Below are 127,211 nucleotides of genomic sequence, written 5' to 3' on the forward strand. Positions count from 1 at the left end.
AATATGTATATTCCTGTTATCATTTTCTTAATTGTTTTGGGTTTGTTATTGTAGGTCTTTTCCTTCTCTTGTGTTTCCTGCCTAGAGAAGTTCCTTTAGCATTTGTTGTAAAGCTGGTTTGGTGGTGATGAATTCTCTTAGCTTTTGCTTGTCTGTAAAGGTTTTAATTTCTCTGTCGAACCTGAATGACATCCTTGCTGGGTAGAGTAATCTTGGTTGTAGGTTTTTCCCTTTCATCACTTTAAATATGTCCTACCACTCCCTTCTGGCTTGCAGAGTTTCTGCTGAAAGATCAGCTGTTAACCTTATGGGGATTCCCTTGTTATTGTTTTTCTTACCTTGTATGTTATTTGTTGCTTTTCCCTTGCTGCTTTTAATATTTTTTCTTTATATTTAATTTTTGATTGTTTGAGTAATATGTTTTGGTGTGTTTCTCCTTGGATTTATCCTGTATGGGACTCTCTGAGCTTCCTGGACTTGATTGACTATTTCCTTTCCCATATTAGGGAAGTTTTCAACTATAATCTCTTCAAATATTTTCTCAGTCCCTTCTTTTTTTTTTTTTCTCTTCTTCTTCTAGGATCCCTATCATTTGAATGTTGTTGTGCTTAGTGTTGTCCCAGAGGTCTCTGAGACTGTCCTCAATTATTTTCATTCTTTTCTCTTTACTCTGCTCTGCAGTAGTTATTTCCACTATTTTATCTTCCAGGTCACTTATCCGTTCTTCTGCCTCAGTTATTCTACTATTGATTCTGTCTAGAGAATTTTAAATTTCATTTACTGTGCTGTTCATCATTGTTTGTTTGCTCTTTAGTTCTTCGAGGTCCTTGTTAAACGTTTCGTGTATTTTTTCCATTCTATTTCCAAGATTTTGGAGCATCTTTACTATCATTACTCTGAATTTTTTTTCAGGTAGACTGCCTGTTTCCTCTTCATTTGTTTGGTCTGGTGGGTTTTTACCTTGCTCCTTCATCTGCTGCATATTTCTCTGTCTTCTCATTTTGCTTAACTTATTGTGTTTGGGGTCTCCTTTTCACAGGTTGCAGGTTCATAGTTCCCGTTGTTTTTGGTGTCTGTCCCCAGTGGGTAAGGTTGGTTCAGTGGGTCGTGTAGGCTTACTGGTGGAGGGGACTGGTGCCTGTGTTCTGGTGGATGAAGCTGGATCTTGTCTTTCTGGTGGGCAGGACTGTGTCCAGTGGTGTATTTTGGGATGTCTGAGAACTTATTATGATTTTAGGCAGCCTCTCTGCTAACGGGTGGGGTTGTGTTCCTGTCTTGCTAGTTGTTTGGCATGGGGTGTCCAGCACTGGAGCTTGCTGGTCATTGAGTGCAGCTGGGTCTTAGCGTTGAGACAGAGATCTGTGGCAGAGCTCTCACCGATTGACATTACGCTGGGTCAGGAGGTCTCTGGTGGTCCAATGTCCTGAACTCAGCTCTCCCACCTCAGAGGCTCAGGCCTGACACCTGGCCGGAGCACCAAGACCATGTCAGCCACACAGCCAGGTACGTGGGGAGTTTCTTGCCTATTGGGAAGTCTGAGGTCTTCTGCCAATGTTCAGTAGGTGTTCTGTAGGAGCTGTTCCACATGTAGATGTATTTTTGATGTATTTGTGGGGAGGAAGGTTATCTCCACATCTTACTCCTCTGCCATCTTTTTTTTTTTTTTTAACATCTTTATTGGAGTATAATTGCTTTACAATGGTATGTTAGTTTCAGCTTCACAACAAAATGAATCAGTTATATATATATATATATTCCCATATCTCTTCCCGCTTGCATCTCCCTCCCTCCCACCCTCCCTATCCCACCCCTCCAGGCGGTCACAAAGCACCGAGCTGATCTCCCTGTGCTATGCGGCTGCTTCCCACTAGCTATCTACCTTACGTTTGGTAGTGTATATATGTCCATGCCTCTTTATCGCTTTGTCACCGTTTACACTTTCCCCTCCCCATAGCCTCAAGTCCATTCTCTAGTAAGTCTGTGTCTTTATTCCTGTTTCACCCCTAGGTTTTTCATGACATTTTTTTTTTTTAAATTCCATATATATGTGTTAGCATACGGTATTTGTCTCTCTCTTTCTGACTTACTTCACTCTGTATGACAGACTCTAGGTCTATCCACCTCATTACAAATAGCTCAATTTCGTCTCTTTTTATGGCTGAGTAATATTCCATTGTATATATGTGCCACATCTTCTTTATCCATTCATCCGATGATGGACACTTAGGTGTTTCCATCTCTGGGCTATTGTAAATAGAGCTGCAATGAACATTTTGGTACATGACTCTTTTTGAATTATGGTTTTCTCAGGGTATATGCCCAGTAGTGGGATTGCTGGGTCATATGGTAGTTCTATTTTTAGCTTTTTAAGGAACCTCCATACTGTTCTCCACAGTGGCTGTATCAATTTACATTCCCACCAACAGTGCAAGAGGGTTCCCTTTTCTCCACACCCTCTCCAGCATTTATTGTTTCTAGATTTTTTGATGATAGCCATTCTGACTGGTGTGAGATGATATCTCATTGTAGTTTTGATTTGCATTTCTCTCATGATTAGTGATGTTGAGCATCCTTTCATGTGGTGGTGGCAATCTGTATATCTTCTTTGGAGAAATGTCTATTTAGGTCTTCTGCCCATTTTTGGATTGGGTTGTTTGTTTTTTTGTTATTAAGCTGCATGAGCTGCTTATAAATTTTGGAGATCAATCCTTTGTCAGTTGCTTCATTTGCAAATATTTTCTCCCATTCTGAGGGTTGTCTTTTGGTCTTCTTTATGGTTTCCTTTGCTGCGCAAAAGCTTTTAAGTTTCATTAGGTCCCATTTGTTTACTCTTGTTTTTATTTCCATTACTCTAGGAGGTGGGTCAGAAAGAATCTTGCTGTGATTTATGTCATAGAGTGTTCTGCCTATGTTTTCCTCTAAGAGTTTGATAGTTTCTGGCCTTACATTTAGGTCTTTAATCCATTTTGAGCTTATTTTTGTGTATGGTGTTAGGGAGTGATCTAACTTCATACTTTTACATGTAGCTGTCCAGTTTTCCCAGCACCACTTATTGAATAGGCTGTCCTTTCTCCACGGTACATTTCTGCCTCCTTTGTCAAAGATAAGGTGACCATATGTGCGTGGGTTTATCTCTGGGCTTTCTATCCTGTTCCATTGATCTATCTTTCTGTGTTTGTGCCAGTACCATACCGTTTTGATAACTGTAGCTTTGTAGTATAGTCTGAAGTCTGGGAGCCTGATTCCTCCAGTTCCTTCTTTCGTTCTCAAGATTGCTTTGGCTATTCGGGGTCTTTTGTGTTTCCATACAAATTGCAAAATTTTTTGTTCTAGTTCTGTGAAAAATGCCAGTGGTAGTTTGATAGGGATCCTCTGCCATCTTGAATGTCCTCTTCCTCCTTCCTTTTTAAGGTTGAATAATATGCCATTATATGTATATACCATATTTTGTTTATCCATGGACACTTGGGTAGTTTCTACCTTTTGACCATTGTGAATAATGCTGCTATGAACACGGGTGAACAACTATCATTTCGAATCCTTGCGTTTGGATATACACCCAGAAGTGGAATTGCTAGTTCATACAGTAATTCCATTTTTTATTTTTTGAGGAGCTGCCATACTGCATTTCCACAGCAACGCACCATTTTACATTCCCACCACAAGAGTTCTAATTTCTCCACATCCTCACCAACACTTATTATCAGTTTTCTTTTTTTTATAATAGCCATTCTAATGGGTGTGAAGTGGTATCTCATTGTAGTATTTATTTATTTACTTACTTACTTAGTTATTTATTTAGCTGCACTGGGTCTTAGTTGCAGCACACAGGGTCTTCATTGTGGCATGTAGGCTCTTTAGTTGCAGCATGCGGGCTCTTAGTTGTGGCACGCGGGATCTAGTTTCCTGACCAGGGATTGAAGCCGGGGCCCCTGCATTGGGAGCACAGAGTCTTAACCACTGGACCACCAGAGAAGTCCCCTCATTGTGGTTTTGATTTGCATTTTCCTACTGGTCAGTGATGTTGAACATCTTTTCAGGTGCTTCTTGGCTATTTGCATACCTTCCTTGGAGAAATGTGTATCTAAGTCATCTTTGAATTTGAGCTGTTTGTGTTGTTGTTGAGTACAGCAAGGTGTTTTACACGAGTTTAGTCCTTTCTTCCCACAATGCTCCCAGAGCCTCCTCTTTATTTATTTATTTATTTATTTATTTATGGCTGTGTTGCGTCTTCGTTTCTGTGCGAGGGCTTTCTGTAGTTGTGGCAAGCGGGGGTCACTCTTCATCGCGGTGTGCGGGCCTCTCACTACCGCGGCCTCTCTTGTTGCGGTGCACAGGCTCCAGACGCGCAGGCTCAGTAATTGTGGCTCACAGGCCCAGTTGCTCTGTGGCATGTGGGATCTTCCCAGACCAGGGCTCGAACCCGTGTCCCCTGCATTGGCAGGCAGATTCTCAACCACTGCACCACCAGGAAAGCCCCAGAGCCTCCTCTTAATGCCCCCGCCAGGCACAGACTCAGGCCCCGCCTCCTCTGCTGGCCTACCAAGGCACCTCAGCCTGATAAATGAAACCTGCAACAGCAGCTAGACAAGAAATAACCAAATGCAGAAAGGAGGGAGGGGAAGACCAACTAAGAGGATAAACAAATAGCCTCCAATTCTCTCAATCCGGTCCTTACTAAATTGGGCACAAAATACCAGTGCCTCAGATCCAAATGTGAAGTGAGTCATATGAATTTCACCTTTGAACTTCACAAAGGGAATGTGTCTTTGCACATTCTAGGAGCATCCTCCCTGCATCCCCTCACAATGGAGCGGCAGCAGCAAGGAGCAGAAGACATAAGAAAAAGAGGGGCCTGGAAGGATGGTAGGTCCTGTGCAAGCAGCCTTTGGGGAGCAGAAACGTGTCTGGGGGAAGAAGCAGCAAGAGTGATTGCTCCCCCAGCACATTCTCCAGAGGTGGAATTTTAGAACAATAGTGTAATAAATAAGTTGATGTTAAAAAGGCAGTTGCAGCCATGATGAAAAGTTGTGTAGGGAAGACATGTGAGAGCAAAATCAGGAGACCTCCTAAAATGGCAGCCATCCATGAGCCACTTTTTAAGCATACTTGCTCCTCTGACAGTGACCCCAGCCCCATCCCAGGTTCCTTCCCCTAGACATTAGAATAAGACTATAGCTCTTCACCAGGAAACACTACATGCAGGTTCCCAGGCGCCATCTCTGGAGATGTGTCCTCAGTGGGTCTGGGGCAGGCCCTGGGAACCTGAATTTTGGCCCCGCTGCCCACGATGATGGCAATACTAATGGCTAGAGCCCATACCTCGAACCCCGCTGGCTACTCTCAGTGGCAGAGACTCCCCTGGGCTGTCCCCAGTCTGTGAGACAGCCACCATAGTCTCTATTCCCCCTTTCCCTTCCCCAGTACTGGGAATGATTCCTGAGATGATAAACAGAAAAATTAGGGGTCAATGACTTATTACCCCAAGACAACAGGATTCTTCCCTCCCCAAAAGAATTTGCTAAGGGATGCTTTCACTTTTCAGGTGCTTGCTCTTAGGTGTTTGTTTGCCAGATTAAGAGTGTGAGAAGTTTGGCAGATGGCATTCAGGGGAGAGGTGGAGAGCATTTAAGATCCATGGCAAACTGAACATCACTGAGCAATGAAGATAAAATGAGAATCACAAGCTAAAGTTACAGAGAGATAGGATTTGGTTTTTATACTTGTCAAGAACACACCCATTTGTAACCATAATAATAATGGCTCATGAGCTAGGCCCTGTGCCAAATGTTTTATTCATTAATTCATTTAAAAATATATTTACATAAGTAAACGTGTACAAAAATATAAAGAGGCTGTATTTACAGATGGTTGCAAGTCAGTCAAGCGGTATAGCCTTCTGTTTTAGCACTTGAGTTCTAGACAGCCTCAGGTTCCAGTCCTGGCTCTGACCTTCATTAACTGTGTGACCTTAGCAAGAAGGATATCCAGACCTCAGTGTGCTCATCTGAGAAATAAGGCAGCACGTACCTCACAGGACTGTTCATCTGATTAAAGGAGATGATACATGCAAAGCTCTTAGCACAGTCCCCGGCATGTGGTAGAACAGCTTATGAGTGTTTCTAATGGTTGTTATTATCATTGTTGCTGCCAGAGTAGAGTTAGAGTCCCCCATCCTAAAGCAGGGCAAGAGTTGGGTCTAAAGCCACTTCTGACTTCACACACTCCCACCAAGATACAGAGGAAATCCAGGGGATGCTTTCAGGCTAGTGCAGTTGCCGAGGTGGTACCAGAGCCAGAAACAACCTGCCACCAGCATTCATGCTGGATAACTCCTCCTGCACACACAGTATGTCCTAGAAACTGCAGAGATCTGTAAGATAGATGGGAGGCCACTCTAAGAATTAAATGAGGTAGTAGAGAGCCTAGCGCACAGCAGATATTCCATCATTATTAGGCATTGTTATTATCTATCATTTTGTAAGGTATCTGCTAGAGTGTCTCTAAAAACATGACTTCATTAATAATAATTCACATTAATTGAGTATTACTCCAAGAGCCATCTCTTGGGTCTGCATGCTCAATGCCTTCACCTTTTCCTGATGACAGCATCTCATTTACCTCTGGGGACCTTCCTCCCTCCATCACAGTCCTCTGTTCCTGACAGTCAGTAATAAATCGTTCCAGCCTAACCAGCCAGAGGTGACCAAGGACAAGCCTGTGGTCTGCTGGAATCAGATTTCTTGGCTCCAAGCAGTGAGGTGGGGCACTCCAGAGGACCCACAGAAGGATGGCAGCTCTTTTGTAAGTTTTGGGTTCCAGCTCAAGGATTCCAAGGAGGGTCAAAGGGAAGTGGGAATCAGTTCTGGACTGGTTGCTGTTTTGGACTCAGGATTGAGAAAAGCAGAGATTAACTAGGGATGGAGTGCTGTCATGAGGTGAGGCCACAGAGCAGTTGGTTATCTGCAGTAAGAGATGAGAATAGCAAACCAGGCTTTTGCTTTTGTCTTCTGTCAAAAGTCAGAAAGCAGCAGTCACCCAAAGAGAGGTCCCTGTGGCATTTCACAGCTGCTGCCTGACTGTGGGAGAAACACAAAGCTGTGGCTTTGCAGCTGGCTTTATCTCCTCTGTCCTCCCAGCCGGCTTTTTTTCTTTTTCAGTCCAAGCTGATTTTCAGCGCCAACTGTGACTTTGTACAAAGACACCCTTCCTCAAGACACTTGACTGTCATTTGCTAGAAAATTGTCCTAATGAGAATTCAATCCTCTGACGACTGTGACATGAAGGAACCCCCTGGAGTGTGCAAAGCCCAAACTGCAGTGATAGGCAGAACCCTGCCACACCAGCAGAGGTTGGAGCTGGGTCATCCAAGACAGAGCCCCAGGGGAGGCCGAGCTACAAGCCTCTGGTGCTGAGATGCCCATCACTTCCTGGCCTCTTTCCAGCCTCCCAGAGGACTGATTGTTTAGCTATTCTTTCCATTCTGGGAGCTATCCCAATCTTTATCCAGTAATCCTTGTTAAACCAAGCCACTGAGTTTCTATTGCTTGCCACTCCAGAATCCTAAATGACCTATCTCTGTAAGCCCTGTGTTGGCTGCTGGGGATAGAGGAATAAGATGCAGGCCCACCTGGATGTGCTCACTGACTACTTGTGGCTAAAGGGAGCGATTATTCTCATGACAAAAAGATTCTTCCTTTTGTAAAATAATTCACTCCTGGGTCCTCCCTTCCTCCTCCCACCCCTCATTTTGTAAACTTCACGATGGCTTACTCTATCCCCAGTGCCAGACCTGCAACAAGCCCTCAGCTGATTCATTGAATGAATGAATGAATGGATGCTGTGATCATCTCCATTTCTGCTGATAACTTATTAGCAGATGCTTTCAATAAGTGGTAGAGCAGAGATTCAAAACCAGGTCAGCTTGTGTCTTCCCTGCACTACACCACACTGTGTTTCTCTTATTCACCTGAAAAATGAGTTCTCCTTTTCTTGGATAGGAGAAAGCCAAGGTACCAAGGAGAGATTCTAATATCAAAACATCACATTCTGATTTGGCAGATCCTCTAAAAGTTAAACAGAATTCCCACATGACCCAGCAATCCATTCCTAGGTATACACCCAAAACACTGAAAACAGGTACTCAAACAAGCACACACACACAAATGTTCACAGCTGCACTACAGCCACAAGGTGGAAACAGCCCCAAAGCCCATCAATGAATGGATGGATAAACAAATTGCGGCAGATGCACACAATGGAATGTTATTCAGCCATAACAAGAAACGAAGCACTGATGCATGTTATAATGTAGAAAAACCTCAAACACACATGCTATGGGAAAGAAGCCACACACAAAAGGTCACATATAGTATGATTCGATTTATATGAAATATCCAGAATACATAAATCCACAGAGACAGAACACATATTTGGTGGTTATCAGAGGTTGGAGGGAGGGGGAAATGGAGAGAAACTGCTTAACGGATAGAGGGTTTCCTTTTGGGGTGATGAAAATGTTTTGGAACTAAATAGAGGTGATGATTATAAAACACTGTGAGTGCACTAAATGCCACTGAATTGTTCACTTTAACATGGTTAATTTTATGTTAGGTGAATTTCACCTCAAATTTTTTTTTTATTATTTTTTTTTTTGCTGCACCATACGGTATGCGGGATCTCAGTTCCCCGACCAGGGATTGAACCCATGCCCCCTACAGTGGAAGCGCGGAGTCTTAACCACTGGACGGCCAGGGAAGTCCCTCACCTCAATTTTTAAAAAACTACATTCCAGGAGCTGTGCTGGCACTCAGGAACACCAAATGTTTCCCATGGCACCTATGCTTAATGCTGTTAATTGGTTTTTAGGTTGTGCCAGAGAAGCCCTCTTTTGGAGGCAGTATGGTCAAATGGCTGGAGTACAGACAGCCTTGGTTCAAACCCCAGATCAACTACATATGTGCCCTTGGGTGAATTTCTAAACCTCTGGTTACCAGTTTTCTCATCAGTGAAACTGGAATAAGGGTATCTACCTCATAGGGTTGTTTTAAGGACTAAGTGAGAGTATAATGCATGCAAAGCACTTGGAACAGTCCCTAGGACACGATAAATGCTCATTTAATATTAGCTGCTATAATTATGATGATGATCCCCTATAGTGGGTTCACTGTTTCCAACTCCTCCATTTTCAAAAGTTTTTGTCATACTCTCTCTTTTATACATTTTATGCTGCAGAGATCTGTTTCTGCCAGGAAAGGAGCTGTTCTCCTCAAAGCAGACTGACTCCCCAGTGAGGAGACCTCCAGCGATGAAATTCCAAGGATGTTCGGAGGGACCCTTCCTGCTTTTTATCTCCATCAGCAGTGGAGAGCTCCCAGGAAGTGAACTCGACACAGGATCATTACAGCGATCCCTGTTCCCTTTGGCTGCCTGTGCAATTTAGTGCACTTATTGTGAGCTCTGTTTCTTGGTCATTTGCTACGTGGGATGGCATTGTTCCCCTCCCAGCCCCAGGCTAGTTCCTGTGCTCTGTGGTGTGGAGACTTGGAGATGTGGGAAACATCCCACACACCTGGTTAGCCAGCCTCAGAGGTCCACCCTTGTGCAGACGGGTCACTAGGCTCAAAAAACATCCTGTCCACACCCTTAGCCTATCAAACCTGTGCCTCTCACCCATGCCCAGGTCACACATTCGATTTTTTAAAAATCATTGTTTTAAAAATAATTAAAAGTGTTCCATTTGCAAAAGGATATGCCCTGAAAAGGAAGCCTCTTCTGCTCCCTGCCCTTCAGCCTCCCAGCCTTTCAGTTCCCCTTCCCCAAGATCATCATGACTGTTTCTTGAATATCCTTCCACAGACAGTCGACACATATAGGAACATATATTTATTCCTCTCTCCATGACCCCCACACATATTCTAGCACAAATGATACCATACAGGGAATTTGCATCTTGTTTTTTTTTAAATTAACTATCTATCATGGTAGTATTCATATTAGTTCACAGAACTCCATCTCATTTTTAATGGATGCACTGTATTCCATTTTACAGGTACCCAAAGCTTTATCCAACCAGTTCCCAACTGACGGACATTTAGGTTGTTTCCAGTATTTGCCTTTAACAAGCAGGCTGCAATGAATGCCCTTCTAGAAGGAAATGAGAATTCAATTTCCTTCTGTTGAGGTGAGGCTTCCTTCTCTTCCCTTAGCACTTTGCTCATAGAGTTGCCTGTACATACAGGACATGTCCTATATTTTGTCCTGCGTCCTGTATTGACTGTCAGGACACCATGAATGTCTTGCATTCAGCTTTTTTCAATAAATTACTAAAATGCGTCAGAGCTATTTTTCCTCCACAGTAACTGGTGCTTAAATCACTTAAATGGCAACACCAGCTGAAAAGCGTATCTCCACAAATAAAAATTCAACCTCTTATGATCTCCTGCAGGTTTAGCTGAGGGAAATAAAAGGGGAGACTGAGAATCAAAGGTACTTATTTTCATATTCAGGAAAGGAGAACACTGTTCTTTGGTCAAAGTCCCAAGCTGTGACCAGTAACTGCGATGATGAGAAATCACTTACGATTTTTGTTCTGAAAATCAGCCAATCAGCGATACTCTCACTTCAGTAACTATGCTTCTGGATGTGAACAAATCCACCACCAAGCCTCTGAAAGCCAGCAAGTCAGTGACAGTCCCCACGCTCCTAGACGACAGCCAATCAGCAAGCGTCTCACTCCCAGGACCGTGCTCGAAAGCCAGCCAGTCAAAGACAACCTTGCTCCAGGGAGCAGCTGAAAGTCCTTACATCCTTAAAGCCTTTCTCTTCTGAAAGTCCACCAGCCCCTGCGCCCAGGCTTCCCAAAACCTTCCATAAAATCAGCTCTGGCTTTGCTGGGGAGACTTTGCCTTAAAAGTGCAGTCTCACTTTCAGGCAAACAGGAAGTTCACCTTTTTTTTTTTTTAATCAGATGTTAAACTCAATTTATGTTAGCTTGCAGTTGTGCAGCCCTTTCAAACTGGGTCAAGTTGGACCCAGTTTATAGTAAGTCAAGAGTTTGAACCTGTAAATGACAAATGCACTCTCACAGCTGTGAGATTATCAAATTCAATCTCTTTGATTCTTGAAGTGGTTTCTATTACTTTTTTTTAAACCTTCCTGCAATTTTTTTTATTGAGGTGTAACAGACACAACACTGTATTAGTTTCAGGTGAACAAAATATTTGATATTTGTAAATATTGCAAAATGATCACCACAATAAGCCTAGTTAACATGTCACCATACAGTTACAAAAATATTTTTTTGTGATGAGGACTTTTCAGATCTACTCCCTTAGCAGCTTTAAAATCTGCAGTAAAGTTGAACTGCAGTCACCATTACATTATCTGCAGTAAAGTTGAACTGTAGTCACCATTACATTATACCATTACATTACAGTCACATTACATCCCCATGATTTATTTACTTTATTGCTGGAAGCTTGTACCTTTTGGTCCTTTTCACCAATTTCTCCCACTCCTTACCCCCTCACCTGTGGCAACCACCAGTCTGTTCTCTGTATCTGTGAGCTTGGTTTTTTGATGTTGTTTTAAATTTCACATATAAGTGTAATCATAGGCTATTCTGTCTTTGTCTTATTTTGCTTAGCATAATGCCCTCGAGGCCCATCCATTTTGTTGCCAATGGCAAGATTTCATTCTTTTTGATGGCTGAATAGTATTCCATTGTGTAATATATACTGCATCTTCTTTTTAAAAAAATATTTATTTATTTTCTTACTTGGCTGCACCTCATCTTAGTTGTGGTAGGCGGACTCCTTAGTTGTGGCATGCAAACTCTTAGTTGTGGCATGCATGTGGGATCTAGTTCCCTGATCAGGGATCAAACTGGGGCCCCCTGCATTGGGAACATGGGGTCCTATCCACTGTGCCACCAGGGAAGTCCCTATACTGCATCTTCTTTATCTATTCATCCATTGATGGACAGACACATGGGTTGTTTCCATATCTTGGCTGTTGTAAGTAATGCTGCAGTGAACACAGCGTTGCATATATCTTTTTTAAAAAAATTGCTTTATTTGGCTGCTCCAGGTCTTAGTTGCTGCACGTGGGATCTTTGTTGTGGCATGTGGGAATCTTTTAGTTGCAGCATGTGAACTCTTAGTTGCAGCATGCATGTGGGATCTAGTTCCCTGACCAGGGATCGAACCCGGAGCCCCTGCTTTGGGAGCTCAGAGTCTTAGCCACTGGACCACCAGGGAAGTCCTAACATATATCTTTACGAATTAGTGTTTTCATTTTCTTCAGATAAATACCTAGGAGTGGAACTGCTGGATCGTATGGTAGTTCTGTTTTTAATTTTTTAGGAACTTCCATACAGTTTTCCATAGTGGCTGCACCAATTTACATTCCCACCAACAGTGCACGAGGGTTCCCTTTTCTCCACATTCTCGCCCACACTTGTCATTTGTTGTCTTTTTGGTAATAGCCATCCTGACAAGTATGAGATGATACCTCATTGTGGTTTTGATTTGCATTTCCTCATGATTAGTGATGTCGAGTATCTTTTCATGTACCTATTGGCCATCTGTATATCTTCCTTGGAAAATGTCTATTCAGATCCTCTACCTATTTTTAATTGGGATTGTTTGTTTGTTTGTTGCTATTCAGTTGTATGAGTTCCTTATATATTTTGGATATTAACACTTTATCAGAAATCTATTTTTCTGTATATATGAACCCCCAAATATAAAAGAGCAAGCATAACTTGTGCTGAACTTTCTGAGCAGTGAACATTTATTAAACAAGACAGAAATCCCTTTTGAAAGTTTCTGCAGTATGCAGTTGTTCATTTAATAAAAGATGAAAATCAGACATAAGCCAGCATATATTAACAACTAACCATAAGAGATGTATGATTTCCTTAACTAACACTAAGGAAAGTGATAAACAATTTTTTTTTAGGAAAAATTCAGATTAAGCAGATAATACAATCACAGCAGAAATGTAATGGACTTCCACACCTGTATATCATCATCAGTCTTTCAGCTCAAGTAAGTGTTTGGATGGACTACCACCAGAAGTGTTTTCAGGTTCCAAAATTGCAAACGAATTTTCAAATGCTAGGATGAAATCTGCTGCCATAATAATATAATAGTTCCATTTATCACTACAGAGATTATCAAAGATCTAAATGTCTCACTCTTTTATGGCATTGCCAAAATGCAAATAATCACAGTGCAGAAACAAATTTTCCTTTGTGCAGTATTTTTCTTGTGAAAAAGGCTTGCATATAAGGCTATTGCAAGTAGAATACCTTTCAGATGAGACTTCAGAAACAGTAAAAATTTTTGCAGACAGTCTCTTATTGAGTTAAGAGTTAATCACACACACACACACACACACACACACACACACACACACACACACGAAAACCAAAAACAAAGGGACACGGGAAACTTTTGGTGATGGATAAATCTATCACCTTGATTATGGTGATTGTTCCCCAGGGAATGCATATGCCCATACTCATCAAATTATACACATTAAATATATGTAGTATTTTGTATATATTTTAAAAAGTTAGTAGTGCAAATCAAAACCACAATGAGGGACTTCCCTGGTGGTCCAGTGGTTAAGAATCCACCTTCCAATGCAGGGGACACAGGTTCAATCCCTGATCAGGGAACTAAGATCCCACAAGCCATGGGGCAACTAAGCCCGCGCGCCACAACTACTGAGCCCGCACACTCTGGTGCCTGCGCTGCAACTGGAGAGAAGACCACGCGCCACAACAAAGAGCCCGAGTGCCGCTACGAAAGATTCCGTGTGCCGCAACTAAGACCCAACACAGCCAAATAAATAAATTAATTAAACCCCCCCCACCACAATGAGATATCACTTCACACCTGTCAGAATGGCTATTACCAAAAAGACAACAAATAACAAGTGTTGGTGAGAATGTGGAGAAAAGGGAACCCTTGTGCACTGTTGGTGGGAATGTAAATTGGTGCGGCCACTATGGAAAATAGTGGCTCAAAAAATTAAAAACAGAACTACCATATGATCCAGCAATTCCACTCCTAGGTAGTTATCTGAAGAAAAGAAAAATACTAATTCAAAAAGATGTACCCCGGGCTTCCCTGGTGGTGCAGTGGTTAAGAATCCACCTGCCAATGCAGGGGACACAGGTTCGAGGCCTGGTCCGGGAAGATCCCACATACCGCGGAGCGGCCGGGCCCGTGAGCCATGGCCGCTGAGCCTGCGTGTCTGGAGCCTGTGCTCCGCAACGGGAGAGGCCACAACAGAGAGAGGCCCGCATACTGCAAAAAAAAAAAAAAAATTAAATTAAAAAAAAATTTTTAAAATACAAAATATCTTCCCTCCTAAAAATAAAAAAAAGAAATTACATGTGCATCACAACCAATTCTAAGGTCATTGCTAATATCCTAATATGGTAAAAACATTTTTATCATGAAGCTGTGATTCACCAAAATATATATTTGTATTGAGACCACAGAAACAATTTTATCTTGAATGCTGGATATTTTAACTAAATTTATAATTGTGTTTACATTAATTTTGGATGTTTTACCTTTGGCAGAATGAACTTCTTAAAGCTTTATTTTGATTCCATGAATTGGCTGAATAAAAATCAAATCCCCATTGGAGTTAACTGATATACTTAAAACACTGGATGACATTGATATCAAACTGGCATTATTTAGCTGTTTGTAAGGTTGTTCTTTTGCCCATGGAGCCCACACATTAACAGTTATCACTTCTCTTTGGATATGTACAAGGAAACTTGGAATAAAAAATGAACAAGATTAAAACAAACTCACAGAAAAAGAGATGAGATTTGCAGTTACCAGAGGCAGGGGGTGGAGGGAGGGGGAGTTGGCTGAAGGTGGTCAAGAGGTACAAACTTCCTTTTAAAAGATAAATAAGTACTAGGGATGTAGTGTACAACATGATTAATATAATTAACACTGCTGTACGTTATGAATGAAAGATGTTGAGTAAATCCTAAGAGTGCTTATCATAGGTAAAAACATTTTTTTCTTTTATTTTGTATCTATGAGATGAAGGATGTTCACTAAACTCATTGTGGTAATCATTTCATGATGAATGTAAGTCAGATCATTATGCTGTACACCTTAAACTTATACAGTGCTGTATGCCAATTATATCTTAATCAAACTGGAAGGAAAAATCTTTCCCAAATAAGTGCACCAAATACACATTTTGGCTGAATAACAATGTTTATATCAGTATTTGACCAAAGTCGAGGTCAAAATGCAATACTACAATCACAGAATGAACTTCTTGGATATCAGAATAAAGTCGAAATTTTATTTTAAAAATAAAGAGTTAATGAGAAATTTTTACTATTTTTGTTGGAGATAATACAAATATAACTTTTGGTGGATGTTTCCATAAAGGTACAAACGACGTTTATTCAAAGTTGAAGCAAAGCATGAATAATTCTATGGAAGGCGTTGGTGGTCCTGCCTGTGCTCTGCATAATGTGCTCAAGAGTACCTGATGTTGGGACTTCCCTGGTGGGCCAGTGGTTAAGACTCTGAGCTCCTAATGCAGGGAGCCTGGGTTTGATCCCTGGTCAGGGAACTAGATCCCGCATGCCGCAACAAAGATCCTGCAGTCCGTAACGAAGATCCCGCGTGCTGCAAATAAGACCCGGTGCAGTCAAATAAATAAATAAATAATTTATTTATTTATTAAAAAAAAAAAAAGAGTACCTGATGTCTTTTCTTTTGAGATTGAAGTAACTGTCATGCAATGTTCTCCTACTTCAGCATTTACACTATTCTAACTAAGCGATTTAAAGCTTTTTGTGATTTTTTTTTGGCATTCAGTATTCTTTACTTCTCCACATTCAAAAACCACTGGCTCTCTAACAACTGCAGTTGAGAGAATCCTCCATTTATTTGAAGCACGGACATTATGCTTCAATTCTGAAGAAAAGGACCCCAAAATTCTTGTTGGCTTTTTAAATAATGCACTGAATGAAGTTTGTTCCTAGTTTTCAGTATCAATTTAGCGATAGGATTATGCAAACAGAAAGAAGAACCAACAGTGTTGCTGCAGTACTCCATTGCTTAAAGGAACTTGTTGAATGTGTTAAAGAAGAATTGATGGAAAATGTATCCCTTTTATTACCAAAGCTGTTTTTAAAAGGGACAACATTATGTAAGCAGGGAAATAAATTTCAGCCCAAAGTGGATAATTATTGCAGCACTTGTTATGATTATCTTTTGAAATGGATTTCATCCATTGACAAATTCAATTCTTTTACGTGGATGTTACTAAATATGCTTTTAGTGTGGAAACAGGTGGAATCATCAGGTGCAGTGTTGAAGAAAAAGAGAATAAACACTGATGACAATGCTCCTTTTTGTTTGTGCACATTTTAAAAAGTTATTGATCAAAAGGTACAATGTAATCCTGAAGAGTGGAAAAGCAAGTTATGCTGTGAAAGACTTTATTATGGACTTCAACCAATGAAATTTGAAGAGTAATTCTCAGAGTTGTTAACTTTATGACAAGTTGTTAACTTTATGACCAGCCAGTTCTATATACTGGCTCATAATGCTAACGCTGAGCACGATTTCTCATTAGTGAATGTTCAACGGCCAAGAACACAATAAGTTAGACGTGACCCCTAAAGAAATCGTATCAAAATGTAAATAAAACACAGACTGTAACTTTGAGGAATTTTATAAGCAAATCCTGCAAAACAAAGATTAAGAGCTTCAGTAGTTGTGGCACGCAGGCTCTTTAGTGGCTTGCGGGCTCTAGGGCACAGGCTCAGTAGTTGTGGTGCATGGGCTTAGTTGCTCTGCGGCATGTGGGATCTTCTTGGACCAGGGATCGAATCCATGTCCCCTACACTGGCAGGCAGATTCTTAACCACTGCGCCACCAGGTAATTCCCCAAAATTTGCTTTTAGAATAAGTATGTCATGCGATATTTTTCTTTTATCTCAAAGTACATATGCACAGGCAAGTAGCCATAATTCAAATTTAACTGGATATCCTGTGTTTTTGTTTCTTAACTCTGGAAACAGTACTCACCCAGCCTCAGTCCATTCCTGCCTCTGATCATCCCTGTCTGTAATGCCACCCTCCTCCTCTTCAGCAACCAAACCCTGATTCTCTTTCAAGGACCATCTCAAAACCCTAGTAATAATAATGATCCCTTAGTGACAGCTAACTCAGTGCCAGGCACCGTTCTCAGTGCCTTACATGTATTAAATCATTTATTCCTCCCCTGAGGTAACTACTCTTGGCAATAATAGTCCATACAATAAGGTAGGTGTTATTTTTCCTATTTCATGGACGAAGCAATTAGTCAGAGAGAAATTGACTTCCCAGAAGTTAACCAATCGGTAAGTGGTAGAGCTGGAATTCAAAGCCAGTGTGGCTCTGGCATCCATTCCTGGATATGCCACCCAAGTCTGCCCGGCTCTGACCGATGTGGCTCTCTTGGGGCCGTGACCTGCTTCCCCATTTAACATTTGAACAACACAATCATGCAGTTTATTACATTGTCTTCCCCTTGTGAAGGAGCCTGAAATTACTAAATTTGTTCATATTTCCCCATTTAAAAGGAATTCTGCAATAGCCAAGAGGTAGAAGCAACCTTAGTATCCATGGACAGATGAATGGATAAAATAATATAGTATGTACGTATGTATGTGTGTGTATGTATCTATGTATGTATGTGAGAACACTGTGCTAACTGAAGTAAGTCAGTTGCAAAAGTCAAATACCACATGATTCCACATATATGAGGGAACTAGAGTAATCGAATTCATAGAGACAGAAAGTAGAACGGTGGCTGCAGGGACTCGGGGCAGGAGGAAATGGGGAAGTTGTTGTCTAATGGTTTAGAGTTTCAGTTTGCCAAGAGGAAAGAGTCGTGGAGATTGGTTGTACAACATGACTGTACTTAACACTATTGAGCTGGATGCTTAAAAATGGTTAAGATGGTAAACTTTGTATGTTTTTACCATAATTAAAATTTTTTTAAAAGAAAGAAGGAATTTCACCTTTGCCTTCTCAGCCTCTCCCCTCTCTTCTGCTCTCTAGGAAGCCAGTTTTGGGCAGTATCATGTCTAGGTTTTTGCAATGAGAGAGAGGAAAAGAGAGACACCTGGGAAGCCAAACCCAGGTGTCTGCATCAAAAAAGAGACATTTACTGTGAGGAAAAGAATGGAGGTAAGTTGAAGGACGGGCAAGGTAGTCACCTACTTTGGCTGGTTATGTGGGATGGGGTGTTGGGGCAGAGATTTTTTTAGTTAGGAGTTTAGAATGAGCAGTGGAAAAGGTTTCCTGGTAACAGTAAAAAGAATGAGGCAAGGAGAATTTTAAGAGGTGCTCTGGGTTCTGATCTGGATTGTCTTTAACATTCTTCTAGAGACATTACCAACAATTGTAAGTGTTCTGGGTTGCCGGACTGTTTCTTTGAATATAACTCTGGTGAAAGGATAGAAATAATAATATGAGATTAAACTATGTGAAATTGCCAATATTTAGTTTTTTGACCCAGAAAAATGACAATTTTTGTATGATTCAATCTAATAAGTGATATTTATGGAGCAGCTACCACGTGTCAGGCATAGTTTCAAATGCTTTCCACGTGACAAGGTATTTTAATGCTCAAAACAACCCTATGAAGTAGCTACCATTACTCTCCCTATTTTACAGTTGAGGAAACTGGGGCACAGAGATTAAGAAAGTACCCCAGCTAATAAGTGGTTGATCTAGCATCTGAACCCAATGGGCTCCAGAGCCAATGCTCTGAAACATGTGGGGTTTTGGCTTTTACGTGCAAGGTAGTGAGCTAGGTGGTATGGGAAATGCAAAGATCAGTGAGAAACAGCTACAGGGAATGAAGGTAAGACATGGCCTCAGATAATTAGAAAACAGCAAGTAACAGGAAGACAGGCTCAGCAGAAGCCTTGGCAGGGGATTCCACAAACATGGCAGAGGGCAGCACAACGTGGGAATGTGTGGTCTGAGGAATGGAGTCTCTGGTGGGTCAGATGACACACCTCCATGCACAGGGGAGAGAAACAGGGGTTGAATCCCCTGCTTAACACCTACCCCACCTATGGAATTTTCCTGAGTGTGTTATCTATTGCAGCATAACAAATGACTTTATAATTTAGCAGCTTAAAACAACAAATGTTTATTATCTCACAGCTTCTGTGGGTCAGGAATTCAGGACTGACTTAGCTGAGTGATTCTGGGTCTGGGTCTCTCATGAGATTTCACTCAATATACTGATCAGAGTGGCACACTTGTTGCAAGTGACAAACCTATACATTATAATCACCCAAAGTCCATAGTTTACATCAGAGTTCACTCTTGTACATTCCAGGGTTCAGACAAAAGTATAACCACGTGTATCCACCATTACAGTGTCATACAGGATAGTTTCACTACCCTATAACCTCTGTGCTCTACCTATTCATCCCACCCTCCCTGCTAACTCCTGGCAACCATCTTTTTATTGTCTCCATAGTTTTGCCTTTTCCAGAATGTCATAGGGTTGGAATATTACAATATGTAGCCTTTTCAGTAACACACATTTATGTTTCCTCCAGGTCTTTTCATGGCTTGACAGCGCATTTCTTTTTAGCCCTTATTGTAATTATTGCTTTCAGCCATTAAGTTTTGGGGTAATCTGTTATGCAGCAATAGATAACTCAATATTCTCCCAGAGTTTCCCCTAACTAGCCTCAGGGAAGAAAAGATATTATTTTTATACTCCCTCATTCATTCACCCAACTTAAACCCAACAGAGTATATTTGGCTTTGGACATGGCTAGATCTAGGCAGCTCAAATGATGTCACAGGGCTTTGTATCTCTTTTCTATTGTTTCTACTTTCCTCACTGGCAGCTCTAAGCTTTCCTGGATTTCACAGCTCAAAATTCCTGTAGAAGAAAGGTATCTCCCCACAATACCAGCATAAACCCCAAGGAAGACCTGAGTCATCTGCTGTAACAGTGAGTCATGTTTTTAATCTCAAGACACAGAAAACTCTACCAGCAGTGGCTTAAATAAATACCACACGGATATTTGTTATTTCCTTAGAGGAAGTCCAGAAGTAGAGGTCTAGCACTTGTCAAACATCAAGGACTTAAGTTCCTTCTATCCTCCACTCTACCTTCATGCTTATTGCCTCATAGTTATAATATGGCTTCCCCAGCTCCAGGCATCACATCTGCCTTCACCACAGGAAGGAAGGAAAAGGAACAGAGACTGCATAGATGAACTCACAAGCAAAAAACCTGGGGTGGGGAGGGACTCACAGTTCTTTTAGTTAGCCAACTTTAGTTCCAAAACAAGAGGATGGAAGGATGGGTATGGGTAACAGTTTAAACAGAGGCATGGAGTGGGAGGAGCCTGAGGAGGGCAGAAGGTTAGGGTAGAGAGTATCTCAGGGTTAGAGAGAGAGAGCTGTAAGGAGGGTAGGAGGAAATAAGGGGTATTGGTAACATGGCTAGCCATGCTATGATATGCTAACACAGTCAGCCATCAGTTTCCCCAGGAAATTGGTTCCAGGACCCCCACAAATACCAAAATCCATGCATGCTCAAATCTTACATAAAATGACACAGTATTTGCATATAATCTACATACATCTTCCCATATACTTTAAATCACCTCTAGACTACTTATAACACCTAATACAACGTAAATGCTATGTAAACAGTTGCCAGGCACAGAGCAAATTCAAGTTTTGCTTTTTGAGAACTTTCAGGAATTATTTTTTGAATATTTTCCATCTGAGGTTGGTTGAATCTGTGCATTTGGAACCACAGATATGGAGGGCCCACTGGTTTTCATTTAATGCTTACAACAGCTACATGAGGTCACTATTACGTAATTTCCACTCAATTCCCAAGTTCCAGATAAGAAAATGAAGAGCTGGAGAAGCTGAGTCATTGGCTTGAGTCACTCACTCAAGAAATGGATATTGGCAAGACCAGAATTTAAACCCAGGCCTTCCTGATTAGTCCGCATGCAAAATCAAGAGCCTCCAGGCTTAACAGACACCTGCATTGGTTCCCTACAGAAAGGGTAACTGTGGGGAAACAGACCCAATTAGGTCCCATGAAGTCACTTCCTGTACCATCTGAGGGCAAGTGCTGCAGACCTGGAGGTATCATCTGAAGTGTTTGGAGATTGGGATGGGAACCTCACTGTGAAACATCTGCAATCCTCAGGCTAAGATGAGATTTCTAACTGAATTTTAAAAAACAAAAGACACCTACACCAACACTGAGGCCAAAGAACAAGTCCCTCTAACTGTATTAGCTCCACCGCCCGGGCTCATCAGGGCCTCACCATTAGAAGCCCACTCTCTCAAGCTGCTCCGGAGTCGCAGCGAGGCCCAAGGAAGAGGCGAACCAAGTCACGGGAACCGCAGGATGTGGTCGCCCAGCTGACTGTGGACCACACGTGTGGTGTGTTCTCATTTCTGTAAAATACAATGTAAGGATATTCACGAAAAATCACTGAGGATGTAGTCTAACCTGTTAGCAATGATTACCTTAGGGTGGGAAGTAGAGGAGACCAGGGACCTACATTTTTCTCTAGTTCATACTGCTGCAAAGATGGATTTTTTTTTAAGGTAGAAAAAATCCAATTATATTTAAAACAAAAAAGCAGCGATAACTAGGTAAATAAATGATATCTAAAAAAATAAACTGAAGGCAGAGCCAAGCCCAGCCCTAGAGGAAGCGAGTCTGCTCTTCCTCCCGCGCCCCACCCCCAGCACTGAAAACCCTGCCCCAGCCCCCGGCCTTGGGGACTGCATCCCTGGGAGCGACCTGGGACCCCCCCCCCCCAAGTCTCCCTCCTCCACCAAACCAGTCTCCAAGCCCCGCCCCCCACGGCTTTTCCGGGGCCTACGCAGCCCCTGTGCTAAGAAAATGGGAGCCCCTGGCCCGCCGGGCAGAGCCCTCCCTGGAGCCGCAGCCCCTAGAAGTCAGCCCCGCGGGCAGAGCGCGGCACCGCGTGACCTGCAGCCACATGACCCACGCGGGGCGGGGCCGCCAGCGCAGTCGCTGCATCAGCCGCGGGAAGCGTCCGCGTAAGTGGGGAGCGGGGTCCGCGGGGACCCTCCTCGCGGGCGGGGGTCCGGGCGCTGCCCAGCCTCCGGCAACCTGGGGCCGGGACCCCCAGCGATCCGTTCGGGTCCCTCCCCGGGAGGGGCGATGGGATCGCCATTGGGGTGGGGGAAAAACTCCTGTACCCCACGGACCGCGGATCCGGCCACCTCAGCCTTGGCCTTCCCACTCTGATTTGACCGCAGTGCGGCGGGGAGGACTAAACGCCCTCCTTCCAGAGCGATTACCTTTGCCGCGTGTTCTTTGGGGGAAACAGGATCTGCAAAGCAAGGCAGGCCGCTGGGAGCGCCCCTCTCTGGTACTGAAAGAACACACCTCTCCAGGCCTCCACCTGCTCTAGTGAGCCAAGATGATCCCATGACCTCTCTATTTATTGAGGAAGAGTTCAACAGTAGAGTATCTAGCCAGGTGGGGGTTGTCGAGGGGTGGGGAAGGGGGGCCTGGGTCGAGCTGCAAGAGGATAGCCAACATGTTATATTGAATACTATGTGGTTTACATGCATCTTCTCATTTCACATTCACCATCATGAAATTTGTCAGGTAGGTGCTGTTGTCCCCATTTTCCCGTAAGAGAAAACAAGCTCAAAGAACTTGGGTCCTTAACCAAGGTCCTGCAGTTGATCAATGGAGGAACCGAGATTGGAACCCAGGTCTGTCCCACAGCAGCGCCTCCCGGTGGGTAGTGGAGGCACTTGGCCCAGCCTGTCAATGCTCTGTGAACTTCCCCTTCTGGGCTCAGACAGCATGGAGAGAAGGGCTTCTCCCCTCCACCCCTTTCTCCTTACACCTTACCACTGATTCCTTTTGTCACCTACCCCTGCAGGACAAGATGAAGCTCATCATCCTGGACCACTATTCTCAGGCCAGTGAGTGGGCAGCCAAATACATCAGGAACCGCATCATCCAGTTTAACCCAGGGCCAGACAAGTACTTCACCCTGGGGCTCCCTACTGGTGCGTTGTGGGATGGGGAGGGTGGGCGAGGGCATTATGGGCTTATAAGGGGCCAGGTAGGTAGGCCCATTCAGCCAAGGGACTGCAAGGAGGGCTCTGAGGTACTGGCCCTATGAGTGAACGACTCCCCTGCCCCCGGACATACGAAAGAGGGGACCCAGCTTCCTCTGGGCTGGTTTGTTGCTGCCTGCTCCTGAAGAGTCCTGGAGTAGCAGGGATCTTGGTTAGGCAGGAAAAACTTTGATTTTTAGGCTATATCCTAAGCCAGCCCTGTCAGTCAAGTCTCCTTAACAGAATTAAGTCCTAATACCTTAAGGCATACGTTTTATGTAATGAATTAATTTCAGAAATGAGCATGGATGTCCGCCGGCACTGACATTTGAGTTTATATAATTTTCATATATCATAATATTCTTTTGGTTTTTAAAAAGTTTTAAAGTGTAAAAACTATTCTTAATTTATGAGCTCTACAAAAACAGGCAGCAGGCCAGATCTGGCCTGTGGGCTGAAGTTTTCCGACCTCTGCTCTAGCGGTTTGTGGGAACAGTATATTCAGGTAGGTATCTGGTGAAACCACCAGCGTCTCAGACTGTGTCGGGGCTGTGCTAACATCCTGTTTTCTAACTGTGGAGCCACCCTGGGTCAGAGTCTGGGCTTCTGCTGAAACCCCTCCCCATTTCCCCATCGTCTGCAAAATTAGATCCAAGCCCCTCAGAGTGGTGTTCAGGGTCCTCCAAGACCTGGCCCCTTCCTGACTATCACACTTGAACCAGCACAGCATTTCCATATGGGTTCCTTGGAACATTCCTACTGTTAGTTGAAGCACCCTCAGGGCTCTGGGTGGAAGCCACAGAAGCCGACTCTGGCTAACTTAAGCAGAAAAGGAATTTATTGGCTAGATAGTGGAAGCTCACAGAATTGATGGGAAGGCTACAAGTTTGGAAAATGGACATGATGAAGCTCAGGGGGAGGACAGGGAAGCTGTGTGGCTCAGCCATGGCTAAGACCATGTCACAGGGATAGGCTGATTATTTTGTGTGGATGGGGCTGCCACTGTCATTCATTCAGCAGGTACTTATTGAATACCTGCTGTATGCCAAGCTGTTCTAGGTGCCAGGGATACAGCAGTGAATAAAAAGAACACAAATTCCTGCCTTCCTAAAGCTTGAATTATGGTGGGAGAGACAGATAATAAACAAGTGAATTAGCAAAATATAGAGTATGTTAGATGGTGATAAGAGGGAAGGAGAAAAATGAAGCAGGGAAAGGGGCTAGAGAGTGTTTAGGCAGAGGTGGGAGTTACAGTGTTGGATATGGGGGCAGGGAAGGTCTCTCTGAGAAAGTGACATTTGAGTAAAGGCCTAAAGAGGTGAGTTAGCTATGCAGATACCTGAAGGAGAGCGTTGCAACAAACACCATGTGCAAAGGCCCTGAGGTAGAATTGCTTGAAGCAGGATTCCTAGCTGGGGAGAGAGTTAGCCAGGGGCCAGGTTATATAGAGCCTTTGTTAGGACTGATTATAACTCAGAGTGAAATGAAAAGCCATTAGTGGGTTATGAAAACAATGATCTGATTTGGGTGGGGCTTTTTTCTTTCCATCTTTTCATTTTTAAAAGTTTCATGCATTCAGAAAAGCTGAAAGAATAGTACAGTACCATCTACCTAGATTCACCAATTGTTAACCTTTTGCCACATTTGCTTTCATCTCTTGTGTCTCATGTTCTGTCTGTACACACACACATACACGCACACATTTCTTATAAGCCACTGGAAAGCAAGGTCCAGAGATCCTGACACTTTACCTCTAAATCCTTTAGTACATATCTCCTCAGAATAAGGACATTCTCTTATATAACCACAATACTATTATAATACCTACGAAAATTAAAAATCATTTCATAATATCATCTAATATATAGACTATATTAAATTTTTTCCCCGAATTGTCCACATTTTTTTAGAGTTTTTAAAAAAAAATTAATCCCAGTGTCCAGTCAGGCTTCATGCATATTTAGTTTCTTAATCGACAGCAGTCCTCTTGCCTTTTTACGGGTTTTATGACTGACTTTTTAATGACACTCAGCTCGGGTTTGCTGCTCCGAGGGGAAGTCTTCCCCAAACCCACAGGCTAGCCTGTACCACAGCCGACATTACTGCTTCGTGTCCCCACTCCTAAACAGTGAGCTCTTCCAGGGTGGCTGCTGTGTCTCTCACTTCTCTGCATCCCCATCACGTACCTCTCATGTACTGGTTGCTCAGGGAATGTCATGTCAGTAATTAAGTCTGACATTCACTGAGGTGCTAATCACAGTCATTTCAATCATCAGTGTGCTGAATGCTAGGGATTCAGCCATGAACAAGACAAGACACAGCCCTTTCCCTCCTGGAGCTTACAGTCTAGGGGGGAAATAGGCATTAAACCAGCACTTAACGGATGGCAGTTGGGATTGAGCATTGGGCAGGACTTCAGATCTGATTTGTTTCTGTCAGGTCTGACAGGTTCTCCTGGTGGAGCATCCCTGATTCATTCCCGGGCGCCCTCTGGGCTTCCAGGAGCTGGGGGCTGAAGGGGGTTCATGGCTGTGGCCTCTCTTGCAGGGAGCACCCCACTTGGCTGCTACAAGAAGCTGATTGAATACTACAAGAATGGAGACCTGTCCTTCAAATATGTGAAGACTTTCAACATGGACGAGTATGTGGGTGAGTCTTGGGAGAATCGTACTCCTCCCCTCACAGGATCGGCCCAGGAGAGGACGGGGGAGGTCTCAGGGAACCAGTGGCATTTGGGAGTAGGCTCAATTGGTGGTACTGTATCTTCCAGGCCTTGGTTCACTCAGCTATGACATGAGGCTAATAAAGCTGACCTCATGGGCTGAAAGCATTAAGTGATATAACAGGTGTGGAAGCTTCTTGATCAGAGCAAGCACTTAATGAATTCCAGCATATCTCCTCCCCTGCCTCGTCCCCAACTCCATGCCATTTCTTTCCGGAACAAATGGCTGCAAAGGGGATCTGGGGTCCCATGGCTGGGGTGTGTGCTCCCCCTCACACCAGTGTCTGTGTCTGGACTTTCTCTCTACTGTTCATCTTCCAGTCCCCTTCCTGCCAAGTATACTGGGAAGGGAGCTGAGACTGGTGTCCTTTCCACTGATGAAAAGTGGCACCTTGGGCTTCTGTCACCCTCTCCACCTCCACCATCATTTTGTAATGGTTTTAATTGTGGTAAACTACACGTAACATAGAATTTACCATTTTAACCATTTTTATGTGTACAGTTCAGTGTTAAGTAGATTCACACTGTTGTGCAACCAATCTCCAGAACTCTTTTCATCTTGCAAAACTGAAACTATCCATTAAAAATCAACTGCCCATTTCCCCGCTCCTCAGGCCCCTGAAACATGCACTTTAAACACTGTTTTTCTTCTTAACTGAAAAAAATCTTTTTTTGGAAGCTCTGAGATAATTCTCTCCAACCACTTGGTGTTCCACTTGGGGTTCAGGCTGAGCAGGGTGTAATGGGGGGGTGAATGGTGAGGTGGGAGGCACAGGGTAAGGGGTGTTCTTGCTTCCTTTCCTGATGGGCCCAGCCCTCCCCCGCAGAGGCTAGCCCACCTCCAGAGGTCCAGACTGATCCTGGCCTCCAGCCATTCTCTTGTGAAAAGGAGATCAGAATGAGGGCCCAGGCCCATGGTCATGGGCACAAGGACACCAGCTCAGCTTACTCCGAGTGGCTGGGGGTGAGAGGGCTACTGCCCAAGGCTCCCCGATGGGCTCTTCCCTGAAAGTGTCTCTGGGGTCTGGGAGTATCCTGCCATCCTTGGGAGGGTGCCCTTGCTCAGCCTGGCATGACTGAGTGCAGCCATGGCCCCACAGGCCTTCGTCGAGACCACCCGGAGAGCTACCACTCCTTCATGTGGAACAACTTCTTCAAGCACATTGACATCCACCCAGAAAACACCCACATTCTGGATGGGAATGCAGCTGACCTTCAGGCTGAGTGTGATGCCTTTGAGGAGAAGATCAAGGCTGCGGGTGGGATTGAGCTGTTTGTCGGAGGTGAGCTCGACACCGCAGCAGATGTCCAGGGCAAACCCAGGGTGGCTGGAACATAGGAGAAGGGGACAAGACCCATGCCTGTCTGCAAACAGCTCCCTCTCTCTGCACCAGTGACAGTGGGGTCACTCATTAGCCTGAGGCAGCAGGGAAGGCACAGAGTGGGAGCCCTGGTGCCCTGCCCTGCCTCTGCCGCTCAGAAACTTTGTGATCTGGGGCATCTCCTCTTTCTGCAATTTGATGCCTTGTCTGTAAATCGATGGATTTGGATTTGGACTCCAAGATTCTCTCTATTCCTCAGACAAGGTTTTATGGATCAGTCATGGGACTTAGTTAAACATAATCACAGACTCATGTAGTTCCAGAAGATTCCACCATCAGCCCCTGCATGCTAAAAATAGCAATTGAACCCCAGAGAAGTTTTGTGACTTGCCCAGGGTCAGCCAGCCAGAGCAGTGGAGAGAGGGTGGGGACCTAGGGTATCACGCTCTCAGGTTTATGCCTGTCCCTGCCCTGAGTTGCCCTCTTACACTTCCATCTGTCAAGGCCTCTGGAGTCCCCCATGGGGGGTGGGGGTGGGAGGCTGAAGTCGAACAGTCTTTGACTGCTCCAGATTTAACCCTTCTTTACTTCCAGGTGGGGAGGAAATGGCTAGGAGTGCTCATGTTCTGAGATCTTATAAACTTGGCAGCCCCTTTCCAGGCCCTGTGTATGTTTTCTTCGGTGTGACTCCATCCCAGCAGGGATAGAGAAGTGGCAGGAGAGAGAGAAGTTACACTTGGATGATCTGGGGGGCAGAAGCTTTTGGGATTGCTCCGTACTTAGCTTTCTGAGGGTGGCAGCAAGTTAACAATGTCTGTGTGTGCCTCAGCTAGAAATGAGAGGGGAAGATCATATGCTTGGTTTTCAAGGATTTTTTTCAGACCCCAGGTGGGGAAGGAGAGATTGTCCGTTCTTGAAATCTTGGATCCCTGGGACTGACAGGGCTGCCCTGTCTCTTCTGGGCAGGCATTGGCCCTGACGGACACATCGCCTTCAACGAGCCGGGATCCAGTCTGGTGTCCAGGACCCGTGTGAAGACGCTGGCCATGGACACCATCCTGGCCAATGCTAGGTTCTTTGATGGAGATCTCGCCAAGGTGCCCACCATGGCCCTGACGGTGGGTGTGGGCACTGTCATGGATGCTAGAGAGGTAAGGGCACAAGGGGGGCTGGACTTGGCTTTTTGCTGTTAATTTCAACTATACAGGTACCACCTGAATCCATTTTATTAAAAATGAAGACATTGTAAATAAGGCTAAAATCCCAACTGACCCTATCACTGCCGTCCTTCCTCTCTGGAAGTAACCATTCTTCCCAGTGTGAGGTGAAACCTTTTCAGCACTGACTGCCCAGGAGGCCACAGGCTCCTGGTCTCTGCCTACCCAGCACCACTAATATCAGAATATGAATTTGTACCTGTCCAGGTACTGAGAGGGGCCCTCTGGTTCCCTGCAGTTGGTGGAGGCCACTGCTTGAAGGGAGCTCCCCCTGCAACCGCAGGATGCTTGTGGTTATAGCCCTGTGCTCAGGGAGTCATAAATGTGGAGAAGTGTGATTGAAATAGTGTCTTGAACTGAATTGAGTCTTTCTATAGAAATTTGGGTATCATTTGAATTTTTTGTAGTTCCAATTTCCTTACTTTCATTAGAAGCATTTTCTCTTCCTTTCTGATATATTCAGTGGGAAGCAGCTACAGACATTTTAGCTTTAGGTTTCTTTGCCCAAGTCTGTAAACAAACATGTAAATCATTGAAAAAGTTTCCCTGTCTAAAGTGATTTTTTGTGAAATAAGCAATGGCAGCAATTTCTGTTGGGTAACCTTGAATCAGTACCTAGGGAGGTCATTCTGCTGTTTTTGGCCTTGCATCTTATAAACACTACAGTTTGAGGGCTCTTCCTGTGGTGTGCAGAAAGGACCTGGGGATGGAAATCTGGAAATTCTTTTTTTTAAAACGAGCTCTGGGGTCCTGAACAAAGAGTCACATTCTTTCTATGCCTCTGTTTTCTCATTTCAAGAAAGGAACAGTAAATCCTGCTCACAACTCCATGGCAGAAGTGAATTACAATGAAAGGATATCTGGAATGCTGAGTTCTTTATAATCACTTTCTGGCACTTAACATTCTTTTTTTTTTTTAATTAAAAAAATTATTTATTTTATTTATTTATTTTTGGCTGTGCCTCACGGCTTGCAGGATCTTAGTACCCTGACCAGGGATTGAACCCAGGCCCTCGGCAGTGAAAGCAAGGAGTCCTAACCACTAGACTGCCAGGGAATTCCCACACTTAACATTCTTGATATTTTAAGTGTTGAGGGGAGTCTGTGCCTGTTTTACTTAAACAAGAAGCATTACTCCAAGTCACATGAGCAGGTCTAATACTCTGAACTGAAAGTGACCAGATTAAGGGGCAGCTTTATTGGCATTCAACCTTAGCAGCCACACAGATAACTCTCACCATTGCTTCCAAGGCCTCCCTGGAGGCGCAAATCAGGACCCGTCTTTTTCCAGTTTGCCACTGTGGAAACTCACCCAACCTAGCGGCCCCGGGACCCAGTGTCAGAACCGTTGGGATAAGGTGTGGGCCTCTGTTTGTACGGCACATCTGCTCCCAGGGCACTTTCACGGTCATCATCAAAGGTGCCAGGAGGCACTATCATGTGGTGGTCAAGAGCATGGACTCTGGGTTAGAAATGACCTGGGGCAAGTTACTGAAACCCCCATCACAGAGTCCACTCCCTTATCCTAGAATGTGGGGATAACAGTGCTCCCCATCTCAGGCTACTTGTGTGACAGAGCACACACAGCATGGAGCAGCGTGCCACGTGCTAACGACTTACAATGACACATAACAACAACAGTCCTTACGATTGTCCTGGGTGGCCACCAGGATTCAGGTGTCTAGACTCCCCGTTCCGCTGCTCCTTCTCCTCCATCACAGGCTTGTTTTCTGATCCCCAGGTGATGATCCTCATCACGGGTGCTCACAAGGCGTTTGCTCTATACAAGGCCATCGAGGAGGGAGTGAACCACATGTGGACCGTGTCTGCCTTCCAGCAGCATCCCCGCACGGTGTTTGTGTGCGACGAGGATGCCACCCTGGAGTTGAAAGTGAAGACCGTCAAGTATTTCAAAGGTGAGGGTGGGGTGGGTCAGGGAGTAGGTTGCCAAGTTCAGGTGTGCCAGGAGAGAGGAGTGGATCTAGCTTGCATGCTCTGGCCACTTTGACAACTATGATTTTAATAAAATCAAACCCTCCTCTCAGAATACAGTTTTCTCTTCCATCCATGACTATTTAAGGGTCCATTTCTAGAGACCTGTTTGCTCTGAGGAGGAGGAAAGAGAATGAAATGAAAGTGGTAGTTCAAGGGCAGTTTGGTAATCTCCTTGCAGCGATACTGAGCCTCAGGTTTTTTATCTTTCCAGATCTTGTACAGGCCTTTTCCTTGTAGTCAAGGCACTGAACTGTCATGCACATCTTTTTTTCTTCTACTTAAAGCGGACACTCACTGCTTTAAATAAACTTATGGGAAAATCCTCATTTACTGAGCAGGCAAATTAGGAATTTGTTCTTTGATGAAAAGATTTTTTTTTTTTTTTTTTTTTTGCGGTACGCGGGCCTCTCACTGTTGTGGCCTCTCCCATTGCAGAGCACAGGCTCCGGACGCGCAGGCTCAGCGGCCATGGCTCACGGGCCTAGCCGCTCCGCGGCATGTGGGATCCTCCCGGACCGGGGCACGAACCCGTGTCCCCTGCATTGGCAAGCGGACTCTCAACCACTGCGCCACCAGGGAAGCCCAAGATTAACCTTATAATGGCCAACTCTCCTAGAGACGAATTTATAACAGTCCCATGGATTCTAGCATTCATTACGAATAACAAATTCTTTTCCTATTCTTAGGGTGTTTATCGTTTGGGCCCACAGACTAAAGATGATGAGTATCAGTTCTAGGACAAAATTTGAGAGCTCCTGGATGTTACTGTTGATAATCATGGAACTCTGCCTCTACCTGCATTAATGACTTTTGTTTTTAATTTTTTGTAGGTTTAATGCTTGTTCATAACAAGTTGGTGGATCCCTTGTACAGTATCAAAGAGAAAGAAACAGAGAAAAGCCAGTCTTCTAAGAAACCATACAGTGATTAGCCTGTGCTAATCCTAGTGCCAAGTACCTCATTGGGACAGGCAGGTCTTTCTGGAAATTGTCTTTAGGAGGACAGAATTGTATTTCTTTAATCTAGTACGGTTACCCCAGATAAGTGGGTGAACTTATTATTCTTGGCTATGCAGCGTGGAGTCCAGTCATGGAGTTTAGCTACTTGGTTGTAACTTACTGTTAATCAGAAGAAAAAAAAAAAAATCACTCCATAATTTTGATGTTGGCCCGACTAGGGGTTTTTAACTTTTTGCTCTGTCTCTGACACTGTTCACGTGTACAATACACTCCTGCTAGTAAGTTCTATCATTATGTGCACTGATTCTCAATTGGGAGGGAGTTAGGGGCTTATGTATATGGGACAAAACCTCTTTGGAGAGTCCTGAGAGCCCCTCTTGAGCAGGCCTGCCCCTTATTTGGGAATCACTGTTTTAGATTAAGGAACAAACACTCTTAATGTCTAGAACCAGTATAAGGAAGCGGTCCCTCTGGTCAGTAACAAGTGCCATGGGAAGGAAACTATCCCTTACTTTCTTTCCCCAGTTTTTACTGCTCTTTCAGTTGGCCTTTCTGTGAACTCAGAGGACTCCTTGAGGGAGGATTTGGGTGGGTAGGACTAAGAAGAAGGCTTTTGCTGATAAACTCAGAGCCTCAAGGGGCCCAGCCACGTCAAACTCCCCTCCATCAGGGACCTTCCAGCACCAGGAGGAAGGCGGAAACGCTTTTCCCACCAGAGCCCTGTGTTTTGTTCCAAGGTCTCACTGTGGCACCTCTCATACGTGCTCTTTCATAAGTCCACAGGGCCAGCAGATACTGTCAAGTTCAGCGTTGTGTTCAGTCAAGGTGATGGAGCCAGGGCAAGCAGCTTAGTTGAGTTAGAAACAACACACGAGTGACATGTTCTACATCCCTAAGAGCTGAGTGCCAAGAAACATACCAACTGTTTCTAAAGTTGCCTAATGTCCTTTCCCCACTGAAAATACCCTGCCCTTCTAACCCTCCCAGGTTCGTGTGGCATGGTCTGATGTTCCCAGAACATCAGGAAATACAGTGCTTTTGCTCCTTTATCCTTCACCCCTTGTTCACAAGCTGTCCACTGCTCTGCCTTCTTTTACTCCTCTGCCTTGATGGTTTGGATGCTGCCTCCTCCTCCCTATCTCTGTGCCCATTTGAAGCTGCTGCTGCCTCTATTTCTGGGAAAGACCTTTCGGAGCCTGGCTCAGGCCTCTCTTTAAGTGCTGTGTTTGGTACCAGCATTTCACCTTTAGCTTTTATATGTGATTGTGCTGTCATTCTGTCTTAAGCTAATGGATCAATGGACTTGTTTACAATATTTTCTATTAAATCCAGTATTTTCAAGTAAGATGTGTTGTTTGTGGACTTCCACCCCCAAAGGTCAGAAGCTGGTTTGGGTTGATATTTATGTATTTTGAGAATAGCCAGCGAGCAAAGCTTCATACTCACTCCTCACAGCAGCTCGGCAGGAAGTCACAATCATAGCAACTGTTGATCTTCTTCAATCACCCGAGGGGAAAATAATCAAAATATTTCATAAAAATGAAGTGCCTGTGTGAAAAAATGGTAGGAATGAACAGATGAGCAATAAAGTATCCGATTCTGGCTCTACTTGGCGTCCAAATGAAGATATGACTGTTAACTAGAATAAGGCAGATTTGTCACCAGGAGGGATGTATCAACTGCAAGGTATGGAAGACAGGTTTATGGTTTTTTTTTTAGTTAAAAAAGTCAATATAATGGAACATCTTGGGTCAACGTAACCAACTGAGGTATAAGTAGAAGTTGAAAGAAGGGTTTACTTTTTTAAGAACTGTATTAAGATAACTTACATTCCCATAGAATTCACCTGTTTTAAATATACATTCAATGATTTTTATTAAGTTTATGGAGTTGTACAATTCCTCACCACAGTCCCTCTCTATCATCCCCAAAGCTCCCTACTCCTACCCCAGCCCAGGTGACCACTCATCTACTTTGTCCCTATAGATTGACCTTTGCTGGACATTTCATATATAAATGGAATCATACAGCAGACATCTTTTGGATCTTCTTTGGCTTCTTTCACTAAGCATAATGTTTTTGAGGCTTACCCATATGACATGTAGCAAGCATCCATTCCTTCTTATTGCTGAAGAATATTCCATTGTATGGATATACCACATTTTGTTTATCTGGTAAAGAAGGGATTACATTTTAAGTACATATGTTAATAGGAAAAAAATCATATTAGAACGAAATGAGAAAGGATTTAGTGATGACAGCTAAGCTGGAGATGTCTGTATGAACTCAGGACCTTAAAAAGATCTGTCATGGGAAAAGAATCTTAAAAAGAGTGGATATATGTATATAACTGATTCACTTCACTGTACAGCAGAAAGTAACAACATTAAATCACCTATACGCCAATAAAAATTAAAATAATAATAATAATTAAAAAAAAAAAGATCTGTTTTTCCCAGGCCAGTTTCCCTGGTGGCCCAACAGCCATGTCGTCCTGCTACAACCAGCTCTTATGCAGATCAAGTGGGATGTATACTCCTGGGCCAGACTGGGCCTCTGATACCACTCAGGGCTTCTTGGAGAGGAGAAATTATATGTTTTGGGGGCAGGGATCACAGTGGGCCTGGAATATCTTGTTCCCAGAAAACAAGGATGCTTTCAAAAATGTCCGAGGCAGTACTGAGAGGACAAAGCAGCCTGTTTAATGAGACTCCTATTGGCCAGGTTGTGACAGTTTGATCAATAAAGAAATATTAAATACAGCTAAATGAAAGAAGACATACAGATGGCCAAAAAGCACATGTAAAGATGCTCACCACCACTAATTATCAGAGAAATGCAAATCAAAACTACAATATCACCTCACACCATTCAGAATGGTCATCATCAAAAAGTCTACAAACAGGACTTCCCTGGTGGCACAGTGGTTAAGAATCTGCCTGCCAATGCAGGGGTCACGGGTTCGAGCTCTGGTCTGGGAAGATCCCACATGCCGTGGAGCAACTAAGCCCATGCACCACAACTACTGAGCCTGAGCTCTAGAGCCTGTGAGCCACAACTACTGAGCCCACAAGCCACAACTACTGAAGCCCGCGACCCTAGAGCCCGTGCTCCGCAACAAGAGAAGCCACCGCAATGAGAAACCCGCACACCACACGAAGAGTAGCCCCTGCTCACTGCAACTAGAGAAAGCCCACGCACAGCAACAAAGACCCAACGCAGCCAAAAATAAATAAAACTAATTTTTAAAAAAAAGTACAAACAGTAAATGCTGGAGATGGTGTGGAGAAAAGAGAACCCTCCTACACTGTTGGTGGGAATGTCAATTGGTACAACCACTATAAAGAACAGTATGGAGGTTCCTTAAACTAAAAATAGAACTACCATATGATCCAGCAGTCCCACTCCTGGGCATAATATCTGGAGAAAACCATAATTCGAAAAGATACATGCTCCCCAGTGTTCATTGCAGCACTATTTACAATGGCCAAGACATGGAAGCAACCTAAATGTCCATCGACAGGAATATTACTCAGCCATAAAAGAAGAACAAGATAATGCCATTTTGCAGCAACATGGATGGACCTAGAGATTATCATACCAAGTGAAGTAAGTCAGACAGAGAAAGACAAATATCAAGATATCACTCATATGTGGAATCTAATTTTTAAAAATGATATAAATGAACTTATTTGCAAAACAGAAACAGACTCACAGATTTCAAAACCAAACATTATTATCAAAGGAGAAATGTTGGGGGGAGGGATAAATTAGGAGCTTGGGATTAACATACACACAGTACTATATATAAAATAGATAACTAACAAGGACCTACTACATAGCACAGGGAACTCTACTCAATATTCTATAATAACCTATATGGGAAAAGCATCTGAAGAAGAATGAATATATGTATCTGTATTGATAAAACTGAATCACTTCGCTACACACCTGAAACTAACACAACATTGTAAATAAATCAACTATACTCCAACAAAATTAAAAAAAAATAAATAAATACAGCTAAGTGGAACAAATTGAATCTATCTGTAAAACCCCAAGTGTGACACTCAAAAAGGAAATGGTAACATTAAGTATACATGGAGTTGTATAGGAAGTTGTTCAGGAAGGGTGGATGGAATGTGCTTAAATTTTCATTACATTTAATAAAAACAAGCAGCATGTTGACATAAATGGGTGTCACCTCTCCTATTAAATACGTCTGTTTATAAAGAACAGATGGATACAAGAGTCTAGCCCACTATCTACCCGCCCCTATCTATGGCTTACTCCCTTACTTCCTCAGGTCTTTGCTCAAATGTCATTTATCAGAGAGATCTTCCCTGACCCTCCAATATAAAGTAGCAATGCTGATTCTCCATCCCTCTCTGGGATAGTTTGTGATGCCTCCTTCCTGGGAACTAAAATCCCTACTGTGCTGAGATGCTAGTGAAGCATACATAAGTTTCCAGTAAGACATATTGTGATAGAATCCTGGGTTATGAAATAATGGGTAAATAAAACAACATAGTAATTTGGATCTCAAGGGTGCCCTTAACACCAACTATTTTCCCCTAGTCCATTCGGTCTACTTAGAGAGACCTAATTCATAATGTCTCAAGACTCTAATCCCTTTTCCTCCAGTTCTTCTCTGAGCTGATGACCTTGAAAATAGAAGCAATCGGAAAGAATTTCCACAAGTTCCCACCATCACATACACCCGCCTGCCAGCCCTGCCCTCATTGTTTGCCCTTTTCTTGTCACCCTCTGTGCACTAGATCCCATCTTCTCTTGCCTCCTTGAGGGCATTGCTCCAGCAAGACTCTCCTCTCGCACCTACAGCATCAAACTCCTTCTTTCCTGGATCACCCCTACCAGAATACAAAGCAAGCTTTAAAAACAAATCTCTTTACCCTGTTTGTCCCCTCCTGTAATAGCTTCATTCTCTGATACCCTTTTCAATAAGCAAAATTTCTGGAATTACCTATACTCCGGCTCCAATCTCTCTCCCCTAGTTCTCTCTTTATTCTGGTATTCCCATTATGCACGTTACACACCTTTTGCAATTCTCACAGTTCTTAGATATTCTGTACCTATTTTTCTTTCATTCCTTTTTCTCTTTAAATTTCAGTTTGGGACATTTCAAGATATTGACATATCTTCAAGTGCAAGATTCTTTTCTCAGCTGTGTTCAGTCTACTGATGAGCTCATCAAAAGCATTCATTTCTGTTACAATGTTTTTATTTCTAGCATTTCTTTCAATTCTTAGAGTTTCTTTTGCTTACTCATCTGTTCTTGCATGTTGTCCACTTTTTCTGAGACCTTATCATATTAATCTGGGTTATTTTAAATTCCCATTATGATAACTCGAAAATCTCTGCCACGTCTGAGTTTGGTTCTGATGCTTGCTTTATCTCCTCAGATTATTTTTTTCCGCCTCTTAGCATCCTTGTAATTTTTTATTGAAAGTTGGACACGAGGTACTGGGTAATAGAAACTGAGATAAATGGGCCATTAATGTGAGGTTTTATGTTTATCTGGCTAGCAGCTAGGCTGTGTTTTAATGTCTCCTGTAGGTGTCAGATGCTTCAATTTTCTTCAGTGTCTTTTGTTTTTGTCTCCCCTGTTGTCTTTGGGTTTCCCTAGAAACTCCTTAAAATAGAGGCTGTGTCTTGCAACTCTTTCAAGAGCTGTAATCCACTGTTATAACACTGGAGCCCTATAGATGATATAGTATTAGGGAGAAGCATTCTATAATCTTATGGTTAAATCTGCTTTATTTTACTGGGCTAGAATCTCTGGGCTGAGACCTACAGAAGTTCCTTAGCCTTTTTTTCCTCCCCACTTACGTGAGCAAGGAAGGCTAGAGAGGGCTCACACCATCCAAATGCCCTTCCCCTAGATCACAGAAGACTCCAGCAAAGTAATTTTCCTTGAGGGCAGGCTTCTGCCTGGAAGCAAAGCTCTGGGTGTATTTCCAAATGGTTACTCCTCCCACCCCACCCCCACCTCCTGGGGCCACCCGTTCCCCCAACAAGAGGGGATTCCTCTGCCATCTTCACAGTGGGAACATGATCCAGCTCCTGGAGGTAAAACCCACAGAAGCCTGGGGGCCCCCTAAGGAAAACTCCCAGGAGTTTTCTTGTTCCTGTTTTAAGTTGTAATAATTTGATACTTGTTACAAATTGCTCCCTAGAGTTTTAAACTCTCAAATGAATCCACACTCAGCGCCCTAGCAATTCATTTAAATCCTAATTATTGCCTCAAGCAACTTCGACTTTGGGTGAGCTGATCTGTGTTTTCTGCATTTTCCTGTCTAGTTTTTGTGGAAGTTTGCCCTGTGACCTCAGTTCTCTGATGGATCGAAGAAAAGCTGATTTTCAGTTTGTTCAGCTTTTTTTATTGTGAAGATACCCCATTCTTTCTCAAACACACTCCAGATTTTCACCTCCCCTCCAGTGAAACAGCACTCGTCAAGGCCACCAATGACCTCTACACTGATTGCCAAGTCAGTGCTCAGAGCTCATATTATTTGATCCATTTGCAGTACCTGACAAAGCCGACCCCTCCTTCCTTCAAATTTGACATGGCTTCCAGGACATCACACTGTGCTGGTTTTCTTACCTTATGGCCACTCTCAGTCTCCTTTGCTGGTTCCTCCTCATCACCCTGAATTCTTAGCATTTGCAGTGTCCCAGGGCTCAGTCTTTGGACCTCTTCTCTCTTAAAACTCACTCTCTTGGTACTTTCATCCAGTCTCATGGCTTTAAATACAATCTATACATTGACTCCCATATTTATATCTCCAGCCCGAATCTCTCCCTTGAACCCTGGACTAGAATATCCAACTGCCTACCGAACATCTCCACTGAAATAACTATCAGACATCTCAAACTCATCTGTCCACGACTCAACTCCTGATCTTCACCGGCAAACCTCTGCTACCTATAGGTTTCTCCATCTCAACTATTCAAAAAGACCTAGAAATCGACTGTGATGCCTCACCTTCTCACATTGTATATCCAATCTATCAGCAAATCCTATTAGTTTTACCTTCAAGGAAGTACAGAATCTGAACATTTGTCAAGACTCCAAGTGCTGGTACACTTGTCCAAGCCATCTGTACTTTTCACCTGAGTCACTGCAGTAGTCTCCTAATTGGTCTGTTTCTGTCCCTGCTCACCCTGCTCCCCTGAAACGTTAAGTCAGACCCTATCACACTTTGCTCAAAGTTCTCCAAAGGCTCCCATCGCAGAGTAGAAGCCAAAGTTCACCCAAGGCCCTATGCAGTATGTAGCACCACCCACTCCCATCCCACCTCTTAAAATTCTCCCTTCCTCAGCCTGCTTAAGTCCTTACTGGCTACCACACGGTGCCTGGAGCCCTCTAACATGCTCCTATCCCAAGGGCCTTTGCCCCTGCTGTTCCCTCTGCCTCGACTCTCTTCTCACAGGTGTCCACAAGGTTCACTCCCACACTGCCAAGCCTTTGTTCAAGTGCTATGTTGATGAACTCCTCTCCACTCTTTAAGATTCCAACATCACTCTGCTTCCCCTAACACCTTATTCCTTCTCCCAGCTTCTCTCTGTGGTGCTTATTTTCTGATAAACCATATGATTTGCTTAGCGTCTGTCTCCTTCCACCAGAATTTAAGTTCTACAAGGGCAGGGAGATTTATACCTGCTTTAATCACTGTTACATTCTCAGCACCTAGAAAAATAGTAAGGCCCATTGTGAGGTGTTCAATAAATATTCGTTAAATGAGTAAATGAATACTAGGAAACACAGTAGGTTACAAGAAGTGGAACAGGATCGAAAATAAGATACACACCTTTTAAGTTTATATGCATTTAGGTTATATTAATATTAGTTTAGTTTGTTGATTCAATGAAAAAAATTAAAAAGAGCCAAGGAAAAGCAATAACTGTGCTGACTTTATACTTACCAACTGTGGCATCAGAATCTCACTAAATTTTCAATGTGCACAATATCCTCCAAAGCAACCCCTGGCTCTGAGAAATATGGGACTACTTGGAGTGGTAAACCTTTGGGCTGCCTGAATAATTGTGCAAAGAACAGACTATGGGTGCTGAAAGTTGATAGTACCATAAACAGCTTTCTGACCACAAACTCTCAACCTGGCCTGCAGGCCGATGTTTTTTTTAATGAGCCAAAGTTCAGGGAACAGACTATTTGGCTACTCTTACCAGTATGAGAGGGCACCACAGTGTTACAATTCCTTGTCTTACTTAGCAGCTTCAGCTATAACTTAATTTCTTTACTTCAGTGGTTGCAGGCAAGTGCTACTATCAGGAGTGACACTTTAATGTCACATCACAATTGGATGCCAACTATGGTTCAAATAGTTTTAAGTGGCCTTACAGTTTTTGGTAATACTGCTATTCCTGCCTTGCTTGTCTCATTTGATGCTATTCCACCTACCAAGGTGTGTAACAGACTATAATGACACACAATGAGGAAAATTAAAATCCCAGAAATAAACCTGCTTCTGTAACAAAGTACACTCCTGTCATAACCAGTTATTGCATTTATAACATGGGAACTGTTGCCACCTGCTGGTGGTGCTTATGATAAAATTAATACTTGGTGGGCTCTCCAAAATTCCAGTCAAAATTTTAAAATTCCCTTCTAAAGCAGGCAACCACATGAATGGCTTTATGATTATCATATTTGATTAACTCCAATTTTTTTCTCTGAACAAAAAAGCAGTAAGTATATTAATGAAATTCTAATGTAAACAAGAACCCTCTACTACTAAAAAATGACTTTGCTGACAATGCTATAGGTCTGGGAGTACGGCTGCCAAGTGTTTTCTCCCTTACCCATCTCCTCAACAGGAAGGGATGTAGCCACTAGATGCTCACTCGTTGGATTCAGTATTTAGCTGAGGTGGCAGGCTAATCCTCTCACACTAGTGCAGAGCCTCCGAGAGTTCAGATGACCCACAAGTCTGATCAACTTGTCCAGTGTTTAATGATTTCCTCATGAAGCTGAGCAGGAAAATGACCATAACAGGCACACAGCCTAAAACTCCAGAGACAGCCAGTGTTCTCAAAAACACCTGATTCAAAGCTACAAAAAGACCTCAATCAAAAAAGAATTTCAGGGACTTCCCTGGTGGCACAGTGGTTAAGAATCCAACTGCCAATGCAGGGGACACGGGTTTGAGCCCTGGTGCAGGAAGACCTCACATGCCACATAACAGCTAAGCCCGTGCGCCACAACTACTAAGCCTGCACTCTAGAGCCCGCAAGTCACAACTACTGAGCCTACGTGCCACAACTACCGAAGCCCGCGCGCCTAGAGCCTGTGCTCTGCAACAAGAGAAGTCACTGCAATGAGAAGCCCACACACCGCAACGAAGAGTAGCCCCCGCTCGCCACAACTAGAGAAAGCCCACGCGCAGCAACGAAGACCCAACGCAGCCAAAAATAAATAAATAAATAACTTAAAAAAAATTCAAAAGAAATTAACAGCAATTCATAGAATGAAATTTCAAATTTCCAAAAATTATACTCATTAGTAATTAATGTGTGCAAAAAATTTAATTGTGTGCCATTTTGCCCTATCAGATTGGCAAAAATAAGTTAATTTTAAAATAAAACAATAATTTTAAATGCTGGGGGGGAAAAGGCCTTCATGAAATGAAGCTAGATACACAAAACTCTTCGTTCTCTCATATACTTTCTTGATAATACCAACATTCCACAAACCTATTTATTTCACAGGTCATATAAGGGGTTACCTCAATCTTCCATTTTACTCAGAGACAGAAGTACTCTACCCAAAACTATACCATCTTAAAATTAGCTCATAACTCATGCCTCAAAAATAAGCCCTATTGTCTTTGTGAAAATTAAGGGGTGAAGATTTTGTACCTAAGGAAGAAACACTCAGTTGAACAAACAAATCTTTAAGACTAACGACCTGTTGTGTTATTTATTTATTTATTTTATTTATTTATTTTTGGCTGCGTTGGGTCTTCGTTGCTGCGCGCAATCTTTCTCTAGTTGCGGCGAGCGGGGGCTACTCTTCGTTGCGGTGCGCGGGCTTCCCATTGCGGTGGCTTCTCTTGTTGCAGAGCATGGGCTCTAGGTGCACGGGCTTCAGTAGTTGTGGTGAGTGGGCTCAGTAGTTGTGGCTCACGGGCTCTAGGCTGCAGGCTAAGTAGTTGTGGCTCATGGGCTTAGTTGCTCCGTGGCATGTGGGATCTTCCCGGACCAAGGCTCAAACCCATGTCCCCTGCATTGGCAGGCAGATTCTTAACCACTGTGCCACCAGCGAAGCCCACGTGTTTTTTAAAATCATGGAGAAAAACCACGCCATTTGTTTCACGAAACTAAGGCTTCTTTCCTACTTCCAATACCTCATCAACATAATGTACAACAGCCTAAAATAAAATAATCTCTAGCAACGTCAACTAGCCCATGAACTAATAAAGAGCTTCTGAGTGGCTAGTAGTGAAAGATGAATTGAACTCCTATCCAGTCACTGAGAAGAAGCACTCTTCTCAAGTATGTACTGTATAATTAGTTGTTTTAATTTCCATTTCTTATCTTCAACTTATTCTTTAAGTTAACTTTCGTTCTTATATTAAATGTGCTGAATCGAAGTCCATGTAGTTCAAACAAAATATGGGTTCTAAAATCTAAGTTCAGTCACAAGCGGAGGCGCTGTACTATGACTTTCTTCTGCTCATTTTAAGAATATGTGTTATATACCATATAGTTTTTAAATGTGACCAGTTGCCTTGGTGACAGAACACAGAGCAGCAACTCTGCTTTAATTATAAGACAATTTTTAAATAATTTTTATTTTTAAGATTAAGCATCCTCATTGACAATCCAGAAACAGTCCGTGCTCTTTGGATACACACACTTAAAATGGTTAAAAGTGATTCACCAATTTTCAATGACAAGGTATGAAAAAAGAACATGTTCACAGCTGCAGAAGAATTCCTCTGTCCTTTTTTTCCAAAAATCTTATTTTGCTACCAAGCCACTCACCAAACCACAAGGAAAGACAATTTTTCAAAAAGCCAGCAAAACCCAGAAACAAGGATCTAGGTATCAAGCCAAAATTATCCCCTGAAACAGCGCTGTTGCCAAAAAAAAAAAAAAAAAAAGGATAGGAAGACAAATTTCCATAGCTCATTAGAGAAGCCCTTTAAAAAGAATTCAGAAAGTTAGGACTGGAACTATGGTGGTACAGTGTTCAAAACGCAGATAATTAAAGTTCAGCTTGCGGGCTTCCCTGGTGGCGCAGTGGTTGAGAGTCCGCCTGTCGATGCAGGGGACACGGGTTTGCGCCCCGGTCTGGGAAGATCCCACATGCCGCAGAGCGGCTGGGCCCGTGAGCCATGGCTCCTGAGCCTGCGCTTCCGGAGCCTGTGCTCCGCAACGGGAGAGGCCACAACAGTGAGAGGACCGTGTATCGCAAAAAAAAAAAAAAAAAAAGTTCAGCTTGTTCGTCTTGGGAACGTATTAGGCTTTCTCCTATCCCAGCAGAGGAAACAGAAATATGAGCTGCTGGAGCTAATATTAAAATTGTCCTTACCAATGAAAAGCAGGGCAAGAGTCAACAGAAAGAATGCTGAACAGAAGACAAGTTATTCTGAATCTAGGCTCTACTGCCTAGAAGAAACTGGAAAGTTGAATAGGGCTGAAATTCTTCTGAGCCAGTATCAATAAATTCTAGACTTGGCTCAAAACCAGTGGACTATAGACCACTAATAAATATATCAGGTGACCCACAGTGTTTGTGGTATCAAAAAATATTTTTAAAATTATCTATAAATTTCTATTCTGAAAATCAGATCAAAATGACACTGGGCCAGCCAATCAGTTATAAAGTAAAGGGTTTCCTCCAAAGAAAATTTAGCAGTAATTCAGGTTGGAAAGAATGTAACATGAAGTGAATAACATCAGGCTCTCGGTACAATTTTAATAAGGCTTCTACCCACCCCAGTTGTAAGCAGTACTACTGAGGGAGCTCCCACAGAATGTCTTAGAGGGATGTTTCTCAGAGATAAAAAGGACTATAAGCTTAACTCTTGACCCCTCTCTCCTTACCTAAAGCTTGGAGAAGAAAATAAATATTTAATTTTTAACTACTCAAAGCTTTGGGCACATTGTAATACTAGTATTTTCTAGTTTTCATTTTCGGAACCTTTGGCTTAATATTTCCTCAATCATGTTGCAATGAAAAATGTCTGAATGTGCCTTAATCAGTAGTACCACATGAAAATATCAAACTTGTTCTTCCATATCTTCTACACAGGAAGAGGGAATCAATGGTACCCTAAATATCCTGCGAAGTTACTCTGTATACTTGACAAAGATTAGGGCAAACCATTCCACTTCCATATCTTGAGCAGCAGAAGTTAACTAGTCTTCAAACTCATCTTCCCAAATAACTCCATTAACATCCACAGCATGGAACAACCTGGAAGCATAAAATAAGGTACATTTTAATACACCTGATAGAAACTGAATATAATTTCTTTCCTTTTCTCAAATATACTTTCTGTACTCTTCTGATAACATCTTTGTATATCTTTTCCTCTCCTTTAATCATTCCACTGGTGAGGGCTGAAATATGGGTCCCTTAAAGTTTATAGGAACAGGCCTTTTAAGGATCCAGACAACTCTCTAGGACCAAGCATAAACAATAATGGGAGATGGGTATCACAAAACTGATACTAAATGTGTACAATATGTGGAATAAGCCAAGACTGGAAAATTCAGGTAGTCTAGAAGCTGAACTCATTCAAAACACTATAACTTTATTACACGCTAATCACTCCATCCTCTCCATCTTCACTGTCCTTGCACTCTCCATCTATAGAATATTTTTCAGTTTCCAATTTCTTTTCCTCCCCTTATGTTACTTAAAATTTATGCAATTTTCAACACTATATTTCCAATGGTTCATGGGAAGAGCCTGTTTCTTCAACTTATCTTATAGTTTCATAACACCAATGATTGATTGTAGGTATTCCACAAATGTCTATTAACAAAGATTATCAGCTGATGCTGAAATTGGAGCTGGTGGAGAACAAGATATTCACATTGTGCCAAGGAATCACCCCACAGATCACTTACTAATAACAAAAAGAGAAACCTTACCTTTACAGTGGAACAAATGATAGAACTGAGCTTCATACTAACAGTGAGACAGCCTGACTTTATGGATCTGATGTGGTACAACATGAAGTACATCACCCCTTATTAAGTATTCTTGTCAAAAATGTTACTCTAAATCTAGTCAAACAGTCTAGAGCTAACTTCCACTTTACAGGAAATAGAGAGGATAGAGAAACAAACTCAAAGGTACCATGGAGAAACAAAACTCCAGAAGGTAAGAAGTTATACAGGACAACAGCCTGGACTCCTCAAAAAGTCAATGCTCCCCTCAACACAAACAAACAAACAAAAAGAAGGTGGGCAAAACTTTTCTCCATAAAGAAACTAAAGAGACAGAACCAAATAAAGTGACTGAACTTGATTAGATCCTGGTATAATAAAACAGCTTCAAGAGATATTTTTAGGGATAGTTGATAAGTCTTAAATATTTTATTATATGATAGTATGCCATTGTTGTTAAATTTTTTGCAGTACTGTCGTTATATAGAAGACTTTTCTTATCTTAGGAAAGACATGTGAAAGCATGTAGAGGGACTTCCCTGGTGGCACAGTGGTTAAGAATCCACCTGCCGATGCAGGGGACACGGGTTTGAGCCTTGGTCCAGGAAGATCCCACATGCCGCGGAGCAACTAAGTCTGTGTGCCACATCTACTGGGCCTGAGCTCTAGAGTCCGTGAGCCACAACTACTGAGCCCACGTGCCACAACTACTGAAGCATATGTGCCTAGAGCCTGTACTCCGCAACAACAGAAGCCACCGCAATGAGAAGCCCGCGCACCGCAACCAAGAGTAGACCCCGCTCACTGCAACTACAGAAAGCCTGCGCGCAGAAATGAAGACCCAACGCAGCCAAAGATAAATAAATTAATTAATTAAAGAAAAAAAGCATATAGACATGAAGCATCATATTTCCAACTTAGGGTCAAGTAGTTCAGCAATAAATTTAGAAAACAAATATGGCAAAATATTACCAATTGTTCATTTTGGTGGAAGGTATCCTATTAATCATAGTCCTATCTTTTCTGTATGTTTGAAAATTTTCACTAAAAAAGTTGAGGAGGATAATAAATAAAAGAAAATCCCCAGATAGTATATTTTCATCATAAAACTCATTTTTAAGAAAATTCATACATGGGGGAAAATATATGAGAATTCTCTAAATAAGCAAAGTACTGAAGTAAAACTTTCTGGGCTTATGGTCCGCAAACCAAGTACCCAAAACTGCTGAGACTAGGAGTCTGTGTGTACGTACCGGTTAAAACATGGGGAAACAGGATCAGTGAAATGTTTATAAGGGTTTGCTCTGGAGAGAGAACCCATGCAAATCCAGCAGAAATACTGCATACAGCCGGTACATGTCATCTTGTTACATCCATCTAATTTCTGGTGGGAAAGACAGAGAAAAATATCAAGGCTACAAAAGCAAAAGAGAAATGCACATGACAAAATGATTTGGTACAACATTCTCCTTGTCTTCTCCCTTTTCTAATGCAGGGTGGAGATATACAGGTAACACACAGTGATAACTATGAATGCCTAACTCGTTTGCATTACAAGTAAAATACAGAAAACACTTAGCAGGTGTTCCTACAATTAGATACTTAGCAAAACCTGTTCTGATAAACAGTAAATACAAACCAAACATGTATAAGTGAAACACATAGTTAGATTAATATTAAAATGTTTGGATTTAATATGTGGGATTTAAACTTTTTACGTAAATCTAAGTAAACATTTGGTACCAAGTCCCCCATTCTGTAAGAGCTGAGGCATGTCAGAAGTGGTTAAATAGAAGGCCAGTTTCCTTAATGGAGTAACTGGGGCATCACCACAAGGGTCAGCTCAGATATGATGGACTGGAACAACAGAATCAAATGCAAAGACATATTTCAATTTTGAAACATACTAAGATTTTGTCAAGAAGCAGTAGATGTATCTATCTATCTTGACTCAGATGTCTCCATTTCATAAGCAGGCACTTGTAAAACAGCTATTAAATTCCAGGGTATATAGTTCGGAGGAGAAGTCAGGCTTGATTCTTTTTTAGTCAGGCAGGTGAGTTAAGAGTTGACTGGAGCTCGAGTATGGCCTCTTTATAACCCACTCAATTTTGAGGTGGATATAATGTGAGAACAACTGTCACCGTATGAAAGCACTTTGAAATGGGAAGCCTACATACATTTTAGGTCAATAACAATATTTAGTAGTAAATTTACATCGTCCAAGTTAAGAAAGTTTAATAAATACCAAAATGTGTTTTCTTAATTAGGCACAAAATTAAAAGGCTTCTTGAGGAAATCGTAACATGCTTGCAATTAGGTTTGCCTCCATGTCTGTCCCCAAACCTTTACCTCAATGGGAGTCCCACAACATGGGCAGCTCTTTGAGTTCTTTTCTAGCCACTCCTTACTTTCCATCTCTTCCAGTGCCTTCTGAATCACCCTCTTACCATACCTCTGTTCCAAAAACCTTTTATTGGCCTCATCTGCTTGCAGGTACTCATTTCGTAAGTCCATTAATTTCTCTAGAAAGTGAAATGGAAAATTAACTTTTATACAACTTGTAATGCTGACTAAAAACCATTAAAATTGGCCATAACGTTTGACTACTCAATAATGCTATTCCTGGGATTTCATCATAAGGAATTAATCCAAAGTAAAGTTACATATAAAAATGGCAAACGAATTAAATGTCCAAGGGAATAATTATGTGTGGAGCCACTTAAGATATAATATTTAGTTATTAAAACTTATAATTAGGATGGCTACAACTCAGTTAAAATACTCATTATGGAATTCAGAAAAAAGCGTATTTAGGTTGTAACTAGGTAAAAATTACACATGCATGAAAGACAAAGAACAGACAGGAATCCTCCAAGTAGAAAAGCTGGACTTGTTAAAGGTGGCAGAATAACAGCTTACCTTTTTCCTTTGCTTTTAACTTATTAATGTTGATATTTTTGTGCAACTAGTACAACTAGTAGTACAGTTTAAGACTGACTTATCTAAATGACACAAAGGTTGAAACAGATGCTGATTTTCTACTAAATCAGCATCATTCACCATTTGATAACAACAGGCCTACCAAATTAAACAAGAGCACCAGGGCAAAGACCAGCTATTCAATTCTGTATATAAAAAGAAGCCAGTGAATAAAGTTTACCACCCACAGGAAACGAAAAGTCCCTCCTGTCAACTTCTCCCCTTAATACTCTTCAGTCTGGTTTCTACTGCTTTATCACTTAACTCAAATGGAATGGGCAGCCATTCCCAAAGGCTTTAGTTGTAGACTTTTGTAGGCTTTTGCTCACAATTCTATTACCTTAATTTTTCAACACAATTAATTAAAGACCTCTCTCAACAATGTTCTAGCTATGTTATTAATTTACTTTCCTCACATTATTTAGAGGTGGACATCTTCCCTCTAAATGCAGTAGACATCTTCAGGGGCAGAATTCTATCTGCACTTTTGCTTCACTTGTGAATCCCTTCTCTGTGCTGTTCATTCCCATGACTCCATCACTTCTACTTAGATGTAGCAGACATGTATTTTTTTATCCTGTCACTTTTATCTCCTCTACTAATTCAAAACGTTTTTGTGTTCCTAGACATCTTAAGGACAAAGGTTACTGCTCTAATGTTCTCAAAATAATAAAATGATTAGTATATCATATATTTTGTATGGTAATATCAAATATATAGATATAGAGACTGAGAAAGAGGTTCCTAATTTTGCTGAAGCCCCCAAGTCTATCTTTGATTTCTTCCCCAAACACTGTGAAACACCCGAAATGTACTTCAGCCTCTCAATGATAAGGATACAGAAGTCTAAAGTAAAGGCTAACATTATATTCTGGTGAGTTCTCCATCCCATCTGCCTATAACCACTACAAAACTCTGCAACAGGCAACTGGAAGTACTGTATTTACTCATTCTCCGCTCAGAGTCCCTTCTTAGAGATAATGACACTGCTAACAATTAATAACTATAGTAATACTGGCATTACTAGTTACCATTTTGTGGTTTAAGACTTAAATATAAGACATAACACCATAAAACCTCTAGAAGAGAACACAGGCAAAACATTTCCTGACCAAGGCAATAGAAATAAAAGCAAAAATAAACAAATGTGACCTAATCTAACTTACAAGCTTCTGTACAGCAAAGGAAACCGTAAACAAAATGAAAAGACAACCTATAGGCTGGGAGAAAACATTTGCAAATGATGTAACCGACAAGGTCTAAATTTCCAAAATATACAAACAGCTCATACAACTCAACAAAAAACTAACAAACAACTCAATGGAAAACTGGGCAAAACAACTAAATAGACATTTCTTCAAAGAAGACATCCAGATAACCGAAAGACATATAAAAAGAGGCTCATCACTGCTAACTATTAGAGAAATGCAAATCAAAACTACGATGAGGTACCACCTCACACCAGTCAGAATGGCCATCCCTAAAAAGTCTACAGGGGAGGACTTCCCTGGTGGCACAGTGGTTAAGAATCCACCTGCCAATGCAGGGGACACGGGTTCAAGCCCTGGTCTGGGAAGATTCCACATGACGCAGAGCAACTAAGCCCCCGTGCCACAACTACTGAGCCTTCGCTCTAGAGCCTGCAAGCCACAACTACTGAAGCCCGCGCACCCTAGAGCCCGTGCTCTGCAGCAAGAGAAGCCACTGCAATGAGAAGCCCGTGTACTGCGACAAAGAGTAGCCCCCGCTCGCCACAACTAGAGAAAGTCCGCGTGCAGCAACGAAGACCCAACACAGCCAAAAATAAATAATAAATAAATAAATTTATAAAAATAAATAAATAAATAAAAATAAAAACTAAAATTTAAAAGAAAAAAAGAGTCTACAGGGGAGTTCCCTGGCAGTCCAGTGGTTAAGGTTCCATGCTCCCAATGCAGGGGGCACGGGATCAATCCCTGGCCAGGGAACCAAGATCCCACATGCCACACATCAAGGCCAAAAAACCCCCAACAAAATAACAAACAAGTCTACAAATAACAAATGCTGGAGGGGGTGTGGAGAAAAGGGAACCTTCCTACATTGTTGGTGGGAATGTAAATTGGTGTAGCCACTATGGAAAACTGTATGGAGGTTCCTCAAAAAACTAAAAATAAGAGTTGCCATATGATCTAGCAATCCCACTCCTGGGCATGTATCCAGACAAAACTCTAATTCAAAAAGATACCTATGTTCACAGCAGCACTATTTACAACAGCCAAGACATGGAAACAACCTAAATGCCCATCGCCAGAGGAATGGATAAAGAAGATGTGGTATGTATATAGATACAACAGAATATTACTCAGCCATAAAAAAGAATGAAATAAGGCCATTTGCAGCAACATGGATGGACTTAGAGATTATCATACTAAGTGAACTAAGTCATAAAGACAAATACCATATAATATCACTTACATGTGGAATCTAAAATATGACACAAATGAACCTATCTACAGAACAAAAACAGACTCACAGACATACAAAACAGACTTGTGGTTGCCGAAGGGGAGGGGGCCTTGGGGAGAGATGGATTGGGAGATTGGGGTTACCAGATGCAAACTATTATATTTATATAGAATGGATAAACGACAAGGTCCTACTGTATAGCACAGGGAACTATATTCAATATCCTGTGATAAACCATAATGGAAAAGAATATAAAAAAGAATGTATACATATGTATAACTTAATCACTTTGCTGTGCAGCAGAAATTAACACATTTTAAATCAACTATATTTCAATAATTTAAATAAATACACAAACTAAACAAAAAATAGTTACTATTTTGCATTTTCCATACATTAGCCCATTCTCAAACTATGGTTAAGTACCAGTTTTTTTCCCTCACTCTGTCAAGGACCAGTACTTTTGCAAAATATAATCAAATGAATTTTTAGAAAAATGAGGGTAAAAAGACAAAAAATATAAGCCTAAATTTTTATTAGATTTGACTGCCATAAAATTTAGTCAGTGAATAGCGATAGCAAAATCATTATTAAAGTTTCAAACACTGACTCTCAATTTCTGTATTTACCTTGTCACAGACCAGTATAACAACTATAACAACTTTAAGTAGCACTACAATAGGTCATTTCAAACTTACAATAACCTTATGAAGTAGCTATTATCATCAGCCCTTTTAGTTTGAGAAAGACTAAGTCACCAAAGTCTAGTCAAATTGATGTCCAGGGCCCGATTCCTCAAACCTCAATCTAGATCAGAAATGGCTAACAGGTTTTACCTCCTGTGACTACCTCAATAGAGGGTGGCCTTCTGAAGCACTGTGTTGAGGAAGATTCTGAGGCCTCCCTGGGCTCACTGAGAAAGCACTTGATGACTGATCAAACATGTGTACAGTGGAAACAAGAGTGATGGCTTAGATGCTCTGCATCTGCCGACCAGGATCTACATTATTCCATATTCATAGAGAGAAATTACCCTGTCATTCCTTCCCTGGAATGCTCCCCCTGATATCTGCGTGGCTTGTTTCCTTACTTCCTTCAGGTCTTTACTCAAACCACTTTGCCAGCAAGGCCTCCCCTGGTTTTTCTAAATAAAATCCAAAGCCCCTTCCCCTTCAAAACACTTCATAGCCTGTCCCTGCTTTATTTTTTTTTCCCTCTTCAGCATTTACCACCATCGAATATTCTTATTTATTTTGTTTGCCTATCTCCCCCATTAGAATGTAAGTTCCATGAGGGCATTTGGTCACTGCTGTATCCCCAGAACCTAGGACAGTAACTGACTCAAAAGTATGTGTTGAACAAACACAGAAGAACACAATTCTTCCAAACTGAAGAATTGAAGTGATGTCTCTTTTTATTTCCGGTGAGTGGGGGGAGGCGGGGGGAGCGCTGGGAGACTGAGTTCACACAGTTACAACCTACCTGCAGTCACCTTACATGGAGAAACCCCATGGTAGGTCAATCTGCATAAAGTACAGAAGGCAAAATTGCAGCTGGAACAGATGCCCATTGTGCAGCCAGGCTCCTGCATCACAGGCAGCTGGCAGGATGGGCGGGGGCAGTACACCACATCTGCCATCAGGTCCAAGGTAGACTGGAGGAGAAGGCGGTCATAACGGGCAAATAACTCTGCTTCCACTAGCTCTTTGACCTGGAGGGAAATATAAAACATCACAGGTTTGATGATTTCCCAACCAGTTCTGATCCTGAGGAGATCCTTAGGAAGCTAGTGTAAACCAGAGGCACATAAACTAAAACTCTACCTTCAAAATCAAACCAAGTTATGGGAGGTCTACATCTTGACTGAGATGGTGGTTACATGGGTCTACACATGTGTAAAAACTAAGCAGACAGGGGGAAGGATGAGCTGTGACAGGGCGAGAGAGAGTCATGGACATATACACACTAACAAACGTTAAGGTAGATAGCTAGTGGGAAGCAGCCACATGGCACAGGGATATCAGCTCGGTGCTTTGTGACCGCCTGGAGGGGTGGGATAGGGAGGGTGGGAGGGAGGGAGACGCAAGAGGGAAGAGATATGGGAACATATGTATATGTATAACTGATTCACTTTGTTATAAAGTAGAAACTAACGCACCATTGTAAAGCAATTATACCCCAATAAAGATGTTAAAAAAAAAAACAAAACTAAGCAGACAGTACACTTTAAATGAGTACATTTATGCCTTAATGGAGTTGACTGGAAAAAAAAGGAAACCAAGCAGGCTGTCTTTAAAAGTCTGTAAAACATTTGGTTAACTATTCTAAGAGATAACCCCTCCAGATCCCAACGTCACATAAAGACAGGGTCGTACTTCCCCCACCTAGCAGATATACAGAGTAAATCACCAGAATTACTTTACTTTTTTAACTGCTCATCCCTGCGGAGGACCACACATTCCAAAGCCAGCAAAGGAAGCATTTACATTTGCTTAAACTAAGATCATGGCATTCTTGATGGATACAATGGAACGACTTGTGGGCTGGCTCCCAGGCCTCAGACCGCCCTGAGGAGCCCTGTCAAGAAGCTCCTGAGGAAATGTCTCCCTTTGTGAGAGAGAATTAGGGGGCGGCTGTCAGCAGAGTAAAAGAGTTACCTGACCAGGCGTAGCCACTGAAGGGCACTTGGGTTCTGGGCAGTTGAGGCACTGAACTTGGCCATCTCTGATCTGGATTTCAAAGTAGTCCTTGAGACAGGCTTTGCAGTACACATGCCTGCACTCCAAGAAGTACATGCACTCACTACCCAGCTTCTCACAGAAGCAGATATTGCACAGGAACAATTTACTATTAAAGCATTTTATCTGTTGAGCCTGATCGAAGTCCAAGATTTCCTGGATCAGACTGGACAACGATTCCACATCCTGCACGGCTCTCTCGTCCACAACTTCCGCTTGGTCTACATCAGATCCAGCAGCTCCTCCAAAATCTAGCTCTGTGTTGGAAGAAGCTTGAGCCATCCTCCTCTGAACTTTTTTCTGAGAACCCATCTTGAGTTCAAAAGGAGAGACAATATTCAGATACGCTAAGGTCTCTTCTTTAAGAAACTGCATCCAGGCAAACAGGACCACGCTGCCGCGGTGTTCTTCCCACAGGTTGTCTAAGTGCTTGCAGAGAGCAGACAGCTAGGGGAAAACACATGAGGATGCTGGTAAGTTTGGAAAGATGACGATGCTGTCAACTCCTGATTTCCCTTGAAATCTTTTTAGGTCAGGGTTTTCTACCTCCTAACATGATTTTTCACTTCTGTGATAAACTGCTGCACAACAGCATCGGTGTTCTTATCGAAGCACTTCTTAAACTATTCAGCAACACGAGCCACAGTAGAACACAAGGTCAGAAGCTAAAAGAAGTATCATTAAAACAAGAGAAACAGCAAGACTCTACCAAATGCAGAATTAGGTTTACATAGGAGCCACTGCAATGGGGGACTTTTTCTGTTCTTTATTTTTCTTCATGTTAGTATTGCTACCTCGTGTAGGAGAAGAGATCTAGTTCTAAAATGAACTATTTCTATTCCTTGGAGTCCTAGCCCTGTAGGTACCCTACAATAATGATTAGGAAAAGAACAGTTTAAAAATACCATCCAAACCTTAAAATTAATTCTTTCAGTCGTATCAAGAAGCCACCTCGTGCGAAAGAATCACTAACAGAATCTAACCTCAGAGTCCTTGGTATTCAGATTTACAAGCTGATTTTAACTAAGCAATCTGGGCTTACACCAGATCCTGGCTAATAGAGGGAGGCAGGTTGATATTGAATCCAGACATGATTATAAGCCCTTAACATGGTTTGGCTGCCACAGGCAAAGCTCACATTTCCTAACCTAAGCAACCAAAGTTTAAACTATTTTGACTTTTCCTCCTTAAAATTGGTCTGTTCATGGGCTTCCCTGGTGGCGCAGTGGTTGAGAGTCCGCCTGCCGATGCAGGGGACACAGGTTCGTGCCCCGGTCCGGGAAGATCCCACATGCCGCGGAGCGGCTGGGCCCGTGAGCCATGGCCACTGAGCCTGTGCGTCCGGAGCCTGTGCTCTGCAACGGGAGAGGCCGCAACAGTGAGAGGCCCACGTACCGCAAAACAAAAAAAAACCCAAAAAGCTGGTCTGTTCAATTTGAAAGGCAAATATAATTAGATTTTCCATTAGAAATGTAAAATATTTTAAAGTAGAGCTCAGGAATCATAAGCAGCTTTTCTTTTTAAGGTACACATCAAAAAATAAGCCTTCCAGATGTAAATAAATTTTGTAAATTTGAATACCAAGTGAAAAAGGACCACATTCTCTCTTCCTTACGCTGCGTAGTGCTATTCACTAAACCCTATACAGGCACAAAATTAAACACATACTACTTCAAGATTGGACAACTAATGCTTTTATACATTTGCATGAATATGCTTATATGATCAACCAGAAACCTGATGAAATCTTTAAAATGTAATAAATACTAAAAGGGAAGCCTTGTTCGTGAGTATTGCTTGAGCTACCAAGTCCAGTGGAGAAGCCATTCTCCTCCATCCTCTTTTCTTCTCTAGTCCCTTCTCAAAAGAGGCATCTGGGATGTACATAAATGTGAGGAATAAGGGAGGAAGAAAGAGAAGAGCATGAGAGAGACTGTGTATATATACTGGAAGAGGAATAATGGAAAATACTAGAAAACTAAACCCACTTCTATCTACCAACCAAATTCAGTGAGGGACAGGGCCATGAATCAACTTCACTATCAACAGGTGAAATTCATGATGCCAAGGGATCAGGGCCCAGTAACAAACAAGAATTGAAGGAAGGACAAAAATTTGATAGAGAACCCTACTGTAATTTTAGCTGTGTAACATAAAATAATGAATAACCCTCTTCTCCCCACACCCTAAAAGCCAGCATTAAGTAGATGCTATTTGGCTGGAATCTGAAACTGTATATGTGCAAACATGCATGGACATAAAGTATCAAGAGCTCTCTAGAGAAATGGGACTATAAATATCTAGATAATTCAGTCAACTCTCAGTGATCTAAATGTCAAACATCTTTGATATTCTTGGGCAAATCATCCACTGTCTTGCATGTGTTGCCTCTGAGACAGATATTAAAATGTAAGGTAAAATTCCTTTTTATTCTACATGTATTATTCTTTCTTAAAGTTTAATTTTGTTTTTAAACTGTAAGTTCAATTTTACAAAAGCACTCTCATCTAAAGATTAGACTGGTGATGAGCAGGGGTGGGAATGAAAATTACATGATCAAAAAGGAAAAACTGACAGCTGTTGCTTGAGGTCAAGTAACTCTGACAGCTTTTGTCTTAATACATCAGCCTATCAATCTTCATCATGACTTCTAGAAGAATAACTGCTACTGATCCATTATCTACCCCAGAATACATTATATTAGCTTCAAGCCATATTTATGTCTCAATCAAGAGTTGAGGTTGTTACTAGAAAAAGATATACAACCCAGAGGAAATGAAGATCATAATATAAGATCTCAAGCCTTAATGAGATATCTACAGGAATCATACACATTTCTATTTGTGTGCATTCACACCTATGTGAGAGTAGTCAACAACTCTGTTATTAATATACAGACTTTTAAAAATAAAAGCACTCTTACGTTTTCTTAGGAAATATTTATTATAACTACATTAGCTCAATTTTAGTCCTCCTAACTACAATTAAATCTTTCATTTAAGGAATGGATAAGAAACTAAAAAAAAATAAAAAGCAATACCAGGGCTTCCCTGGTGGCGCAGTGGTTGAGAGTCTGCCTGCCGATGCAGGGGACACGGGTTCGTGCCCCGGTCCGGGAGGATCCCACATGCCGCGGAGCGGCTGGGCCCATGAGCCATGGCCGCTGAGCCTGCGCGTCCGGAGCCTGTGCTCCACAACGGGAGAGGCCACAACAGTGAGAGGCCCGCGTACATCAAAAAAAACACCAAAAAACAAAAAAAAGCAATACCAACATCTAACGAAAATGAGGAGGACCTTATGGTATCCATTACAATACAGATTAAATAGGAAAATAACAAGACAAAGAGAGAAACAATTTACTCGATTAAAAATTACTCCTACTGCAATTCAAAATGATTAATCGTTCTAATTACGCCATTCTTTTCTAAAACACCAAACATTTTCAATTTATTAACATTACAATTCATGAAGGCAAGGGAAAAAAAAATGACAAAATCAAACCCATTTGTTCTTCATGCACTGAATTCAAGATCATCAAGGTAGTGTTCAATTAAAGATGATTTTTAAGTTTCTAAAGATGGATAGGAGAAATTAAGTTTCGGGTCTAACCTGAGTTGGTGACAGCCATTTGCCACTAAGTGTGAATGAAGGTGGGGCGGAGGATGGATAATCTGGTGGCAGTTCAAAGTTCAGCACAAGTGGAGGCAGAAAGCAAATGGTGTATTCAAAGCCACTATTCTGGAGACACTCATTTGAATTGCCTGAACCAAAAACAAAGATTAGAAAGGATCAGTTGGTCAACACTTGAGTGTCCGTTACTGCTGAGCAGTGCTCAAGAAAAACGTAATGCTTTGGTTGAGGGGATAAAAACCCTCCCCCAAAGCACCTTCTATTCCCTAATGTTACTTCGTAGCCGCCACCTTAAAAAAAAAATCTTGTAAGCCCTTAAAAAAATCTACTAAGCATCATGAAATTTAAAATGAAGATACACAACTTATTCTTGTATACACTTTTGAGTATAATTCCTAACACTAATGACAAGTAATAACACAATGTTTTCTTTTGTTGTTGTTTTACAGTAGATGATTAAAGACACAATCTAGAGAAAAGGACGTTTATTTCTATCAAAGAGCCATGACCTACTTAGACCAGCATGTGCCAACTACCCATGAATCATAGTTGGGAGAATTTGTGCCAGTACAAGGATCTCTTGAGGGCAAGACACAACACACAACACTCTCACAATCAAAGTTTCATTTTCAGTTATCACACTTAATTTGTTTACTCAAAGCCTTTATAGTAGAAACATTTTAAGAAAGTGTTCACAGATGACATCTGGTACATTGGTATCAAAAGTACCAGTTTTCAACTTTTTTCTGAAGCAGAAGGTCACAGAGTAGCAGCAAGTGTCATGTGTTTATGGTGGTTGAAAAGATTCTGGAAACCAAATAGTATTAACAACCGCCATGGTACTTTAAGTCTTTCCAAGTGTTTTCACATATATTATTTCATTTTCTCTTTTATTATCCCTATTTAACAGCCAATGACTCATGGCTAATGAACTGCTAGTTAAGACGATTAGGATGCATGAAATATGCAGGATAATATCTGAATTCAGTGATCAAAAAGGCAGAATCAAATTGAAAATTGTTCACCCCCAGCTCAATTTTCAATTAAAAGAGAAACAGGCATTAAATCTGTAATACTACCATATATCACTAATGCCTATAAATACAAGATGATAAATAATTTAGGGTACACTAAGAAACTGAGAATAACCTTTATTTAGAAAAATCTGTTTAAGAGAATATTAACTAACCGCTCACAAATATCTTGAAATTTTGTGGTAAGTCCAAATAGATCCTGGTTTCTCCACCTTGGACAGACTCTGCTTTTCTAAATTCATCTCCATCATAAATACTCGCCAGGGCCAGCAATTCATCCTCCTGAGCTTCTCGGTCTTCTGACGACATTTAATTTTCTGAGGAGCTGAAGACAATCATTCAAGTCAGTTAAGAACAGAAAAGGCACAGAGTTTGGAAAAGTCTAGCGGCACTGTCCACGGCCCCCCCGCACACCCCCCAAAAAGAAAGTTCCTCAAAAACAACTGCAAAGAATTAATCAATATTCTCACTTTTCTGTCAAACTAAAAATGACAGGCATATCTAATATTCCAGTAGCTCTGCAACAGTAACAGCCTTTTCCAAAAAGGAGAGTTGTGTTTCTTTTAATTGCTGACTTTATCAGTTAGGTATGATTTAAGAAAAAAAGCACAATCAAAGAAATCACAAATTAGTTTGACTTGCCCACTGAACTTCGGAAAATGCCTTGCTCATAAAAGTAGTCAAAGTATACTTGATATGCTTAAAAATAAATGAATTTTTTAAATCCACAGCAATCTCTAGGACAGGTTTTCTCAATCTCTGCGCTACTGACATTTTGGAACAAACAATTGTTGTGGGAGGTTATCCTGTGCATTAGAGGATGTATATCAGCATCCCTGGCTTCAACCTACTAGATACCAATAGCATCCCTTTCCCTCAAGAGTTGTGACAGTCACAAATATCGCCAGACACAGCCAAATATCCCCCCCTTGCACAGGGAAGGCAGAAGAAAATTGCTCCCAGTTGAGACCACCCTACTCTAGAGAATGTTACAGGGACAGATACTATGTAAGACAGATAACTGAGGAAGTAGCAAAATAACATTAAATTTTTGAAACAATAATGAATTTTGTCAAATCAATTGTAACATTTATCATTTTTTAAGGTAACACCAACCGTGAAAATATGCTACAATTAAATTGTACAATGCTTTTTAATCACAGCAACTGAAAGATGCGCCACACTATCAGATAATTTAAATGTGCAAAAAATATGTAGTGAGAATCTACGAAAATTACTTTAATAAAACCACCACCAAAATTACCATTCTATCAATTAAAATACTGGACTATAACTGCATTTGCAAATATGCTCCCTCTTGGCTGAAATATTTTTCTAAACTGAAATGCACAGAATTGAAAAGTTAGGACATGGTTTTTCACATTATAAAATACTACAAAACTTAGACAAATTCATTTAAAATAATTCCATTTTCAAAAAGTATGTTTTTCCAGCAGATGATAACAGTTCTGCTTGAGCTGTGTCCCTAAGACACAGTGACATATTCTATTCGAGGTCAGTTAGTACCTGTTAATAACAACCAGAAGAAAAGGATATTAGCATTGCAGTCCGTATTTCAGCTCAGTTTGGAACTCACGCAAATCTCATTTATTCTCCAGATGATGGAGATGAGACTGCTGAAGCTGGATAAGAGGCCAAGATGTGGAACTCATACTAGGTATACTACAGAAATCCTGCCAATTGCAGAAAAAAAAATACAAAAGATGGTGTTAGGACCCTCTCCAAATTTAAATTCTGAATTTCCGTTACCATCACTTAAATCAAACACATCCTAACACACAGTCAATCCTAATCTACAGCTGCATATTACTCTCCTAGGTCAGCCTAACTGAGGGACGTGGTTGAACGGACATGTGCATGTCCCCAGTAATAAGAGCGCCCTTCTTATCTGACTGCCTTCAGCCCCAGGAGGAGCTGAGGAGAAACACTGAGGTCCTATGAGAGGACAGTACAGCATGCTCCCATAGCAAACGACTTCCTGCGGTTTTCTTGATTTTGTTTTTCCTTTCCTCTTCTGCTTCCTCTATTCTTTCACTTCCTATCCCCCTCCAGTTTGTCCTCTTGCCTGCTAATGAATTAATCCTGCCAGGGACACTCAACATTAGGTTAATTTAAGCAAGACAGCAGGATATTTGAAAACAAAACAATAAAAGCGCGCACGCACGCACGCACGCACACACACTTTTAAGTCCTATTCTAAATGCTTTACCAGGCTTCTTAACTGGGAATGAAGGAGAAGGGGAGAGTGGTCCATAGATGGGTTTTAGAGAATCCTATGAACATCCTAGTATTATATGCAAAAAATATGATATAAAACCATAATTTTAAAACCAAATTCTCAGATGTGTGACTCCCAAATAAGCTAAGAATGAAATTCAGGATTAATTTACATTTACTGAGTAGTATTACTATGTACTATACCGTCTTTTCACATTACTTAATTGTAAACAATTTTACCAGGTGTAGTACATGGTGATAATGTAATTAAGCTTTTTGTTTCTTCCTGTTCAAACATTATAAATGGGGTGAGATGAATTTATAGTTTCTGGTTTTAGATTAGTGTTCTCTACCTTGTCTGCATGGTAGAATCACCTGAGAAGCTACTTTTAAAATCCCAATACCCAGGCGATACCCCAGAGCAATTCAATCAGGCATCAGTAGCTATCCAAGCTCTCCACGTGATTCTAATGAGCAGCCAGGCTTAAGCTCTACTCCAAGCTGTTTGAAATCGGCAGCTCCTCATGACCTACCCCACCAGACCCCAGCTTCTGAAGCTGCCACTGGGTCCCAGTCCCTTAATTCAGATCGCTGACCTAGATTTCCTTCTGATTCTATCCATTCAGCTTTCAAGACCCATATCCAAAGCCCCTATTCCACGTAAAAATTTCCAATTAGATATCATATGTCTTTCTTTAAAAATCCAGCAAACTTTTCTACTGTAACTTTCCTATGATATTGTCACAACCCACCTTGCATTACAGTTCTTCCTCTGAACTTGCACTTCCTCTCCTACCAGACCGCATTAGCTCCTTAAGGGTGAGGATCAAGTCTTTTGCATCTGCGTATATTGTTCTCAGCATCTAGCAGTGCCTTACATTAGACACTGGAAAAAGTGAGAACTGAATTGGGGTGAGATGCAGTGTGCTCTTATGGGGGACTAGAATCAAGGTTCAGTGACAGCGTTGCCACATCCCACTAGGAGCAGGTTGGGTCGGTCGTCACAATAACCGTAAGAACAGTCACTTAGGGAGCTCTTGCCGTGTGTCAGCCATTGTGCTAAGCCCTTTAAATGCATTAGCTCGTTACATTCCCACAGCCCCAGGGAGCAAGTCCTGGCCCTACTTCCATTATACAGAGAAAAATGACATTTTAAGTCCTTGCTGGCCCAAAATCACACATCTAATACATAACTAAACCTGGATTCGGACCACCCTGTTTCCCCAGCCGTAACACGGGAACGAGAATAAACCCCGGTGCCACGACACAAGAGAGAATTCAAGTTTAATATTACTTTTGGCAAACCGGAAACCGCTACATCAGTGAGGGAAGGCCCCTCCTCCTCCGGGTTTCCCTTGGGCCTGGGAAAATCCTACTCATACTCCCAGGCCACACCGTGCGGGCTCCAGCGCTGGGGTCTGCCCTGGCTCCGGGCTCAGCACGCCGCTGCCGGTGTCTCCACCGCTCACCGCGGGGTGTGGAGTCCTTGTTTGTGAGACTCACCTACAACTTGGGGGCAGGCCCGAGCCCTGCTACCTGCCCCGGCGCTTGGATACGGAGGGCGCTGCACGGGTGTGGGCCGGCCCGGGGCGTCCCAAAGGAGCAGGGCCTGGTCCTTCCCCTTCCTCCTCTAAGCGCCCCGTGGGTCTTAGCCGGGCCGGGCTGTGGGCGCCCAGTCCCGGGTCTGGGGAGCTGAAGCCCGCTGAGCAGTCCCGGCCCGGCCGCCCTTCTCTGCCTCGCGCGCCCGGAGCGCAGTCCCCACCGTACCTTCCGGCTGCCCCGCCGTGCCGGGCCCGACAGTTCCGCCCTCCACCCTAGCTTCGGATCCCCTCACCTCCACTCGCCGGCTCCGCCTGGAGACGCCCGGCTCAACCAGCGTACCGCCTCTTCAGTCTTCGGAGCTGTCAGCTGAGCGGCGCGGACCTGGCTGAGAGTCCCCCGCGTGAGAAGGGCTCGGGCCTGCCCCCAAGGCGGCTCTGCGCAGCCGCCTTGACCGCCCCGGCCCCTCGGCCGCCCCCCGCAGGTCAAAGGCGGCGCTGCAGGAGCGACCATCGTCACCCGTACCGCAGCCCTGCACACTTAATAAGTATGCCTCTGGAGAAGTTGACACAAATGCAGATTCTGGGGCCCCCTACCCAGGGGGGTCCTTTCAGTACTTCTGTGACAGTGTCCGGAAATTAGAATTTTTACCAGTCCCTACAGATGATCATGAGGCAGCGATCTACCGGGGGGCAGACGTTCCTATAACAATCCCAGACCTGCTCCCCCAGATAGACTACGCAAGCCTCTTCTCCCTCCTCGGATCCCGGCCTCAGAAATGCTGCCCATCTTTCTGGCACCTCCACTATGAAGGCATTCACTTATTGTTCATAACAGTAATAACTACCATGTTTACTAAGCATAGGATGCTTCAGGCCCTGTGCTACGTGCTTTATGTAAATTTTCTCTTTATCTTCACTATAACCTTATGATTTCGGTACCATCTGTTATTCCCACTTTACGAGTGAGAAAACTGAAACTTAGAGAGGTTCAAGAATTTACCAAAGGGTACACAATTATTAACAGGCTGAGTGGGAGTTAAAATTACATGTCCCCTACCTCATGCCATATGCAAAAATTAACTCAAAATGGATCAAAGACCTAAATGTAAAAGGTAAAACTAAAAAACTCTTAAAAGGAAACGGAATAAATCACGAACTTGGATTATGCAGTAGGTTCTTAGATATGAAAAAAAGCACAAGAAACGAAAGAAAAAGTAGATAAATTGGGTTCATTAAAATTAAAAACTTTTTTGGCTTCCCTGGTGGCGCAGTGGTTGACAATCTGCCTGCCAATGCAGGGGACGAGGGTTCGAGCCCTGGACTGGGAAGATCCCACATGCCACGGGGCAACTGGGCCCGTGAGCCACAACTACTGAGCCTGCGTGTCTGGAGCCTGTGCTCCGCAACAAGAGAGGCCACGACAGTGAGAGGCCCGCACACCGCAATGAAGGGTGGCCCCCGCTTGCCGCAACTAGAGAAAGCCCTCGCACAGAAACGAAGACCCAACACAGCCAAAAATATTAATTAATTAATTATTTATTTTTTAAAAAGAACAGTTTAAAAAGAAATTAAAAACTTTTGTGCTTCAAAGGACATTATCAAGAAAGTGAAAAGACAACCCACAGAATAGGAGAACATATCTGAAAATCATATATCTGATAAAGGTTTAATAACCAGAACATATAAAGAACTCCTACAACTTGACAATAGAAAGACCAGTAACCCAATTTAAAAATGGGCAAAGGATCTGAATAGACATTTCTCGAAAGAAGATATACAAGTGGTCAGCAAGCATGTGAAAAATACTCAACATCATTAGTCACCAGGGAAATCAAAACCCTAATGAGAAGCTACTTCATACTCACTAGGACTGCTATAATTAAAAGAAAAAAAACAAAAAAAACAAGCCCATAGATACAGAGAACCATTTGGTGGTTGCCAGAGGTAGGGGGTGGGCAAATTGCGTGAAGATACAGCTTCCAATTATAAAATAAATAGGTCATTGGGATGTTATGTGCACCGTGGTGACTATAGTACATAATACTGTATCGTACACGGTATTTGAAAGCTGCGAAGAGAATAAATCTTAAAAGTTTTCCTCACAAGAAAAAAATCTGTATGTATGGTGACGGATGTTAACTAGACTGATTGTGGAAATCATTTCTCAATACATACACATATTGAATCACTGTGATATACCTGAAACTAACATAACGTTTTATGTAAATTACACCTCAATAACAATTTTTAAAAAGAAGACAGATAATAACAAGTGTTGGTGGGAATGTGGAGAAATTGGAACCCTCATATGTTGCTTTTGGGAATGTAAAATGGTGTAGCCACTCTGGAAAACAGAGGGTCTGCATTTTCATTTTGTGCTGGGCTTCACAAATTACGATGCTGGTCCTGCACCCAGGAGAAAGGAAAAGCCAAGTGGGAAAAAAAATCGGGCACTGGAAGGGCTTACCTGACTGCCACAGAAGGGAAATTTTTGAAATGCAAATAATCAGCCCTAATTTTCTGTACTGTAAATCTTGACCATTACAGAACAGAAAACTAACTACCCCTGTAATGGACACCAGAACCAGAAATATACTCCTTAAAAACGTAAAGGAAGGAAGAAGACTCTCTGAAGCCATTCACTAATATCACTGTTCATGTTTAGCCAAAGGAAATAAAATCAAGAGAGAAATGCATGGCAACCGTACCGCAGAGTGCTTGGAGGTGAGACCACAAACACAGAAAGAGACCTCCCAGATGCAAAAAGTGAGGGAGCCGAAGAACCAGGTCGGGAAATTCTCACAAAGTCGGAGTAGGAGGTGAATTGTGACATCACATCATGACTTCATGTCAGAGGTCACAGGATGGAGGGAATAGAAGGGAGGATTTCAAAGCAGTGTTAATAATTTGGATGAATGTTTAAAGTGGACTAAGCATTCAGAGTCCAGTTTGGAGGTCAGGATTGGATAAAGAGAGTTTTCTACTTAATTTTCTTTTTAGACTCCATAAAAATAACATTTTTGTATCTTTGGTTTTATGTGACTGGCGTTATGTCGTTTGGTTTTAAATTGAGCTATCCCCACGTGCCCAGCCCTTCACTGTGCTAAGCATTTTACACGCATTGTCCCATTTAAACACCCAGGACCCCATGACCAAGGTAATTTTATCTCCCCATTTCACAAATCAGGAACTTGAGGCACTAAGGGGTGAAATGATTTTACCGGTGTCATTCAGTGGTGACATATAGTATCAGGACCAATTCTGCATCAGTCTGACCCTCTCTTAGAGCCTGTGAAAGAACTAGGGTTTGTTGAAACAGAAATACAGAATAAAATCATTCTGGCTTCAAGAATTAAAAGGGGAGGCCCTAGGAAAGTCAGGATTACAGTTTATGACATCATGATAGGTGAGAATGAAGATACAAAGAGAGAGAGAAAGAGACCCAACGCCATACCCCGTCCCCAGGGACACTAGATGATGATGGAGTCTAGGGCTAGGAGAGGATGGGGTGTGTGACCTAGGCCAGAGGTCAAGACCCAGGCCATTGGGTAGAGATGCAGGAGTAAGTCACAAAATATGTCTGGTCTTGTAGGGACCAGCAGGCTTCCATCAGGAACTGCACTGCTTCCCGTCCATCACTGGCATCCAAATGGTGTCCAGAGACTTTGCTGAGCTCATCCCACCTGCCCAGAGGGGACAGCCTCCTTTTCAATGGCCACCACTCACAAGCACCCCTGAAACAAGCCTTGACGTAGAGAGGGGCAGCAGTGTGGAAGGGAAAGCCCTGCCCCAACTCTGGGACAGGACTGGACAGTGGTGAGCCCCACCTCATTACAGAAGTATCACTGCTGGTCTCCTGTCGTTATGTATTTGTTCACTCTGTAGATCTCAAAAAATTTACCATTATCACCTGGGAATCTGAAAAATTGGTGTTTCTTTAAAACGGGGGCTTCATCCTCAAAAAAAAATTGAGAGCTACTACACTAAAAGCAATTATAAATAATTAACAACTAGAGCGCTACTCATGTCCCATGCCCCACTCTAAATGTTCTGTATTGACTAACCTAAACCTGACAGTAACCCTGTAACATATTACCATCATCGTCATCCCTATTTTAAGGCTAAAGAGACTGATCACAGAGAAGTTAAGTGGCTTGCCACTGTCACACAGATAGGAAATTACAAAGCCAGGCTTTGAGCCCAGGCAATTGGAGTCCTGAGCCCACATTACTAACCCTAATGCTATGCTTAGATCAAGTTTACACTTTGCTCATGCAAAGTGCTCAGGTCTGTAAGGAGAAATAGCCAGACTACCTGTGTGGCCAGCTTCCCTGGTCAGCGTAGCTCAAACAATACCTCAGGTCATCCCAGGGTTATATAAAAACAGACTCGTAGAGAGGCTTGCGGTGGCTAACAGTATAAAAATGTTTTCTGTGCTTCTGATGCAAAAGGTAAAATTTGATTTACAATAATAGGCAAAGAATGATCATGTTTATACTTGCAAACTGGGACTTTATTATTATTCCCCTGAATAACAGTGAAAAGAGTTTTGTAACCCCAAGGTAACATGGCGCTGTAAGAAAGAAAGAGGGGTGAGATTTAGCAGCGGCGGCCATCATAAATCAGTGTATGGCTGTTTCTCTCGGAGCTCCAGGCTCAACTCCTGGCTGTCATAAACTTATAAAGGGGAGCCCCATGAGAATTTGTGTAACGATGGCAGGACTCATTTTCCTTCCTGCAAGAATCTTTCTGAAGCAAGGTGAGAATTAGGCTGATTAGATTTTATGTGAAGAAAGAAAACCAAAGCAATGGAAAGGGGAAAGTGTGGGTCAGCTTTAGCTATTTACCACCTCCCTTCCCAAAAAAACCCTGACCTTGTAAATGGAGAAGAACATGCTGAATTCCACCAAATCAATGAGTGGCTGGGGGCTTCCCTGGTGGCGCAGTGGTTGAGAGTCCGCCTGCCGACGCAGGGGACACGGGTTCGTGCCCCGGTCCGGGAAGATCCCACATGCCGCGGAGCGGCTGGGCCCGTGAGCCATGGCTGCTGAGCCTGCGCGTCCGGAGCCTGTGCTCCGCAACGGGAGAGGCCACAACAGTGAGAAGCCCGCGTACTGCAAAAAAAAAAAAAATGAGTGGCTGGATGACCGAATAAATTAATGAATGAGTGTGATCCAGGCTTTCTCTGGGGTGGTTCTTCCAGTGTGAGAACAGTTCCATCCTAGAGTCACCGAGAAATGCTGAATACATAACAAGGCCAATCAACAGAGTCAGCCTCTGAATATTCATGCACAGATGATGCTCCCAGTCAATATGTTTGATTTTTGTGTTTACTGATAGATTTTCAAATTCACTGTGTAAACCGAAGTTCTAAAAATAAAAAGAAGAAGAGGAAAAATGAAAACAGAAAAGAACTTGTGGTAAGATCATACATTACTTCTGGATAGGATTGCCAGATAAAAATACTTATACTAAAAATTTTTCATTGTTTATCTGAAATTCAAATTTAACAGGGCACAGTATATTTTTATTTGTTAAATCTGGCAAACTATTTCTGGGCTAATAACCCTATGTAGAAGAGAGGGCTGAAGAGAGTTATCTGGTGGACATGCCCACACCTGGGAGTCAGAAGGAAGGCAAACCAAAGGAGGATTCAGAGAAGCAGATAGAAGAGCCTGCAGAAATACGGAAGAAGAACCAGCTGTGCGCAGAGCATTGACACAAGCACGGGGGGAGGTGGGGACCAGGAGGATGCTCAGTGAGAAAGGCCTGATGGCTGTAGAGTTTGGCCCTTGCAAGGTTGTTGTTGGTGCTTCTAAGAAGTTCTGTGTCAGTGGTTCTCAGTGAGGGTGGGGTGGAGAAGGGGTGCGTGGCAGAATGACCTGCAGTATATCAGAACCGAAATCTACATGCTGGAAGTAGCCCTCTCCCCCTCTGAGGATTGGGGAGAGAGACATAAGTGTTACCCTTATCAACTCAGAATTTATGTGGTCTGTTTGCGGGGGCCATGTTGTGGTTACTAAAGCACAAAATAAATTATAAATCTTTTCTTGCATTTATCTTGAAAACCACGAAGGTGATCCACAGTTTACAACTATCTGTTGGAAAGTCCTTATCTTCAATCTACTTCCTTCACAGCCTCTGCCCGTTCTGTAGGGTACCTCCCTCCACAATATCCTCAAGCTTCAGCAATCCCGCACCCCCTCATCTATTTTTCCTTTTATTATGTAGATCAATTAGGCCTCTCTTGCCAGCAAAGAAGTCCAATCAACTTTCTCAATCCGGTCCCAAATGATCTGAAAGATGAAGCATTTTCAGAGAGGGGGTAATAGAGCTGGCAATTATAAAATTCTCTTTGGCAGGCTGCGAAAGAGAAAAGTATGAATTTTCTTGCCCTGTTCCTGGTATTTTGAAAAGCTTTTCAAGTGATCGTGATACGTGGACGCTTCTGAGAGATACCACTCTTAATCAAGACACAAAGCCTTTTCATTTCTTGAAAAGTCTTATTTCTTGGCAAATTTCTCCCTGCAAAGTGCATTCTTCTCTCTGCTCTTTGCCCAGAAAGAGGTGCCCTTGTGTGGGAATGGACATCTGTGGTCTGTCCCAACAGAGATCACAGAGTGTGGGCCAGGACCAGGTGACCCAGAACAGCCACTTGAGTCTCCCAGTCAATGGCCCTGGCTACACTGCCTCCAATTTCAACAAGGTCTTGCTGAAAAAAAGAGGCAGACCTTAGGTGGTCCAGTCACCTCCCCAACCAGAATGATCCTGAGGATGAAGCTTCCCAGTTTCATCAACACTACCTTGGTGGGTGGTGATGACTATGGCCAGCGACCGGGCAGATTCACAGGGGGCCCTGGGGGTGAGCAGCCAACCCCGCAGGACATTCATAGGTGGGGCATGATCTTAGCCTTCCTCCAGCTGGTCTTCAAGTCCCCCAAGGGTCAGAGTCCCACCCTGCTGGTCTGACCCCTCAAGGTTCCTCAGGACACCAGGGATCCTCTGACCCCCCCACCCTTCTCACTTCACTCCCCGACCCCTCCCAAACAACGGACCCAAGTGTGAACAACCCCAAGGCTGGTGGTGAACAAGGCTTCACGCACCAAGCCCAAGCCTGCCCTCTTTTCAAAAAGAGGGAGGCTGTCCTCAGCTATTTCGGACCTATTTCAGAGGACTTCTGCTCCTTCAAACCTATTTTCAAAACTCAGGATGATGAAGGCTCTCCAGATAAACTCCAGTTTCACCCCCTGATGTGTGGCGGCTAAAGATCAACTGACCCTGTAGCCAAAAAGGAGAAGGAAATATTACTAAAAGGGGACCTCGTTCCCAGAGGTAATAGCCTTTAAAAGGTCTGGTTTGCTGACTTTGGACTCTTAAAGGGTTGTCTTAGCTTCCTGCCCCCAACGTGAGTAAAACAGAGAACAAGAAAAAAACCACCTACGAAATCCACATTCAAAATTTTTCTTGGCCTGTGAGTCCATTTTTTACATCCCCGAATCCCAGTCAAGGCAACACACACACACACACACACACACACACACACACACACACACAATCAATGCCCTTTCCAGAATATAAATGTTAACACATGTAAAATCATGAATTCCATAATTCCTCCTGTGGGCGTTGGGTCACATTAGGTTTCCCACTAAGTGAAATGATTGTCACCTGGGTATAGCTCCTTCCATTGTGTTGTACGTAGCACAGGAACACGGGTCTGGAGTTGTGGACATTTGAGAACTCCAGCCACCCACCTCCCTGCCTCTGTGGCTTTCCTGCCTTTGGCCACCAGATGGCACTCTAGAAACGTTCTCAGCACCAGAGTCTCCTGTACCAAAGCTCCCCTGCATTACTCCCAGCTGGCCTTCTTCTTCCCTCTTCTCTGTTCCCTTTCAATCGACGTCCCAGAGTACAGTTGAAGGGGCTTTGTGGAGGGCAAATGTGCGTGATCTTGGGCAAGCTACCCTTGCTCAGCTTCTTCACCCCTATGGCCTGGTTGTGAGGGTGGCATGGGACGATGCAGGTAAAACACTCGGGACAAAGCTTGGCAGGTAGCTGCTATTCTCATCAGTCTGCTCAGACCCCTTCCAAAGCTCTGCATGGCCTTCAGGACAAGGTCCAAATCCTGAGCACGGGGTCCCAGGCCTTCCATCATCTGGCGGCCCCTGCTGACACCCCCAGCCCACCGTCCTCCTCCCCACTCGCACAGGCCCTCGTGTGGGACTGCGAGAAGCAAGCTCGCCCACCTCCGGCCTCTTCCATTCTGCTCCCTCCACCTGCTCGCACCTGCCCCCCCCTCACTCTTCCCCGTCCTTCAGGGTGTGTCCTCCAGGAGGAGCCTCCCCTGATCCCTAAGCCTGACTCTGGAGCCATCCACTGGACCCACTTCTTTCATTTTCCCCACCCTGGCTTGAGACTACAAGCCCCTTGGGGGTCACTTTGTCTTGCTCACTGCCTTGCACATAGTAGGATGAGTGAGGGCCAGACAGTGAGGCCGCCATGCAGGCTGACTGTCACCAGAGGGCCTGGGGCCCACGCTGGTTCCCCTTGCAGGGCAGGTAGCACTGGGCCCTCGCCCGAGATGAAGAAGCCCTGGGAAATGAGCCTTCCTGGCCAAGAAGGCGGAGGAAAAAACGTGAAGGGACAAATGCAAGACCATTTTTACCATTTGCATTCGAGGTATAAAGCCTGGCAAATAGTACAAGGTAAACTAGTCCCATGTAATGAGTGCTTTCTCTGTACCAGGCATTGCACCAAGCCTTCACTTGCATTATCTCATCAAATCCTTACCACAAACTCGGGAGATGGGTGACAGCCATGCTCTACAGAGAAGGAAACTGAGGCCCAAAGAGGTTATGTGACTTGTGCCACGTCTCCGAGCTATTGAGTGTTCTGTCTTCAGAGCCAGACTGTAGGAAACACCCCATTGGATTCAGGCCCCTTGCTATTGGGAAACCTCCAGGGGTAGAATATGAAAGGATAGGGTGTGGGAAAGAGAATACAGAGGGGAAGGGGGGTGCAAGGTGAGGCTTAGGCCAGGGAGGTCCTCAGTCGCCCCATCCTAATGGCCACAAGCCCCCTGGCCAATGGGCCTGATTGGAGTCACTTGTGTCCCAACAGGCACCTCCAGCCCCAAGGACTGAGCTGCCAACACCCATTGAGGGGAAGCTGGCCCTTAACTCCCATCACTTCAAAAGGTTTACAAACCTCTGGACTCAACCTCAAGGTACAGTGCGAGACTGGACAATGGTGGGGGCAGTGGATGGAGGAGGAAATGAGAAGCAGCAAGTCACCTCAAGGCCACCCAAGCCAACTGCCCACTCGCCCCCCTCCTGGCCTCACCTCTGTGACGGGACTCTTGGACATGAACAGCAGTGGGAAGAGAAGAATTGGAGGAAGGGAGGGAAAGGGAGAGGAAGGTGTGGGAGAGGGAAAGGTATAAAAACCTCCAAGACCAAGGAGCAGGAGCTGGGGGATTCCCCCGAACAGGGGCTCAGGCTGGACCAGATGTGGAGAACAATGGGCCAGGAGGCTAGGGAGCCGGAAGGGAAGGGGGAGGGAGGCCACACCGTCGGGTCAGAAAGGTCATTGTACTTCAGGAGCCAAGGACACGGGCACTTTTGGCTCCTGAAGTATGTGGGCAGGGACTGACCCAGGGCCAGTGCAAGAGCCAGAGGCAGCCACAAGGTAGGCCAAGCTGGCAGATCACGCCACCCACCGCTAAGAACAACGTCATTGCCTACGACTCCGGGCCAATGTTTCATTTCATCCCCACGATTTCCTGCTGAGAGGGCTACTGTTGTTATTCCCATCTGTGCTCTTAAGATGAGGCCCAGAGAGGTTGAGTGACTTGTCCTACATGACCCAGCTGGGAAGTTGTGGAGTCAGGATTTGAACCCAGGCATTTTGGCTCTTATAGCCACTCTCTTAATCAGCGCTGCTTCCCATGAGACAAAAACGGGTGATGAGGGCGAAGTCAAGACTGAGAGGTAGACAAGTGTGGGAAAAAGGGGAATGGGAGAAGAATGACGGGAGATGACGGAAACAAAGAGAGACAAGGAAGGGAAGAGAGGCCAGGGTGTGACTTGCCCGGGAGGGGCTCAGGCTCTCTGCTCACTTGGCCACAGCAGGGGCTCCCCTCCCCTCAGTGGCTGCCTTGCCACATGGACGGCACCTTCCCATCCGGCCTGTCCCCAGCCGCATCCTCCTCAGCGGCGGGCCACTCAGCTTCATGGAAACTCTCTTTCTCTAATTGGCATAGAAACTCATAGCCCTCCCTTTTCCTGTAGGTGGGGTTTCCATAGGAAAAAGCTGCTTCTCTGTTTCCCCAGCCTAGCAACTGTTTGGAAGTCAGATCCCCACATCCTGCTCTACTGGGTCAAGTCCCTCCTGGACCGGCTCTTGTCCATCATTTGCTAACGGGGACCAACAGTGCCCCTGAACAATTTTCCTTCATTGGTCCTTGGACCCCTCAAATCTCTTCTGATGAAGATGGCCTCGCCTGGGAATTCTGCTGGCTCCATCAACTAATTATGGGACGAGGCTGTGCCAGCAGGTCTGGGGGCAGGAGAACAGGGCTAATCAAGCCCCCCAGGGAACACTGGAGGACTTGCCCAGCCTTCGAAGAACTCTAGCGGTTTCTGGATCCAGCCCACTCTGGCGGTAAGCATGATGCGACTTCTGCCACTTCTGCTGGGACTTTGGGGGCCAGGTGGCTACTTGTTCCTTTCAGGGGATTGTCAGGAGGTCGCCACTCTCACTGTGAAATATCAAGTGTCAGAGGAAGTACCGTCCGGCACAGTGATAGGGAAGCTGTCTCAGGAACTGGGCCGGGAGGAGAGGTCTGGGCGAGCAGGGGCTGCCTTCCAGGTCTTGCAGCTGCCTCAGGCGCTCCCCATCCAGGTGGACTCCAAGGACGGCCTGCTCAGCACGGGGAGGCGGCTGGACCGGGAGCAGCTTTGCCGGCAGCAGGATCCCTGCCTGGTTTCCTTTGACGTGCTTGCCACAGGGGATTTGGCTCTCATCCACGTGGAGATCCAGGTGCTGGACATCAACGACCACCAGCCTCAGTTTCCCAAAGGTGAGCAGGAGCTGGAAATCTCTGAGAGCGCCTCCTTGCGCACCCGGATCCCCCTGGACAGAGCTCTGGACCCAGACACTGGCCCCAACACTCTGCACTCCTACACCCTGTCTCCCAGCGAGCATTTTGCCCTGGATGTCATTGTGGGGCCCGATGAGACCAAACACGCGGAACTCGTGGTGGTGAAGGAGCTGGACCGGGAAATCCATTCATTTTTTGATCTGGTGTTAACTGCCTATGACAGTGGGAACCCCCCCAAGTCAGGCACCAGCTTGGTCAAGGTCAATGTCCTGGACTCCAATGACAATAGCCCTGTGTTTGCTGAGAGCTCGCTGGCACTGGAAATCCAAGAAGACGCTGCCCCTGGTACTCTCCTCATAAACTTGACTGCCACAGACCCTGATCAAGGCCCCAACGGGGAGGTGGAATACTTCCTCAGTAAGCACGTGCCTCCAGAGGTGCTGGACACCTTCAGTATTGATGCCAAGACAGGCCAGGTGATTCTGCGTCAACCCCTAGACTATGAGAAGAATCCTGCCTACGAGGTGGATGTCCAGGCAAGGGACCTGGGTCCCAATCCCATCCCAGCTCACTGCAAAATTCTCATCAAGGTTCTGGATGTCAATGACAACACCCCAAACATCCACATCACGTGGGCCTCCCAACCATCCCTGGTGTCCGAAGCTCTTCCCAAGGACAGTTTCATTGCTCTCATCATGGCAAATGACCTAGACTCAGGAAACAACGGCCTGGTCCACTGTTGGCTGAGCCAAGAGCTGGGCCACTTCAGGCTGAAGAGGACCAATGGCAACACATACATGCTGCTAACCAATGCCACGCTGGACAGAGAGCAGTGGCCGCAATACACCCTCACTCTTTTGGCCCAAGACCAAGGACCCCAGCCCTTATCAGTCAAGAAACAGCTCAGCATTCAGATCGGTGATGCCAACGACAACGCACCTGTGTTTGAGAAAAGCAGGTACCAGGTCTCCACTCGGGAAAACAACCTACCCTCTCTTCACCTCATTACCATCAAGGCCCATGATGCAGATCTGGGCGTTAATGGGAAAATCTCATACCACATCCAGGACTCCCCAGTTTCTCACTTGGTAGCTATTGACTCAGACACAGGCCAGGTCACCGCCCAGAGGTCACTGGACTATGAACAGATGGCCGGCTTCGAGTTCCTGGTGATCGCAGAGGACAGGGGGCAGCCCCAGCTTGCATCCAGTGTCTCTGTGTGGGTCAGCCTGCTGGATGCCAATGATAATGCCCCAGAGGTGATTCACCCCGTACTCAGCGATGGGAAAGCCAGTCTCTCGGTGCTTGTAAATGCCTCCACAGGTCACCTGCTGGTGCCCATTGAAACTCCCAATGGCGTGGGTCCAGCAGGCACTGACATGCCACCACAGGCCACCCCCAGCTCCCGGCCATTCCTTTTGGTGACCATTGTAGCAAGAGATGCAGACTCGGGGGCAAATGGAGAGCTCCTCTACAGCATTCAGAGTGGGAACGAAGCCGGTCTCTTTGTCCTCAGCCCCCACCTGGGGCAGCTGTTCATCAACATCACCAATGCCAGCAGCCTCACTGGGAGTGAGTGGGAGCTGGAGATCGTGGTGGAAGACCGGGGCAGCCCCTCCTTACAGACCCGGGCCCTGTTGAGGGTCTTCTTCGTCACCAGTGTGGACCACTTGAGGGACTCAGCCCGTGAGCCTGGGGCTCTGAGCACATCGGTGCTCACGGTGATTTGCCTGGTCGTACTGCTGGCCATCTCCGGGTTGATCTTGGCTCTGATTATGTCCATTTGCCGGACGGAGAAGAAGGACAACAGGGCCTACAACTGTCGGGAGGCCGAGTCCACCTACCGTCACCAGCCCAAGAGGCCCCAGAAACACATCCAGAAGGCGGACATCCACCTCGTGCCTGTGCTCAGGGGCCAGGTGGATGAGCCTGGCGAAGCTGGGCAGCCCCCCAAGCACGTGGGCAAGGAAGCGATGATGGAAGCAGGCTGGGACCCCTGCCTGCAGGCCCCCTTTCATCTCACACCGACCCTGTACAGGACTCTGCGTAACCAAGGTAACCAGGGAACGCTGGCCGAGAGCCGAGAGGTGCTGCAGGACACTGTCAACCTCCTTTTCAACCATCCCAGGCAGAGGAATGCCTCCCGGGAGAACCTGAACCTTCCCGAGCCCCAACCTGCGACAGGCCAGCCCCGCTCAAGGCCCCTGAAGGTTGCGGGCAGCCCCACAGGGAGGGTGCCTGGGGACCAGGGCAGTAAGGAGGCCCCGCTGAGCCCGCCGGCCTCCTCTGCAACCCTGAGGCGGCAGCGGAATCTCCATGGCAAAGTAGCCCCTGAGAAAGAGTCAGGCCCCCGTCAGATCCTGCGGAGCCTGGTCCGGCTGTCTGTGGCTGCCTTTGCGGAGCGGAACCCCGTAGAGGAGCTCACTGTGGATTCGCCTCCTGTTCAGGTACCTCGGTGTGGGCAGCTCCCTCTCTTGTCAGCCCCCCTCACCGCCCACAACAGCATCAGACCCCATTACCCTCACATTCTTCACATCCATTCCTCAGGCTCACCACGCACTTTAGGATGCATTGGGTGCGGTGGTTCAGGGCACAGCTCTGGGGTCAACAGAATTTAGCTGTGTGATCCTGGACAGATGACTTACTGTCTCTGAGCCTTCGTTTCTTTATCTATAAAATAGGGATGACAGTAAGAGCATCTGCCTTGCAGAATTGTCCTAAGGATTTGGTCAGTTAATTCCTGTATGAGCACTCACTTAGAGTGCCTTGTGCAAGTAGACACAGAGCAAAGGTAGTGACTAAGAGTACAAGCTTTGGAGCAAGGCTGCCCAGGTTCAAATTCTGGCTCCACCTCTTCCAAGCTGTGAACCACAGGGAAGTCACTCAGCTTCTCTGTTGAAGTTGCCCAAGTTAACAGCACCCATCTCCCAAGTTTGCTTGAAGGTAATAAAGTGAATGTGCTTAAAGCCTCTAGAATAGCGTCTGGCGTGTAGTCAGCACTCAGAAAATGATTATGATGATTTCTGCAAAGCTCTTCTCCATTTCACCTGCCCTCATCTCATCTGGGCAACCTCCGGGTGAAGCAAGCCGGCATAGGCATCATTGCCCCCAGGCTCAGGGGCTGCATTTGACCTGCCCGAGACCCCAGAGCTTGCCAGCTAGGCCTATGGGATAGGACAGTGGAAACAACCTTGGAAATTGGGAGTTAGGCAGATCTAGGTTCCAGTTTCAGCACAGCCACTTTAGGAGCTGGGCAACATTAACATCTGAGCCTTATTTTCTTCATCTATAAAACGGGGATTGTGATGCCAAACTTAGCTGTGTCTACCTCCCAGGGGGTTGAGAATTAAACGGGATGATGAATGGCTGTGTCCAGTGACCTAGGATTTACTGGACACACCTGGGAAAGCTTTTTCCGGGACGGTGTCTGATCTCACACCCGTATCAACTCCTCTGAACCCCAGATCATTTTCCCTGTGCCAGGCTGCCCGCCCAAGGCACACTTCTGTCATGAGCCAGGCTATCAGCTCATGTTTCCTGCGGAGCAAGGACACAGCTTCCTTCCCCCACCCCTTCCCCAGGAAGCCACCTCGAGAGGGCCCAGCTGCTCTCTCAGGAGTCCTGCCCTGGGCTTTGTGCAGCCCCAGAAGTTGCCCAGAGCCATGCATTCATTCATTTGTTCATTCATTCATTCACCCATTCATTCATCAAATGCTTATTGAATGAGCTCTTTGTGCCAAACACTGTGCTGGTGGTTGGCAAACAGAGAGAGCAGATAGCAAGCCCTGCGGGTGACCCCACTGGGGTGAAAGAGAGGAGGGTACCAAGTTGGGATCAAGTTGAGGGTAAGAGGCAGCTTGCCTAATGCTTGTCTTTCTGGTAGCACAGTGCCACAGTGGAGTCAGATCCCAGTTCAAAGTCCAACCCTGCCTCTAATTGCTGTGTAGCCCCTGTGAGCCTCAGGTGCTACACCTGTAAAGTGGATATAATGGTATCTCTTTCCTTGGGTTACTGAAGAATGACATGAGATTATATACCACTGGACAGTTATTAAGTGCTTATCATAAGATCTATTCCTAAGTAATTGATAGACTTTCACTCATTTAATCCTCATAGCCACAACCAACACATGACCTGAGTCTCATTTTTATTCCCTTTTTTTTTTTTTTTACTGCTGAGGAAACTGAGGGTCAGAATGCTTAAGTAATTCCTCAAGGCCACACAGATGGGAAGTGGAACAGGGGCAGATTTAGGACTTGAACCCAAGTCTGACTCCAGAGTCTGGACTCTAACTGTGAAATGACAGCCTGAATGACAGCATACAACTTAGGGTTTGGCACTCAGGGAGTTTCCCTGAAGTAGCAGCTGTCACTCGAAAACAGGGTGGCAGGTGCTTGTAGGAGGGTTTCTGGGCCTGAGCCAGGAGGTGGGAACTGCCCTGAGGCAGGCAATGGGACCCTGGCCCTCCCACATCACAGTGAAACCCCAGTCCTGGCCACATCCCCTTCCAACTCTCCTCTGAGGTTGGCATTTTCTGTCTTGAGCTGCCCAGAGGGCAGAGGGACCCTCTCAGGGAAGAGGGGGGCTGGGCCCAGTTGGGAGGCAGACGCAGCATTTCTAGGAGGAACAACCCAAACCCCTTGACTCTGCAGAGCATTTCAAACTTTCAAACCACCTAATTAATCCTGACAACCCTGTAAAGAAGTCTGGGTGGTATTTTTAGATCCACCTTAGAGATGAGGAAACTGAGGTCTGAGTATGTCTAAAAACCTGCCTGACATCACACAACAAGCTAGAAACGCCCTTGACTTGGTCTGTTGCCTTCTCCCTCACAAGGGCCTGTGGGGCCTCACCCTGACGTCTCACCCACCCCTGCCCCATTCACCAGCCTTTCTGAAACGCCACCGTCTCCTCTGGCCTTTCAGCTTGAGCACCTTCTGACCGAAACTCCCTTCCTCCCTCACCCTGGCCCTCACCCTCTCTCCACTTGCCAAGCCCCTGTGGAACCTCCGGGTCTCAGCAGAGGCGCCTGGCATGTAGTATGAACTCAGAAAACATATGTTGAAATAAGTGAATTACTTCCCCCTGTATCCACAGCCCCACCCCGTAACTCCCTCCTTGCTGCAAGCTGGGTGCCTTCCTCTGCTCCACTTGACCTCCATCGTTTCTCATCCCTGGTGCAACCCCCCATAGCAGCTGCTGTGTCCTGTCTCCCCTGACTGTCCTCCCTGGCAGACTGGGAACTCCCTGAGGGCAGAGACTGGGCCTTGTTCTCACTCTTACCCCCCCAGCAAGCACTCGGCGTGGCACAAACAAGCTCTCATTAAATACTTGTCGAGCGAATGAAAGGATGAATAAACGAATGATTCAAAGACACCCTTCTGCCTTCTGTACAACATAGTCTTACATCTGGCCCGCCAACAATGGCTCAGTCTTTGAACATCACTGAAGCGGGGGAAATAACACTTTACAATAATCCTTATCGAGGTTATAATACATTTACAGTCAGGACATGCCCTTTTCACCCCCGTCCCACCGCTTCCACCGGGAGCTGGTCTCCTGGGGGAATGAGAGTTGGGGGACAGGCCCAGAGGGTTCTCATTCTCTCTCTCAGACTCCCAGGTCCCGGGAATTTGTAGTTGACACATGGCCAAGCAGGGAACCTGTCTGCACACATCCCTGCCTCCGTCACCATCACCGTTCACCATCCCCCATCCGATCCACGAACATCTGAAGCTGGAGGAAAGACTATAAAAAGAAAGCGCCGGCATTGAGGGAAACATCCGGTGAGGAAGTGTGCTGGGTCGGAATTGTGTGGAGTCAACAGATTTTTCCTGTCTTGTAGCAAATCTCCCAGCTGCTGTCCTTGCTGCATCAGGGCCAATTCCAGCCCAAACCAAACCACCGGGGAAATAAGTACTTGGCCAAGCCCGGCGGCAGCAGGTAAGCTGCACGTAGCCCCCACTGGCTTCTCAAGCCCCCCACCAGCCTGCCCTCACCCTTGCAGCCTCTGTGCCTTGAGGAAGGGTGAGCACATCCCAGACGCTGCTCCCCTGGGAGACTGCAGCGAACAGCATCCATTCCCCCACCCAGGCATCCTGGTCCTGGAGCAACTGTATTAATAGTATTTACAGGACCCGAGTCACTAAGGAAGTGACTTCATCCCTGAGGCTCTGATTATCTATCTGTTCCCTGATTGCAGAGGTGCTGGGCTATGAACTTTAAATCTGTAACGTTTAGCTCTTTCTCTTGACCCTTAAACATAATATGAAGGCTCCTGGCTAAGGATGTGGGTGTGTGGGTGTGTTCCTTTGGGCCGTCCTAGAATTAAAGAGACCTCAAGAGGACATCTAATTTAACTCCCTTTTGCTACAGATGGAGAAACTGAGGCTCTAAGTAGTTTGATCCAACCCAGCTATGTAAACTTGAGCAAAGCAAGCCTCAGGGATGCAGTTTCTCATCCATGAAACAGAGGTCACCACACTTCCTTGTAGTGATGGGGTAAGGATTTAATGATCACACGCATTCTAAGCCCATGGCCCAGTGCCTGGCACATGGGAGGTACACAAACAATGCTAAGTCCTTTCCCCTTAAAGTGACTTTGCTCAAGGTCAAATAGCCAGTGAGTGACAAAGCTGGGACCAGCTCTCAGGACACTGACTTCCGGTTCAGTGCTCTTGCTGTGACAACTTACAGTCTTTTATTGTTGTTTTTTTTTTTGCAAAGATAGCTAGAAATAGTGTAGAGTAGCGGTGAGCACACACATTCCAGAGTCGTATCAGCCCGGATTTGAATTCTTACTTAATTTGTGGGGACCTTGGGCAAGCTACCTAATCTTTACAAATCTTGGTTTTCTCATTTGTAAAATGAGGACAACAAGAGAACCCCTTACAGACGTGAAAGGTTTGATGAGAAGGTAAATATACCTTGCAAAGCATATGTCTGACTCAGAGTAATTGCTCAATAAACATTAGTTGTTGCCATTACTTGCAAACTTGCTACCCCTGCATAGGAGCAGAAATGGCCACAGAAAAAAAGCAGCAAGGACCCCCAGGCCTTAAAGGGAGCTTTTCCAGATGCTGGGATGAGGCGCCAGGCCTGTCCCCACCATGCTAAGGTAGTCCCAGGAACTGGCCTCCCCCAGGTGATAGAGAGGGTCTTTGGGAGGGAGGGGTCAGGGAGACAGCAAGAGACACCATAGTAGATTCTGAGTAGCTTTCGGATGCCTCACCTCTGCTGCATCCTCTATTGACCTGCTCTTCTGGTCTGGGATTTAGCCTCAAATAGGGAGGAAGGAACATTCAGTCACTCAGTCCACAAAGTATTTATTAAGCACCTACTATGTGCCAAGTCCTATTCTGAGCACTGGTGAGAGAGCAGGGGATGAGACAGACAAATATCCCTGCCCTCACTGGAGCTCATACTCAGATAGAGGGATGGAGGGGTGGAAGGATGACTGCATTGGATCACCCAAAGTTTACTAAACTCCTATTCCATGCCAGGTAATGAGAAGCAATGGAGGGACAATGGCGAGTAATATCAGGGCATTCATAGTCACTTCTGTTTGCTGACTGCTTACAACACTGTGCTAAGCTCTTTACATGCAACACCTCATTTTACCCCCATAACGCCCCATGAGGTGGGTGTTATTTATTACTCCCATTTTACAGACGAGGAAGCAGACTCAGAGTAGGCAGGAGGGCTGGGATCAAGTAACCCAGATTGGTCTGACTCTGAAGGCTGGGCTGTGGACCCACTTCCCTCTGTGGATGAATGAATGCTGGCATGAATAGAAGACTATTCATGAGCAGGAATGAATGAAACTATGTGTGAATTTCCTCACTCGCGGACTGTGTTGGCTCCCTTTGCAGGAGTGCAATCCCAGACACAGATGGCCCAGGTGCCAGGGCTGGTGGCCAGGCAGAACCAGATCAGGAGGAAGGGCCCTTGGACCCTGAGGAGGACCTCTCTGTGAAGCAGCTGCTAGAAGAAGAGCTGTCGAACCTGCTGGACCCCTACACAGGTAGGGACTCCCCAGGGTCACCCGACCCCGCTTCTGCCCCCATGGTACCCTCCTGTGCCCAGGCTTCAGAGTTCTGCTCCAATCCACTGCAGGAAAACAGCCATTCTATTTCTGGAGACTATCAGCAAAATTTTTTCACTTCCCCTGGAGCTTCAGATCTTCATTTGTTTAAAGATCAGATTCTACTTTGGTCATTCATTTAAAAAAATCATCATAAGAATAGTGAACAGTTACTGAGCTCTTGGTGTGTGCCAGGTACCAAGGAAGCATCTTATATACATTATCTCAGTTAAGCTTCCAAACAGTCTTTTCAGGTAGATATTATGAGCTCCAATTTAGAGATCAGCAAACTGAGGCTCAGAGAGGTAATACAGCCTGCCCTGAGTCACTTCAATGATTGAAGGGAAGCCATCCTGAGCCCACCTACCATCAGGGGACCTCTCTCTACCTCCTAAACCACTCATCTGCATTTCTTTGATGTCTTTAAATACCCTTTTACCCTGAGAATTCAAGAATCTGCCAGCTCCCTCCGCCCCCGCATCAGTCAGCCCCCTTCAGGTAACACACAGTAAGTCCAACCTACGCTGATTTTCTGTTTCTGTAGTTAATAATCTGCTCTTCATCTGGACATATTCTGTGCGCTGAAGGCATGACAGGGACTTCCCTTTCCTTGGTTAAAAAAATAGATGGCTAACTTTTATTGAGTGCTTTCTATGTGCTAGTCCCTGTTCTAATTGCCTCATGAGAAAATCTTCTGAGATAGGGACTATTCGTTATCCCCATTTCATAAAGGAAAAAAACTGAGGGGCCAGGGTGTTCAGTAATTTTCCCAAGGTTGTGCAGCCAATGGTTATTAACCCAGGCAGTGTGGCTCTAAATTAAGTAAAATGAAATCTAATTAAAATCAAGTAAAATGAAAAATTCAGTTCCTCAGTCATATCAGCCACATTTCCGGAGCTCAGTAGCTACGTGTGGCTAATGGATATTGCTTGGGACAGCACAAATCTACAGAGCTTTACAGGACAGCATTGTCTAGAATGCGGAGCTGTGAGGTCCAATACAGTAGCCACTGGCCACATGTGAAAATGGCTAGTACCAATGGAGATGTGATAGAAGTATAAAACACACTCCAGATTTTGAAGACTTAGTATGAAAAAAGAATGTAAAATATCTCATTAATAATTTTAAAAATACTGATTATGTGATAAAATGATCTTAAATATAAAAAACTTTTACAAATTAATTTCACCTTCTCTTTCTACTTTTTAAATGTGGCTACTAGAAAATTTCAGACGACCTCAGTGCCTTGCATTATATCTGTGTGCACCAGCTCTGCGCTGGAGCCTGTGGGCTCAGTTCCCATGTGGTCCTGCTTCCCCACAGCACAGAGGGCAAAGAACACAGGGAGATGGTAACAAGTGGTGTGACGAAGAGCGCAGCAGGGGTAGAAGTGCCTGCGCTGCTCACAGGGCTGGACTGTGATGAGGCTACTGGGGAATGTGCCTGACACTGGGGTCTTGGCTGCATCAGATAAAAGCCCCACCTGAGGATGTGATGATGACCATATTTTACCGTTGCGTGAGCTCACTGAATGCTTACAGCCACCTGACAAGATAAGTGCTACTATTTCACCACTTTGTGAGCGAAAAAGGAGGCTCAGAGAGGTTAAGCAAGTTTTTCAAGGTCACAATGCTCATAAGCTGCAAAGTTAGGAAATCAAATCCAGGTCTGCCCAGTGCCCACCTGCCGCGGAGTGAATTCATCATCACATTTCAGCCATTCTCCTACACTCCACTGATTTTCTCATTCCAAGCTTCATTCCTTCCAAAGCTCTCTGACCCTTGTGCAAGGAAAAGCCTGATTCTGTAACACCAAAAGAGTTCTAAACTTATTACCCCAGAGTCTCAGGGAACTTAGGTTTACATTCCCCAAATGTCCAGGGTTAATATTTATGTCCATTCAATCATTCAATAAACGTTCACTAAGCCCCAGGCGTGGGCTGGACCAGTCGGGAAGGGGCATGACCCTGCCTCACAGCCTGCACAGCTCCACACTGTGAAGGCAAGACCGAGACTCATTTATTAATAGAAACAGCATTTACTGTATTTTGCAATAACTTTTCAAAATCACAAAAGTAATATTTGGTTAATATAGACAAATGTAGATAAACAAAAAGAGAATAAATCATTTCTGCCCAGGGGTAATTTCAGTTAACACTATGACGCGTCCCCTTCCAGTCTTTCATTCTATGCACAGAATTTAAAGCAGGGTACCTTAAGCAAATATTAAATACATGTTAAAGCAGATGTTGTGCTTTTTTTTTTTTTTAAAGACACACATTCTTAACCACAAGGCCTATAATTTCTTCCCTCTGGCTTGGCCTCTATCATTGGGCCTGGAACTAGTTTTCTGAGACAGGATTTTCTGTTGAAGAGATGGGAAAAGGAGAAGTGTGATGGTGGGATTTGGGGCCTGGGGGACACTTTTTCACCGCCCCGGCCCTTCCCTGGGACAGCTCTTAGGCAGCCAGCCCCTTCACACGGTTTCCTGCAGCTTGAGAGGGGAAGGTTGAGGAGTTGAGAGCATGGGGCCAGGAGGCAACAGTACAGACCTTAGTAGGCCTGGGAAACCAGAGCCACCTAGCATCCAGGGGGAGGAAGGGCCAGCTCTTCAGAGAGTGGGTGCAGTGGTGCAGTGACAGGGGGCTTCCAAGTCATCAGACCTGGGGGTCAAATCTGGGCTTGGTTGCCTAGTAGCTGTGTGACAACTTCTTGGAACTTCAGTTTCCTCATCCATAAAATACTCTTGACTTCAAAGGTTTGTGTGGAGGTTAAATGAGATAATTATGTAAATTGCCTAGCACAGAAGTACTTAATAAGTGGTCACTGTTATTATGAATAGGAACCGAAGGCAGCGCCAAGCCAGGAACTCCAGCAATGGCTAAAAACGGGGATTCCCCCACCCCCACCCCCGGCATCCTCAGCTAGTGGTGTCCTGAGGGAGTGAAAATCCTGGCTGTACAGGGATGGATGAAGGACACCTAAACCTGAAACAGCCCCACGGACCGGGAGATGCTTTAGAAACGGGCCATTTCTAATTCTAGGCCTTCCTCCTCCCCCTGCCGCATCCTCACTCAGCTCACGCGCGGACATCAGTCGCTGCCTTCCTGCCCGGAGCGCTTCCCTGTCAGGGCCTCTTCCTTCCCGCCCACCTCCGGCCGCCCCATCGGTCCCCTCCATTTCCCTTTCCTCCTTTGTCCGGCGCCCCGCCCTGCCCACGACCCCACCCCCGCCCGCCATGGGCTCCGCCCTCACCGCGTCCCTTCCGCCCCTTGCAGGCCTGGCCCTGGACCGGCTGAGCGTCCCCGATCCTGCCTGGATGGCAAGACTCTCTTTGCCCCTCGCCACCAACTACCGTGACAACGTGTTCTCCCCGGACGCTGCGACCTCGGAGGAGCCCAGGACCTTCCAGACGTTCGGCAAGGCGCCGGGGCCCGAGCTGAGCCCGACGGGCACGCGGCTGGCCAGCACCTTCCTGTCGGAGATGAGCTCACTGTTGGAGATGCTGCTGGAGCAGCGCCCCGCCGTGCCGGTGGAGGCCGCCTCCGAGGTGCTGCGGCGGCTCTCAGTCTGCGGAAGGACCCTGAGTCTAGACCTAGCCACCAGCGGGGCCTCGGGCTCGGAAGGCCCTGGGGGCCGATCTGGAAAGAAGGGGGCCGAGGGCAGGACCAGCAGCGGCGGCAGCAGCAGGGACCTGTGGATCCAGGAACCAGGGGCCCCGGGAGATGTTAGGAAGCCCAGGCCCTGAGGACTCTGGGACAGGAGGTGGTTTCTCTAATCTTTGAACTCACTGACCAGAGGTGGCCTGAGAACTTAAGGTGACCAGTGCTGCCCCACAGAGGAGGCAGGAGCCCCAGGACAAACAGCGGGCTGACCAAAGCAACCCCTTGTTAGGGGCTGGCTCTGCCTGTGGATTTTTTGGAGGAGGAAGACAGTTGGCCGCTGAGATAAGTGTTTGCTGGCAAAACACATGTAAGAGCACAGAGGGTTCATCCTCCTGCAGAGCGGATGCCAAGGAGTGTCACAAGCAGGAAAGGATGGCCTGGGTGCACACTGGAGGGTGTGGGGGGCTGGATCCTGGGGCACCAGGCAAAGCTCTCTGACCTACTAATAAAGGAAAAGCAGTGGCTCGTTATCCTGTTTGCACCTGTCGAGAGGGAGGATGGAAGAACAGAGTGAAGGTTCTTTGTCATCCAGTCCCTGGCCAGAGGGTCATGCGGGGCCTGGACAGGAGGGTGCACAGTGTTAGGCAGGCAATGATGGACATGGGTACTCTTGACCCCTGCTCCTCTGCTGCTGCTACATTATCAAATAATCCGATTCTCAGCTGGAAAATTAAGGCTAAGAAAAGCATGACTATAGAGCATTAACACGAGCCAGACACAAGTCTTTACAATAGGATTTCATTTCATTTCTCCACAGCCCTAGGAGGGGAGGTGTTATTATCCCCATTTCACAGACAAAGCCATGAGACTTGGAGAGGCTGAGGGTCTTGCCCAAGATCAAGCAGAGAGAGGAGGCAGAGCCAGGAATCGGAACTAGGCTTGTCCAACACCAAAACCCATGCCCTCGACCTTGACACTAGACTGCCAGCCAAGGAAAGGAAAGGAAGAGCCCCCATAGGTGAGCTTTTGCCAGTAGCAGACTTGCCTGAGATCCCCTCAAGAAACACAGTTGAAAAGAACATTTCCAAAGCCACTCAGGCCTTCACATCTCTGCTCTTCCAAACACATAGTGAGAGGGACTTGGAACTGACCTGATGCAGGGTGGGTGTCTGCAGACTCCTGTCCTTTCCCAGCAAGCAGCCCTTCAGGTACAGAAGTCATCTTTCCAGACCCAGCAATCGTGAGTAAATCTTCCTCTGTCACAGCAGTGAATTCAGGCCCTAGAGGACAGTGTGTGAACCGGGTCTATGAAATTGACACTGACAGCAGCAAACCTTCCAGGAGAGGAAGGAGTGAAAAAAATAGCAAGTATTTTCCCAAGGCTCAGCCTTATAATTTCCCTGGAAATTTCCAAGCAGTCTATTCAGCTTCTCAGTAATGTGGGGCTTTCTTGGATACTAAAGGGAAAAATTCCTTTCTGTGCCTCTCCTTTTGCCCTTTTTCTGGAGCTCAGTACACATGTTCACTGTCCACAGAAATGGGCCAATCATACTCCCCACTAGGGATAATGAAAACCATCCACACTTGGAATGCAACGAGGCATCATTATTCCATTATCCCATTTTACAGATGAGGAAAATGAGGCCCTCATAGTGCTTCAGGAGCTTCAGGAATGCTTCTGGAGCAGGGTCTCTAGGTCTCTGATCATCACTCCGAGGCAGAGTAAACTCTTTACAAGGTCTGTGATTTGCAAGCTGCTGGGTTCCCCAAGTCAATGAAAGAGGCTGGGGGACACCAAGCAGGTAGGGTCTCCAACCTGACCAGCCAGGTACCTGGCACAAGGCAACACTTGATGAATACTTGTTGAATGGAAGAATAAATGAATAAATGGGTAAATAGATGCTACAGGAGTCCCTTTTCTCTATATTGGAGCTCCAGGTAAGACTTCCTTAGAAAAGAGAAAAAAAAATGTTCCATTATGTGAAGACAAAGTCGGAAAACCACAGCACTGGAGTAGGCAGTGCTGACCCCCAATTACTAGTGGATTTTCAGTGCAGAGCTGATGTTGGGAGGTGGAGAGAAGAGATGGGGAGAGGTGACCTAGGGAAACTGGAACCAGGGCTCGCAACTGGATCACTGCCTCACTCTAGTTCAAAAGTCCTAAATCTTGGACCCCCTGAATGCCAGGCGAGACTTTGTGTACAGGTGTTTTTCTAGGCAGAAGATACGGAGTTATCAGATTTTCAAAGGAACATGTGACCTATAAAAAGATAAGCAGCACTGCTCTCAGTCACTATCTAAACCTCCACAGACGTGGGCAATTTTAGTCACAAGGAGTCTGAACATTTTATAGCCAAGGAAATGGCAAGACAGAAAGAGCTGACTGGCCCAGAGCCACACGGCAGGCTTGTGACAGGGCTAGCATCTGCATCTGAGGTTCAGGATGATGTTCTTTCTAATACATCAAGGGTTCTTAACCTGGGGTTCTTGGTTGGGCTTCAGGATCTAAGAACCTGCTGAACTGCATGCAAAATTGGGAAGATGTGCATTTTTCTATGGGAAGGAGTCAGTGCTTTCATCTGATTCTCAAAGGGGTCTGTGACCTAAATAAGATTAAGGCCCACTGTGATCCTCTATTCCCCGCCGAACCTGGAGAACTCATGGGTAGAGCTGTTCCTGTTCTGAGGCAACCGACCTTTGATCAGGGCGGGGTTGTATGTACGTGAGGGTTAAGTGCTCTCACCCGAACGTTGCAACCCCTCCAAGTAGGCTGATGCCAGACCTTATACCCAATAACCGACTGAGAATGAGACAGTGTGCATGCTGACAGAACTGAGTCTGCTGAACAGAAAGGTTACAGAAACTTCTTGACATAAGCCGAGATGTCAGAGCTGAGACCTTGGACGTGCTCAAAACCGTTTCCACCAAGATGGGCTCTGTCCCCCGGGAGACTGAAGGAGCTGGCGAGCCAGCGAGCACTCAGTTAAATGTCGTCTTAATTTGGAAAGCGCAGAGGGACATTTTTTATCAATAGTCAGCCGTCCTCCAGCACCAGGAGGGCAATGCAGTGCTCACTCGGAGCCTGGGGGCCGTCCTGAGATTGACAGGAAGCCTCCTTGTCTGTGACCCAACTTCAGCTTGGCAGTTCACTGATCCCTACCTCTCCGCTGACTGAAATGAGTGAGATGGCAACTACCACCCTTGGGACTCTGGAGAGAACCAAATCTCCAACACGAGAAGAGAGGACAGGGGAGGGGAGGGAGGAGTTTTAGCACAGGCTCAGCCTGGCACATAGTGTGTACCTAGAAAATAGATCAGTGTTTTCCAGTCCCTACTGAGTACTGGGCACAATATAATGGGTCTGGGGTGGGGGGCACGATCAGAAACGCTCATTCAACAAACATTTTATATTTGCTGAGCAATTACTACAGGTCAGAAGTAGCACTAGGAATGGCAGTCAGGGGAGGGGTATACAGAATCATTCATTCAACAGATATTTTAAAGCACCTCCTATGTTGCTGGGTAGGTTTGGTGCTGGTGTCCGGTGGAGAAAAGACAACGCATAGAATCCCTCATTCACTGAATGAATATTTACTGAACATTTACTAAGTGCCCTGCCCTGTATTAGTACTGAAGATATAATGAACCAAACAGCCTCATTCCCTCCACAGTGTCAGGGCTCCCTGAAAACAGCATCTCCGGATGAGGAAACTGAGGCAGCAGAGCCTTGCGCAAAGGGCTCATTGCTGAGGGCATCAGGGCTCGAACCTCGGGTCGTCCTGACCCAGGCTGGCCCTGCTAACAAAGGCCACCTCCCTAGCCTCCCCTCACATTCCCTTTCAGGGCACTAACAATGAGTCATTAATAACGGAATTTTAATGGCAAAAGCACAGCAGTTCCAGGGTCTGCGAGGAAGCCCATCCCCTGGGCAGTACAGAGACCGTAGGGACTGAACAGCGAGGATTCTTGGCCCCTTGACAGCATTTCTCTCACGACTCTTCCATCCTTCCTGCTCCACAAGGAGAGCTTAAAAATATCCTCCCTCCACATTTGGTACCCTAAATTGGATCAGCACTTAACTTATAACGACGGAGAGGGAGGGAGAACCCTATTTGGCCATCAACACAGAAGGCCCTGGGTCCCCGGACTGTGCGAACTGCCCCCCTGCCCCAGGCATGGCCAGAGGAGCCCATAATCGGAGAACCCCAAGTGACAACAGGAGGGGAAGAGGCTGGCAAGTGGAGCTCCATGGGAAGGCAGGAAGTGACACTTTACTTTACACAGAGGGTGCCCCCGGGAAGGTTCATCGGCGATCTGCAGGGAGCCGGGCTCTGCGCCCGACTCTATGAGGGAAGCACTGGGTTAACCAAGTTCTTTACTGCAGGACTTCTTGGAACCTTGAATATGCTGACGTGCATCGTGCATCTATAAAAAGGGGACGTCTAGTACACTGTTTCCCAAACTTATTTGACCACAGAAATCTTTTTTTTTTTTTTTTTTTTTTTTTTTTGTGCAGAGATTAGTGCACTGCACAGCTTAAAAACCGGAGCTTTAACCAATGTGTGTATTGAGCCCTTACCTGCATGACGGGACCTTGTGCTAAGTGCTGAGGATACTGGAATCCAAAGACAAAGTCCCTGCTTCCAAGGAGCCATCTGTGGAAGAAAGCCACATGAGGGGACCAGTGGGGGTGAGGCCAGTGTGCAGGGCAGCCCTGGAAAGGGAGCAGAGGGCAGGAGAGGCGCTCGAGCTGGAGGAAGCTTAGGGCTCCAGCAGTGAGAGGAAGTTGCTGGGAAAAGTGTGATGAGACCACTAGAGGCTGGGGAGGGGGGCAGGCAGCAGACAGGGAAATGTGGACAACTCCCCTCCTCAAATCCTCCCCGCTTTGAGCTGGCCATGCTGGGTGGTCTTTCGCATTTGGACAGTTCCTAGGGGGTTTGGGCCTCAGTCCCTCCCACCCCCCGTCCTCAACCACATCTCTGCTATTGAACTTGGGCTAACATCCAGAAGCCGGGGAACAGCTATGCACAAATTCAGTAATTGGAATCATTAGCGTTGACTCAGAAATCATTTCTTGCTATGTCTCTCTCTCGGAGAAGCTTTTAAGACCCTTTAAATTGGTTAATGGAGAGTTTAGAGATGAGGATGGAGCCTCGGCTTTCTGCTTCCCCTGCCCATCTCCCTGGCTTTCCCCAACATACTCAAGGGCAAGAGTGATGAGACAATCCAGTATCAGTTTTATTAAACTCCCATCCATTTCTGGCACAAACCTTTCACAAAAGAGGATCTCAAAATCTATACTCTCCTGCTCCAAGACTCCAAGGGCCCAATTGCCATTTACCCCCTTGTATCGGCAGGACGATAGTAACGCTTTCACCTAAAATTACAGTGAGAACTGTGCAAAAAAGAGCCCTGGGCCAGGAGTTGGGAGGCTGGGGTCCTTGTCCTGGGCTGGTGACTCATAAAGCCAGGTAACCATGGGCATCACTCTGCCTCCTCAGGCCTAAGTGAGCACCAACGTCCTTTCCGCAGTGAAATGCCCTACATCAGCCCTGGAGGGTAGGAGGGCAGACACCGCTGCCCTTGGTCTACAATTGAGGAAACAACACAGCAAGTCAGGCCACTGCTTCAAGGTGACGTGGCCAGAACCTGGATCTTTACACACTTTCTTCTTCTGTACTGTGCTGGGCAGGTACTTAAGGTTCTTTGGGAAGGCGGGTGAACATCTGGCCTCTTCTCTGGGATTCAAGTTGTGGTATCTCTCTGAGAACTCGCAGGCTCCATCTCTAGGGCTGAGTGAAGTGCGAAGGTCTGAAAAAGTCAAGCAGCTACATCAGGCATTTAGACACTAAACTCCTTCCTTCCAAATCAAAGGTGAAATGGAGACAGTCGGGAATCCATTGGGGATGAACAAAAGCGGACGTCATTCAGCGTTTCCTGAGTTTTAGGCATTCGTGAAACCACCCCATGACTTCTGCCACCTCTCTGGATCTGTCCTCCCCTTTACGCAATGTCACAACGTTTTTTCTCTACTCGATTCATTATTTTTAATATCTGTGACACTATGACATGCTAATCGCATTTTTATAATATATATTAATATACAAACACTAAAATTTAAAAATATTAGTTTGAATGCTACCTAAAATCCTCTGGTGAAGCACTGGAGGCACACACATCAGACGCTGGCAAAGAATGATGTGGTCTAAGCCTGAGGAAATCGAAGACTGGCAAGGGGGACGGGAAGGGATTTGCTCCAAGGCAAAGGCTAAGGCGAGGACCAGGGTCCCTGGACCCTTCAGTAAAGTTTTTCACAGGTCACTGAACGAATCTTTTTTATGCACAGCACAGAAATGACTGTGAATGGGGAATTCCCTGGCAGTCCAGTGGTTAGGGCTCGGCGCTTTCACTACTGAGGCCGCGGGTTCAATGCCTGGTTGGGGAACTAAGATCCTCACAAGCTGTGTGGCGTGGCCAAAAAATGAATGTGTCCACTGCCCATTTGTGAGGCTGAGGCTACCAACTAGGGGAAATGGTCAAAGTCATTTGTTAGCCATGCACTTGAAATTGCTTGGGAACCTGAGCCCCCATGGAATTTCTACCCTGTAAAGGGATACTGACACCCTGTTTTTTTTGCTGCATCCCATCTCCTCCCTGCCCGCCCCTCCCCCCAGCACCAGTGAGAGGTACCAGTGACTGCATTTTATCTCACCTTAGCCAAAACCCAGTCTGACGAGACTCCTTTCCAAGGGGTAGGGGTGTGGGAGAACAGCCCTGCTGGGGGATCCGGGGCTGGCTCTGAGACGAGCGCTTCTATAGAGGAGGCCAAGGTTCCCTGTGCTCGAGGCATGTGGTAGGCGCGAGGCTCCTGCCAGCAAGGTGTTCAGGCTGCAGAGGGAGGGGCTGGAAAACGACTTCAATCCTCTCACTGCCAGCTCGCTGGGCCCCGGGGCTGCGAGGAGAGGCGAGAGCAACTCTTACTCAGGCTGTGTTCTTAGACTCCTACTTTGGAGCAGGGGCTTCTTAAAGGACTTGGTTCCCCTGGCACTACTAACCCAGGTCAGCCCGAATGAGTCAGGAGTGAGCAGGGCTCCCAGAGCCCTAGATGGTAAGTCAGGGCACGGAGGCAGCCCTGGGATGGTGTCTCTCCTGACAAGTCATTGGAGTGACTACCATTTATTCAACACCTACTGTGTGCCAGGCTGTGCTAAGCCCTTTGCTGTCATCTCATTTAATCTCAGTGCGGTGGCTTCTCTTGTTGTGGAGCACGGGCTCTAGGCACGTGGGCTCAGTAGTTGTGGCTCATGGGCTCTAGAGCACAGGCTCGGTAGTTGTGGCGCACGGGCTTTGTTGCTCCACGGCATGTGGGATCTTCCCGGACCAGGGCTCAAACCCGTGTCCCCTGCATTGGCAGGCAGATGCTTAACCACTGCGCCACCACAGAAGTCCCATCTCATTTAATCTTTACAATCTAATGAGTTTTCAGAGGTGAAGAAACAGAGGTGCAAAGACATACAGGCCAAGTTCAGGAATGGAGCAGGGGTTAAAACTCAGGTTTGATTTGTCTGACTCAAAAAGCTGTGCTCGTTCCCACCAATGGAGCGGAAGTAACAAACAGACCAAAGGCTACTGCCACCCCCTTCTCCATCACAGGGTACTGAGCTCGGGGAGGCACCTGCTGGCTTTGACTCTCATCTGTACCTGCTGCCTCCATGGAAAAGAGGGTCCGCAGCCTCTCCTGGGCAGGCGCATTCCCCAGAGCTGCTGACTGCTGGTAGCATCTCACAGCCTCTCCCAGATTCCTCTGCACACCAAGGCCCTTCTCATAGCAAATTCCCAAGTGGTACCTGCTCTGTGAATCCTAAAGGAGAAGACGGACAGACACACAAATGCCCACGCATGCAGGACTGAAGAACTGAAACGCTGGGGCAGGAGGAAGGTGTAGCAGTCAGCAGGCCAGTGCTTCACCCCTGCAGGGTCAGGCCCAGCTGCAACCCTCCCTGGACCAAGGGATCTCAACTGTGAAGAGCCAGAGGCCCAGAACAGAGGACACAGGGATCCCTCCACCCAGGGAGCTTCCGGCCGGAGCAGCGTGGAGGTTTCTCGTGTTGAGGATGGTGCTGAAAGTGTGCAGAAGTGAAGGCTGCGGGAAGCACTTGGCCCTGCTCTGGGAGCCCAGGGAGTCGGGCTCCTATGTTATCCTGAAAGAGCCAGGAGCAAGGGTGGAGGCTGGGCTTCCGAAGGCCCTGAATGCCTTCCTGATCTCCACCCAGAAAGCTACAAAGCATACGTTACAGAGAACATGTTTCGCCTCCTTTGAAACGTTAAAAGGCTAATCTCTTTGTCCCTGGCTCTGGATCCTCACTCCCCTCTCACTGAGAATTAGGCTCCTGGGAGAGGCAGTATCAGGTAGGGAGTAGGAGCCCAATCTCTACAGCCAGACGCCTGGGTTCCAATCTTGGCTCCACCACTTACCAGCTGTGTAACCTCGGGCATCATATTCTGTGTCTCTGTGCCTCAGTTTCCTCATCTGTAAAGTAGGCATAATAAGAGCACCTACCTTATTACCCTGTCGTGAGGATTAAATGTGTCAATATGTGGAAAGTGCTTAGATTAGCGTTATTATTTTCACACCTTTAGTTGCCCACATCATTCATCTCTCCCTCTCTGTAATGAATATTTTCATTATATTCAATCTCCCAACCATGGTTCTATTTCTCTTCTACCCTCTAAAGAGTTTCTGTAACATGTAGGTCAAAGTCTATGTAATAAATATGGTGGACTCATGGCTACAGGCCAGCTTAGGACAGTCAGGCCAAAACACCCATGCTGTTATGTGTGTGTTACACAACATCCCTTTGTGCACTTCTCCTGGCGTGCTGGGTGACTAATGCCAGCCAGGGTGCCCCCAGGCTTGTCCCACACATGGTCACACAACCCACTGAGCCCAAGGAAGACTGGGGCTCTTTCATAGAAAGACAGGCACAGAGGCAGGTACTGTTTGATGACATTGGTCCCCTTTTGATGGCTACTGCAGATACTTTGGACAACACAGAGTGAAAAAGGAGAAGTATTCTGATGCCCAAGAGTTCAATAACGCTATCACTGTGTTGGCCAGGAAGTAAAGAGAAGCAGCAGCCCCTATGCTGGGAAATTCTAGTGCATGGCCACTGCTGGCTTTAACCCAGGGCTCCTGGTCCTTTAAGATACAACTCAAAAAATATACTGGTCAAAGACACTTGAGGATACAGCAAACCCACAGATGCCTTTTCAGTAATTCACAGTGACATAAAGCTCTAAGATTTCCTGCATTAAAGATACCTGTTTAACAAAGTATTTCCCAAATCCATCTGACCATTTTTCCCTCATATGATTTATAAACGTTCCATGGAACTAATGCTCTGTGGAACAAACTCCATGCTGCCTGGACGCCAACCCCTAGGTGACAGACAACCAGACATCCTCTACCCCGCCAAACTGCTCAATGTCTTCACCTCACGCGTCTTCTGACTTCCCTGGACTAAGCCACTTGTGACGATGCACCTTCCACGTGTACACTTTACAAAGCACTTTCACACTTATTATCTCAGATTTTGATCCTCACGACAACCCTGTGAAGTGGTAGACAGGTCAGGCAGGCATTAGTATCCCAATCTTAAAGATGAGGAAGACAAGAAGTGACCAGCCCAGTAGTATGCTAGTAAATGTTTAACAACCAGCTCTCCAGGGGAAGAAGCCCTGTTTTGTAGCATTTGGCAATTCTAATGCTAATGCTCTCCCCGTAGCTGATTTCAAGCTAACAATTCTCGCAGGCTGGTACAAGCCAGTGCCAGCACACCACTGGACCTGTCCAAGGGGCACACAGTAAGTCAGCAAGAGTTAAGGCTTGAAGCCAGCCCAATGCTCTTATCAACCGTCTCCTAGGCACGGTACCAGTTCCTAAATCCCTTCCTTTATCAGACTTGATCCCCATCATGCCTGGATATGGACACCTCATACCCCACTGTTGGCTGCAAGCCAAAGATATTTCACGGCTCTCTGCTCGTCCAGGTACGCCTCCTTGGTGAAGAGCACCCCGAGAAAAGCTTGGGCCTGTGGTCAAGGAGGAAGGAAAAAGGTATCTTAGTCACTGCCAGGCCCCACCTGCCCCAAGTGCCCAGGAGTGACCCCACCAATGGCACTCACCTCTCTCAAGCCTGAGTCTGCAGCATGCTTCAGCATGGACACTGCCCTCTGCTGCTCAGGGTCCCACGAGGAGGCTGGATCCTGCAGCAGGCACCTGGCATAGCGGTACTGAGCCAGGTTGTGGCCCTGGCTGGCAGCCAGCTGGTAGTAAGAGGCTGCCTGGGGCAAAGGGAAAAACATCCAGTCAACGGATAACTGTATGCTGCCTTTTTATGGAGTGAAGTGTTTAATTAAATAACACATAATCATTATAGATTAGTCAGAAAATACAGAGAAGCCAAAAATAGAAACAAAATTCCAAGAAATCCTGCCTCCTGAAGATCATTCTCTGTTAACATTTTAGTGTACAATCTTGCAAATTTCTTCCCCCCCGGTACTGTATGTATTAACATATATACACAAATATGTTAATATACACTCACACACATATATAAATGTGTGTGTGTGTGTGTGTGTGTGTGTAGGAAGAAAGGGAGAGAGAGAAAACTACACTCACTATCTTTTGTAACCTATTCTTTTTCATTTAACAATACACCATGAATATCTTTCCCTGCAAATAAATATAGATCTAGCATATCATTTTTAAGGCCCACATAGATCTTATTAACCAATTCTCTGTTGAAGGAACTTCAAGTTTCTTCCCATTTTTTGGCCATCGTATACAATTCTAAGAAACTGTTATATATAAATTCTTATATATAACATCTATGCATACTTATCCTACTTTTTAGAATTAATTGATCCCTTCATCAAGGTAACGTTCTAGGTCGTGAGGATACAGCTGCAAAGAAGAAAGACAAGGTCCCCGGCCTTCCTGTGTTTTGAGTCTAAATTCCTAGAAGCTGGAGACTTCTTTCTTAGTTTTCCCTCCGGGCTAGAAGAGAGAAGCTGGACTTTCCCAAGCCCTGCCCACTGCTCATTTCTGGAGGTCACTCTGGGCGGTGCAGCACAGGCCATGGGCCTGGGGGCAGGGAGGAAGTGTAGTACCTTGCCGAGGTCCCTGGGGGTGCCTCTGCCGTGCTCGTGACACAAGCCCACATTGTACTGCGCTTTGCTGTAGCCACGGTCTGCTGCTTTCTGGAAGTAAGAAAAGGCTGCCATGTAGTCTCCATCCCTCATGTTCTCTGTCCCTGTAAGAAAGCACTAGGCGTAAACATAGCTTGCTCTGTGAACTTCCCCACATTCTTAGTCAGATACCCACATGCTCCTTCCTTTCTTTTCTTTTTTTTTTTGGACACTTCGCATGCACTTCCATCCTCTGAATATTTCACTGGTTTGCCATAGGTATCAGTGGGTTCTGCCCTCCTGTACACCATCCTCCTCTTGGTAACAACATCCTAATTTCCCTTTGGGAACAGCCCTCCCCGCAGTGCTGTCAATCAATGTGCCTGCCCTCTTCCCAACCAATGAGACCCTCTCTCAGGAGTCTGAATCTTGATCTGGCTGCAACAGGAAAGAAAACAGCTTCCGCAGGTTTATTCTGATGGCAGCACTCTGAAGACGCTGTTTCTCAGTTACTGCCGCATGCATCCCTGGAGCTCTCTGATTCCTGTCCTTTCTGAGGCTTGGCAAGTCGACAGATCCCAATAGATTCCTTTTGTGCTTAGGTTAGCCAAAGTGGTTTTAGGCTGCTTGTAACCAACATAACATAACTGATTCAGCTGACACTGTCAATATTGCTTTGTGAGAGAATATAAGAAAGAGAGCTCAGCTCCAAAGCCCATGTTCTCTTTATCATCCAAACGAAAAGGAAAACAGGGAAGGGGCTGAGCACAGCCTACTCTCAACTCTAAGCCTTTGCTCAAGCTGTTTCTCCTGCCTGGGATACCTTTTTCTGCCTCTATCATCAGACCTTCCCAACCTGTTTCTGCTCTAGAATCTTCAGACCACACTCAGGCTTTAAACACGCTTTCGGCACTTACTTCACACACAAGCCTTTTTCTAGGAACTGAACTGTTTCAAGAGTACAAGCCCTGTCTCCTCAATTAGACTGTAAAATCCTGGAGGCAGAAGCAGAAAAAGAATGTAGAAGAAATAACTTTGCATAGGGTGAAAGCTCTATACAAATGCAAAATATGATTATGGCTTATGCTCCCTTTGTGTTCTGCCACAGTGCTTAGCACTTGCTGAATAAATGAATATGCATATGAAGGAAGGAATGGGCAAGAAAATTCGCGGAAGACTGTCTGCCCATGAAAAATCACAAAAAGCCAATGAGGCAGAAGCCGGGCTCCGTTCGGCCAGCAGTGAATGAGTCACCTCCTGGCTGCCTGAAAACTCACTGTCAAGGGTTCACAGAGCCCTCTGTTCTTGAGGAGAAGACTCGAGAGGGCACAGGATCCCACCCTGTCCCCATCCCCCACACCGATCCTCTGCCTCTAACCTAAACCAAGTCACCATCATGTTTTGCTTAGCCATCAGTAACAGCTCCAATCTAGTCTCCTGTTTCCCCTCTGGCGTTCCTATGACCTGCGTCTGTCTACACAGCAGGCAGAGAGATCTTTGGAAAAGTAAATCAGATCACATGACTACCCCCACTTCCTGCTCCGGCGTAAAACACTCCAATGGCTTCCTGGCTCACTCAGAAGCACCACACGCCACCACGGCTCAGAAGGCCTGATCTGATCTGGCCCCTGCCTGCTTCTCTGACTTCATCTCTTTCTACTCTCCTGGTGATCGCTAAACTACAACCACGCTCATCCTTTTCTTTGTTCCTTTAACAAACAAAACTCAATCCTGCCTCAGGACCTTTGCACTTGCGGTTCCCTTTACTTGGAAAGCTTTCTCCAGATGGAAACAAGACTGGCTTGTTTTTGTCAGTCTGGTCAAGGATCTTTCCATCCGCGAGGCCTTCCAAATCAGAGCTGCTCCTTGCCCAAGTCACTAATGCATCCCCCTGTTTAATTTTCTCCATAACATTTATCACTATCTGAAATACTCTTTGTTTTTTTGGGGTTTTTTTTTGCGGTATGCGGGCCTCTCACTGTTGTGGCCTCTCCCGTTGCAGAGCACAGGCTCCGGATGCGCAGGCTCAGCGGCCATGGCTCCGCGGCATGTGGGATCTTCCCGGACCAGGGCACGAACCCCTGTCCCCTGCATCAGCAGGCGGACTCTCAACCACTGCGCCATCAGGGAAGCCCTGAAATTCCCTTTTTTATTTCTTTACCAGTTTGCTGTTTTTCTCTCCCTCAACTCACATGGAAGCTCCATGAGAGTAAGGACTTTGTCTTGTGAATCACTGTACCCCCAACACCTCAACTAAGACCTAACCAAAGGTGAATGCTTAATACATTTGTACTGAATGAATCCTAGCCTCTCACTCACTTGCCCACTAGAGTCCAGGAGATGCTGCTGGCAGTCTGGGTCTCCACATGAGAAGGCCTGAAAGAAGCCAAGTCACTGCAGAGAATAGGACAAATGGTGGAGAGGAATCTGGAGTCTCCAGATGTGGGTAAGGAAGGGCACTTGAGGGCCTGCTCCAAATCTCAGGAGCCTGTTCTTGCCTAAGTGCGGCAGAAAATTCAAGGTGTCATTCGAGATTTATTTTCTCCTTCTGACACAGTAACCGAATTTTCAGGTAAGCACATGGTCATTCAGCTAAGGACTCTATTTTCCAGGCTCCTCTGTGACTAGGTAAGGCCGTGAGACTTCATTCTGGACAATGATTTGTGTAACTTTTAGGTTGGGGAGGAGTGGTCCTTTAGTTTTCCCACCTTTCCCTTCTAGCTAGCTAGAATTTGGATATGAGGCAAACTGAACCTTGAGATGGGAGCCCATTTTAAGAAGGGCAGAACCATCTGACTGAGAATAGGTCCCTGACACCACTGTGCCACCAGGCCAGATTTGGTCGACCTACCTGGGAGAAAATAAACTCTCTCTTATGTAAACCACTCCCTGCCCTGACTCTACTTGACCTACTGCATACCCTTTCCATTTTCCCATCCACCCTTCTTGAGACAGGGTCCACCCAGTTACCCAGGAAGTTGAAAGCGATGGAAACACTGAGCTGGAAGAGCTGCTGAATGGAAGTCATGGCCTCCTCGAGGGAAAGACTTTTTGATTTATCTTGTTCCTGGGGAAGAAATATAAAGACTCATCATGGGACAGTTCACTGGGATTGCCACCTGTCTAGGGGAATGTTACGGGATCCAGGTGGCCAAATCTGGACAATACCTGCTTTTCGCCAGTGGGCTGAGGCTGGGCTGGCTTTGCCTTGGACTTGAAGCTACTGCTGGCATGCAGGAAGCCGGCGTCACTGGGATCTGCAAGGGAAAAGGCAAAGGAGGAAGGTGTTAGTTCTCCTTTTCTCTCACTCCCCCAGTCCACAGAGCCCTCCATCCAGCACCACTGCCAGGAACCAAAATCATTCCAAATTGCCCCAGAAAGCATGGGGGCTCACAGGAATGACAATTCCCCAATGTGGTATATGCAGCAACAAATGTCCATCTGCCCAACTCCCCACCCCGCCACCGCCTTCTGCTGATTTTAGGAGGTGAGACCATACCTTCCTCAGAAGCACCCCGAAGACCAGTTGTTCTCAAGGAGCTGGGTGAAGAGAGGCTCTCAGGCCGAGTGGAGGGTTCTTCCTGGCCCAGCCTGAGTTCCCTGAGGCCAGTGTGCCTGGGAGCCGGGCTATCAGGGCTGGGCAGAATGTGTCTCCGCAGTGCTGGAAAGAGCCAGTGAGAGCGGTCACATCAGAAGGGGATAGGTTCAGCCTGCTGGGGCTGACTGAGCCCTCCCTGAGGCTTCGCGGACCAAAGGAAGAATCTAGAAACTGCTGACACATGTCCTTCACATGCCTCCTCCTCCATTTCCTTGGCTGGCTTCCCTCCGCAGGGGTGGAGAGGGGCCCACATTTATGCTGATCCCCACACCCCAAGCATAAATCGCTCCTTGGCTTGAATTCTTCCAGTCGCAGGGAGGGATCTACTTTATTCACTGTTCTAGCCCCAGCACTTAGCACTTAGTTTGATGGTTAATATTGATTATGATTATAATCATAATACTAAGGGCAAGAACTTAAACCGCTACTTACTGAGCACATACTACATGCCAGGCACTGTTCTAAGTCCTCGACATGTATTAACTCATTTAGTCCTTCCAAGAAACCTGTGGGGGTAGGTTTTATTATTTCCCCATTCTATAGGTGAAGACACTGAGGCACAGGGAAGTTAAAAGTGACTCATCCAGGGACACCAAACTAGTATGAGCAGTTCTGGGCTTGAACCATGACAGTGTGACTCCAGAGCCTTAATCACTGTGCTGCATTGCCTCTGTACCACGGCGCATGATAGCCATTCAATAAAGATTCACTTACTGATGAATGACTGACCAGAGAATGACCTAACTGGCTGAGGAGTGGGCAGGAAGCCACTCCTAGGATCTAAAATGACCTGGACCCCTGCGGGGCTCTGTCAATGGAAGGGGAGGGGAGGACATGGGAGGGGCCTGGAGGACAGGCGTGGCCCACACGCTGGGTGGACAGACCTTCCTCCCATTCCTCTTCCTCTGACTGCAGATAGGAGAGGCAAGGAGCTGCTGACGGCTCTTTTCCTGAGGTGTGTCCAGAGATGTTTCCTGGCCCAGAGAAGCTCCCAGCCCAGCTCTCCTGTCCCCGGGACTGAGAACTCACAGGAGCGCGGGTGCCTCAAGGGAGATGAGAAGAAACGGTCCAGAGGACTGCGCCAAAAGCAGCGCTCCGCTCGCCGAGGTCCTGCTGGCAGGGACGCCTGGAAGTGGATCTGCCTTGCCAGCTGCAGGGCCAGCACGGCCAGGGTGCCCTGAGGAAGACAGCACTTCAGGGGACACAGTTCTCCACCAGTCAGCTCCTTCAGTCTCCGCCTACATCTCCAACATCACTTCCTCGAGAAGTCCTTCCTGACTCCTGGCTGTAGCCGCTCCCCCACAGCGCACTCTCGTAAGCACCCGAACTTCCCCCATGGAGCCCTGATCACACTGGTACTTAAACAGCCACCTCTACAATTACTCATCAAGGTCTGTCTCTCCTGTTAGTCTCTAAGCACCACGAGGGAGGAACCATGTCTGTTTTGCTCACCTATGTATCCCCAGCGCCTAGCAGAGCACTAAGATACAGCACTAATAAATACATGCTGAATAAACGCCTGAGCGAGTGACTGAATAAACAAAATCTAAGCAGGCAAAAAGATAAACGGCAAGTTTGGGCTTGGGCACACGTGCAGCCAAACGCAGACGGGTCAGAGTTCCCCATCAGGCTCCCTCCTTCTCTAGCCTGGCACAACTCCTCCCCCACCCCAAAGCCACCCCACCACACACATTCACAGCTACAGGCTTGTCGTGGGTGTCTCTTCTCCAACAGGTCTGCAGAAGACCTAAGCTAGCTCCTAGCCCAGTGACTGCTTGGTTTTCCCTGTTCCTTCCTGTGTTATGCACGAGAAAAGACACCCAAATACTTATTTGTTGCAACAGGCACTGTATACAATGGCAAACAAGACAGACCCAGTCTCTGCCCTCATGGAGTTCATACCTTCACTGAGGGAGAAAGACGACATCCAAGTACACAGAGAAATAATATAATAACTACAAATTATGCCAAATGCCGCTAAGGAAACAAATCAAGAGTTTACACAGGGCATAAGAGGGACTCCTGACAAGACAGGAGTAGAGGAAAGCCTGTCTGTAGAAGTGATGTGTGTGCTGAGACCTGAAGGAAGAGAAGGTCCCAGCAATGTCAATAACAGGGACACGTATCCATGTCACTGGAGATAAGCTTGTGCTCAGGCCCTTTCACATAGGCAGTAGTGACAGAGCTGAGGGATGGCATCAGGACCCCTGAGATGCAGACCCAGTTTTAGAAGGACTCACTATAGGATTGCCCTAGGGTTCATATCTTCGACAAAATGGGAAAACACATCCCTCTCCAGGGTGTGTTATGCCCCTAGGCCATAGCTCCCCAGAGAGAAGTGTTCCTGGCATGGACACATTCCAGTCTCAGCTCTGCTGATGACACCAAGTTACAGATGAGACAACTGAGGCTCAGAGAGGTCAAGCCACTTGCCCAAAGTATGCAGCATGAAAGTGAGAGGGATGAGAAGTGATGGAGACAAGTGTGACGTGAGTGCCAACTTCATTTAAAATATCTTATAAGCAGAACCTAAGAGGCAAAGATTCTGCCTTGTTAGACCTCGTGTTACTGAGCCTCTGGCTTTATAGATCAGATTTAACAAATATTTACTGAGTGACGATCATGGGTCAGGATATGTACTATGTGCTTTTACAAGCCATACTAGGTATAGCAACCAAGCTGCAGAGCATAGTAGCTAAGAGCACGAGCTCCACAGTAAAATCTGGTTCCTCTACTGAATAGCTGTGTGACCTTAAGAGTGTTACCTAAAGTTTCAGAGCCTGAGTTTTCTCATCTATAAAATAGAGATTATATTTCCTCTGCAAGATTTTGTAAGGATTAAGTAAGATGATATATATAGATACATTAATAAATTAAAAGTTAGCTATTTAGTATTATTTAATTGTAAGATTCAGGAAGGCAAGAGTCATATCTACCTTGTTCTCTGCTATGTCCCTAGTACTTAGCAAAAAATGCCTGGCTCAAAGAAAGTGTTAAATAAATGTTTACTGAATGAAAGGAGGAATATATACATGGGCAGCAGGGGGAAAGGGAGTAGCAATATCTCCCCAAATATGCTCCAATGCCATGAGTTACTCAAATTTTGAGTGTGGCCACAATGATGCCCTAGCTCTTGTTTCTAGGCTATACTTCCATACAGGATCATTCTCATCCACACTGAAGGACAAGGACAGGGCTGGGGAAACCTTACCCATGATATGGCATCCCACAATGTGTTCCGGGAGTCACGGGCAGACATCCACTGGAAGGCAGCCTTCCATCCATGGGACCTTGGGCCCTTGCTTGTGCCTGGGCCATGGTGGCCAGACCTAGAAGATGTAAGATGTAACAGAGGCTATCAAGTTCTGTCCTAAGTGGGAGTAGAGGGAGGCTAGGGGAGCACATGGGTGACGGAATGGCAGTCTTTCACCTGTCGAAACTGGGCACAGGGACCAGCAGGTTGGAGGAGGTAGCCTGAGGCCCATCTGGGCTGGTGGACTTGGAGGTCACCCCACGGAGGCCAGGTCCCAGCAGACGGGGAAGAGCTGTGCAGAGCAAGGATCAGTCACTTTGATATGAGCGGGACTGAGGCAACAGTGGCCCCATCAATCTTCCCTCTGACCCTTGACAGAGCCCCACGCCAGGAACCGAGGAAACACTGGCACCTGCTTCTGCAGAGGTTCTTAAACAAGGATACATACACGTGGGGATCTTTTGCTTAGTACAGATTCCAGCGTGCCACCCCAGAGCCAAATAAACTAGGATCATTCAGGGTTGAGCATCAATATTTTGAAAAAGCTCCCCGGGTGATTCTGACGCCCTCCTAGGGCTGACAACCACTGTTCTAAAATGACCACACATTCATACACAAACTCTCGCTCCATGTTTGTAGCTCTTTGTCTCTAAATCGCGCCTCTTTTCATTGGCTCCGCCTACCCCATTGGCCCCGCCTACTGCACTGGCCTCTACTCCTCTTTCATGAACTCCGCCCACCATCTCCGGGTACTTGGCTCCTCCCCCTTCCAATGGCTCCACCCATCTCCTTGGCTCTAAGTTCCACCCTCTTCCTACTAGCCACGCCCACACCTCAAATTCGAACCGCCCCTTGACTCAGAGTGCAGCGCGGCCCCTAACGACCCCGCCTCTCTTCCGCTCTAACACCGCCCACTATTGCTTTGGCTCAGTCCTCCGGCCCGCCCCCTCCTCAGTTCCAAGTCTCAGCTGCCGCAAGACCCGCGGCCGAAGGCCCTTACCTCGGCCCAGGAGTCCCGGGAGCCGCCACATGTCGTCGCCAACACCATAGAGCTCGCAGCCGAAAGAGCGCGGCCAAACCCCGGGACGGCGGCTAGAGTGGCCTGTGTGGCGCCCTCGGAGTGGCCGAGTCCCCAAGGAAGCTCACCGCCAGCCAATTAGAAGGGGGCCCAGCCGGAAGGACGGCGCTCAGCGAAAGGAAGTGGGAGGTGTAGGCGTACTGGGGCTGGCGGGGAGGTGAACTTCAACAAGGGCACGGGGATGGGGGCCTGGCCTCCGGTGGAAGAGGTGTCATTTGCTGCCGGCATAAGAATGGGGGGGGGGTCGTGCAGAGGAGGAGGGTCGCAGGGGGCGAAGCTGAACCGCCTCAGAAGAAGGACCATTGAGAAGCGGGGCGAGAGCGGCCTCGGTGGTGCCAGACGACCTTGCAGACACCGTGGAAACTCGAGGGGGAACAATCTTCCCCAGGCCCCGATGCTAGAGGAGGTGGGAGACACCAGGCCCAGTGGGTGGAGGAGAGGAACCTTAGGGTCCGACGGAGGAAACCAGTAGTACGAGCTTTCTGCCCAAGGCCATCTGCTTGGAGTTGCCCGACTGGGTAGGCGATGATAACTGCGAGCGGGGTTCCGATTCGGGGGGATCCAGCTCTGGCTCCAGCTTTGTCTCACCATGTAGCCTCGAGCCGAGCCCTTCCCTTGTCTGGGCCTCCGTTTGCCCAGTAATAGGGTCAGATGGAGTGAGGTCGACTGGTCCTTCCTGATTTGACAAGAACAACTTGAATTGCTGCTTTCAAAATACCAAAGAGGATACTGGCCCCTTCCCCGCCCCCACGCCTGTTAATCAGAGCTCTCATCTTCAGACCCAGCCAGAGTTATCTGTGTATTCTTTTGTTGGGCAAAGACTCCGTCCTCTTTCCCCACACCTGAATCCGTGAAATAAAGGAGCTCAAAATCAAATATAAGTTGCTTACACTTTCTCCCTCCTCCTTTCTCCCAGGTAGTGACTTCTGGTTTGATGGAAGTCTCTATCTGGGGTAAAAGAGTACTGGAGGTACCTACTTTTAGACCCAGGCATGTGTATGACAGTGGTATTAATTTGTTCAGCAATTTTTGAGCCATATGTCAGCCAGCATCCTAGAATCTGAGAAGACCGAGGAGTAAGGAGCATTTGTAGCCTCCAGGAAGACATGATCCAGTGTTTTAAGAGTGGCCTCTGGAGTCCCACAAACGGTTTGAATCCCAGCATTTGCAGCCTCCAGGAAGACATGGTCCAGTGTTTTAAGAGTGGCCTCTGGAGTCCCACAAATGGTTTGAATGGTTTCTTACTTCCTGTTATGTATTCTTGGTCAGTTTACTTAACCACTTTAAGCCTCAGGTTCTTGATCTATAAAATAGGAAAACGGATACGTCATGCAATTGTTGTGAGGCTTAAACAACACATTTAAACTGTTTAGCATAGTTCCCGGCACATGGTAAGAGCCTAACGAATGTAAGTTGCTATTAATGGCAGTGGTAGAGAAGGTGAGTACGCAAAAGGCATAGATATGTTCCAGGAGAAGCAAGAGCACTGGGTTATGGGATACCATGGAAGGATTCAGAAAAGTAGTTGCATTTGAGTTGGACCTTTAAATTTGAGTAAGAATTTACCAGGTGGAGAAGGGAGGAAGGTATTGCAAGCAGAAGAAGCAATAAACAAAGGCCCAGAAACGTGAATATTGGGAAACTTCAGAAATACCCTTGGCTTTGGGATTTGGGGCAGCCACCTTTCACATTCCTTGTGTTATTGTGTCAAAATAAAATAACAAGCATGCTGGTTCAGCTCTCTTCCACCTCCCAGCATTTCCCAACTGTTTGAGCCCTCACTGCTCTCCACGTTTCCCAATTCCTGTAGCACTTAATTTCTTACCACACAATTTAGCAGTAATTATATGTTGTCCTGTTATTTAATTATCTCATTTGTGTAAGTCTAGTCTCCCCAGTTCTCTCCCTCAGGGCAGGGATGGCATTTTCCCATTTTGCATCCCACGTAAGGCTTGACACAGAAGATATTCAAACAATACACGTTGACTTGACTGGACACTTTGTGCTGATGATTATTACAGACAAGACCACCAGACCTCAATCCTGGGATTTACCGATTTGAGCAGAAATGTATTCATTCCGCATACATTGAAGGCCCTCCATGTTTAAAGCGAGTTAAAAATTTTTGACGATGATGTCTGTTCCTATGTGTAAAATGGCATTTTGATGTCTCTTGTCCCTAGAAGCCTGTGAATGCTAACAGACCATTTGAGTGAGGGGTACTTGGCTAGAGCAGCTGGAGTCCTCACTGACTGACACACCAGATCACCTGTTCAGTGCTGCCCAGAGGAGCACCATCGGGGATCACAACTTTGTTCCCTTGCCTTTAGCTTCTGAACTTGCAGGCCCGAACCATTAGCCATTCTCTTCTGCTCCCAACGTTGTTCTGTGTTGTTGGCTTGTGGCCCAAAGTCAATCTGACTCAGTCCTTCTACAAAGGTAAGCTGTCTTACATCGGGAACTTACTGCCCAGATGTCCAGTTAATCACCTTTTGTTGATGTCATTGTATACTCAACACAGTGAGTGGTCTAGACATTTGTTGTTGGCTTCGCCTTGTAGACATTCTTAATTTGCATTCATCAAATATATGAGAGCTTATTCTGTGCTGGAGAATGTCCTGAGTGTATAACAATTTTTAAGAATAGAATGGTCCCTGCCTTCATGGAGAAAATAGTCTAGCAGGACAAACATTCAGTAGACGATTGAAATCCAGAATGGTCCTTTAGTTATGTATTGCAGCATAGCAAACTCTCCAAAATTTAGTGGCTTAAAACAATCATTTTATTATCTCTTGCAGTTCTGTGAACTGACTGGGCTCAGCTGGGCAATTCTGCTGGTCTCACTTGGGGTCTGTCATGAGGTGGCAGTCAGATGGCAGCTGGGGCTGGAGTCATATGAAGGCTCAACTAGGCCGCTTTCTTTCTCCGTGTAGTCCCAGGGCCTCTCCATCTGGGTAGCTGAACTTCTTAAATAGTGGCTCAGAGCTTCTAAAAGTACAAAAGCTGAAACTGCCAGGCTTCTTCAGCCTTAGGCCTGGAACCTGCTCAGGGCCACTTCTCCCACACTCTGTTGGTTAAAGCACTTCACAGGGCCATCCCAGCATCAGTGTGGGAGGGGAAGACACACAGGCACGAATACAGGGGAATGTGGTTTTTTTGTGGGGAAAGAACAGGGTGCTATTGGAACACCCAGGGGAAGCTCATAACCTAGGTATGGAAGTCAGGAAGACTTCCTGGAGGCAGTGACTTCTAAACCGATGAACCTGAATGAGGAGGCCTGGGAACTAGCCAGATGAGGAAGGGAAGGGAAAAACAATTCAGGCAGGGGAAACAGCTGGTACAAAGTCCCAGGGAGGCAAAGAGCACAATTTAAGATCAGTGCAACTGTAGCTAGGGTAGGGGATGGTGGAGGGGGTGGTATAGGATAGCAATAGCCCTTTAGTCTGGAGAGGTAAATGGGGCCAGATCATAAAGTCTCTTTTTTTTTAACTTTTTATTTTATATTGGAGTATAGTTGATTAATAATGTTGTGATAGTTTCAGGTGTGCAGCAAAGTGATTCAGTTATATATATATATATATATTTTTTTATATTTATATATATAAATGTATCTATTCTTTTTCCAACTCTTTTCCCACTTAGGTTGTTACGTATTATTGAGTAGAGTTCCCTGTGCTCTACAGTAAGTCCTTGTTGGTTCATAGTCTTATATAGCGCCCACCGCCCACCCCCCCACTCCCACCCCATGTCTGGACTCTGTCCTGAGGGCGTGAAACATCAAAGAAGGAAGGAGGGGCATGATCAGGCCCAAGCGATGCTAAAAGGCTCTTGGCTGCTGTGTGAGGGATGGTTTGGAGAGGGTCACGCCCTCATTTTCACCCTGTCCCTTCTAGCCAGTGACCTCACCTTCATCGCTGAGAAGGCTGAGTCATTATCACAGCACTGATACCAGTTCCTTTTGCTTTTTGTTAGTGGGAATTTGTATCATTAAAAAATGCAGACTCCTTTGTGCAAGTTTTTGATTTTTTTTTTGTTTTGTATTAGAGAAAAAACCCAAAAACATGTCATAGAAAGCCTGCTATTTCTGGTAGCATCTAGACATGAGGCTGGCCAGGTGGTCAAACAGTTTATGCTTAAGTGTGAACTGTGTTAAGGAAGAGCCTGCCTGCAAAAAGCAGGGATCGTGCCAGGCTCAGTGGATTCTACCCCTCACTTAAAAAATGGGCTGCCTGCCGGGACTTCCCTGGTGGCGCAGTGGTTAAGAATCCGCCTGCCAGTGCAGGGGACACGGGTTCGATCCCTGGTCCGGGAAGATCCCACATGCCGCAGAGCAACTAAGCCCGTGAGCCACAACTACTGAGCCCACGAGCCACAACTACTGAGCCTATGTGCCACAACTACTGAAGCCCACGTGCCCAGAGCCCGTGCTCTGCAACAAGAGAAGCCACCGCAGTGAGAAGCCCGCACACAGCCACGAAGACCCAACACAGCCAAAAATAAATAAGTAAAAAAAATAAAAATAAAAAAAGGTCTGTTAAAGGAGCGCCTACTCTAGTAAAAACGTCACTAAACGGCTTATAACAAAGCCCAGCAGACCCCACACACAGCTCTCTACCCTCTAGTCCTGCTCCCTAGAGGCAACAATTTTCAACTCTAAAATTTCTAGAAGCAGCACAGAAGAGCACTGGAATGGGACTATCTGGCATCCAACCCAGCTCTCCCACTTACCGGCTGGGTGACCTTGGTCAAGTGAATTATCTTTTACCTTGGTTTCCACATCTGTAAGATGGGAATGATAATTGTACACGTCTCATGAGATAACACATAATTGCCTGGCCCGTGGTCAACAAACAGGAATGTGAAGAAGGATCTAACTTGAAAGCAGCTGTGAGCACAGCTGTGGATGTTTAGCTGCACACTGTACAAATAAATGTAAGCCATGAATGTGAGTTGGAGGAAATGACAAGAACACAGAAGAGGTCTGTCTCTTTCCTTTGTTCTAAGGCCAAACTCGGTATTTGCTCCTAGTCCCATTCCCTTCCTGTCTCTTCTAGAACCTTGTCTCTATAATTATCCTGACCCTCAAGACAAGCATACATCTATTAGTTTTTTTCTTTCTATGAAATATACACAGGCCTTTCCTTTCTTGGGGGGGAAATCCTTTATTTCATCCTCCTGCCCTTTACAGCTACCATTCTGTTTCGTTCTCCCTACTGCTGGATTTCTTAAGTAACACACACACTGCCTCCCATTCCTTCATGACTCCCTCACTTTTCCGCCGGCTCCCAGCCTCCATCGCTACTCTTCTGACACAGCTGTCACCAGGGTCATCAAAGACCTCCTCATTAACCATCAGTGGGCCTTCGCTCAATCAGTCTTGACCCAGAGCCCTTGACTCAGTTGACCGTCCACTCCTTAACTCTCACATACCAAACCACCTCGTCACCCAACCCTTCCTTACGGCCGTCAATTGTATCATTTCCCCAGACCATTCAGGAATAAACCTTAAACCCAGGGTTGGCTCAACTCCTTTCTCTGCCCACCCCCATATTACTTTTGACTCTTACTGCAAATGTGAGAAACTCATTGAAGATAGCTTTTTAGAAAAGTTTTTATCAGGATATGGAGGAGTGGGGGACAGCTAATGGACCCCAAAGGTAGAATGCATCTGGAACCCAGGAAAGCCCAGGACTGCAGACTCAAAGCCAATGATGTGAGTCCTCTCTCTCTAGCTTGCCTCCTGGATTTCTCGTGATCGGCACCCCAAAGGTGTCAGACACTCCCACACCCAGCTAGTCACCAGGTCCCATAAAAATCACCATCTTTTGTGTCAGCCCCTTGAATCTGTCTCCTCTCCAGCTTCCCTTGTACTGCCTCTCCCATGTCTGTTTACCTCCTGATCACTGTTTCTGCCATTGCGTCTTCCTCCCGATGCTGAGTACAGCATTGCCCACATTTCAGTTCTCTGTCCATCACTCTTTTCTTGACCTTCCTTCTGGGCGGCTGACTCCTAAACAGAGTAGAGTGGTTAAGAGCTTGAATTCCGGAGTCCTAATGGCCTGGGTTTGAATCCCCTACCACTTTGTTTTTGGTCGCGCCGTGCAGCATGTGGGATCTTAGTTCCCTGACCAGGGATCAAACCCTTGCCCCCTGCAGTGGGAGCACGGAGTCTTAACCACTGGACTTCCAGGGCAGTCCCTACCACCACTTTCTAGCTGAGTGAACTTGGGCAAGTTACCTGAATTTTTTGAGCCTCAATTCCTCATCTGTGAAATGGGGATAATACTGGTCCCTTCCTGACAGGGTTGATGTGAGCATTCACTGGGCAACCACACATGAGGTGCTTAGCACAGCTCCCTGCACACAGAAAGGACTCGATAAATGGCAGCACTTAACAGCCTTACCCTTGTTCTCTTTCCTGAGTTCTAACATCACCTGCTAGTCTCTTCCATTAGATGTCCTGCTGTGACCTCAGATCCACCTGTCGGAATACTCCAGCCACTGCTGGAAGATGCAGCTTTCTGAGAACTGGAGGGGGGTGGGTGCTGAAAAAGAGGGGTGGTCTCATCAAATCCTTGAAGGAACCCTGACCTAACCTCAGCCACGCCCCAGCAGAGAAGACTCTGAAGAGCAGTTCCCCTGTAAGCCTCCAAAAGCTTTGCTGGCTGTTTCTTGGAATCTGGGAGAGCAGGCAGGGCCGCTGTTAAGAGAGCAAATGAAGGATGTGAATCCAACCTTTTAAAAAAAAGCCCCGGGGGTGTGGTAGCAGGATCAATGGAGCTTCGAGGTGGGTGTGAAAGGTGAGAGCAACACCCTTAGGGTGCTGAGTTGGCTTAGGCTGGGGCCTCCCTCCAGTGCTGGGGTTTGGCAGCACAGAAGCCAGAGGTGCTCCTGTTTTCAGCTGAGCTGTTGCAGGTCCCCCTTGCCGCCCTGTGAACATTCCTCATTAAGCTCTTGTGCGGAGCAGGGCGTAGGGCTTTCACCTGCCCCTCAGCCCTGCGCGCCCACCTCCCTCTCTGCCGCTGGGTGGCGGGATTTCTACTGGCAAGAACATGGTGAGGGGCAGTGCCCCACTCTCAGTGCAGAACCAGAACTGGGGTCGTGGGCAGGGAGGGTAACCTCACTGAGAGCCCTTTGCTCTGAGGCAGAGTGGCCAAGTAGTTGAGGGCTCTGGCTTTGAAGCAGAATGTGCCCTCTTTGAATGCCACTTCTGCCATGGCTGTCTTTGTGATCCTAGGCAAGTTGTTTAACCTCTATGCTTCAACTATACAATGGGGATAGTAATAGGCCTATCTGACAGTTGTGAGTTTTAGTAAGATAATGCAGGAAAAGCACGAAGCTTAGTCCACTTAGACCAACCCCCCACACACCCTGTGCTGTCTCCACCCCATCTGTGTGTTGTGTTGTCCTCTATTTACATGCCTGTCTCTGCCATTGGACTATGAGCTCCAGTAGGTCAGCGATAGAATTATACGGTTCTGTGTCCTTGGTGCCAAGCTTAATAAATACATTTATTGTTGGAAGGAACTGGTAAAACAATATAGAAGATTCAAGATTCCCTCTGGCCTCAGAGTCCCACCATTTCACCAAAAATAGTGGGCCTAGGTCGGTCACTGTCCTGGGGGCTGGGGATACCACAGTGAATGCAATAGGATGGGCTCCTGGCCTCAAGAAGTGAACTGTCTAGGGAGTGATGGACATCAAACATATAACAAAACTGAAGATACATTACAACTGGGAGCATTGCCAGTAAGAAGCCAAGGCTGCTATGAAAGTATAGAGCAGAGACTATGTTTGGGGGAGGGGAGAATCAGGAAATTTCCTGGAGGCAAGTAAACCGAGGCCCCAAGAACGGGCAGCCTGGAGCGAAGTGGAAGGTGTAAAATAGCCTTCCAAGCAGAGGAAACAGCATGTGCAAAGATCCTGAGGTGGAAGGGAGCTAGGCTGCTGGGTGGAAGACAAGGTTAATGACTGGAGCCTAGTGATGGAGGGGGTCAGTGGCTTCTCCAAGGCCACAGAGCTGGAAGCATAGGTTATGCAGAGCCTTGTAGGTTATGATGAGAATCTGAGCCTTTAACCTGATGACAATAGCTAACATTTATTCAATTTCATGTATATTTGTACTGAGCTGAGTACTTTATGTGTGTTTTCTCATTCTCTTTGCACAATCCCCCAGGAGGCTGGTGCTATTATTCCCATTTTACAGATGATGAAACCCTGGCTCAGGGAGGTTAACGTGTTCAAGGTCACCCAGTTGGCTGTGGCAGATCTGGGATTTGAACCCAGACATCAGGATCCCAACGCCTGCCCTCTTAACTCCAGCGTGGCCCAGCCTACGAACTAAGTGCGATCTTTGATCCGTGCTGCATCATCCTCAAAGCCTGCGTTCTAATTTCACCATACATCCCCGATCCTTCCCCTTGGAACTGGGGGAACCCACGCAGAGGCCCGCCCTGGTGAGATGAGCTCCCTGGCGGCCGGCCGTACTTCGGGTGGTGGCGAGCACCGAACCTCCTCAACGCAGGCCTCCAGCCACGTGACGGGCCTGGGCGCCGGCGCTGGGAGCGCGGAACGCGGCCGCAGTGCGGTGGGCGCTGGGGTAACGCGCTCGCGCTGCCGCGGCAGCTGTGAAATCTGGAGTACCGGACCCCAGAGAGCCGTGGGGGTGTGGGGAACGAGGGGTGCCGCTCCGCGTCCGGCAGGGGGCTCTCTCTCCCGGAGATCTCGGGGCCCCGGCAGCCCGGATCAAGTTCCCTCCAGCCTTGAGACGGAAAACAGCGTTGGTTTCTGATTTAAAAAATGACTGTTTTTTAAATAGGCTTCATTCTTCCTCTCTGGCCTCTCCCAGGGCCAGAAAGAGGCAGAAAGCGACACGGAGAATCCATTCCAAACGAGCAGCCAAGAGGAGACACGGCAGCTCCCAGATGTTGATGTTTTGTTTTTTGACATAAATCTTTGCACTCATATGGGAGTCTTTTCATTGATTCATGTTTCCATCTGCTGGATTTCCTTTTATTTATTTAATACGGCTTTTGGGGGAAATCTTGCTCCGAAGCTCTGGAGGAGCATAAACGGTGGCAACCGCTGTACCCCTCCCCGCTCCTCCAAACCTTGGCTGCTGGGGGAAGGGAGTGTGTGGCACCCTGCGGATAAGGCTGCTGCATGTCCTCCGCTTGGGGAGCAGGTGCCCTAGGCCCCCGTTAACGTGTCTGTTCCCCTGCTTGGTGCCTGCCAGAGGCTGTAAACCCGACAAAGAAATGGCAGGAGTCACACGGAGTCTCTGTTCCTTCTCCTTCCAGCCCACCCACAGTACCACGCTGCCTTCACGCCAAAACACTCTACGTCTGACAGTGGCTGTCCGCATCAAATGTATTAAAGAGTATCTCTTCCTTCCCCGGCTCCTCTGCCCACCCCAGGAGTGATTCTTAGTAATTAATAAGAGCTTCACCTCTGGAGTCAGACAGCCTGAGTCTGAATCCTGACTCTGCTCTGTATAGTGAATTCCTGAACACCTTAACTTCTCTGAACCTCAGATTCCTCATCTGTAAAATGGGGATGATTATTCTTTCTTTCTCAGATACAGTTACACTTTACAAATGAGACACTGAGGCTGAAGGTAGTTTAGAGATTTTCCCAACTAGGACAGAGCCAGGACATACTCCTATGTCGTTCTGATCCTCACCCTATTTATTCACCCCCAATCTTGCACAGCTGCTCCTCCAGGTTTCCCAGAATAGGCCATCTGTGACAGAAAGGGGGTACCCTCTTTTCCATGAGGCAGAAGAAAAAACTAGAAGTTATGGTTCAGGAAGTCTGACACCTTAGAACAATATCTATCTAACCTTAGAACATAGGCCCAGATTTGGGAAGGACCTACAGGTCATCTCATCGGGTCTCCTACCTAATCCATGCAGACTTCCCCGACAGGTACAGAAAACTCACGTCCTTACAGCCCCTCCTATCTGAGGGTGCCTCTAGGTATCAGGAGACCCACAGACCCTTGAATGGGACCATTTGAATGTAAGAAACATGATTTCCACAGACCAAGCCCCTTAAGACCCCTTGTTGCTAAGGCCCAAGGCTGTATCTTCAGTCCTGAGTAGAGGGGAGGGATTACTCAAAGTGTGAGATTATTCCATAGTACATCCTTTGTGAAGCACATTCCTTCCTTACGTATATCCCACCCAGTCCAAGCTCCTCTGCATGTGCTACGTGGGGCTCTCCCTGCAGGGCAGGACATGGCTACATATCTGGGACTCTATGATTTGGTTCTAAGCTCACTCTATAGGAGCACATGTCCTTAACTCTTCATCCACACATGCTGTTTTCTGGAACTCCCATATATGGTAAACCGACATTTATGATGCCTCTGTATGTGCTCAGTGCCTTACAGGAAGGAAGCCTCAAAATATGATTATTAAAGAGAATCGGGGGCTTCCCTGGTGGCGCGGTGGTTAAGAATCTGCCTGCCAATGCATGGGACACGGGTTCGAGTCCTGGTCTGGGAAGATCCCACATGCCGCGGAGCAACTAAGCCCATGAGCCACAACTACTGAGCCTGTGCTCTAGAGCCCGTGAGCCACAACTACCGAGCCTGCGTGCCACAACTACTGAAGCCTGAGCTCCTGGAGCCCGTGCTCTATAACAAGAGAAGCCACCGCAATGAGAAGCCTGCGCACTGCAACGAAGAGTAGCCCCTGCTCGCTGCAACTAGAGAAAGCCCACGCACAGCAACGAAGACCCAACGCAGCCAAAAATAAGATAAATTAAATTTTAAAAAAAAGAAAGAAAAGTTTGTGAGGTCCAAAAAGGAGAAACAACCCCAATACCCAGCTATAATGAATGGAAATATAAATGGTTGTATTTCATACAGTGGAATATACAGCAATGAATATCAATTAACTTCAGATACATGAAACAACATAAATGAATTCCACATAGATTCATGATAAGAAAAAACCTCAAAAGAATATATATTGTATTATTCCATTCATATATAGTTTAAAAATAAACAAAACTATACGATTTAGGAATGCATACATGGGTAATAAAACTATAAAGAAAAACAAGGGGATGTTTATCACAGATATATGTAATAATAACACATAATCTATTGATATTATAATATTAATTATAAGTATGTTAATATAGGGGACCAGTATGGGTTAAATGGTTCATATACATGTTTTAGACATCTTCTGTATATGTTGTATTCACAATTAAATTTCTAAAGCATCACATACCTACTAGGGTCCTGTGAGAATTGAATGAGGTAATACATGATGAAAGCGTTAAGTTCCATTGCCTGGTGCACAGTATGTGCTCAACGGAAGTGACTTTTTTCATGTTGAGGGAAATATTGGGGGCCCTGGAGAAATGCCATATAATTAGCCAATAATAAGAATTCTAAAAGGCCCTGGTTTTCCTTTGAGACACACTGTCTTCCTATTTTGGTGGTATCTGGTATGTAAGCATAAGTCTGTGGGGGCGGGGAGGCGGTGGCTGATGATGTAGGGTTAATTGACCGTCGTAAGCTTAGTGAGGAGCTGGAAAACTTCACTCTCCTCCTCAGAGAAGACACAGAGGCGAGGGTGCCTCTAGGGAGCCTGGACGGGAGGAGTAACAGCAGTAAGGAGAAAACTGCATTTTGCAAGCCTCATATGAGAGGTCCAGCCAGTCCCAGGGATGTCTCACCTACACCCTCTCGACTGCACTGTGCTTCCTGCAGTGTGGTTGAGGCCTCAGAAATCAGCACGGGCGACAGTAGGATGGCTCAGGCCCAGCTCAGCGACAGTGAGGGAAGCCATTCTGCTGACTGTGTTCTCTAAGGCAAGGTGCAAGCAGCCAAGGCAGGAGCAGTCGCCCAGCCAAGAGGTGCTGGGATCAGCCAGGAGGCTGGGAAATCCTGGCAGAGTCTTCCAGCCAGGAGATGCCAACAGCGGTGTACACCTCTAGATGCCACGTCTGAGGGTCCAAGAACGGAAACTGCTGTGCCCAGCCTTGGCCAGGAGCTCCCTAGCTGTGCCTCCCCATGGGGAGCCCAGTCTGGGATCCTGGAGAAGGCCTTTCCCAACCAGAGTGTGCTGATTTCCACACCAGGGATGGATACACTGCATCATGCGGTGGAACTCATGGAGAGATGTGAGTTTTAACCTTGGGTGCATTACATAGACTGTGGCTTCTTGAGCTAGAGACTCCTTAGGATTTCCCCCTTTTATTCTGACCCCTTCTAGTTAATCCAGTTCAGTAATTCCATTCACCTGATATCAATTAAGCACATGTAATGTCCAGGTGATTTTTCTAAATGCTGGGAGTATTATGATAAATAAGGAAGACATGGGTTCTGCCCTCAGGGAGTTTGCAGACTTGCTGGGTGGGGGCGGGGGGCGGTGCAGGAAGAGCTGCGGGAAAAGTAATTCCAGTTATGAGGTGTATTAAGAAAGGAGAAGCTCGGGTCCTATGGGAGAGGATCAACAGGAGGTTTAAGACAGTATAGTGATATTTCTCAAAATCGGTACCTGTACCTGCGTCAGGTATCTAAGGTACTTGCAGAAAATTCAGATTCCTGGGCCTCATGGCAGATGCACTGAGTCTAAGGCTCTGAAGGTGGGGCCAGCAATCTGCTTTTCTTTTTTAATCGAAGTAAAATTTACATAACATACAAATAGCCTTAAAAGCATACATTTCAGTGACATTTAGTGCATTCACAATGTTGTGCAATCACAACCTCTATCTAGTTCTAAAATATTTTCATCACCCATCAAGCAGTCACTTCCCATGTTCCCCTCCCCCATCTCTTTGCAACCACTAACCCACTTTCAGTGGATTTACCTATCTTGCATATTTTAAATGAATGAAATGATACTCTATATGACATTTTGTGTCTGATTTCTTTCACTTGTCATAATGTTTCTGAGGTTCATCCATGTTATATCATATGTCAGTACTTCATTTCCTCTTATTGCTGAATAACATTCCATTACATGAATATACCATATTTTGTTTATCCATTCATCCATCGATGGACATTTTGGTTGTTTCCACCTTTTGGCTATTGTGAATGTTGCTGCTATGAACATTCACGTCTAAGTATTTGTCTGAGTACCTGTTTTCAATTTTCTTGGGTATATACCTAGGAGTGACGTTGCTGGGTTACGTGCTAGTTCTATGTTTAGCTTTTTTTTTTTTTTTTTTTTTTTTTGCGGTATGCAGGCCTCTCACTGTTGTGGCCTCTCCCGTTGCAGAGCACAGGCTCCGGATGCGCAGGCTCAGCGGCCATGGCTCATGGGCCTAGCGCTCCGCGGCATGTGGGATATTCCCGGACCGGGCACAAACCCGTGTCCCCTGCATCAGCAGGCGGACTCTCAACCACTGCGCCACCAGGGAAGCCTTATGTTTAGCTTTTTAAGGAACCACCAAACCATTTTCCACAGTGGCTGCACCATTTTACGTGCCCACCAGAAATGTACAAGGGCTCCAAAGTCCTCAGATCCTTGCCAACACTTGTTTTTGTTTAGGTGTTTTATTTTTTGTTTTGTTTTGTTTTACTATAGCCATCCTAGTGGACATGAAGCCGTATCTCACTGTGGTTTTGATTTCCATTTCCCCAATGACTAATGATGTTGAGCATCTTTTCATGTACTTATTGGCCACTTGTATAATCTTCTTTGGAGAAATGTCTGTTCAAGCCCTTTACTCATTTTTACATTGGGTTATTTGTCTTTTTGTCATTGAGTTGTAATGGGTTCCTTATATATTCTGGATACTAGAACCTTACTGGATCTATAACTTGCAAAATGTGTTTTCACTTTCTTGATGGTGTCCTTTGATGCACAAAAGTTTTTTATTTAATGATGTGCAATATATCCATTTTTTCTTTTGTTACTTGTGTTTTTGGTGTCCTGTTTAAGACCATTGCCAAATCCAGGTCATGAAGATTTACCGTTATATTTTCTTCTAAGCGTGTAATAGTTTTAGCTCTTATATTTAGCCTTTTGAACCATATTGAGTTAAATTTTGTGTATAGTGTAAGGTAGGGATCCAACTTCTCTTCCTCCTCCTCCTCCTCATCCTCCTCCTTCTTTTTGCATGTGGATATCCAGTTGTCCCTGCACCAACTGTTGAAGAGACTATTCTTTCACCATTGAATTGTCTTGGCACCCTTGCTGAAAATCAACTGACCATAGATATATGAGTTTATTTCTGAACTCCCAGTCCTATTCCATCAATCTATATGTCTATCCTTATGCCAGTACCACACTATTTTAATTACTGTAGCTTTGTAGTAAGTTTTGAAATCAGGAAATGTGAATCCTCCAACTTTGTTCTCCTTTTTCAAGATTGTTTTGGCTATTCGAGGTCCCTCCATATGAATTTTACAATCAGCTTTTCCATTTCTTCACTGAGTCAAAAGCTCTGAAGGTGGGGCCCGGGAATCTGCTATTTGAATTTTTGAAAATTGTGGTAAAATATACATAACACAAAATTTATCATCTTAACCGTTTTAAGTGTACAGTTCGATAGTGTTGAGTATACTCACATTGTTGTGCAACCAATTTCCAAAATTTTTTCATCTTGCAAAACAAACTATACACATTAAAAAAACAAACAAAAAAACCTCCACTGTTTCCTCTCCTCCCAGCCCCTAGAAACCCTATTATATTTTCCATCTGTATAAATTTGACTGTTCTAAATACCTCATATAAGTGGAATCATACAGTATTGTTTTGTCACTGACTTATTTCACTTAACATAACGTCCCCGAGTTTCATCCATGTTGTAGCATGTGTCAAAATTTCCTTCCTTTTTAAGGCTGAATAATATTCCATAGTATGTATATACCACATTTTGTTTAGTCATTCATCCATCAACGAACATTTGGCTTGCTTCCACCTTTTGGCTATTGTGAATAGTGCTGCTGTGAACATGGGTGTATAAATACCTCTTTGAGACCCTGTTTTGAATTCTTTTGGGATTATACCCAGAAGTACAATTGGTGGAACATGGTAATTCTATTTTTAAGTTTTTGAGGAACTGTCATACTATTTTCCAAAGTGGCTGTACCAGTTTACATTCCTACCAACAGTGCACAAGTATTCCAATTTCTCCACAACCTAGCCAACAGTTGTTATTCTCTCTCTCTCTCTCTCGTTTTTTTTTAATAGTATGAGATGATATCTCATTGTGGTTGATGACTTGCATACGAATCTGCTTTTTAAAAAAATAAACTTTCTATTTTGGGATAATCTTAGATTTACAGAAAAGTTGCAGATAGCAGAGCTCCTGTATATCTCCCATTCAGTTTCAGTTTCCCGTAATGTTTCACCTTATGTTACCATGGTACTTTGTCAAAACTGGGAATCTGCTTTGTAATAAGCACACACTGACACACACACACACAGTGACTCTTACATGCACTAAAGTTTGAGAGCCATAGATCTAGGGGTCAGGAAAGTCCTTCCAAGGAAATACATTTCAGCTGTTACTTGACAGATGAGTATAAGTGAGTAAAGAGAATGGGGTGTGATCCAGGCAGAGGCAAAAAATTGTGCCAAAGCCTGGAGGTAATAAATAACTTGGAGCATTTGAGGATAATCATAATAGCAACAGTAGTAATTTATTGACACTTACCATATGCCAAGCACTGGTAAGCACTTTAGAACATTATTTTACTTAATTTTTCACAACAATCCTATAAAGTGGGAAACGTTATCATCTCCATTTTATAGATGAGGTGAGAAAGAGACAAGTAGCTTGAGACTTGAAAGAGATAAGTCACTTGCCCAAGGCCACCCAACTATAAAGTGGCAAAGACAGAATTTGAACTCAGACCTTTCTCTTCCAGTTCCTTCTCTCCCACCAGGCCCCAGGAAAGCTTAATCATCTGCTTGCGGTAAGAAGCAAGGCATTGAACACATGCTTTTCCCTCCCCTGGTTTACTCTTCCCACTCTCTTCCCTAGGCTACTCATCCTTCAGGGCTCAAAGAGCCCTTTCTGCTCCAAAGCTGTTCCTTACTATTATTCTCCCTCATTGTACTGGTGTTTGAATGAGTGAATGAATAGAAATAAGTAGCACTAGCAACAATTTGCACTTACATACTTATTCATGTGTTTAAGGCTTCTCTCTCCTGCTATCCTATTGACCCACGAAAGCAAGGATCCAGACTCTTTGGTTCACCTAGTACGTGTAGGTGCTTATTAAGCATTTATTGACTAAAGGAAGAAAGATAGGAACTCAACAGACATTTTTTGGAGGTTGAATGAGTGACTTTTATTTTTGAGAAAGAAGAAAATCAGATGGGTTGTCGGATGTCATTTAAGACATTAACCATGTTAAGGATTCCCTCTCTCTCCAGCAAAAACCTCAACCTCACTCCTCCCAAACCCATCACACCCTACAGAAAGTGCCAGTGGTTTTGATTCCTCAGAAAGAGATACAGAAGAGACCTTGGTCTGACCTAAGAAACATCTCCGTCACTGTTGGGAAGTTCAAGTCCTGAGATGGGGGTGGGAAGTCTCTATGCAAGAATATTATCAAGAAGAAAATAGAACATCATCTTAACAGCCTCAGAAAGTCAACTGCCTGCAAGGATGGAAAGGGACAAGCGACTTCCCCAACCTTTTTCCCACTGTGGGATTCTGCTTTCCAACGTAGCATCAGAGAGCTAGCAGAGTGACCATGCTGCAGGTGAGGGCATAATTGCTCCTTACCTCCCCTGGCTCCCACAGTGTTAAATTAGCTTTGTGTCAATACAACACCCGCAGCTGGGATGAATTACTGAAGCTCATTCACTGCAACGGGCCCAGGTTCCACTTGCTTTATGGGATGGAGGTGAACGTGAGCATATTATTTCTGTTTGCCTTGTGGTCAGTACATTTTTGGTCCATTGTTAATACGGAGGGACTCAGCCCTGACCAGCAGATAATCCCAGCCTCTGCGTCTCATGAGATCAGTGGAGACAGGCGTAGTAGGAGGGGAGGAGCACACAAACAGGTCTGCTGGCCCCAAACTCACAGGGGCTCTTAGTTATCACAACTGACACCGTAGTCCCCAAACACCTATTTATATACACATAAGCACGTACAGTCAGCATTCACACACATATAGATGCATACGTACACTCAAACTCTCAATAAAGGTATACTCACTCACCAGGGGCCTAGGAACAAAAATATGGAGGATGCCAACGTTTTAAATAATGATTTTCTAGAAGATTGTGCAAATTTTAAAGGCTCTTCTCCTCCCCCACCTTCAACACCAATGCTTCGCTAGCAGGGCTGCCTAGTTTGCCCCTGATACTTAGCAGAGATGGATGATCTGGGATGTCCAAGGTCAAGGGTGGGGGATCTAACTGCTGGGGGCTCCCATGTGCATGCACGTGAACAGTTTTCCTTCTCTGTTCTCCTGCAACTCCCCCATGGGTTGGTGTATACCTGGATTTAAAGATATGTTTCTGTTGCTTGGCCCAGATGTCAAAGTTATTAGCTACAGCTCTGCATTTATTCATAGACACCAGCACCTACATTCACAGTCACAAACATGCATTTACATTCCTACACACACACACACACACACACACACACACACACACACACACAATGCATACCCAGAGATAGGCCTCCTGGCCACATGGTTTGGTTAGAATGCTGCTGATGAGAAGGCCTCCTGACCCTATCAGCTGGTCACATGTCTCTCAAAAATCCCGCCATTAAATATTTATCCCTTTAGGAGTCCCTAGTTAAGAATCAAATACCTCTGGTCAAGGCAACACATCATAAGGTTATCCTGGGCAGGAATTCACTTTGCCCAGGGCACTTCCCCCTCCTTGGGTGGCTAACTCTTATTCATTCTGCAGGTCTGATCTGGCCTTTCCTGCCCACTCCCTCTTCCTCCAGACTAACAAAGGAGGTTAAGTTCCTCCATTATCCACTCTCATTACTCTCTGTCATTTTCCTTAGATGCATCCACTATAACTGTAATTAAATGAATATTTTTTGTCATTATAGTTGTACAGTTTGTGGCCACAGTGAACTGAGAGCTCCAGTTGGTTAGGGGCTGCCTTTCTCTCTGTTCTTCACTATACCCCCGTGTACCTAATATGGTGCCTGTGCTTGGTACATAGTAGATGTTCAATAAAATTTAAATGAAGTTGGAGGGTTTGAGGAAAGGAGAGGAAAGGAGAAAAGGGGGCACAAAAGGTCAGAGCAGATGGTTCCAAACTTTTTTGATCTTGGGCCTGTGAATATCACTAGCCTTTCCTTTCCTCACCTGCCAGAGTGACATCACGGCCCCTTCCCTGGGTGATGTTAAGATGCCCTAATGGATCCACACAGGGACAGCACTAGGATTCAAGGGGACAGAGACTTCTCAGCCGGAAGAAACAGGCTTGAGGGCCATCCTGAGCTGGTCTGGCTCCCCACTTTTCCAAATTGTGACTAAGAGCGCATACTTCCAGAGCAAGCCTTGTGTGAGGAACCCCCTCTTCTAAATGTTTCCAGGTAGTTAAGATGGAAGATGTTTGCTGCTGAGAAAGTACGGTATCAATAATAATAACAAAAATACTAACAGCTGCCATTTACTGAAAGCTTACTATGTGCCAAGAACTGAACCAAGCACTTTGTCCATGGTTATCCATAATCATTTCAATTAGTTCTCCAACCTTCTTGGGAGGCAAGTATATTTTATTCCCCTTTTACGGATTGGGAACAAGCTCAGAGAGATTATGTCATTGGCCCAAGGTCACACTAGGGCCAAACTAGGAAGCAGTTGAGTCAGGACAGGACTCTGGAAGCCAAGATTTTACCCACCGGGATACACTACCTTCCATTTTAAGCCCATGAGGAGATGCCAGCCCACTTCTTATCCCTACACTTTCATACTCGCTCAGCAGATATAAACTGACACCATTTATAAACGGGATTTATTTGGGATCTTGGAAGCTGCTACTATTTCCTTGTCCGAGAAGCACCTAGACTCAGCTCCTGATTCCTAGAGTCAGAGAAGAGAAGAGATGCCAAACCATCTGGAATTTCAGGAGGAAGCAGAGATAGACAGCTGGAAGGTGCCAGTTTCTGGATATTCCCCATCAAAACACCCCTGGGTTCTCCTGCTTGAGAGATGGGCCCACTTTAGCCTTCCCTCGGCACTCCTCTTCTCCCAGTGGTGATCCTGAGGGCTCATTCTAGAATGATGGTCTGAGGCAGGTGACAGGTGAGCCACATAGGGCCACATAAGCCAAAACCAGTCAGTGTGAGGGAGGATCTGCTACCAAGTGTGGGCCCTGTTTTCTTGGGACCTCACTCGGGGTCCTGGATTATTGCGTATAGCCCCTTCCAGGAAGTGGGAACTATTGTGGACATTGGGTCATGGTCTCTTCTTTCCCCGCCTCTCCCTCGTGCACTGACGTCAGCTTTAGTCCTCCAGTGATTCGCAGAGCCTGAGCTCCATAGCTACAAATTAGGTCTGGACTCACTTTAAGACCACTAAGGTCCCAGGCCTCCTGGGGCTGAAATTTGGTCTGTCACAGATACTTTCTGGCTCATCCTTTTAACCTGCATTGATCCTGGTGTTTTCTCCTCTAGTCTGTGAACTCCTAAAGGGCAAGGTCCAAATTAGTGTTGAATATGGTCAGTTGGCATGCATCCTCTATTGCTACTTTCTTCTACTGTGTTACAGAGACTAGAAAGCTACAATCCAGTTCCTCTGACTCCCTTACAATTAAGTGCACTTGTGTGACTGACAGGCAGAAAAGCGGAAGAGGCCTTCTTTCTGCTATTCTGGGCTTTCTGCCGGCAAGCAGGATCCTGGAGATGTGGGGTTCTCCTGTAACGGTTATTCCAGCTTCCTGGTCTCTTCTTCCTAATTCCTAGATGGAAAAGCTTTGGCAGTGTGTTCTTTAATTCAATAGTTCCAGTGGTGGCCTTTTGAGTCCCCATCTTTCTGATCATGGCATATGTATTAGCTCTCTTGGTACAGCTTCTAGGAGTCCTTTCCACAAGTCTTTTTAATATTTTTATAAGCATTCAATTCCCATATTAAATTCCCTTCAGTTTAAAATACCTAGAGTAGTTTCTGTTTCCTGCACTGAATCAAGCCCTCAAAGAGTTGTGAAATGACTTCTTGGAAAAATTGGTCAGTATGGTGAAGGGTAGGAAGCCAGCTGAGAAGAAACGAAAAGACACTATCATAAATCAGCTTCTGTTATTGACAACCAGTAGACTTTCCCATTTAGAGTAGAGTATAACAAGGATGGAGGTAGGGACAGAGTAGGTAGGTAGGTAGGCAAAGAAACAGACATATTTCAAGCGTTGTAAGGCTTATTATACATAGGGGATAGAAGGCAAACAAGTATACCGTTGAATTGTGTGAGTTCAGAAGTCTGTTACAGATCCACCATTGAATTCAGACTAATGTGTGTGACCCTTAGATACACACACACACACACACACACACACACACACACACACACACACGGCATGACTCAGGATCCTCTCTCCTAGTTTGAAAACTCAACCCCTTTATTCACTATGATGACCCCAAATGGGATGGAGAATGATGTAGAAGGTAAAAGACGTGTGTGTGTTAGGAGGATAAGAATCAAGGTGAAGTGATAAGACTCCAGAGAAAGAAGGAAGAATGAAGTAGGAAGAATGAAGGAAGAGCTGGAAGTAGGTGGGAGGGTAAAATGGGAATGAACTTAAATTGAAAGGAGGAAAGGAGGCAAATGAAGGAGTGTTTAAGGGCGGATAAGCAAGAAAACCAACTTCCTCACTCCTGAATAATTTAATTTCTACTGCACAGTGCCTGGAAAAATAGCAGGCATTAGATGTATATTTACTGAACTGAAGAACAAAGTTAGGAAGGATGGGGGAGGCAGGATCACACAGGATGGGGTACGTGTGTACTAATAACCACTAACATTGACCAGGTTTTACCGTGAGCCAGGCACTCCGCTAAGCACTTTACATGCATTATCATTTTAAATCCACAAAGCTCTCTATGAGGCCATTGTTAAATTATTCCCATTTTACAGATGAAGAAACTGAGGCTCAGACAGTTTAAGTAACTCATCCAAGGTCACACAGATAGTAAGTGGCAGAGTTAGGATTTGAATTCTGACGTGTCTGACTTCAAAACCAGTGTTTCTCACCACACATTATGTGTATTCCTGCTTGAGTCAAAGGTGGGTCCACCCCCCCACCCCCCCCCACACACACCCCGCATAAGTTTAAAGGGGACACCAAGGGACATGTTCCCAGACCTGGCCTATCAGAGAGGAGAGGTCCAGCAGAGGAGGGATGTGGCAAGCAGCTGGGGCCAGGCCAGGCTCCCTATCTGGGGAGGGACCATATTAAAGCCTCATCTTCAACAACACACAGAAAAACAATTTGAAACTTAATCATCTCCCAGAATTACGATCCCTCCCTGCAGCAGGGAGCACATTAGCAGAGTTGGGAAGTGATAATTCAGCAGCCCCCAACCCAGCAGGGAGGGAAAGAGAAGAGGAGGGTGGAGAGAGCTAGGAAAACAGAAACAGAGGCACGGCAGAGACGGTGGGGGAGGGAGAGGCAGGGCGTGACCTCTCCTGTTTTTTTCTGTAACTCTGTCAGAGACTGAATTCCAGGGGAGTGGCCTGGTGGCACTTGACCCTTCAATTCTCCTCAGATAGGGCAGGGGTCAAGTTGTTCCCCAGGTCAGTTCTCAGCACCCATGGATCCCCATGTCCAGAGCTGCACCCATGCCCACCCAGGTCAGGTGTGGTTTGCAGTGTTAACCTGGGTGGAGGAGAGCTCCCGAGCCCCCGGCCAGCTTAGGCTGGCCCTGAGCCCCCTCTTGTCCGATGGCACCTAGGCGCGTCATTGGTCCGTCAGGACCCGAGGCGCTGGACAGCTCCCAGCCCCAGAAAGGGTTCTGCCGAGAGAGCCAGAGGGTTGGGGCGGGGCTTCTCCCCCAAACCACGGCAGTCCCCACCCTCAAGAGAAGCATGAAGGCTGCTGGGAGCTAGTGGGGGAAAGGGCTTGGGGTCATGTAGCGGTCCCGATGGAGAGCTGGTGGGGACCTGGAGACTGGAGCCCTTCGGGCAACTTCTCCAGACACATTCCTTCCTTCTGAGTCGAGACCCCCCCACTGCCCCCACCACCCCCCGCCAGGGACAATGGTGCCTTCAGCCCCCGGAGATGAATGGGGCCTTTGAGAGCCGCACGCCACGGGGTCAGCAGTGGTCACTGGGTCCCGGGGCGGCCCAGCCTCCAGAGCACAGAGCCACTGGTCTGGGGTGAGTGCATAGCTCTTGGGGGAGGGAAGGTATCCTATGGCCCCTGTCTTAGACCAAGACTGCTGGCTCCTGGGAAAGAGATTCACCCCAGATCAGGCAGTTCCTGGTAAAGAAGGATCTTAGGGGCGTGGGGAGAGAGGAACCCCCCTCTCTGCGCCAGAGGAAGAGACAGTCCTGGGTCTCCTCAGGAGGCAGCAGAATAAGCTGTGGTGCAGGGGCGGGGAGGGGGGTGGTGAATAGAACCTACCAAGCTTTGGTTACCTCCTCTCTCCCCTCCCCAGATCAAGGTCCCACCCTCCCTTTGGATGGGGCAGCTTCCTCCTTCTCTCATTGCCCAGGTCCCTGCTTCTGGGGTTGCCCCTGAGGTCTGGTCCCTCCTCCCTGCTCCTGTCTCCCCTCCCCTTCTCACACTGCACAGACTATCTGGTTTCTATGGAAACAGGCCCAGGAAGGCTCTGCCAGGAGGCCAAGGCCACTACTGCTCTTGGTGGGGAGGGGGTTATAGGAACTGAATGTAAGGGGCAGGAGGTGAGTCCTAGCTCCCAGAAAGGGACGAAGACCTGTTGGGAGTGAGATTTTCCCTGCTGGAGGGGCACCGAGAAGAGGAGCCAGAGATATAATTTTGTGATGTGACCGAGGCAGAGTTGAAGAGCTTCTTGTTCCTCCGGTTCTTCGCGCTCCAGAAATCTAGACGAGCCCCCTCAGGGGGGAAATTAGTGGGTAAAGAAGGGAGACAGGTAGTACCAAGAGCTTTGCCCCTTCCTATTTCATATGAGGCTCTATTGTTTTGCCCCTCCTGGGGATATGCCCACTTGAGAGAAGGAGGTCCCCAGGAAAACTAGAATGCTATTGGGGGGAAAGTGAGGGTCAAGTGCTATTGGGGGTGTGAGCGTTCAGGGCTGTTCAGGAATCTCCCGTAGGCAGCTGGAGCTAGAGGTGGCCAGAGGCCCAGGAGTGTCAGGTGCTTTTGTGGCATCTCTCCTAGCACCTCCACTGAAGAGTTGTGGGAGAGACTGCAGCTTCCTCCCCGCCATCCATCCTGTCAGGATGCTGGGGTATGAAAAGAAGAGAGTGGAGGTGGCCACGTAGGGGTTGGGAGCAGAGAAGGTGGAAGAAGCCTGAGGAAGGAGGGGTAGGGAGAGGGGTGGGTGGGGTGATGCAGATGTGTATGGTGAGGGCAGGTAGGGAGCTTCTTAGAGGCTTGACTGTCAGCTCCTGGGAAGTGAACCCCAGCCTTCACACCCTCCCAATGCTCCCACCTCAGGCAAAACGGCCTCTCAGGCGGGGACCATTGGAAATCTCAGAGTCCTGGGAGATCTGTGTGTGTGTGTGTGTGTGGTGGTGGTGGGGTTCCCTTGGGAAGGGGCCTCCCAGGTTATCAGAAGGTTCAGCAAAGCTTCCCTGGGGAAGAAAAAGGGGTCTCTTGGGAACCTAGAGTTTCCTGGGCTTGCGCCATCGGCTCTCCCTCGGCCAGAGCCCCCAGCACAGTCGTTTCGGTGTTTGCTTATTTTGGTTATTTTTTGATCAGATATTTTGGCGCTGTGCACACTGCCTCCTGTTGCCATGGCAGCCGTGACAGGGGCTGAGGCACCGTGAGAAAAATACCAAAATTAATGAGTGAGCGAAAGTGCAGCCGAGAGAAAAACAAGGTTAAAAAAAGAGTTAAAACAGTAATGAAAACAGGCTTCCCAGCTCCACAGCAGAGCAACTGCTGAAGCCTCCCCAGAGCAGCAGCCCCCGCCCAGCCTTGGGCTCCTGGCATCTCCCAGACCTCAAGGCAGAACTCACTCGCCTTCCCCCACCCAGCCAGCCACAGACACAGCAATGGCCACTCGGGAACCCTCCCAAGTACAACAGTAGATCAGCTCC

The 127,211-nt window shown here is 45.7% G+C and overlaps 4 protein-coding genes across 16 annotated transcripts; 2 read left to right on the forward strand and 2 right to left on the reverse strand.

Moving 5' to 3' along the window:
* The first annotated feature begins 21,961 nt into the window (after positions 1 to 21,961).
* Positions 21,962 to 32,731, forward strand: GNPDA1 (glucosamine-6-phosphate deaminase 1). Of its 2 annotated transcripts, none has more exons than XM_060008633.1 (7): positions 21,962 to 22,130; positions 22,991 to 23,120; positions 25,719 to 25,820; positions 26,994 to 27,176; positions 28,182 to 28,366; positions 30,174 to 30,348; positions 31,258 to 32,731. In XM_060008633.1, the coding sequence occupies exons 2-7, from the start codon at positions 22,997 to 22,999 to the stop codon at positions 31,356 to 31,358; spliced, it is 870 nt and encodes a 289-aa protein (XP_059864616.1). In that variant the 5' UTR covers positions 21,962 to 22,130; positions 22,991 to 22,996; the 3' UTR covers positions 31,359 to 32,731. The 2 variants fall into 2 exon arrangements, with proteins under 2 accessions (XP_059864616.1, XP_059864615.1); XM_060008632.1 differs by lacking the exon at positions 21,962 to 22,130 and adding an exon at positions 22,424 to 22,575.
* Positions 32,732 to 40,238: 7,507 nt separating this feature from the next.
* On the reverse strand, positions 40,239 to 88,613 carry RNF14 (ring finger protein 14). 9 transcript variants are annotated; one of them, XM_060008640.1, is made up of 9 exons: positions 88,529 to 88,613; positions 85,101 to 85,229; positions 57,538 to 57,707; positions 56,328 to 56,479; positions 52,638 to 53,165; positions 51,463 to 51,691; positions 46,906 to 47,078; positions 45,807 to 45,937; positions 40,240 to 43,852 (listed from the first exon to the last, which is right to left on the reverse strand). In XM_060008640.1, exons 3-9 carry the CDS (start codon positions 57,689 to 57,691, stop codon positions 43,795 to 43,797), a joined length of 1,425 nt encoding a protein of 474 aa, XP_059864623.1. In that variant the 5' UTR covers positions 57,692 to 57,707; positions 85,101 to 85,229; positions 88,529 to 88,613; the 3' UTR covers positions 40,240 to 43,794. The 9 variants fall into 9 exon arrangements, with proteins under 9 accessions (XP_059864627.1, XP_059864626.1, XP_059864623.1 ...); XM_060008639.1 differs by lacking the exons at positions 85,101 to 85,229; positions 88,529 to 88,613 and adding exons at positions 58,910 to 59,076; positions 61,124 to 61,366; XM_060008636.1 differs by lacking the exons at positions 85,101 to 85,229; positions 88,529 to 88,613 and adding an exon at positions 61,455 to 61,572.
* Positions 71,482 to 84,470, forward strand: PCDH12 (protocadherin 12). 2 transcript variants are annotated; one of them, XM_060006872.1, is made up of 4 exons: positions 71,482 to 74,709; positions 78,108 to 78,205; positions 80,134 to 80,285; positions 83,623 to 84,470. In XM_060006872.1, the coding sequence occupies exons 1-4, from the start codon at positions 71,830 to 71,832 to the stop codon at positions 84,090 to 84,092; spliced, it is 3,600 nt and encodes a 1,199-aa protein (XP_059862855.1). In that variant the 5' UTR covers positions 71,482 to 71,829; the 3' UTR covers positions 84,093 to 84,470. The 2 variants fall into 2 exon arrangements, 1 of the variants encoding a protein (XP_059862855.1); XR_009518805.1 differs by lacking the exon at positions 83,623 to 84,470 and having other exon boundaries at positions 77,877 to 78,205; positions 80,134 to 80,158.
* Positions 88,614 to 89,622: 1,009 nt separating the features above from the next.
* On the reverse strand, positions 89,623 to 103,103 carry DELE1 (DAP3 binding cell death enhancer 1). 3 transcript variants are annotated; one of them, XM_060008634.1, is made up of 13 exons: positions 102,991 to 103,103; positions 102,168 to 102,282; positions 101,949 to 102,066; positions 99,767 to 99,914; positions 98,639 to 98,800; positions 98,308 to 98,396; positions 98,110 to 98,206; positions 95,122 to 95,264; positions 94,135 to 94,293; positions 93,949 to 94,041; positions 91,651 to 91,810; positions 90,662 to 90,901; positions 89,623 to 89,760 (listed from the first exon to the last, which is right to left on the reverse strand). In XM_060008634.1, exons 1-12 carry the CDS (start codon positions 103,019 to 103,021, stop codon positions 90,663 to 90,665), a joined length of 1,554 nt encoding a protein of 517 aa, XP_059864617.1. In that variant the 5' UTR covers positions 103,022 to 103,103; the 3' UTR covers positions 89,623 to 89,760; position 90,662. The 3 variants fall into 3 exon arrangements, 2 of the variants coding, with proteins under 2 accessions (XP_059864617.1, XP_059864618.1); XR_009518952.1 differs by lacking the exon at positions 89,623 to 89,760 and adding an exon at positions 92,425 to 92,479 and having other exon boundaries at positions 90,767 to 90,901; XM_060008635.1 differs by lacking the exons at positions 89,623 to 89,760; positions 90,662 to 90,901 and having other exon boundaries at positions 91,684 to 92,479.
* Positions 103,104 to 127,211: the final 24,108 nt, after the last annotated feature.

The sequence above is a fragment of the Delphinus delphis genome, chromosome 3, assembly GCF_949987515.2.
Source record: "Delphinus delphis chromosome 3, mDelDel1.2, whole genome shotgun sequence".
Taxonomy (NCBI): Eukaryota; Metazoa; Chordata; class Mammalia; order Artiodactyla; family Delphinidae; genus Delphinus; species Delphinus delphis.

What these genes read in the sequence shown, in the direction of transcription:
- PCDH12 (XM_060006872.1), top strand. Translation starts at nt 71,830, where the DNA reads ATGATGCGACTTCTGCCACTTCTGCTGGGACTTTGGGGGCCAGGTGGC. An exon ending in TGGATTCGCCTCCTGTTCAG is followed by an intron (nt 74,710 to 78,107) that starts GTACCTCGGTGT and finishes CCTGTCTTGTAG; the next exon opens with CAAATCTCCCAGCTGCTGTC. An exon ending in GCCAAGCCCGGCGGCAGCAG is followed by an intron (nt 78,206 to 80,133) that starts GTAAGCTGCACG and finishes CTCCCTTTGCAG; the next exon opens with GAGTGCAATCCCAGACACAG.
- GNPDA1 (XM_060008632.1), top strand. Translation starts at nt 22,525, where the DNA reads ATGACCTCTCTATTTATTGAGGAAGAGTTCAACAGTAGAGTATCTAGC. An exon ending in CTGTCATGGATGCTAGAGAG is followed by an intron (nt 28,367 to 30,173) that starts GTAAGGGCACAA and finishes TCTGATCCCCAG; the next exon opens with GTGATGATCCTCATCACGGG. An exon ending in GACCGTCAAGTATTTCAAAG is followed by an intron (nt 30,349 to 31,257) that starts GTGAGGGTGGGG and finishes AATTTTTTGTAG; the next exon opens with GTTTAATGCTTGTTCATAAC.
- DELE1 (XM_060008634.1), bottom strand. Translation starts at nt 103,021, where the DNA reads ATGTGGCGGCTCCCGGGACTCCTGGGCCGAG. An exon ending in TGTGGGATGCCATATCATGG is followed by an intron (nt 99,915 to 101,948) that starts GTAAGGTTTCCC and finishes TGTCTTCCTCAG; the next exon opens with GGCACCCTGGCCGTGCTGGC. An exon ending in AGCCCACTGGCGAAAAGCAG is followed by an intron (nt 98,207 to 98,307) that starts GTATTGTCCAGA and finishes TTTCTTCCCCAG; the next exon opens with GAACAAGATAAATCAAAAAG.
- RNF14 (XM_060008640.1), bottom strand. Translation starts at nt 57,691, where the DNA reads ATGTCGTCAGAAGACCGAGAAGCTCAGGAGGATGAATTGCTGGCCCTG. An exon ending in AATGGCTGTCACCAACTCAG is followed by an intron (nt 53,166 to 56,327) that starts GTTAGACCCGAA and finishes GTTTTCCCCTAG; the next exon opens with CTGTCTGCTCTCTGCAAGCA. An exon ending in TCCATGTAAGGTGACTGCAG is followed by an intron (nt 47,079 to 51,462) that starts GTAGGTTGTAAC and finishes TTCACTTTCTAG; the next exon opens with AGAAATTAATGGACTTACGA.